The 138695-nt window shown below is 42.1% G+C and overlaps 3 protein-coding genes, 1 long non-coding RNA gene and 1 pseudogene across 17 annotated transcripts in view; 2 read left to right on the top strand and 3 right to left on the bottom strand.

Annotated features, from left to right (window-relative positions):
• Positions 1-15742, bottom strand: part of LOC101171520 (kinesin light chain 1) — a 21632-nt gene extending 5890 nt beyond the window's left edge. For 3 of the 9 annotated variants that reach the window (XM_011484729.3, XM_020709781.2, XM_011484735.3), the window contains exons 1-14: positions 15643-15742; positions 10712-10982; positions 10325-10555; positions 10136-10217; positions 9587-9815; positions 6468-6555; positions 4727-4828; positions 4104-4277; positions 3638-3737; positions 3031-3083; positions 2846-2913; positions 2662-2770; positions 2512-2520; positions 1634-1786 (exon numbers count right to left, since the gene is read on the bottom strand). In XM_011484729.3, coding sequence (XP_011483031.1) covers positions 1634-1786; positions 2512-2520; positions 2662-2770; positions 2846-2913; positions 3031-3083; positions 3638-3737; positions 4104-4277; positions 4727-4828; positions 6468-6555; positions 9587-9815; positions 10136-10217; positions 10325-10555; positions 10712-10960 — 1647 coding nt within the window. In that variant the 5' untranslated portion in view covers positions 10961-10982; positions 15643-15742. Of the gene's footprint in view, positions 1-1633; positions 1787-2511; positions 2521-2661; positions 2771-2845; positions 2914-3030; positions 3084-3637; positions 3738-4103; positions 4278-4726; positions 4829-6467; positions 6556-9586; positions 9816-10135; positions 10218-10324; positions 10556-10711; positions 10983-14001; positions 14209-15642 lie in introns of those variants that run through there. The other 6 variants (XM_011484731.3, XM_011484736.3, XM_011484730.3 and 3 more) reach the window with 6 other exon arrangements.
• Positions 15743-17641: 1899 nt separating this feature from the next.
• mrpl2 (mitochondrial ribosomal protein L2) lies at positions 17642-20798 on the top strand. Of its 4 annotated transcripts, none has more exons than XM_011484728.2 (8): positions 17642-17746; positions 18618-18701; positions 18775-18943; positions 19767-19908; positions 19993-20108; positions 20182-20292; positions 20365-20438; positions 20513-20798. In XM_011484728.2, exons 2-8 carry the CDS (start codon positions 18630-18632, stop codon positions 20720-20722), a joined length of 894 nt encoding a protein of 297 aa, XP_011483030.1. In that variant the 5' UTR covers positions 17642-17746; positions 18618-18629; the 3' UTR covers positions 20723-20798. The 4 variants fall into 4 exon arrangements, with proteins under 4 accessions (XP_011483030.1, XP_011483029.1, XP_004077536.1 ...); XM_011484727.2 differs by having other exon boundaries at positions 18772-18943; XM_004077488.4 differs by having other exon boundaries at positions 17672-17746; positions 18562-18701.
• Positions 20767-72076, bottom strand: LOC101172103 (phosphofurin acidic cluster sorting protein 2-like). Of its 3 annotated transcripts, XM_023962983.1 has the most exons (25): positions 71731-72075; positions 49939-50026; positions 45392-45481; positions 43186-43311; positions 40259-40421; positions 38951-39042; positions 38714-38794; positions 38385-38444; positions 37328-37473; positions 34343-34436; positions 33606-33689; positions 31611-31738; positions 31364-31496; positions 31142-31246; positions 30849-30955; positions 30518-30672; positions 30337-30447; positions 29210-29312; positions 27291-27323; positions 25793-25835; positions 25673-25715; positions 25388-25526; positions 25088-25311; positions 23598-23711; positions 22806-23036 (listed from the first exon to the last, which is right to left on the bottom strand). In XM_023962983.1, the coding sequence occupies exons 1-25, from the start codon at positions 71934-71936 to the stop codon at positions 22921-22923; spliced, it is 2784 nt and encodes a 927-aa protein (XP_023818751.1). In that variant the 5' UTR covers positions 71937-72075; the 3' UTR covers positions 22806-22920. The 3 variants fall into 3 exon arrangements, with proteins under 3 accessions (XP_023818750.1, XP_023818751.1, XP_023818752.1); XM_023962982.1 differs by lacking the exon at positions 38714-38794 and having other exon boundaries at positions 20767-23036; positions 23598-23713; positions 25089-25311; positions 71731-72076; XM_023962984.1 differs by lacking the exon at positions 27291-27323 and having other exon boundaries at positions 71731-72074.
• Positions 72077-89392: 17316 nt separating this feature from the next.
• On the bottom strand, positions 89393-97316 carry LOC111948844. Its single transcript, XR_002874835.1, has 3 exons — positions 97160-97316; positions 93525-93652; positions 89393-92146 (listed from the first exon to the last, which is right to left on the bottom strand). It is a non-coding gene; the product is annotated as an uncharacterized LOC111948844 (long non-coding RNA).
• A 24499-nt stretch (positions 97317-121815) lies between these two features.
• Positions 121816-129875, top strand: LOC111948796 (annotated as a pseudogene).
• The last annotated feature ends 8820 nt before the right edge of the window (positions 129876-138695 follow it).

The raw sequence follows: 138695 nt of genomic DNA, 5'->3' as shown, positions 1-138695 counted from the left end.
CGGGATTGCTCCACGCCAACAGTCCTGCCCACAACTAATAAACCCCTGCCGCCCTGCAGAAACTATGTCCTAGGAAGACACGCAGGATTTTTTGATTTTAGCTAAAAACGACATCATGGTAACTAAAGGGGAAACTTTGATAACAGATCAGTAAAGGATCAGAGTGGGTCCTTAACGGCAGTCATTAACTGGTATCCAGGTTTTCCAGACACTAGTTAGCGCTCCGTTATCTTAGCAAACCAAAACTAGTCTGTAATAATGATTTAACTACGCTGTACATCAACCCACCCAGGATTATCGTGAGAGGGAGAGAACAATCCACTAAATGAGAAGAGGGAATCTGATTGACAGGCTGATTGGTTGTCATGGCGAGACAAATGGATGGAGGGAAAGGTTAGTGGTGAACACAGGAGGAAAAAAAAAAAGAAAAGAGGAAGGGTGGAAAAGAGGCGAACTGACGTCCGACACGCCGTGTCTCGGGACACAAAGCAGCTGCAGGCGAGCATGCGGGCTTCTCATAAACGCACGACCATCAAGAACAAAAAACAGCCACAAAGAGGTTGACCAGCCGCTGCCAGGTCAGGGTCAAATGTGGACACCGCTCCGCCTCAGCGGCTCCTGCAGAGAAGACAGCAGATGTTTGCTTCGGGGAACAGACGGCGTCGGTGAGGCCACAGCTGACCGGCCTGCAGCGATTTCTCCACGGAGCCGGGCGGCTGAAGCGTCCGAGCTGCGACTGTCTCTGGACGGACGGACGGACGGACGGATGGACACAGAAACTGCCCTTCACAAACAGCAGTGTGGAATTCCTCTCTTCAAGCGTGACATGTGGAAGGACAACATGCAGACGGCTGCAGTCAACGGCGTAACGCGGAGCTGCGTTACCCACGGGGGCAAAAACAGAAGCGCTAGCCCGCCGTGGGGGGCAGAGGGCTTCCTCTGCCCCCCACGGCGGGCAGAGGAAGCCCTCTGCTGAGTGAAAACACGCGCTGAGTTAGTGCGCGTTAGGGCTGGCGCATGCGTGCGTGCATGCATGCAGAGGCTGCAGCAAACATGTGAGGGGGAGGCGCAGACTCAGAGGAGGCCTCCCTGGCAACACAGGAGGAGGAGGCGGAGCTTTCAGAGCTCTGACATCAGCATCCCAAACTCCAAAGTGTGCATCCTGGTTTCTACAGACATCTGGGTAGATTTACTAAAGCAGAGCTCAGTTTAATCTGCACGGAAACCAGCATCAAGGATGTTTCAGGAGTTTGCCGCAGCACGCCACACGCTGATGGGCAGAGCGCCGCGCTCGTATTCCGTGTGTTGCCAGAGCGTCAGGCTGAGTTTGGGCCTTTTTGTTATTGTTTACAGCAGAAGCAAGCAAAACACAACAACAACACAAACGGCTACGCTGTCAGGGGGTCAGCATGCCACGACAGTCAATCAGCTTCAGGGATCAAAAGGTCCTGGTTCTTATGCAGAGGAGTGATGGGCTGGTACCGATCCGTTGGGTCCTGCTGCCTCTGAGGCTCTGACATCATCAGTGAGGTCACTCACCACACTGTGTTCATTTGGAGGAGGTTCGGTACCAGCCCAAAACTCTCTGAGACATGTGCTGGTTTGGGTTGGGATTCAGTGGATTTGTACTCACCCCGTTCCACTCCACGCCCATACTCACTTCCTCGCCGGTCTCCGAGCCGCTCTCATACTTTACGCTGGCCAGGCTGTCCCTGCTCCTCCGCCGGTCGCCGTCTGTGTCTTTCAGGATCTCCACAACACGACTTTGGTGGATGGGGTCGATGCCCTGAGGAACGCCACACCAACAGGCTGAGCCCACGGTCACACAGACAGTTATAGGCGGGCGTGGCATGGAGGAACAACAGCGGCTTGGTGTTTTGGGTTCCTTTAAAGGTTCTCAAAGACCCACTACGATGAAAATTGTGCTTTAATGATGTTCTTGTGGTATTTTTCTCACGATGGAGGACATAAATTAAGAAAATTAAGCTTAAAACTTAAAAAGTGTCTTTCGTTGTGAATCAGAAGCAGACGAATAAATGCCGTTAGAAAAAGATCGTATTAGGGACGTAGTAAATATGGTGGGCGGGGCCACAGTCTCCTTGCTCCGCCCCTTTCTGATCATCCACCTGCAGACCAACAGATCTATGAACGTCTTTGTTTTCCTGGTCTGAGCTGGAATCTGGATCAGAACTGAACGGATACACGGATCTGATGTTGCTGCTGTTTTTGATGCAACGCCAATGTCAGCTTGGGGGGGCGGTAGAGAGCGTAAACAGTAACCACGAGAGGAAGTCCCGCCCACAATGAGAGGAGAATTTCTGATGATCTCCTGCCGCTCTGCAGAAACTGCGTCCTAGAAAACGACGGCATCATTCTAATGAAAAGAGCACTGCTTTGAAACCAGATGAGAAGACGACCGGAGTGGGACGTTAATGAACATTTTTAATGACGGTGAGGTGGGGGTGATGTTAGAGGAGACGCTCTAGGGGAGCCAACAGACAAATCACTTACTGTGTTGCTCTGGATCCATAGCAATGCAGGGAGAGGGAAAGAAACACGGTCAGATCAGCCGGCCCACCACGGGGGTGGGGGGCATTTCTTAGGAACTGTGGGTTTTTTTTTTTCATGTAAAGGGACCTTGGTAGACCTGGAAGTACTGACCTGCTTGCGAGACCTCACGGCACACTCCTCCAGGGTCTCTGCAGCCTCCAGCTTGCCCTGTCGGCGGTACAGAGCGCCCAGGTTCCTCAGGGTGGTGTTCACTGTCGGGCTGGAAAGAAACAGAGGGCATCAGCAGAAATAAAACAAAAAGCACCAAACAGCAAGTCGTGTGTAGATGCCTCACCTGTTGACTTTGCAGGCTTTGTACCAGCCGCCGTACTCTCCGTATGGAGTGTTGTCTCTGTGTTTTCCCTGGAAGAAGACGAGGAAGAAGATAAGTTTTCCTCTCCTAACATCTCGAGCGTTTAGGAAGACAGGCACGTCGGCCGGCAGCGTTTTAGCTTTGTTTTGGTGCGGTTTGCTCCTCACCTTACTCATCTCCTCCCTCTCCTCTGCATGCATCCAGATGGGCTTGTTCTCAGCTGCAGACAGATGGAAAACCTGGAATCAACCACTAAATATGGCGGCCTGTTTGGAGAAGCTTGGTAAAGCATTTCTGACATTTTTGGATCAAATATTTCTGAAATTTATTGTTTTTCAATGAAAGACAAAACCCAAAAAGGACATAAACAGTTTTGACACAAATCATAAATCCTGCTGGTCAGGAAAACGGTCAAGATGTGTTTTTTGTCACAGGAGCAGAACAGTTGGTCTGACGTTGCAGGAAAAAAGTCACAACGATGGAGTGAAACCTGTTGCTCAGTTCAGAGGAGAGTCTGTTTGAACGACACTCAGAGGAAGACGAGGAGCTCTTCCTCTGACAGCTGAAAAGCGCTCGCTGTCGCTTTCATTCCTCTTTCAAAGTGTTTTCTGTTGTCCTTGAAGGGAAAGTCAACAAAAGACTTCACTTTTAGAACAGAAGAATCTTCTTCACAGAGCGGTTCTGACATCTGTCAGCCCAACGGTGACTGCGATAAGCATTTACTGGGTTAAAGCGGCTTTTAGTCCTCTGGGAGCATCAGCAGGGAGCTCTTACCATCAACGGATCCAAACTCCTTCTCGTGAGCCCGAGTGAGAATCTCTTTGTATAAAATCTCAGCCTCTTTGTATTTCCCCTGTTTGAGGAAGCAGGACGCCTGCAGGACAAACACAGGAGGACGTCAACGTCAAGATCACGGAGACTGAGGCTGCACCGCATCGTCGTCTCCATGGTTACACAGACCTAACGGCTGAAACCTTGACGAGCAGCGATAAAACAAAAAGCCTAAAGACAGAAGATCAGAACTCTGATGAAGAAAGAGTGAAAATGTTTGAAGAAGCTGCTTTTTATCTGGAAAACATTTCAAGTCACGGATGTTACTAATCTTCAAACTGAATATTTGAGGTGCATCTTCAAAACCTTCAAGTTCAATAAAAACAGACAGAAAGTTGAAGACTTTGTTCTCCTGGTGGACTTTGGTGAAAAAGTGCAAATGTTGGGTTTAACTGGGACCGGATCTCACCAGGTTGTTCTTGGTTTTGGCCACGTTGGGGTCGTCGGGGCCCAGTCTGCACTCGTAGATCTCCAGAGCGCGGCAGTAGTAATACTCCACCTCCTCGTATTTGCCCTGGTTCTGGCACAGCAGGGCCAGATTGTTCAGCTGTTTGGCCACGTCTGGGTGCTCCTTTCCGAGGACCTGGTGGAGATGCAGGAACAAATGTTGGCATCGTGTCCCGGCCCCCTGCAGCGGCCTGCTCCCATATCTCCATCCTACATAGAACAGAGCTTCTTCCTGCTGCAGGCACAGGCTAATCCAATAAGCTGATCAATATCTGTGACACAGAGCAACCTTTCAGGGTGACGGGGACTCAGTCTTCTTTGCTCTGCATACGGTTCATTTTCAGCTGTGATCTCATTAAAGCTTCTGATTCTCCTCCAACACGGGAGCAGCCTCCAGCGCAAAATTCACCCACACTTTAAGAAGACCATTTACTCGCCCCTCTATTTATAGCCGGCCGTGTTACCGCAGCGTGAACCGGCTGTTCTGAAACATCGTTACTGTCGCACAAAGAGCCGAACGTTGGCCGCTTCAGCCGGGAGACGAGGCCTTAATAGCAGTGGGTGCCGTCCAGGGACGTGGCCTACCTTCTCCCTGATCTCCAGAGCCCTCTTGCACAGAGGCTCCGCCTCCTTGTACTTCCCTCTCTTTCCGTACAACACGGCCAAGTTGTTCAGAGTCGCAGCAACCTGGGAAAAGGCAGAAAGAACCAGCGGGGAATTAAAATCACGCCTTTATTAGGTGTTGTTTTAAAAAAACAAACCCTCTTCTGCTTTTTTCAGTCAAGCTTGTGAAGGAATCAGACGCCGTCAGTGACGGAAACATGTCGGGATTTCATGAAAACTACGAGGAACAGGGAGGAGCTCGGAGAGAAAAAGCACCTTTACAACTCTTCTAGGGAAGAGTGAATGAACTTTATTCTGAGTCTGTGTTCCTGATGGAAGCAAAAGTCAGTCCAGAGAAAAAAATCAACACTATTGAATTGTTTTAGACCAGGGGGGCCCTAGTCTAAAACATGTGAGCTACTTTTGAGACGACAATGTCGTAAAGATCTACCTCTATCTATAATATTTTGAGAGTAAAATACTGTTTAATAAAGATAGTATTCTGAACTATTAGTACATAACATTGTTTATGTTTTGATAATTCAAAAACTACACGGTAGGAGTACAAAACTCTGTGAGGAGATACTTCAGTATTAACAGATGAGGCGTTTTATTACAAAAGCAGCGACTATCGCATTTCATGTTCTGGTGCTGCAGCCCGTGGAAAACAGGAAAACACTGCGGGGCGACGCGAGCCTCAAACCCTCCAGTGGGCCGGAGTGGTCTTCGGCGTGCCGCGGGGCGAGTAGCGACTTTCTGATGACAGACAGAATGTACGCTCAGTGTGTTTAAACACGCGTGTGCGGTGACGTCTGTATCAGAGGATGTTTGATTGGCCGCTCTGCATGTCAATCAAGTCCCGTACTTCTCGGTGAGGATTTCGATTTGCTGACGGATTTTTTAGAAATATATTTTTTTGTATATTTCTCTTTGCTGGCCTGCGATCTGCCCTCATGTCCATCGCGATCGACGTCACGGGCAGCCCTGTTTAGACATTCCATATATTTCAGCAGGTTTCAAATTGTTGTGACTTCTCTTTGCTGATGTCAGAATCAACACAGAGGAGACTTTTTTGTCTCATTTAGAGCTAGGACCTAAAAATAAGGAAAGTATTATTTAAATAAGTCCAAATCCTTCTGCCTCAAACTCTTAACAGAAAAGTTGATTAAAAAATTGGTTCATTTTTAAGGATTTTATTAACATTATAAATTCAATGAATGTTGACAAGTTGGACATTGAATCTTTTAGAAATCTTTTAGAAAGAAAAATGTTATTAAAACTTAGATTTTAATCGGGATTTATTAAGTTTATCATTTAGCTCAGATTTTTACTACTGATTAAACTACAAAACGGGGAATAAAAACGGGAAAAAAAACAATAATTTGCTTCAAACTAAAAAATTCAGCTGCATAACATTCAATTAGAATCTAACAGCTTTTTTTAAAACTTATTTTCCCATTTTGAATGCTTGGGTGGAGCTGCTTGTTTCTAAATTTGGATATTTTCTATAAAATCGTTCTCGCTAAACGAAACCGACTCCCTGTGTGGAGAATCATTTGACCATTTGCTAGAGATTTTCCTCTGATGATTAGTGGTCTGTTTGTGTTCTGTACAAACAAAAAAAGGGTTATGAATCTTTCGTTTATGACTGTGATGTAGTCAAATGTAGAGAACAAAGAGCTGAGTGGATGTGGCTGTTGCCATGGCAGCAGGGGAGTCTTACAGCGGGATGGTCTTTGCCCAGGGTTTTCTCACGGATGGACAGAGCGTCGTTCAGCAGGTGAGCTGCCTCCTTGTATTTGTTCTGATCCCTGCGTGAAGAAGAGCAGACAGACTTTATGGGAGCGTCAAAAAGAATGAAGATCCAAAAATGTTCAGGATTTACCACAAACACAATATAATTAAATTTTAAAAAGTGAACAAACATCCTTTGCAGGGCTCCAGACTAACTTTTTTCACTAGGAGCACAGTGGCCCCCCAACTGAAAATTTTAGGGGCACAACCAGAAAATTTAGGGGTGCATACCGTAAATCAACATGCTAACCAAATCTACTAATTTCCACTGTATTATGAATAAATACTTTACTAATAGATGCAGAAATTACAATGTGCTGTTTCAAATGCAGTGTCACATTTTATTCTGCACTTTTGAAGATGCAACAAGAAGGTAAACTGACAGAAGAAGGTAAACTGTAAAAGAACGGGCGATGTTCACTGGATATCAGAACAATCGATACAGATACCTGAGATCAGAGAGAGGCTCAAAAACTGATGGAAATTTATGTTGGTGACACCAAATAAGTGCAGCCAAGAAGCACAATAAGCGTGTTTGAGATCACCCAGGTGGACGCAACGCTGTTCAGATCACCTGGTGTGTGACATATATTTTTGTTTTTGCTCCAACATCACCTGTCAATCATCACAAAAATATCAGGAGAAAGGGGCGGGAGCAGCAAGGCCCCAACCTACCGAACGCAGCTGGAAATTTAGTACTGAACTGATTGAAAGCTGCCATATGACTACAAAACAATGCATTATGGGACATGTGTCCTGATGGTTTTTGTAGTTAAGTGAGAAATTGAAATAATTTAAAATACCAATTGATTAAAAATAGGCTACATCCATTACAAAACATTCAAATAAATATAAAATATATAATAACACAGATCATACTAAGGGGGAGAGGAATATTAAAACTAAATTGAACTGAGTTGAACTTCAACTTCCTGTTCTCCTTCAGTCTCGCTGCAGATTCGCCATCACCCCCTCCCCCCCGGCCTGGTCTCCCCAGTGATCCAGGCGAGCCGCTGGTTCATCTCAAACACTTCTTTCCTTGCATTTTCACCACGTGTTTTAAGTGCGTCTCGGACTAAACCGTGTTGTTGCTCACACGTGTTTAAAGTTCAAGCCCCGTTAGCTGTCACGCATGTAGGTGTGGGACATTTATTCTCCTCAGCTGACCCGACTCCTGCGGGAGCGGTGTGCTGCCGTAACAGCCGTGCATGAACAGTTTGGTTGGGGGGATGCGACGCCGCGCGCTTAACCGTAACCCCCGTAACCTCCGGGTCTGTGTGACCCAGAGAAAAGTTCAGCACGGACTGCATGCATTTAGAAAATTACGAGCGAATAGATACGTTCTAAAGGAAAGTAAGGAACTCCTTCATGTGGTCCGGGGAGGGAGGGGGCTGTCAGGTTTCCTGCTTTCAAGCCCTGTCATTGTCACGCCCCCAATAGTCATTTACTCCACTGTGATTGGTTGGTTTGTCAGCTCCACACACGACAATGGAAAGATGTCATTCACAAACTGGCAGGACGCATTAAAATTAAACTTTCATTTCAAGGTGGGGGCCACAAATAGCCCGCGGGCCGCGAGTTTGAGACCCCTGCTGTACACTCTGGCACTGGTACACCAGCCGCAGGTCGGAAGAATGAATCAGGCATAGAAATAAACAAACAGGCAAAAGTGAACACAAGTAAAAGTCAACTAAAAGCTTTCCTAAATAAAAAGGTCTTAACTTGAGCTTTAAAACACTCGACTGAGTCAATCTGGCGCAGAGACGGGGGGAGGTCGTTCCAAAGTCGGGGAGCAACTGCCTGAAAGGCGAGGTCTCCTCTTGTTTTAAAATGAGTTTTTGGAACACATAAAAGATTTTTTTCAGTGGACCTCAAAGAACGTGCAGGAGTGTAGGGAGTTAAAAGGTCAGAAATATAGATCGGGGTTTGTCCGTGCAGGGCTCTAAAAACTAAAATCAGAATCTTAAAATCTATTCTAAATTTAACAGGAAGCCAATGTAGAGATAAAAGCAGAGGGGGGGTATGAGTGCGCTTAATGATTCCAGTTAAAAGCCTTGCAGCAGAGTTCTGGACCAGTTGGAGACGTTTAAGAGACTTTTTGTTAAAACAAGTAAAAAGAGAATTACAATAGTCTAAACGAGAGGAAATAAAAGCCCGGATGATCAGCTCAAGGTCAGATCTAGTCAACATTGGCTTCAGTTTAGCCAGGTGGTAAAAACAGTTTTTGACCAAGAGCTTTGAGTGAGAGTCTAGAGACGCAGCTTTGTCAAACCAGACACCAAGATTCCTGAGACTGGGCTGGACAGAAGAGCTCAGTGAACCAAGGTGTCTTTTGATGGAGGGAATTTTGTCATCAGGAGCAAAAATTATTGTCTCACTTACGCGAGTGTGTGCTCTCGTCTCATGAGTATGTGTGCGGGTTTGTGCCTGTGTTTGCGTGCGTGTGCGCTCGCGTCACATTGATTATTTCATTGATCATTGACGTGCCCCTTCCACGTTTGATGTATAAAAAATACGGAGGGTGGGGGAGGCAAATTTACTGGTAGCACATGTGCGACTGGATGTAAAATTCAGTCGCACACTCTCAAATTTTGGTCGCAAAATGCGACCAAATGGTCGCAGTCTGGAGCCCTGAACATCCTTTGATATTTATTCAGTTTTTCTAAATGCTCTCCCATTTCACAAAGAAAGGTATGATAGTTTATGGTATAAGTACATAAATGTGATTATTTGACTGTTGATTTCCAGGTCTGAGAGACAGATTTGGTCATAATGTATCCGTCAGGATTGTTGATGTGTGCAGTTTCGTATATATTTGTATCTTTAAATATAATCAGAACATAATTGTTTATGAGGCTGATCTTCATGAATATTATGTGATCTTCACGATTAAATTGTTGATTTGTGTGTTTTAGCTCTTCTGTTTTATTAAGGGAATGTCAAAAAAAAAACAACCTTAAAAAAGTTCATTTTTATGTGCAAATACATCAAACCAAGACAAGAGCATCTCCATGAATGAAGATGCTTGTAACCGTTTTCTCCTCTGACCTGTAAACCAAGGCCAGGATGTTGAGCATGGTGGCCACGTCAGGGTGGTCATGGCCGGAGGTCTTCTCCAGGTCCTCCAGAGCTTGCTTGCAGAGGGGAACGGCCACTTCGTAGCGGCCCTGAGAGGCGTACTGGATGACCAGGTTATGCAGGGTCCTCAGACGAGCGGGGATCTCATAGCCGCCCTGCTGGGCTGCAGCCACGGCCGCACTGTTGTGCTGGTGCTGCACTGTGGAGGACCAGAGTCGGCCTGTTAGTCCCAGCAGACCACCATGAGACCACAGCCAGACCGTCAGGGTCAGGTTGTGGTCTTGAATATGTAAGTTAAAGTACGACGAAGTGTGTTCTTTTTTCATGACATTGGGTGTGTTTTTTGTTCCTGTTATTCTTGTTTGTGCAATAAAACTGTACAATAATAATGAAGATATTAAACACTAGAACTGACGTCTGCGTCTTATGGAGCGGCGATAAATACGATAATGTGGGTAACTTCATAGTGGACGGAAAGGCAGCGTGGCGTTAGCGTCGTCAGCGGGCCGCTGTACTTACTTCCTTGATTGTTCTCCTCATCCTCGTTGGGGAAAAGGTCGTCCAGTGAGTCCTTTGGTGTTTCTCTGTCCTTCTCTTCCTGCTGAGGCAGCAAACAAACAAACAAATCAGACTCTGAATGAGCAACAGGGAGGGTTTATGTCTGCATGGAAGGGAATAAACGTCTGAAACGGCATGGGCGGTACTCACAGTGGGGGAGACGTCCTCGTCGTACTTCTTCAGCTGATTCATGAACTCCAGATGCTTCTTCTCCTCCTCCAGCTGGGCCACGTTCTGCTCGCTCTTCTGCAGCTTCTGCTGGGTGTTGGCCAGCTCGTCGCGCAGCCACTGGTTTTCCTGGCACAGCCGTCTCACCTGAGCGCGAAGCTTCTGCTTCTCAGACTCCACCGCGTTCAGGTGATTGGACAGCGCCATCATCACCTGCGACAGACAACAGCCATTAGAAGCAGGGCCGGCAGGCTGCGGGGGCCACTCAGGGCCGGATTCAGGGTGAATCACCATCACAGACCGCTCCATGTTTAGAACCAGGAAGCCATGAGGACGTCTGCAGTAAACAGACATGTCTTTGTCTTTTACCTGCGCTTCTCCCAGGCCCAGCTCGATCATCTCCACAGACTTGCGGAGCAGGTTGGCCTTCTCGTGGACCAGGTTGGCCTCTTCGTCCTTCTTTAGGCACTTGATGGTTTCCAGCAGGCTGTGAAGGATGGAGTTGTGCTCATTTTTCAGGGCCTCCAGCCCCTGGATGACCAGCTTTGTGTTGGAGATGATCTCCTCCTGGGAGAGCTTCTCCAGCTTTTCTTCCTGTGGGTACACCATGGTGGACATCTTCCCTTCGGCTCAAGGAAACCTGGAAAAAACAGTTTTAAAAAGGCTGTAACAATGCAAACAGGGTCCATCATAAAACAGTATTTTCAGCTTAAACCCACTTCTTTAAGACTTGATTAACATTTAGTCAAGTCAGAAAATACAAAATAGACAGCCCTAAGGTATTTATCGTCTCTTACAGTAATTCCTTTTATCATTTTTAGGGCAAAAAATGTTTTCCTGTTAGCTTTTAATGCAAACATTCTTACTAAAAGACAAAAATAGTTCATCAAACCTGAATGAATTCAGGATTTTGGCAGCGACACCCGCCCAGGTTAACACCATTAAACTCAAGGGTTAGACAAAATTCTCAATAAAAATGTTTGCAAAAAGGTTTAAATTCTATGTTCAATCATCCATCTTGGAAGATTATCTAGTCATTTTTTTATGAAACTAAAAAAGATTTAATGCAAAGAATCTTCAAAAAGATTTTATATTTTCTCAGGACCTAAAAAATAACAGTGACTCCTAACAGAGCAGAAAAAGAGCAAAACAAATGAAAAAAATGTTTTTTTAAGAGTATGAACGACAAACTTGGTGTTTAACCTGGATGCATTCAAATCTTCTGAAAGCTGTGAATCACAAAAAAAAAAAAGATTTAAAAAAGTATTTCCAACAAAACTATTTATCATAACAGTAGTTTAATATAATTTAAATAAACTTCCAATGAGAAAAGAAGCATCATTCAGTCTCTACACAGCAGGAGGGGTTCGTGGTTCAAATCCCGCCTTCATGTGTGGAGTTTGTTCTTTATTGTGTTCCTTCCACAGTATTTAAAGCTTGTTGAGTGACTTAATTGCCCCTTTGGAAGTCAGCCTGTGCTTTACTGCCTCTGAAAGTGACCCATCTGCTAATGACCCAGCAACCGGTTCCTCAGGAAGACGTGAGAATAGATAATCAATGGGGAAGGGGGCGTTATAGACATTTTAAATGAACATCGACACCCCTGAATGAATTTATGACGTCTTTATCGGACCCTCTGAACGGACGCTGTTGTTCACCAAAAATGACAGTTTTCCATCTTCATGTTTGCAGCCTAAAATGTTGCAAAAGGTTGAAAAGTTTAAGGGGCCGAATACTTTAGCAAGGCACTGCAGCTCTGACTGTGGTCAGCTGGATGTCAGGCGGGAAGGCAGTGAGGGTTTTATTATGGGTCGGCACCGGACCGTGTTTACAACAAGTTTGACTCAGTTGAACTTTAACGGAGGTCAAACTCCAGCTAAGAGGTGCCAGAATCATCATGACTTCATCCTTAGTACTCTGCAGCTTTTTTCTTACTGCCGTACTTAACATTTCTCTCTAATCATTTACCCATGAAACGACGCTAGATTTCCATCTTTTAAGTTCAACCCCAGCTTTATTTTCCCCACAGATCTGTTTCATCACATGACAAAAGAAGCTCACGTCTGAGTCGTGCATTTTTTCAGCAAAAATAATAAATATTGAGATGAAACTGTTTTCACGTCAAATGTGTCTAGAATAAAAGCAAAGTATACAGACCCAGCAAAGACGAGGTCAAAATAAAAAGTGAAAAATGTATGAAATAAATATAAAATAATAAATATAAAAACAGATTCACTGTTTTTGTTTTTCCAAAATCCCAAACAGGAAAATCCAACTGAACAGCATCGAGTCAGGCTAGAATAGAAGCCCTCATTGTACGGCTAAATGACTTCTGTTTGAAATGCACACAAAGTCTGAGCCAACAACACAACATGAGCAGAATACAAAACAGCCACATCAGCAACTGGAAACACATTCATGGAAAAACCAAAGCGACCCACGTCTGGCCCAGGAGACACCGGTCAGACCTCCCGGGTCACCTAGATCTGTTCCTGGAGTCCAGACCAAATATGGAGAAGCTGCAGTCAGCTTCTATGCTCCGCAGATCTGGAACAGACTTCCAGAAAGCCTTAGATCCGCTCCGTTTATTTAAATCCTGTTTGTTTCATTGTCAAACGTTTAGATCTGCACTCTATTCATTTTATATGAGCTGCTTTCATTAGTCTTTACCCAGTGTCAGAGCTTTGGATGTTTAGTGTGAAGCACTTTGAATTGTCACGGTACATAGAATGTGTCTGCGTCACCATTTTATCTCTACACTCTGTTCAGATGTAAACAAATTCACCTGAAATAGGAGACCAACAGAGTTCTGCATCCACAGTGAAAAAACGGCTGAAATGTCAAAGAAAACGACAGAAAAACAGATAAAAACTGCATGAGCCACACGTCTACGAGCTCCAGACCGAGCTTTTAGCTTCATCAACGTCCAATCAAATGTTTTCCTTAAAAGACGACGACTGTTCACGGATCAGACAGCTCATTACCCGGATAAGACGCTTTCTGGTTCAGGCTGTCAAACACCCGCCAGGATGAAAAGGCCGAGAAGCTGAAGATGCACAAAAAAAAATTCTTTCACATCAGCAATTTTCAGAAATCCTCAAGGAGTCCTTTTCTCAAGATGGAGTTAGTTAATATGTGTTAAAAAGAAAGATAAAGTCCAACACATCTGATGACTGACGAGGCTAACCTCTAACAACACGCCTTTCTATAAACCTTTGTTTCATTGAAAATGGACAGAACACAGTTCAGCAAACGGAAAAAGAGAAAAACAGATGATCACAAATATTACATCTAATAAAGACATGGCCAGCGCGTTTGCTAAACCATAGATTACAGAAATTCACATGATCAACACTTAACCGGAGGATTGAGGCAGTTTCAATCACGTGGTTGGTTGATTCACGAAGCACACATGAGGATTTTTACAAAGCCTGAAACTGGTCATTCTGCATGGTTCACACACAAAAAAACCTGGAATCTGAGTCTTTAGGGGACATTTCAGCAAAACATGATGATAAAAATCCTTAAAACGGTTAATATATGAAAGTTTAACACATCTTCTTACATCCTGTAAAAAACTACTTTAGTATTTAAAAGCAGAAAAGCAGCTCAGTCCTCATTTATGACAGCGATGAACTCAGAGGAACCAGAGAACAAACCTCGGATCCAGAGTCAGGAGCTCATAGTTTGTCCCAGAAAGGAACTGATGAAGACTCCACCTTCACCAGGAAAGCCCAGCGTGAGCATTAATGACGCTGCTGACCGGATCCCCACGCTATTCGGCGGGAACAAAGGCTAAAAGAACCGAGGCAGATGGCGTGCACGCCAAAGCCGCAGAGGATGAAGAGCGCTGGCTGCAGGATGACTGTGACCTTCCCGCTGCTTCGTCAGAATACCCAGCATCATCTCCAGGGGCACATTAAGAGAAAGCCACGCCCACAACGCCAGGAAAGAGGGGGCGGGGCGGAGGAGCAGGTCGGGTGGGGGAGGGAACAAGTCTTTATTCGTCTTCCCCAGACAAACATCACGTGGGCTTTGGGAGGACGCTCTCCTTCAGTGAGCAGGTAATTCTCTAAATAGAACGTTTGATGTCAAATGATCTAAGAATAAAACGCCATCATCACACATGGAGGCATTTCCACAAGCAGCAGCATGAATGAAAAATGGGATTTTATTTAACAAGTGCCCCCCCCCCTGCCCCAATACTAGGTAGGATGGGCTCCAGCAACGACATAGTTTCTGCAGAGCGGCAGGAGTTCATCAGAAATTCACCTCCGAGTCGTGGGCGGGACTGTTGGTCCAGAGCAAGCCTACCCCCACTTCCCATTATCTCTTTGTTTACAGTCTCTTCCGCTAGCTTACAGCCCCTCACATCCACCAAGCTAACACAAGCGGTGCCACAAAAACGGCGAGCAACATCAGTTATCCAGCCGTAAAGTTTAGATCCAGATTCCAGGAGATCTATTTGTCTGCAGCAGATGGATGATCAGAATGGAGCAGAGCAGGAAGACTTTGAGAATAGATAAAAAGGTGATCAAAGCGAGACTTTAAAGAGAACAGGTTGGTGTGGATTCCTTTTTTTTATTTTATTATTGAAGTTTGTTTTGACTGAAATCCTGATGCATTTCAAACAGCGCCTCACTGCAGACGGGGTGACTGGCAGACACAAAAGGAGAGCAGCATGAAGGAGGAGGAGGAGGGTGCGCCAGGCGCTGAGAGGAAGAGCTGCTGCACAGTCATCCATCACTCCCGCAGCGTCAGGGTGTGACGCGCTCCCCACACAAAAACACTGCCACCCGGGCAGGAAAGGAAACGACGCACCTGACGCGGTCTGGAGGACGGAGACGTGTACAAAAACAAGCGTCTTCTTCTTCTTCATCATCATCATCATCATCATCTTTGATGCTGAATTCTGCAGTGAACAGTCTGACGTGATCATGAACGCAGCTCGTCACTCACTGCAGCCGCATGATGTTTGACATCAGCCTCCCATTTATAAACCTCATTCCCTTATCAAACATTTTAAACAGGGGTTTAGTTTTTTAAAACCCTGTTTTCCGTTTCCTAATCTCGTTTTTTGACCAACGGAACTTTTCAGAATCGCTCCGATTTGTTTACAGCTCCGCTAGCTTCAGCTAGCTAGCCGTTAGCATCACCACTCCCTGAAATCCCAACCTGCGGCTGGTTCCGGCGGCTTCCAACTCCCGGTTCTGTACGACTCGAATGAAAAACCAACGCGACACTGACTCACAAAACACATTTATAACAACTGTGAACGCGTCAACTCGCACTTCACTTACCGAGATGCGGGTTAGCTCAGTCCCTTTAAAGCCAAAATGTCTCCAACGCAGCAGTCTTTTCCCAGAAGCCCTTGCGGTCTACGTTCTGTGCAATGACGTCATTTGGTTTATCATCTTTTTCGCAGAGGTTTAGAATAATTCACAAAATTTATCAATCAATTCATGCTAAGAAATGTTAAAACAATTGACCCTAATTGTACTTTTTTTTAACGAACATCCAGAAACAATGAACAATCTTTTTTGGAACTGTAATGCAATTAGAATTCTTTGGAAAAAGTGTTTACAATTTATCAAAAAACATATTCACCCCAACTTCACTCTGAAATTTGAATATATAATTTTTGGCTTTTTATAATAAAAACTTCAAGTTAAAAAAATCATGATTAACCTTATTATTACATTTAGCAAATTTTATATTCATAAATGCAAATTTTCGTTAACTTCTATTTTCCTCCGTATTAATCAAACAAATTTAAATGTATCTCAGTACATCTCTAACAGCCTTAACCAGAAAGATGTATGTTTATATGAAACTTGTAAAAACTTGATTGTTTTTATGTAAAATGCATATAATATGTGCTCACCTGGCATTTTTGAAGTTTATTTTGTAAAATTGTGTTTTGTTCTGTACTTCCGTTTTTCAAAATAAAGTCAAAGAAAAGTTAAATAAGCAATGAAATCGTTTAGAATTAAAAGATTAGATTTGTGTTTCCTGGTAAGAGGAATGAAATGCATTTTCTAATCTTTCTTTTACCCACTCATGTAAACTTTTCTACAAGTTATTTCAGTTATTAAGCTTCATCTGAATGTAGTGTAACGACCCAGCTGGCACGAGAGCCGAGCTGTCAATCAGTTGTCTGCACTGAAGACCGTGTACCATCAGCGACACGACTGCGATCGGTCTCAGAGAGGAGGAGGCTGAGAGAGAAGCTGAATGAGAAACCTCCTCACCGGCATCAACCGTTCATTTTGAACACACACAACATTGAACATCGCACGTGCGTCATCACCTTCCCACACACACAGCAAAAAGAAACAAACATAACAGGAAGAATTAACTGAAGGTGGAACAACAAGACAGCCATGTGAAAAGAAACGTGGGCAAAAAGAAACACCCACGCTCAGCCCCATTTTGACCAGGGGACCACATCCCACAATCCCCTGCTGCCAGCAGACCCAACGTGCACGTGACCGACAGTACAATAGGGAGACACTTGCAATGTTGCACAAAAGCAATTTTTTTTAAAGCAGAAAATGTTGTTGATTTTTTAAGCAGCGAACTGCTTAACTTAAGTTAAATTCGGTTAGTAATATAACATTTTATAAGCTGCTTGTGGCTGCAATAAAAAGGCAATGGAATGAATGAAATGTTTTAATGCATAAACCTCTGCTTTAAATTTTTTAAATGGACTAAATAATGTGGCATAATAATAAAAAATACATAAAACACATTAAATGTATGTGTGTTTTGTTGTTTGTGTTTTTTTGAAACTCTTATTAAAAGAGTTTTTAACTCTTATTAAAATGTAAATTTGCCAAAACACTTCATTTATTGTCAAACCATAAAACCCACAATACTGCCATCTACTGGGCAAAAGTAAACGTTGCGCCAATTGACACAAAAAGGTTTTCTGTTGAATAAAATGTGCTTATGATCCCAGACTCACAGGATAAAACGGTAAAAATTTGTTTTTTTAAATGCACAAAACTAAATTAAAAATGTTGCTTAGTCACTTGCAAAAAGAAAACACACTCTAAAATAAGTAAATGCCATCAAAGGTCAAAAAGGAAAAGAGAACTGAAAGCTGCTCGTCTTCCTGCAGGTATTTTTATGACCAACCTTGGAATCCACATTTATTTTTAAAACATAGGAAACATTTCCAAAGTGTTTTTCAACACAGTAAAATAAACGCTTTTGGTGTTTTATTTATTTGCCTATTTATAGATAAACGGTAGGAACCATTTATTGAAGTATTTGTTTCTCTCTAAATCTGTTAGCGTGAAAAAATAGCTGACGCTACGCCATTACGTCATCAGCTTGCGACGTCGCGCTGGACAGTGAAGGACGCCGAATTTTGGAATGTAAAACACAAGAAGTGTGAAGGTTAGATCACAAATATTATTACCTAATGACTTAAATTACGACTAGAGATACAAACGCAGATTTTTGTTTTTGTCATAACTGAGAAATGAGCAGTTAGAACCCGGAATGGCGGGAAAAGTGTGGCTTCTTATGTTGTTTCCACGTTGTCGTTTAAGAAAAATGTTCCGTAGAAACGTGTCTGTGGTTCCAAACAGCGCGATAAGAGTCGTGTTAAAACCCAACTGTTCAGAAGACTGCGCTGAACTATTGAATTTAACGAGAGAGAAAAACAATGAATCTTTATCCAGATCGATTAACCGTGATATACATTAGAGTTTGTATAGTATCATCATTTTAATCCATACACTTGAGACAGTTGGCGAACAAACTGAAAAGTGTTTAAGGTTTGTGACATGCGCAGTTCCTGTTTGACTTCCTGAATGAAAACAGTTGATCCAAAAGTCTGTTTGCTGTCAGGAATCTCTTCCTTCTGAAGAGCTTCTGGCACTTCAGCCTCTGCCTGAAACAGCATTTCTGTCAATTCATTCTTCCTAAATAGGTAAATAGGTTCCTTTAGGTCCAGCTGTCAGTTAATGACTAGGACTGATAGCGTTTATAGAGGTTCTAAAGTGTTTGCATTCACCCCATTCAGTTTCTATTTATAATCAATAGTCTTGGATCTCTAACATACTCAGAAGTTCAAGTTTTCTCCAGTCTGCCGTCACACCTACATTTTTTAATGTAAACGAATCTTTGCTTGCAGTGAAGGCATATCCATTCACTGTTTAGATGTCTTTCTGGTTTCAGACCGTTCTATTGTATGTTATTTTTTAAAGGTTCTTCTTTGTTGCGTGTGGAACAAAGACGATCACGTCTGGTCTTCTGTCTGCAGGACGTTGCTGTCATGGCGGTGTCGTGTTTAACCCGAGCGTTGCGCTCCTTGAGCCTTTCTCGGCCCGTTCTGGTCTCCTCGCAGGTAAAGCCACGCGCTCGCCGACCTGTCTTTCCTTCGCGGCGTCCACCCATCCTGCGTGTCTGTGCGTTAGCAGGCGGCCCCTCAGCCGAAGCTGGGCGCCTTGGTGTCCAGCGGCGCCGGCCAGTGGCGAGGCTTCCTGACCACAGCCTCCCTGGAGCAGAACAGAACCTACTGGAAGCAGAGGGAGAAGTACAGCATCCGGCCAATGGGGATGAAGAAAACTGGAGGCCGAGATCACACAGGTACGGAGGCTGACAGGTGGGACGTGTTTGAACTGGACATCAGTCGGATGTGAAGACGCCACATCTGTGCAGCACTTTGTTGTTGCTATGGAAACAGTCAAACTCTGCTCCAGGTCCCAAAGTCTGATGCTGATTTAGAGACGCATATTTTGGTCAAATTGTTCAGATGTTTTATTGGTAATTCTACATTAGAGCTCCTAAAAATGTCCCTGTAGCCGATCAAAAATACAAAAGAAAAACCTTTTAGTAAATAAAATTGAATAAAAAAAGCCTCCATTAAAACATTCATTTGCAGATTCCATAAATGAGTAAAAATCAAACTTCTGCTTATAAACTCACTGTGTGTCTTTTCTTACTTTAAAATCCCAAATATTTTACCATAAAAAAATAGGAAGAAATTAATGTGAAATTTGCTTATTAGTGCAGAACAATAAAAAATAAATTGTTTTAAGATAAACAAGATTATATTTTATTCTTTTGTAGTGCAAAGATGGAGCCGATAAACACAGTTGAGGTTATTTTCCTAAAAATGAGGTTTTTTGTTAAAACCATCAGATTGTTTATCGGTCAGACCATTTAAAAAGTATTATTTATGAATGATTTACTTTCACTGCAGTATTTTCTGTAGTTTAAATACTTCTTTATCAGCTTATGTATCAGACGGAGGTTTTTGGCCGCTCTCTGCTCTGGATTCAGTTTTCGTTTCTCAAGTTTTTTCTTTAAATTCTGCAAAAACACAAAGTCAAATCACTCATGGGGGGCTGCAGTTGTGTTTGCCCTTTGTGACCATTTTCTGCCCCCCCACCCCCCACGTGCTCCACAGGAAGAGTTCGAACGCACGGCATCGGCGGCGGCCACAAACAGAAGTACCGGATGATAGACTTCCAGCGACTGCGCTACGAAGCCCCCGATGGGGGCCGGCCTTTCGAGGAGAAGGTGGTGGAGGTCCGGTACGACCCCTGCAGGTGAGATCTGCCCCGGCTTCCTCCCAGAATGCCGTCGGGCCAACGAGAACGAAGGTCAAGCCCGGTTTCTCTGCGTAACAAAAGGTCGGCTGACATCGCCCTGGTGGCAGGAGGCAACAGGAAGCGCTGGATCATCGCCACGGAAACCATGCAGGCGGGAAACATCATTAAAACTTCGGGGGTCATCGGGAGGATGGCAGGTAGGAAGCCCCCCCCCGAGATTTTCCCTGGAAACCGCTGAAGGTGACGCGTAAAAACCTGTGACCTCTGCAGTGTCGGCCAATGAGGGGGATGCGTACCCGCTGGGGGCTCTTCCTGTGGGGACGCTGGTCAACAACCTGGAGGTCCAACCAGGGAGGGGGGCAGAATACATACGTGCTGCAGGTGATCCAATCATCTGCCGCTGAGGAGACTGTGGGAGGAGCTTCTTCTTCAGCTGTGGATGTGTTTCTTTAGGAACCAGCGGCGTTTTGCTGCGGAAGGTGAACGGCACGGCGATCGTCCAGCTTCCGTCAAAGCAGCAGGTTCAGGTGAGGGCGGGGTCAAAGAGAGTTCACGTGCACGCCCTTTGCTCAGCTGACGTCCCCGCTGTGGGCCCCCGCAGGTGTTGGAGACCTGCATGGTGACGGTGGGACGCGTGTCCAACGTCGACCACAACAAACGGGTCATCGGTAAAGCCGGGCGCAACCGCTGGCTGGGCATCCGACCCTCCAGCGGCCTGTGGCAGAGGAAGGGGGGCTGGGCGGGACGGAAGATTAAACCGCTGCCCCCCATGAAGAGTTACGTCAACCGGCCCTCGATCTCTGCTGCTTAACCCCTGAACCTGCAATAAAACGGAACGCAAAGACCAGTTCTGTGTACAGAAGATTAAAAATTTTATTTAACACAAACGCCTGTCAGCGCAATAAAAGAAAAAAAATATAAAAATCCAAAAACATATTTACATCTATAGCAAAACATGCAGAATAACCCATATATTCTTTTCTTTTTAGTGGTGACATGAAAATACTGTCATGGATTTTCAAAATAAGGTTTGTGCAAAGACACTAGGTGCTTCATCAAGTAACGGGAACAATGAGACCGCAGGAAGTAGCTAGTTTGAGCCGCAATGACCACATCCACACTTCCAGGAGGAAACGTGGATCCTGGCCTGCAAAACGATCCGGAAGGAGGAGCGGGAACAGAAAGAACGAGGTCGTTCTGGAGGAAAAAGCTGCATGAGGAGTTCCCTCAAACATGTATGTTGTGGGACGACAGACACGCCGATGAAGAGCGGACCAGAACCCAAACGCATCGGTAACAAGTGGCAAAACCTTCGTCCGCCGTGACGGATTTCAAACGCCGGTCTGAAATAAAAAGTGGTTTCCCGGAAACGAGTGCGTCTCCGTCTGAGGGACGTAGAAAATCAAAGTGCTTGACAAAGTAAAAGACAAAAATCGCGCTTTATCGCTAACTTTCTAGTCAGTTCTGTCGATATATTTGGCATTTACACAGAGGAATAAAGGTGCACTATTTGTGCTTTCAATTGAGTCAAAGGGGAAACTTTTCAATCCATATTAGTCATATATAGTTTACATTTAGTTTACATTTATACACAGTCATAAAAAAGCCAGCCTATCAAAGCTCTTCACTTTATAGATTTATATAAAAAAGAAAAACTCATAAACAAGGCCCTTTTTTCCAAAGGCTTTCCTATTGCCAAAGTGTAACACTTTTTAGGGAGTACCATCAAACCCGGACACGGGCGGCGATGTCACGCTGGACTCCGCCTTCCGGCTGAAAAGCACTCAACGCGCTCCTGTTCTCCAGTTACCCATCAACCCTGTGGTTGATGCTCAGAGCTCCAAGCTTTGGCATCAACATGGAGCGTTGCAGGAGCAACTCCACAAGTCGGTAATCCTGACGTCTACGGGGACAGACGCCAAATATTCAGAATGACCAGACGCTTGGCTGAGCAAAACGGTAAGTGAATGCACTGTAGAGAAAAGTTTGGCACAACTGCGCTCAGTCCTGCTGCTGCAATCTTCAGGTCAAACTAAAATCCAAGAGGGCAGCCCAGTGAAGGTGTAGTCCAGCAGACGTGCAGCCTGGTAAATACGCAGACGTGCAGTCTGGGAAAATGCGCAGTCCAGCAGACGTGCAGTCTGGGAAAATGCGCAGTCCAGCAGATGTGCAGCCCGGAAAATGCGCAGTCCAGCAAACAAGCTGCTATACGCGCAGACTGCATGCTGAACATGGAGCCAGGCAGATGCACTGCTCAGCAGATGCGCAGCCCAGTAAACACACTGCTAAACGCGCAGCCAGGATGATGCGCGGCCTGGCAGACACGTCACTAGCGACTCAGCTAAAGAGGATCTTAACTGCTGGGGGTTCTGCTAACACTTGAACCTGCATCTGCGTGGTTTCTAATGCGACGGTGCATCATCTGACGTCACAAACGCACATCAGGCGCGTCAACAACGAACTGAGAGCAAAGTCAGGAGCTACATTCATTATAGCTACCGTCTAAACCTCTGATTGGCTTCAAAGCAACGTTCAACCCTTCAGTTTAGAAAAGTAAAGGGACGAGTAAAAAAACAGGAGAAAAGGATTCCACCTAAATTCACAGCAATACTTTCAACAACACCGAAACACAATCTCATACACGCCACTGCACAGCACCACCACACTCTTCCGTTGTCTAGAGAGTAACAATAATGTAGGATTTCACAGAAATAATAACATTTGAACAGAAAGTGCAAACACAGCTGCTATATTGAAATGTGGCGATCGCTCCGGAGACCTCTGGGGCGGCGGCACCAATCTAACAAAACAGGACTTGTTCTTCTCGTAGTGTGTAAAAAACAACAACAACACCACCCGACAACATCAAAACGGACGACATGAACGCTGAGCTCTGCAACCAGCGGTTCCAGTCGTTCAGATTTCCACAGGAAAAGCGTCGCTCCGGGGGCGGGGCGGGGCGGGGCGGCGCCCCCCGTTCCTCTGAGCTCGGGCTGGGGTGAACAGCGGTCACACGGGCTTGCTGTAACCAAAGATTCCCACCGGGAAGTGCTTGACGTGCGTGGGCCATTGAGCCGCCAGCTGAAAGAACTTCACGTCGTTCCACTCCACGCCGTCGATGGTGACTGAGGACAGAGAACGACAGGCTCAGGGCGCCGCCAACCACGGACAAAACAAACCATCTTCACATGCAGGAAATGTGAAGATTCATCCACGAACAGATCTCTCTCTGATTCCACCAGTTCTGTAATGGAAAACCGACCAATCACAGCAGACGACACACATGTGACATCAGTCCATCATTCCAGTCCAATGTGTGGACAGACTTTGAATAAAGTCATGTGACCATCCAGTGTCTAGAATGTTCTAAGAATGTTCCCTTTGGATTCTTTGGATGTGGAAAAACAACAGTGGTGAACTTTAGGAAACTAACATGTGAATGGATTTGACATTCATTCTAGTTTACTTGTTGGTTTGGACACAGATTTCATTAACTTGATGATCTGGAAGAAATCCAAGAATCTGGAAAACTGTTCAGTAGCAGGAATTTCTGTCTGGAAGTTTGGATCAAGAGGATCTGGATCGACCTGAAGACACTGAACTACTAGTGAACGGCTCCTGCCGGAGCAGGGAAGCAGCAGACCAGCAGGGGGCAGTGCAGCCTCCCCTGTGGGGGCCCCCCTCACCTCTCAGCATGGTGTGCTGGTGCTTGGCCGTGCAGATCAACCTGCTGATGCCGTCGATCACTTGGCTCTTGGAGTCCAGATCTTTCTCCTTGGGCTTCTTGCTGAGGAAAATCACTGAGAAAAGAGACAAAGAGGATTTCAAAACGGTCCTCTGAGACACGGAACCGGCTCACCTACGAAAGGTTAAGGATCAGTTAGCTCAGAAATCTGCCGGAAAGATGGAATGAAGAAAATAAAGTGGTCCTGTTTTATTTATTTCATCCCCACAGAACAAAAACAAAACGAACCAACGACGATGAAAGGGAAACAAAACAGAGAAATCTAATCATTTCTGCTTAATGGCTGTTTTTTCTCAAAACAATAAAAAATTTAAATATAATAAATACCAACAACAATGGATTATTTAGTTTAAACACAACATACAGACAAAATGAAAATTCCTTGTTAAAATTATTGAAAACTATTTATTGATTTAGTCTCTTTGATTTGTGGTTCCTTGAAAACGGAATGGCCTTTTAGATTGTTATTATTCTGTCTTCTTTCACATTTATTTTGTATATTATGAGGTAAACATTTATGACCCACTTTATACATCAATTTTAAAACACTACATTTGACTAAATCTTTGCATTTTATTATCCTTGGAGTAGACGGGCTCAAATAGTTACCTTCTGTAATTATTCCTATTGATTTTTAAATATGTGTTTTTCTTCCTAGTTTCAGTTTATTTGATGAAGGAATTGAATAAACACTGTTATGTAATAAACATAATGCATTGGTATCTAATGGCCACTTCACTTTATACAGCATAGCCATTAGTTTGGCTATTTTTGAGCTAATAATTCAGTTCAATTCAATTTTATTTATATTTATTATAGTTGTATAGTCAAATATCTCAACAGGCTTCACACCAGTAATTACACAAAAACATGAAATCAGTCATAAAATACAACAGCTGATTGCTTAACTAAACTAAACTAAACTGGACCCCCCCCCTGCCATTAGACCCTCCAATTATGAGATTTGTGAGGACTGCAACTCAGAATTCTCATTTAAAGCTGAAATCTGCATCAAGTAAAGAATAAAAACAATAAATCGACCTTCTGACCAGAGGTCGACCACTCTGCCTCTGCTTACTGAGTACACTGTCGCCTCACTAACGCCGTTCACCTTTTGCGATCTCGCTGTTTTTACCCTGTTTTTATTGGAGTCTTTACAGCACATTGTCCTGCCTCCTGATTGGCTGTAGACCCTGTCAATCAATCTCCTCCGTGCCTGTTTGCCAGAGTTATGTAAATCTTTGATTCCGATCAGATCTTTGTTTTTCCTTCTGTGATTCTGGAACGTTGGGAGTTTAAACAGGAAAGAAAAGTCTAGAAAGTGTGAAGTGAGGAGTTTTACCGCCTTAGAATTATTCATGGAGGTTGTTTATGGCTGATTGTTTTCAGTCATTCCCATTAGGGTTTCTCCTAAAATGGCCACAAACTGACCTTTTTTGTTCTTCTCCTTGGTGACGACAGTCATGGCCATGCAGGGGGGAGGAGTCAGCTCACCCCCGCTGGGAAGGCGGCTGACCTGCAGCGAGCGAAAGTTGCTCTTCAGGGTGTTCTTCAGCCCCACGTCCCTCTTCTCGCCCTCCTTCTTTCTGTCTGGGCCCTGCCAGGTCCAGTAGTCCACCTGCAGGCCCATCAGCTCGTTCCCTGAGCACGGAGAGCTGCGGAGGAGAGCGTGCAGACGTTGAACCAGAGCCCAGCTGCAGGGGGAAAGGTGAGGTTCTGGCTGAACGGTACCCAGCTCCAGACAGGGCCGTGGAAACAGACGGAGACTGCGGGGGGGTGCTCCCTATCTCTTTCCCGTACGGGCCGGCCGATGGCGGCGTCGGGGAGGACAGGATGCTCGTGTTTCCACCCATGGCATCATCAGAGTCCACTGAGAGAACCAAAAAACGAGATTAATCTCCAGCTTCAGTCTGAGGAAAATTCAACCAAACACGGAAAAAAAAGACCATTTCCTGATATTTATCAGGCTTTCAGTTCGGAAGTTAAATAATAAGAACGCCTGAATCTTTTTCTTACTTGAAGTCGAGAGATTTTGTTCCACAATCCCAACTTTCACAACCTGTGGAGATAAACAGTTCACAGTTTCCGCCAAGAGCAACAGCATCAAAGCCCAGAGCACAAAGACCAAACTCTCACCGCAACAAACGGCACAAACTTCTGACAGGAGTCTTCGTCGGGGCTGCGAACACAGAGAGGAAGGCGTCAGAAGGGGGTTCGAACAGTCCGAGCTCCAGCTGTGTCACATGAACACGGAATGGTCCTGAGGGGGTGAAGTCGTGGGACGGCCAACACCGAGTCCCATCGCAGCGGGGGGGGGCGCATGACCAGATCGGGTGGGATGGGGGTTTCTCAGGGTCACGTTACGATGAAATGAATGAGAGGACTGCTCCTTACAACCAGACCTACAGGGATTCCCTCCAGTCTCTTTGACCTCCTGACACGATCCCCCGTCTGGCCTCAAAAACAAATCTCTTCACATCAACGTTCAGCTTCACTAAAGGGCCGCCAGCTGCTGACCTTCAGCAAACAGCCCATCAGCAGGTCAACAGAGAAACGCCACAACAACATCTTCAAAACACCATTTTTGTCAGGAGAGGAAAAAGGGTCAACAGTTGAATACTTTGGAAAGAGAAAAGCAATTAAAAAAGGAAACTTTTCAAATTCGGTTTTGGAATGAACAGAAACGGACGGTGGCGTTTGTGTGGCCCGTTTTCTGATTCTGGACCGGTTCTGCATAAACGTCTTCGCTCCTCTTCATCTCATTTTTACAGCTGGTGATTCTGATTAAAAAAACGAGAATTTTTAAGACAATTCTGGCCTTTTTATTGAGTTTTTCATCCAAATCCCACTAAATATAGACGCTCATTCCTTCATCTGCAACAGAAATTATGGCTGAACTGCATTTACAGCATAACTGGGATCTGATGAAATGCAGTTTTTTTTAATTGGATTGGGAAATTATGTCCGGTCACATAAAAATATGTGTAGAAACCAGCAGAACACGGCTGTTCTTAAAAACACACCTTTACATGTACTGAGTCCGTGTGGTTAGAAAAAGTACATCAGAACTGAGGCTTTGAGTGAGAAATACATGTTATAGCAGTTATTAGAACTGATATTTGTGCATTTATTTAGTTCTGATGAGGTCATTTAGTTCAAAGAGAAGCCAATATTTAAGACATCTTTATCATTCTGGTCAATTTTAGAATAGAAATGATCAAGAACCTAAAAGAAAAGTCCAAATAAATCACAATGTTACAAACAAAAAGTGTTTAACTTTCAGTAATTGTGTAGCAGAAAGTAAAGCGTCGTACAGCTGTGCATGTAAATATCAGGAAACAAACGCGCCTGTTACGGGTTTAACGCCACCAGCTGAACCGGGACGCACGTCCAAACGCAGCCCCTGTGCCGCTTTGCATGGCAAATGTTAGTCTCACAGGTTGTTAGGCAAATCGTCACGGCAACAACACAAAGGACGGAGTCAGAACCAGAGGCACGGCAAACCAGAGACACACAGCAGGACAGTGAAGGTACAGCGTTGGAGACTGTGGAAAATGGAAAGGGGCGGGGTTAAGACACGGCGAGGAGCTCAGGTCACACTGAGGGGGGGGAGGGGCGAAACAAGAGTCGATACCTGATGTAAAAATCAAAATACAAACTTCTTTTCCTTGAAAGCAAATCAAAGGGGAAAGGGGAGGAGAAGGAATGCAAGTGTTAAAACTAGGTTGTACTGAAAACCGTCTGACCAATAGGAAGCCTCTAAATGAAAGAGGAGGGGTTTCATTCAAATCTAAAAACAAACAAACAAATGGAAATTTACTGGATCGTCCACATAATGCCACAAAAATGGATCAACTTTTATCAACCAGAGACGTTTAAGAGGTCAAATCAGTTTCAGCTAAAAGCAAATAAAAAATATAATAAAACAGTTAAATTCAAAGAAAAACATTGTAAATTAGAAAATCGGAGAAAAAAAATGAAAGAAATACTTAAAACTTTAAAAAAACAAAAACTGTTGGCGTGTTTTCTTCACATTGAAACCTTTTATCTCTTTGAAAAACGGACTTTTACTGACGTTTAATCCGTAGCGCTTTGTACATAAATGTAACATCATTCTGCTGCAGACCAGATGGGGGTTTATTTAGTAACCTTTAGTAAAGTGTAGCGCTGTCGGAGCGTGGTTCCTGTAGGTCAGGAGTTAGCGTCGTCACAGTAATGATGGTTTCAGTCTGTCTGGTGCAGAAAATACGAAAACCCAAATATGAATAAAGGAAAAACAAAGCAGCTGCTGTTTGGTAGTTTAATTTTTCTCCCTCTTTGCTTTCAGTCCTCAACTTACATTTTCAATTCAGACTTTACTTTTTAGGATTTGAGCCTAATGTCACTGGGGGGCAGAGGCTAGTTTGATGCCCTGGACGCCCCCCCCCTTTCCAGCCCTGGCATCAATAACTCAAAGCCTGCATCCATACAACCACAAGAACAAAATATATTAGTTATTTGACTTTAATGGTCATATTAAAGTAAAAGAGTATAATTTACTTTTATAGTTGAATTCACAATTGCGCCCCCCTTACAAGACTGCGCTCTGGGCGACTGCCCACATTGCCCATTGGAAAACACCGCCACTGCTTGGGGGTGGGGCTTTGGCTACCAGGACATGATTGACAGACATCGTTTCTGCTTCAGAACAGCGTCTGCTGTTGGCGCCGCCTGCATCCTCCCCCCTCTGATGTGGGGAGCAGTAGTGGTACGTCAAAGGTGGGAGCGGAGATGACGTCACTATAACCTCTGTCACCTGATGTCAATCATGTCCCAGTAGCCAATGGGCTCAGAGCTCCACCCCCACATAAGATTAGGCTCTATTCTGAAAATGAAAAGTCTGAATAGAAACTCTAAGTTAAAACTGAAAGTGAAGAAAAAATAAGAAAACTGAAACTGAAAATACAAACCAGCAGCTGTTACAAATCTTTTATTTTATTTTACCAGGAAATTCCATTGAGACTGCATCTTTAGTTTTAGGTTTATATATTTTTTTCCTTTCAGGTTTTCAGTATTTCTTTAAATTTTAAATATATTTGTTTAATCAAATTGACTTTAAAAAATGTTTCCAGTCTACACTGTTTACTTTCAAGTTAAAAACCGCTTTCAAATTTTTCAATATTGTTTTTATTAATTATTATTATTAAGAATTATTAATAATAATATTAATTTATTAATTTGTTTTTTCATTCATTTCAAGCGGATCCTGATTTGACCCCATAGAAGTACTAAACATATTTACAGTTACTCCTGTTCTTGTCTGAGTAATTAGAGTATTTTGGTAAAAGCACGGATGTGCCTGCAGCTGCATGCTTGCATGCGTGTGCATTTCCACATAGCCGTCATGCAGCTCAGCTGGTTTTTACTGATGAAGATCAGCTGATCTGTGGTTGACGTCATGATTTTGAACCAAACACAAAACCTTCAGAACTCCCTGCAACACAGGACACAAACACACACGTGCACAACGGGTGAGCTCGGCGTGAACGCGGCGGACGGTCCAGACCCGTTTACCTCTTCTGTTTGTAGGTGAGCATGGCCTCCGAGATGGGGAACTGGTGGGAGACGTTGGCCCCGCCCAGATACTGAACCACTCTTCCCGCCACGTCGATGGAGTCTGCAGGAGAGACAGGCGGTTGGGACTCTTTGACCATCGAGCTGCTGATTCACCAGCGTGCAGATCCTCACATACATCCACATATTTATTATTGTGATTATTATTATTAGTAGTATTATTATTATTAGTATTTAATATTTATTTATGTATTTATTATGAATCTCATTTTCAATAATAATTGGAATAATAATTGTAATTATAATTTTTAATAATACAATATTCTTAATAATTTAATGTGAATGTCATTTTTTATGTCATTTTTTGATGTTATATAGATTATTTCTGAATGTCGTTTTTTGCTGCCACAGATATATGAAATTTCCCCATTGTGGGATTAATAAAGTCATCATCTATCATCTATCTATCTATAAATGATCTGCATCCCAGTGAATGATGGAGCTGTACGCTCTGGCAAAGCAGTTTAGGAAACAAACGCTTAGAGAGGGTTTGGTTTATGAAGACAATCCTTTAGTGACAGCATGAATCATCAGTTCTGGACGTTTGTTTTCTTTCCCGTGGTGTGAAAAGATTCTGTTTCGTGGTCGAAACTTCCCGTTATCCCTGACCAGGTAGGAGAAAGCGTTTTTGGTTAGGAACCAGGAAGGAGAATTAAACATTTTCTGCTTCACACATGGTTAAGAATGCTGTGTGACCCCTTTAAACAAAAAATAAATAAAAGAAATCTGATGAAAATACAAAAAACAATAAACTGAAAAGGTTTGAGGTGTAAAAGAGGATTTGATGCAAAAAGGATGCTGAGGAGACAAACATTGACAGAGATGGAAGCTGCTTTTGCTCTGCAGTTTCATGGAAGCGTATGACATAAGATAAAGAGTCTGGAGGCCAAAATCCTTAAAGCTGAGGGGAGAGTCCATTAGAAAATGTGCAGGTCAAAGGCGGTTCACAGGAAAGAGGGATTCAGCGCCAACATCTAAAGATGCTCATGCATCAAACATGTCTGACCTCATTTCTCAGCGACTGCACAACAGTTGCATGCAGACTTGCTTTTAGTGACGCGTGCTACCTGAGGCGGGCCGTTCCGTCCTGCAGAACAGCTCCCTCCAGGCCGTGTCCATAAAGATGCTGTTGAAGCGGCTGTCAAAGGAGGCCATGTACTTTGCCAGGGGGTGTGAACCTGCGTAAGAGAGAGAAGACGTCAGATGAACCGGATCTAAAAACCACGGCACATTTACGGCCACACGCACCAATAGGGATGACCAGGAAGCGGATGTAGCTGAGCCAGTCGGGTGTTTTGTTTGCCAGCTGCTCCACAAAGAACCTCAGGATGGTGCTGAGGTAGCTCTGGTCGCCCGCCACGGCCACCTTCATCGTGGGAGGGGTCTGTGCGTTGCAGTTACAGCTGGAGGAGTCAAAAAGGATCAGAAGAAGCATTTTCATACAAAAGTGGTTCATGTTTCTTAGGAAGATGCTCTTGCTTATGAACTTTGCATCGCCTATGCTATAGAAGATGTCTGGGTACAGATGTCCTGTTGCAGGAGACGCGTCACGCAAACGCAGTGCGTGTTTGAGACTCACAATCTCTGGATGCGGGTCACGATGGTGTTGAAGGCCGCCTGAACGTCTGCAGCAGAGCAGGTGGAGACGATGGGCTGGCCTTGTTCATGGAGCAGCTCAGCTACGTACTAAACAAAACAACACACAACAGGAACGCCATGAGCTCACGGAGACGCAGGAGGCAGCGCCGCTTGGCTCGGAAAAAGCAGAAATGAAGACTTTTGCATGTCAGAACAGTGATGTCAAACTTCAGAGCCATCAGGTTGAGTGACCTCGTGACCTCTGTTTAATTTGTGAGGTGTGGACCAACACACCTGGCCTTGCCACTCTGTGGTGTTTATGAGGATGATGCTCTCCGGCAGCCTTTCGTCTGAGATCAGGATCTGGTTCAGCTGGTCGTACACCGACTTCCTGGGAACCTTTAGGATTAGAACCACAGTCTGACATGATCCCGCATGCTTCCACCTGGATCCAAACATCCATGGAAGGTCCTAAAGGAGCAGGAGAATGAATTGCAGGAGCATCAGGATGTCTACCTGAGCTATTAGCCGCGATTCTGGTGAGCACTCGCTCTCCATGCTGCTGGTCCGATCGCTCTGTGCCTTTGAGTTTTGTCGGTCTTTCATGGAGGTGCTGCGTGGACGTCTCTGCAGCCTGTTCTCCACTTTACTGAGGAAATGAAACAAAGCAAATGTCAAGGGATGGGTTCAAAAATAAGAACAAAGACTAGACTTGCAGAACCAGTACAACGCGTGTCTGCAGGTGCTGGGATCGGCGGTTTACCTGGGAGACATGTGGTTTTGGGACTCTGTCTTGCAGAGCTTGCCAACGGGGCTGGTTATCCGCTCAGGATTGACTTCCCAGCTGTTGACCTCTCCTGGTCCTGCTCCATTGTCCTCATTTTCTGGCTCCTGAAACAAACGAGAACATTTAGAAACGGGGTGGAAGGGGGAAACACACACATTCATGAAGACACACCGGGACGAAGCGTTCAAGAAACCCAACGTAGAAACCAGGAAGGAAACAAAACACACAGAAAGAACCCTAAATATTTCAGGACGCTTTTGTTTTGCTGATGCAGTTAAGGTGAGACCTTTAAAACTATAAAAGATAAATTGTCCTGTATAATAAAGTTTAAACTCTTTAGAACCACCTTGCAAGGAGGTTTGAACAGCTATTTCTCTAGATTTGTGAAGCTTAAAGGTGCATCCAAATTTAATCTGGGTATTTTTGGCATTTGTTAGCAACAGCTTTAAAATGCTTAAAATCTTGATTGCTTTCAGCAGACGCAATTTCTTTCAAGGAATTGCAAATCTAGTTACATCTACTGTAGGTTGATCTATGTGGGAAAAGACATTCATTCACAAACATTGAAAATCTTTCAGCTAAATAGTCTTTTAAAGATCTGAAAGTTTTATTAAAGTATCCAGAGTGTGAACCCTTACAGGCAAAGATTTGTTTCTGTGCCAAACTTGCAGAAAGTTGGACATATTTAGAGCTCCTCAACCTTCAGATGTGTCACGGTTTTGATCATGATCAGATATAGTTTTTCTTTAAAGCTTCCAGATTTAGGTTCTTCCTGATCAAAGTCAGGGATATGAAACATCAAGAACCGACTTTCATTTCATGTTTTATTTCTGTGCAGTGGGCTTTATGAGGCAGTGGCTCTAAACCTTTAGCGGGCCACGGTCCGGTTTACTGTTAGACAGTATTTTCACAGACTGGTCTGAACGAGGCTGAAGTTGGCCTTTGCTTTTTTTTAAAGATCTCGTTTCTGGATAATCAATTTTTGTAGAATGTAGTTTAAAAAGACAGTCTGAAAATGTCTGTAGATGGTTTTTAGAGGATTAAAGTTCCACAAAACAAAGTTGTTGATTTGTAGAAGTTGGTTCTTTATTTGTTAAAATGTATAATAAAGGCAACATTACTGGGTCTTTTTCATAGAACATGTACAAAAACATAAATTTGCTGTAAGTTTAAATTTATGCCACAAAATAAAGGATACAGCTGTCATATAAAAGGTATTTTCTATATATCATAGTAATAATAATATAGTGAATCCACAGTGAGTTTATTAGAGTCATTTTATCCAGAGCAGGTTTGGTGTGAAAGAGCATCTGTCGCAATAAATCCATACTTCAAGTCAGATGCATGGCAAATTAATTCATTTTATTTATTCTTCGGTTTCCTCTCAGTCTTTTTTCTGCTAAAAAGAAACATTTATTTTTTTTGTCAACTTTGTTGAGTTTGGGCTTTTGATTGAGCGCCGGTGCCGCCGCTTCAGAAGGAATTGGATTTATTTAGGACCGAGGCGAAAGTGAGTCATAGATGGACGTGCTGGAATGAATGCTTCAAATTAAAATGTCTTTCAATATGGGAAAATAAAAATAATGTAGGTTACAGGGTGTATTTTGTTTGTCTGCTGCCCGGTACCGGTCCAGACCTCAGAGCTCGAGGATCCCTGAGGTGAGGAGCTAGTGAAGAACCGGCTTCTGTGTAGAAGGCTGAGGATAAAGACCCCTCCCCACAGGACACAGAAGATGAAACGCTATGATCCGGTAGCAGGTGGCTTCTTGAAACTGGGTCAGAGCGGAGATGCAGAGCCCATCACCCAAATAACCACAACCGCCCCACAGAGCTGTATTGATCCATAATGGATGACTGTGCTTTTCCGTCCGGATGCTGTCCGCTCTCCACTCCCCCGTTTTTCCACAGAGCCATGGAAGCAAAAAGGTGGAGGAAGAGGAAAATGTGATGATGAGGAGCTGACAAACGTACCCCGACAGTTGCGTCTGCGCTGGCGTCCTCCTGATACGGGCTTCCTTGCACCTTACATCTGTCCACAGTGAGAAAGTCTCCACTCTGCAGGGTCAAAACACAAAAACAACCTTTGACCTTCCTTCCCTACCGGTGGAAATAAAAAGACACAGCCGAGCTTGAAATGAAAGTTTATGCCTCTGGTCAGTAGAACAGGCAGATTTATCCGGACTCCTGTTTGTCAGATGCAGCATCTGCTTCCAGTTGTTCTTATTTCAGATCAAAGGATTTTCATTTGAAGCAAAACGGAGGGCTGTTTTACTACACGCTAAAATGAATTCCCAGACATTTAAAAGCTGCTGCGATGCTCCGGATATCGAACTCTACATGTCTGTTTTCCTCATCTCTTCCTGTCGTTCCAACAGGCCATAAATCCCACCAGTCCGGGACTTCTCCATCCATTCATCTCCTGGAACGTGGCAACAATGCAGCGTCTGCTCGTGAGCAGAGAGGTCATCTGGTGTCAGCCCCTAAAAATACCGAGAGGCTGCAAAGGTTGATGGGATAAAGAGCTAAGTCCTCAGAAGCTTTCAGGCTGGTGGCTGCATCTTGTTCAAGCTCACCCCTGCCTGGTATATCTTTGGGAATCCCCGAGCCACCATCAACAACCAGCTAATCCGTTTAAAAATGCTGCTTGTAAGAAAAGTCTGTGAACCCACTGAGGCCCAAGCTCACATGGTAACGGGGAGCGTACTTACGGGACATGACAGCTCTCTCTGCTGGCTTTTCTGGCTATGTATGCTCCCGATCTCTGTCTGAGAGCTGGAGTGAGACATTCCTTCAAAAAACGGCCTGAAACCACAAAGGTTCAAACACCGTTAGAGCCATTTCTTTTCAAGTTAGCATCAAATCCCTGCAGCAAATCAGATCAAATCAGTACTACAGTCAAGACATGTGAGTAAAAAGTCAGAAACTTGAGTCCTCCTGCAGAACACGGAGGAAAACATTTTTAAGATTTCATCTGAAATAAATCAAGCTGTTGAGAGCTGTGCTAACGCGAAACAGCAGGATATTTGGCACAGTGCTGTTGTCCTCTGGAGCTCCTTGTGAAAAAAGCAACGACGTGGAAAAGAAGGATTAAAAAAAACTTGTGACAGAAAGTGAAAAATTCAAGAAAAAGGAAGCTAAATTATGTAGTACATGAAAAAGCCGTTTTCTACACTAGGAAGAGAAAATAACGGTTACAGTGGGACAAAAAAGTATTTAGTCAGCCTTCAATTGTGCAAGTTGTCCAACTTAAAAAGATGAGAGATGCCTGTAATTTTCATCAAAGGTAAACTTCAACTATGAGAGACAAAATGAGGGAAACAACCCAGAAAATCACATTTTCTGATTTTTGAGGAATGCATTTGTAAATTATAGTGGAAAATAAATATTTGGTCAATAATGAAAGTTCAACTCAATACTTTATGTAACGTTTGTTAGCAATGGCAGCAGTCAAACATTTTCTGTAAGTCTTCGAAAGGTTTTCACAAACTGTTTTGGTCCATTCCTCCATGCAGATCTCCTCTAGAGCAGTGATGTTTTGGTCCATTCCTCCATGCAGATCTCCTCTAGAGCAGTGATGTTTTAGGGCTGATGCTGGACAACACAGATGTTCAACTCCCTCCAGAGATTTTCTATGGGGTTGACATCTGGAGACTGGCTAGACCACTCCAGAAGTTTGAAATGTTTCTTATGAAGCCCCTCCTTCATTACCCGGGCAACGTGTGTTTGGGATGGTTGTCATGCTGAAAGACCCAGCCATGGTTCATCTTCAATGTTGATGGAGGGAGGTTTTCACTCCAAATCTGCCCATACACGGCCCCATTCATTCTTTCCTTTACACGGATCAGTCGTCCTGGTCCCTTTGCTGATAAACGGCCCCAAACTATGATACTTCCACCCCCATGCTTTACTGTAGTTCTGGTGTTCTTTGGATGCAGCTCAGCATTCTTTCTCCTCCAAACACGATGAGTAGAGTTCTTACCAAAAAGTTATATTGTGGTTTCATCTGACCATAGGACATTCTCCCAATCCTCTTCTGGATCCTCCAAATGCTCTCTAGCAGACTGTAGACGGTTCTGCACATGTACCGGCTTTAGCAGGGGGACACGTCTGGCCCTGCAGGGTTTGAGTCCCTGGTGGTGTAGTGTGTTCCTGATGGTAGCCTTTGTTACTTTGGTCCCAGCTCTCTGCAGGTCATTCTCTAGGTCCCCCGTGGGGTTCTGGGATCTTTGCTCCCCGTTCTTGTGACCATTCTGACCCCACAGGGTGAGATCTTGGGGGGAGCCCCAGATGGAGGGAGATTCTCAGTGGTCTTGTATGTCTTCCATTTCCTAATAATTGCTCCCACAGGTGATTTCTTCACAGCAAGCTGTTGCAGATTCAGTCTTCCAGCCTGCTGCAGGTCAACAGTTTGGTTTCTGGTGTCCTTAGACAGCTCTTTGGTCTCCATAGTGGAGTTTGGAGTGTGACTGTCTGAGGTTGTGGACAGGTGTCTGTATATAGATAACCAGTTCAAACAGGAGCCATTAATACAGGTAACCAGTGGAGGACAGAGGATCCTCTTACAAAAAAAGTTACAGGTCTGTGAGAGACAGAAATCTTGGTTGTTTCTAGGTGAACAAATACCTTTTTTCACTGTAATTTACAAATAAATTCTTTAAAAAAATTTCAGAAAATGTGACTCTTTTTTTATTAATTTACTTCATTTTATGATGAAAATGACAGGCCTCTCTCTCATCTTTTTAAGTGGGACAACTTGCACAATTGGTGGCTGACTAAATATTTTTTTGCGTTCACTGTATAAACTTAAAATACTAAAATATTGTGCTTGTGGACCACAGTGTTTGGAGATCAGATTATCAGACTAAAGACTTTTAATCGTGTTTTTTATTTATCAGTTTCTGAGTCTGTCCTATTTACATGGCCTCAAATCGGGATCAGCTGAAGGTAAATTAACAGCAGCAGCTGTTAGGAACAAACATTATCTTCATTTGGTTACAGTTTTAGGTTTAATTAAGGTTTTTCAATGTATCTTTTAAGTTTAACCTTTTTTCTTTCTTTCTTTCAAATTTTTAATCAAATTTAGGGTATTTTTCATTCAGTTGAGGCTGATCCTGATTTGACCTCACACACATGAAACTGATGAACCGGTTCCGGGTTACACAGCTTGCACGTTTTTAACTTTTGAAACTTGATGAAATTTTGCTATGAAAATTCCTGAAACAGTGTTGTGTCTACTTTACTGATATAGTATTATGTTTTATTCATATGAATGGCTTTTATAAGTAACATAATCTGCATATATTTCAGATGACTGATCTGCATTTGCCATGTTGATTTCTAAAATAGTTATTTTTGACGTAATACTTAAGTAATTCATCTTTGTCATGTGCCTTATCGATATCTTATGATTTTCAATTCTGTCTGATAAAAACGGGGAACCAGATATTGATAAATCATGTAATAAAATGGTTACAGTATAACGGGGTGGGATTATATAAGTTTGCTTCCTTCCACTCCATTTCAAGCAATATTTATTAATGTCTAATTATCCTAAGTATGATTAGTTACTGTATGAATGTATAACTGATGTTTATATTGCTTTTGTGTATTTTTTCTACTTAATTGCTTGAAATAAACCATTTCAAATAAAAATCAATTCAAATGAAGTAGCGCTTTTCAGGAAGCAAGCCTACTTGAGTTTGGGTTTGGGAGTGCTCAGGACGCTTTCGTTGTCCTCCACCTCAGGCCCGCTGTCACTCTGGTTATCCAGACTGTCGTAAAGCAGATCCAGGTCCTCCTCCACCTCCTGGGTCTGGTCTACCGGGTCAGAATCCAGGACCTAGTGCACAGGTGAAACACATCTTCACCGTAATCAGAGACTTTTCATCAAAGGATAAAACGGTGGAAAAAGCAATGCTCCAATGAAGAACTGATGAATACACACTTAAAGGAATCAGATGGAACAGACCAGGAGACCGCTGCACAGCAGGGAAATGCATCATGGGAGCTGCAAACAGGCAGACTTGGGGACTAATCAGGTGATTAATGCCACTCCATAAAGGCAGGAGTTGGCAGGGAGCAGATAAACATAGTCTGCCCCTTCTCCTCCTCCCGCTCATGTATTTTTAGAGCTGCACACCACAAGGAGGAGATTAGCAACACGGAGAGTGATAAAAGATCACCGGGCCACCTGGAGCTTCCAGAACCATCCATAAAAACACAGCGCCGTTTATCTGGAGGAATTGGGTTCAACGGAGCTTTTAGACACAACAGTGTTTGAAGAAGATTAAATAAAACAGAAAAAAAATTTGGATTAATAACACAAACATTTATCTTTCGGTTCTTTTGATTTAATTAATTAGAATTTAAGAGAAAAAAGATGCAGTCCCTGGGTATTTGAGTGATTTTGCAGCTCAATGGTTGGAGGTCATCCAGTTACAGGCCACTGTGCAGAACTGATAGAAGAGCATTTAGGACGAAGACACAACATTAGTTGTCTGCTTAAAGAGGGCAGAATGAAGCCGATAATGGATATTATAAGTGAGCTGCTGCTAGTAGAAACCAGAGCATCAGACCTTTCTGAGTGCAGAAGTGATCCAGCCGTCTGCAGTTTGATTCTGACAGAGGTTTCTTGACAGTCAGTGACACATCAGCGTTTTTTGAGCTAAATGCCTATTTTCTGTTGACTTTAACGGGACTTTAACACATCTGAATATCACACTTGACCCTCCGGAGAAAAAAACAACTCACCTCATCTGTGACCTTGAACCTCTTCAGCAGCGCCACAAATTTTTGCTTAAAATTTGGTTGCTGGAACAGAGGGGAAAAAAACAGTCACACATAAACAAAGAAGTGTCAGAAAACAGAATAAATGCCAACAGGAACCAGGAACGACAGACGCACTCGGACCTCCCACAGGATCACACTTTCTATATGAAGACTGCTCTAATCGGCGCGCTGAGGCCGTCATTTACATGCTCATTCACACCGCGCTAATGGCCTGAACAAATGGAACGGCGTGTTCTCTTTCTTAAAGTCGGTCAATGATTGGCGAGGAGGGCAGAGGGGGGGTGACGAACCCTGGTCATGGAGGTGGTTCTGATCATTTTCCTTCGAGCTTTCTTTGGCTTCCTGACTTCATCATCTTCATCGTAAAGATCCTGAGAGGACAAATGAAATGACTAAAGTCAGACTGAAGGAGGGAAAGTGTGAAGGGGCTAACAAAGCTTAGTTTCTTCACATGTGATGATGTGAGGAGCAGGAGGACCTGCGACTCTGATCGAGGGTCTGTTTCATGGGTGACTCCTGACACTCACCTGGCCGTGAACGGCGTCGTCGCTGGCCTCCTGCTCCGACGAGTAGCTGTCGTCATCGTCCTCTGAATAATTGTCCATGTCTGGGGAGCGGTCTGAAGACAAACACACAAACGTCAGCCCCAAAAAAAGAGCAGAAATACGTCAACTTTGATTTTCTTCAATAAATTCTGTTCTAAAATGAAGACCAGAGAGTGAAAACTTTATTCAGATGAACATTTGAACACAAGACTCGTGTGAAACTAGAGCTGTGACGGTGTGGGATTTTTGATCACCGCGGTGATCAAAAGACAAAACTCCACAAAATTCCCCCGGCGGCCGCATCGCAGATGAATACAATGGAAATGGGGGGGGGCGCGTTCATGTTTGGTGTTACGAAGTGAAGGAGAACAGTAATAAAAGAAGGTCCCCCCCCCCCAGAAGAACGGTGATTGATACCTTATTATTTTATTTTGTTACTGTATTATTATTATTAACCCGCTCTGGAGTAGAGATGTGACGGTGTGGGATTTTTGATCACCGCGGTGATGAAGCAGCAAGAGTCGCGGTGTCGGGACTCTTGCCCCCCCAACACAAAATCCTCCGGCGGGCGACCGAAGCTTGTAATAGAAATGGATACAATGGAAATGAATAATTAGAACGCAGTAAATGTAACAAACAAATAAGAGTAACAACAACTAACTAACTAATTAGCCAACTATACAGGTAAACATTAACAACCAAAGTGCAAAATAGAGCAAAAAGTGAACAAGTGCCGCTCAAATGAGTGGTGCTGCTGCTGCTTTTATTTGTCCGTCTTCATGTTGCGTGACAGGAACACCAACATGTTAACCTTGTCAGGTTTCAGCGAGGACCTTCACGGGGTGACGATGTTTCCAGCCGCACTGAATGCCCGCTCTGATGGCGTGCTCGCAGCGCACACAGACCAATATTTTCTTGGCACTTTTGACAAAAGAGGGTTTAGTATTTGCTGCATGAGCTCATTTGTTGTGTTTGAGCGGCCTCCTTCACATCCAGAGTCTGAGGCCTCAGGACCCAAATGGGGTCCAGTGATCCGTCCTGTCCAGAATTAGAGCGGTGTAAGGAAATAGCCCCCTACATCTGTTCAACTCCCAAATCAACACAGCGGCCATCGCTGAGAAGAACGGCATACCCCCGGGCCATAGGATGACCTTGGATTGATACGTGTTCGTTCTGCTCGTAGTTGGGAAACGGAGCGGCGACTTGCAGGATTCGGCTGGACGGCGTGGCTCCAGGCCTGTCTAACACCCCCGCGAGGGGGGGGGGCAGGGTAAAGACTGCAGTGCCCACCTGAGGTTTTGGTCTTTCGACCAGCTTGTCCGCTGCCGTCCTCGTGGTCGATGGGCTGGCTGGACAGAGAGAACACGCTGATCTCTGCCACGCGGACTGGTGCCTCCTTCACGTTGCTATGGAGACCCAGAATCTGTCCTCCGTCTGTTGGGTGTTGCATCACCTGATGATGGTTTAAGAAACTGAGCATGAGATCCACAACCAAATGATTGTTCTTAGTCATAATCTTTAACAGATTCTGATTTTTTTTAGGAACCGAAACCATCCAAAGACCTTCCGTTTAGACCTGATATTTCTGCAAAAAACCCTTCTGTGGCTTTGAATGCACAGACACTAACTCTACGCAGCACAATGCTCCAACTCCATTTACATTACATTTCCCCAAATATGGAGAAAAAACTCTGAAATGTTCATCTGGTGAATTTTTATTGTTCTGGGAGAAAACTCAGAGTGAAGTGCTGGCAGGGGTGTGTTTGAGAGCTTCACACTAAAGTCCAGTAAGTGATTTCCTCCCACACAAGGCTTCAATGGCTTCAGACCAGAGATGACAATGTCATTAATTCAACAGGATCTAGCTTCCATCACAAAGGCCTGTGGCTTTTCTCACAGCGGCTGAGAGGTATTTAAAACACAATAATGCATTAGTCTTGTTCTCAGATGCCAGTCAATGATTGCCCAGAGACTATTTCTGGAAAATGAACAAAACGGCACATCTGCTACTGTAATTAGGAAAGGAGACGGGACACCTGAGTTCTACGGGTGACGTTCTTTTTCTATATCTGTTCCAACAAACAACCTCAGTTTTTACCCTTTTCACGTTTTAATTCTAGAATAATTAACATTCCTAAAGTGACAGTGCATGAGATGCAAGGAAATATTAATCTATTCGTCAAATTTCTCATTATAAAATGAACTTTTTTGTTATAGAAAATTAATTGCTGGAAATGATTTAAACTGAAGATTGTTTAAAAAGTTTAATTTTCCATGAAAAACAATTAGGAGAAAACTTCTTATACAACTTCATCCATTCAAATGTATTTAGATTCAAACTATGACCTGGGGGCCATATGTGGCCCTTAAAACCATTTATTCAGGCCTGCCAAACTGTAATAATTTATACTTTTAATCCTTTTTATTGTGCCTTTTCTGGTATCTACCCATAAATGTCGCAATATAAATACATTGACCTTTGTTCTGGTGCAGAGTTATTCTGCATTTTTGGGTGTTGGAAAATTTGTTGTTTTTCTGTCAAATTTTAGAACCCTAACATAAAAGCGCTCCATTCAATATGGTCAATGATGTGAAGGGGTCCATCCGATTGGTCAAATGCACAAGGTTCTCTATTTGATCTGTTGAATACCGTATTTTCACGACCATAGGGCGCACTGGAGTATAGGGCGCAGTTTCAGTTAAAGGTGCTTTATCTGTATTTAACAGACAAAAGCCGCAGCGGGTTTTAAGGCGCAGGCGCGTTAAAACATACTGGTAAAACGAGCATGCTGGTGTTTGTTTTACAAAAGGCAGCGGGAGCTTTTTATTTTTATCTTTCAGTCATCAGTCAGTGTTCATAAATCCATCAGTCCTCATCTGAAATGAACAGCTGGGCCACATTTCTATCAGACACGCCAGCTTCCCTTTCGTCGTCGTCAGAGTCCGTCTCGTTGCCGTGCGGCTCCTCATCAATGATGCCGGCTTTTGCAGTGCAAGACAGACACGTTAGCCCAAGCTTCTGCAGTCCATTCACAAAGTGTGGCGTAACTCGCCTCCCAGTCTTAGTAAAAGTGTTTTCGCAAAGACGGACAGCTTTTCATTGTAATCCACTGCTGCACCACCGTAGTCGTTGCCCGGATAGAAAGATGGCACCGTTACATAAAACGAGAGCACCATGACGGACCTCCGACAAAATGTTCCATTTTCATTTCCTCTGCAAGCGTTCCTGCCTTCTGTGGAACGGTGGTTGTAGAGACGCTTCTCCCAGGTGCTTTCTGATCATTAATCGCTCCAGTCCGTCTTCCAACTCGGGCCGCCTCGCCTTGTTTCCACAGAAACTCAGCTGCATCTTCTTGACTCGTTGGAGTTCATTTCCCAGCGTCCTCCACTAGTGAACCGTTGATTCATTCATCCTAAATTCTCTGGCAGCTGCTCCATTCTCATGTTTCCCAGCATAGCTGATAGCTTGCAATTTAAACTGGGCTTCATAATCGTGTCGCTTTGCATTTTCAGGGTTTCCAAAATGATGCTGTTCTGCATAATGCACATACCTGCACTGTAGTACTATTTGGGGGGGGGGGGGGGTGTCTTCTTTCACGTCCTCACTTCCTTCCTTACCGTTCTCATGCTGTCCTCTCCTACATCCTCTTTAACCAAGTCAAGCAACAACACGTTAGGCGCACCGCAGCACAGGGCGCTCCTATGGTCGTGGAAATACGGTACTTTAAGCTGGTCTAGCTTTTGCGTTTACATTTAAGGAAGCCATTTACTTTACATTTTACGCCGCCTTTTGTGATGCGCAAACCGCGATGACGATGCATTTGATATATTGAACAGATCAAAACTGTCTCATCATTATCAAGCCAAAACTCCAGAGTGACTTATGGAAACACTAAAGGATTTGACCTTTTATGTGACGACACGAGAAACTTTACAAAACCAAAACCTTAAAAATGTTTCAACAAACACATTGACACTTTTTTAACTGCACTTCCTATAAATAATGTCTCAAGAAATAAACACTTATTAAACATTTCCGAATTGAGCACTATAAAAACATCAACACACCGTATTGTGAAGATAAAAGGAATCATTTAAATAATGTTTGTCATGGGAAGCGTTCAGAAAGAAGGCGGAGCCGTCTTAATCAGAGGAAAGCAATAATAACAGGAGCTGAACGCTGTTCTGGAGAAGATGAAAGGGTCAGCATACAGTACCTCGGCCATGTTGATAACTCCCACCGCCAACGTTTTGTAGCCCAGGATGGTTCGGTTTTTGTAGCGTTTCCTTCTCTGCAGCATGATCTGAAGTCTGTTGGCATCCCTCTTAAGAAAATGGGGGTACTAAAATACAAAGAAAAGGAAAAAAAAGAACAAAGTATCAAACCTTTGCTGTAAATTTGTTTTTCAGTAAGAAAAAAACAACATTCATGAAAAACATTGAAAATGTAAAGACAATAGAAAGAAGAATTTGTTGGTCTTGGAAGTCAGAAGAATTAGTAATGAGAAACTGTCAGATGGTTCCTAATAAAACATAAGAATTCAAACTTTAAACACCAGCAGTAGATCTTTAAATGGGGGCTGAAGAACTTGAAGTTCCAGTGAGATTTTTTCTATCAGCATTGAATTATTTCAGATGTATGAAATCTATCTCTGCATTAACTATAATCTCAGATCATAAGAGTCCAGAACAACCGGATCAGGAGTTTGGTTTGTGTTACCGGCAGAACCAAACGGCATGTTCAAGTTACTGCTGGCTGTCTCTTGAACCAGTTCCCAGCCCGTGTTGCATCCACCATGGATGCTCCTAGTCACCGGTTCTGTTAATCAGTTCATAGTTTTTATGGACAAAATTTCCAAGTATAGCCAAGGACTGAAGAGGAATCTGGTTTGTGGACCGCAGGACTTCATCTCTGTTTTATGCAGATGATGTTGTTCTGTTTGCCTCATCAAACCAGGACCTTTAGTGTCCACTGACGCAGTTTGTAGTCAAGTGTGATGCAGCTGGTGTGAGAATCATCATCTCCAAATCAGAGGCAAATCTTCTAGGTAGTTCATCCCGTCTGGGTTGGTGGAGAGCTCCTGCCCCAAGTGGAGGAGTTTAAATATCTTGGGGTCTTGTCCGAGGTGAGACTTGCAGGTGGGTGGGTGCAGCAGCTGCAGTATTACGGTCGCTGTCTTGATACATTTCTCGTGAACAAGAAGCGGAGGCCAAAGACAAAGCTCTGGATTTCCTGGTCATGGTAGGAAAGGAGAAAATCCCAGATTCAAGCAGCTGGAATGATTTTCCCCTGCAGGCTGGCTGGCCGCTCCCTTAGGGTTCAGAGTAAAGCTCCTCAACATCCAGGCCAGTCGAGGTGACTCAGAACTCAGGTGTTTGCCTCCTGAACGCCTCCCCGTAGAGATGTTCTGAGTATGTCCAACGAAGAGGAGGCCCAGGAATGACCCAGGACCCAGTGGAGGGACTTTGTGGGACAGTTTCAGGGAGTTTCTGAGCATCTCTTTTGCTCCTGTGACCCGGCTCAGGATAAGCAGGAGAAGATGGATGGATGAATAGGTATATGAATAGTTTGACAGATAAGTGGAGCAATAATTGCTTTAGATCCCTTCATGCCCCCATCAGCTCCTCTGTTTCTGCTCTTCCTTTGGTGCCTGCAGCATAGGCACATCAAGCTGCTGGATTTTGAGCATCATCACAGTTTAAGACGTAGGTCTGCAGAAAATGCGAGCCTGGCTGCAACATAACAACAAGCCTTCCTCTCCTGCATGTTCAGGTATTGATCAGATTTATTTGTGCATTTTGAGAGGAGCAGTCAATAAGACACGCATGTTTGACGGACAGTGGGTTGATCGTAGAGTAAGTAGAGCAAAAAATAACAAACTCTGTAGAGTTTAAAATAGTTCAGACTTTTTTAGACAACAAATCCCAGGATGAGTGAAAAAGTTTTTCAGTAGAGCATTCCCCAAAAAGCAAGACTGTGCAGAGAAAACAGAAATAAGGTCCTTTCAGAGATTGTTTCTAACTCAATGTGACCTTTTAAAGCTTCACTTAGCTGCAGTTTCTGCTGGGTTTGTGTGCAGTTTATACAGATGATATTTTAAAGCAATCGGTCTTCAGTAATGACATTTTAAAAAGAGAACAGCCGTGATGAAGCTGTTCATTCAAATGGAAGGTTGTGAGTCGGCTGCAGAGGGAAACCTTCACATGAGGGGAACACAGGAAGTTTGGAGCTGTGCTGCTGTACATGAAGCTCTGATAAAAAAAAACTCTTTACTCTGAGCTTTTGGGTCAGTAAAACTAACATGCCTTGCTTTTGGAAACAAAAAGTGTGAGAGAAACGTAGACAGAAGCTGCAGAGGGAACATGGGCTGTTCAAGGACCCTCCATGTCTGACGGAGAATTCAGTTTGGTGTCAGAACTTGCCTGTAGTGAGAAGGTGAGCTCCAGGTCCGTCTCCATCAGTCCGCTGGGAGGGAGGACGTACTCGTTGGATCGGAGAAGACGCTTCGAACCCTGGGAAGCACAGAAAAACAACATAAAAACAATGCAAACCAGACCATAATACCACGATGCCTTAAATCCAGCAGGGCCAAACCAAGCTAAGCAGTTGGATACTTTTCTCTTAAATGACAGACAATGATTGACATATTTGCTGTTTATTCAGACAAAACCAAACATTGAATTTAAAGACAATGTTTTAGGAAAAAACTTTCATTTAGGCTTCAGCTAAACTTTAGGATAAAACCTGAAATCTTAATGGAAAACAAAATACTGTATTTAACTCTTTTAACGGTTATCAGCACAAAAGTGAAATAAACAAGAAATCAACATAATAATAAACTTTTCTCAAAAATGTATTTGATATGTTTTCAAATGTTTGAGATGGAGACAGACATTGAAGTTTAAATAATTCAAGAAAATCGAGAATTAGTGATATTCATCTTCTTTACAAAAATTCCAAAACTTCCCAAAAGATGTAATGAAAATGGAATATTAGGTCACGTCACACAAAGCCTTTAAGCTGAAGGAGCAGTCAGCAACCAAAGCATGAAGGTTTCTTAACTCTGCTATCTGTTTCTCTACCTGAGGAAGGATCACCTGTGCTCAACCTGAGAGAGAGCCAGAACAAACCTGCTGAAGGATTTCTGAACCAGATGAAGCCCGTCTCCTAAGAATAGAGAGCCTACAGGACGGTCAGTATCCCCAAACGACTTGGTCTTAAGGGAGCTCGTCCTCCATGTCAGGGATTGGTTTCCATCATCCTACCGGCCAAACTGCAGGATTGATCGAACCTTTTGATTGTTTAGTTAAGAATGACTCAGAAGGTTATTGTCTCATCGTTTCACATCAGACTATGAGCAATGGAGAGCAAGTCTGTTGTGCAACGTTTTTGGTCGCTTATCAACAATGGCAATGTTGATGAGCAATGCTATGATGAAGCCTCCTTTGGAATAAACTCCTACTTAGGATGTGACATAATGACACTGGATCCGAACGTCATCTGCGCTGCCAGAAGCGCCGTAAGGGATCCTGAAACACAGGTGGGTTCCTGGTGTCGAGGAATCAGCAGCTGGATCAACTTCCACAGCTAAACAGCCCAGATCAGGTAACACTCGAACCCCCAAGTATGTGAGAACAGAGCTGGATCATACATGTTTGGGGAAAAAATGGAGTTCAAAAACAGCAATAATCGCAGTAATAACTCTGATTATAAAGTTCTTATTAGGGCTGTAAAAGCTGCGTAAGTTTAGTAAATATACAGAGAGGGCGGGCAGTGGCATGGAGCTTTGCTGGATCTGCGAAATGCTCTGATCATCAGATTACAAAGCGGTCCTTAAATGCTGCTTACTGTTAAACATGTTGAACAAAATAAAAGAAAGACCCGGACGGTTAAAAAAATATAGAAACGTGAAAATATTGAGATGTCGTTTTTGTAAATATCCTCCGAAAATATTATATCATGAGATTAACAGAAGTTAGAGCGTATTCTTCTATCTAATGTGTATGCAGTGAATTTTAAGACCCACTCCAACGGAAATGGTGTTTTAACGACTAAAAACAACATCGTCATTATGAAAATACCAATGGGAACACTTTGAAAACAGATCAGAAGATGATCGGAGTGGGACTTTAACAAACATGCAGTCCTAAACCGTCTGAATTTTGCTGGGTTGATGGAAAATGAAACATCTGCCAAAGGCAAATGTTTCATTATCAATTTAATTAGTTCTAATTATTTAAGTTTATTGTGATTGATTCAGCCAAAATCAGTAAAAATGGAAAATTCAAATAGTTGGTCCCATTTTGCTGCTTTGCTTTTCTGCAAAAACTAGAAAAAAAATATTATTTGTTTGTTATTGAGGACAATAACCATTTACTTGAAACCATTATTATCCAAAAGGAAATATTAAAGGTTTAATAATAATAATAATAGTAATAATTGGTACTTTATTGATCCCACAATGGGGAAATTCTTTCGTTTAAGTGTGCCAAAACTAAAATCCCATCACTATTAGAAGCATTTTGCTCCACTGGATTGAACAGAAAGAGCTCTAAAAGCTTGAACTGCCACATTGTTAATAAATAATTAAACAGCAAAACTAAAGGACAACTGATAGAAACTGAGAAAATTGTCTTTACTTGTTGGTTACATTTTTAGCATAAAAAAGAGAAAGATCCATCCTGGTCAACACCAGAAGCGAAACAAAGAGACCTTGTCTGTTTTCTTTTAAGCTCTGACTGGAACAATGAATCAAGAGACAAAACCAAGCACCCCGCTACGACATGACAGGCATTAACTATGCAAAGCCTTGGCACTGAATGTTCTCGGCTCCCTTTTGGCCCTCTTTTCTGTTTTCCCGGGGCCTGAGGGGGGTTCACAGACCCTTCAGCAGTTCATGCAAACCTGTGGGAAAGCAGGAGGAATCTGCAACTTCAGGACACACTTTGAAAGGTTTGAAAGTCATTTCTTTATTTGCAGAAATGACAGAGACTTGAAGCTGCAGAAAAGATTGTGGACCTTCTGCCTCCGTCCAGCACACTGACAGGAAGACTTCCAGACTAATATTGAACAGTGAACCACACCATCTGATGTGGTGCAGCATCTTCCTCAGAGGAAACTAAACTACTTCTTCAGCGCTTTTACGGTTTTTGCTCCGGCTGATCACATGGTCAGCCATTACATCATCATGTGTTTGTGAATGTAAACCATCTAACCTGATGCGTTTAAAGGGAAGAAAACCTACAGCCAGTTTTCTAAAATAATAAAAATCTGGAGTGAAATCTGGGTCGTCATTACACTCGTTTGTGACACTAAAGAGCAAAGAAAATGAATGGATGTATGGGTGAGAGTCTAAGGATCCGTGCCGTTTGCCTCCAGACCTGCTGGAAGTTGCATTAAATGCTCCAGTTCCCGAGCGGCAGTCAGCAGACCTTTCCTCGGGGAAGCTCAGCAGAAACTGTAGACTTGATGCTCGCGGGGGAACGTGGCTCATGGAGGCAGCCACACTTGGTTGGCTGCGTTCTCCTTAAGGATGAGAGGGAACTAAAGCTGCTCCTCTAGTTCTACAGAGTTCTGTCAGCATGAACAGTGGGACAGAAACACCCTCCAATGAAATGTGTGTTTTTAACACCCAGGACTATAGGCCTGCATGATAAATCGCAAATGTATTTTTTAGCGCGATATCTAGCTGTGCTATATGCATATCGCAAAAAATGGCGAAAATTGCAATAAATGGTTACCTTAAATGTGCCAAAACAAACTTAAGGCAGCTTGAAGTATATAACCAATCAAACAAATCCATTTATGCATTTGACCAATCGGATGGACGGACGACTTCACGTTGTTGAATCAGATGGAGCTCGTTAGATGTTCGCCTCCTATGTAGACGAGGGTCATTTGGAGAATAATTTAAGTGATGTCGACTCTTATTTAAACTGTTGCAGTGAAATGGAATTAATGTTTTAGGATGTTTTCCTATTTGTTAATGTATCGCAAGTTATATCGTCATCGCAATATGAATCAGTAATATTGCAAGTTTTCCTCAAATCCGTTTTAGGTTGTAAGATTCTAAAGTCATCGTTCGGTTTTATATTTTAACTTTATTCATAATCATAATAATGGATTGCACTTATGTGTGCTTTTCCAGATACTCAAAGCGCTAACAATGTGTCTACTATTCATTTATTCGATCCGCCGATCATTGGCCGACCTGCTCAACCGCCTGAACCACCGCTGCCTCGTGTGACCTTTGCTGCTGACCTCTTGGCCAGGCCGCCCTTGAAAAAGAGATCCTGACCTCAAGGGGTTTCACCTGGTTAAATAAAGAGCTAGAGGCCATATTCTCCACTTGCAGACAAGTAGATCCATGAATGTCTTTGTTTTAAGGATAAAAAAAGTGTCAATATCATCCATGCATTCAGATTGTGTCCCATAAAGAACACATTTCAAATGAATCATTATTTTCCACATAAAAAGATTCAAATTTATGATAAAGTCACCTTTTAGGATCAAGTTTGAGTCAATGACTTTCATGTCATCAGTCATTACCATCCATGATCTATTAAACCTCTGCTTTGGCGTTCAATTTGCTTTCAATATTTTGAGCAACACGTGGGCAACATAAACTGTTGTCCTTAAACACAATGAGACTCATGTTTCCCATGTTTATAATGCTGAATAGATAGACTGAAAGGCCTGCATGCAGAAACGATGGAAGCAGGAGTCCCGCTCTGTGTGGAGGTGCTAAAGCTCCTGCTTTCTGCAGACCTGCGTGGATGTGGAGCTCCTGAGCTCTCTGTGACAGGAAGGAGAGGAGGATTAGGAGCCTGCCTTGGCATCAACCAGGCTGCGAATGCATTTAGAAACCGACAGACACCGAAGAACAGACCCCGCGCTGTGAAACACTGCTATCAAATGTTCTGCAACTGAGCCCATTGTTCCGATCACACAGGGAGATTAGCACACCCACCTGTATCTTGACAGCTATGGAGAGGGAGTTCAGCTCTTTATCCAGCTCTTTCAGGACGACCAGCTTTTTCAGAGTCAGGCTGCAGAGCCTGTGGGAAACATAGAAGGAGGAGAAAAGACATTTAGGGAAACGTGCCACTTGTTAGCACGTCTCACACAGTCATGAAAGGATTTTTGAACACGGCCCACACAGCAGCTCTTATTTCTGTCATTCTTCTGCCCAGGAAGTCAAACAACTAACTTTTCTTTTCCAAGTTGGTGAATGAAGTTCTCAGCATCTACATCCAGATGCTGTGAGAAGCTTTCCTGTCCTTTAGACCCAAACAGCAACAACATAACTATTTTTTTTTTTACAGCATGCAGTTTTAGGGTAAATATGACAACCGTGGAGGTAATTCAGGGACAGAAAGAGGAGGTGAAGGTTCATTTTCCTCTCATGTCTTGCTCTTTCTTAGGATACTAACTCACATGTAATTAAAAGGGCTGGAGGTTCTCCGGGGTCCAGGGAACCTTTTCATTATTAGAAGCATCTTCTCCGGTCCTGCTCGCCACAGTGCTTTTTTCTGAAAGTCACGGCCATCTGTTCTCGCCTGCTGTCCGGCTGTCTCTGCTTCGACTCGCTGCCAGTTTGTTTAGCAACCCAAATAATAACTGAAGTGACAGACTTATCAGCAAGAACTAAGTTAAAGACAGTCTCTGTAGCTTTAGAAAGGACTGCAGTTTAGTCAGATGTGTTTGTGTGACGGTGGTTCTCTGTGCCGCGGTTCCGCTCTGGAAATGCAGCTCTAAATTAAACGGAGAAGAGACAAAAGCTCCTCATACGATCACAAACCCTTCGTTTTCTGTTGTTATTCCAAACTTCCCAGATACAGTCTGGCACAGAACAACATGCAACGCCTGCCAAACTGGGTCAAAACCAAACCGCTATCAGAAAGCTGTGTGGGTGGAGCATCAACAAGTCTGTTTGCAGTTGGATATTTCTGCAAACAGGCGGTGAAGACCAAAGATAAGCGATACGTTTACAGTCTGTCCTTCAGCTGATAAGTGCCCCCCAGGGGGAATCCTTTCAATTTTGGTGTGGTTACGTTGGTTAAGGCTTCACACTCCACGCCCCGCCTCATAAAAGGGTTTTGATCGATTTGGATCCTGTTTATCGACTCTCGTGTCCATTTAGCGATCCGCAGACCAGGTCAACCTAAAGAGAAACGCCGGACATTAATGAGGAACGACTTTCCTCATTTAGGTTTTTTTGCTTTGCTTGAGCAAAACAGTCTTCTAATCTGCTAATGCTACAGACTTTCTGTATTTCTCTTCCCAAAAATACAACAGGGTGTTTCTTAAGGCAACACCTTTGTCATACAAATAAAAAAGAATTAAAGAAAAAAGGAAAAACACTTCTTATGCCGAATAAAGTCAGATATGAAATGCAACAAGAAGGTTTGAGACGTCTGAAGTAAAAGAACCAAAATACAGAAAAAGTTCTTTCAAAAGCAGCTTGGTTTGATTGAATACTTGCTCTTTAGGGAATTCATCATCTCACTCAGCAGTAAATGAAAACTTTGGATGTATGATTTTAAAATCCTTTGAAAAAATTAATACGGTATATAATCGTTGGGAAAATATGCAGTACAATTCAAATCTTACAGGTTTGCTCATTTTATTCCAACAAATGCATTTCCTACACTTCCTGGTTTTTCTTAAGCATTTCCTGAAAGCAGACTTAAGACTGACTGTGCTTTCAAACAGTTTTAAATCATCACTTGAGATGCTTTTACACTTCATTTACTGCATTTTCACACCAGTTAATGTTGAACCTTCTTATTTGATACAAATGCTCAGGTGTCGTACTGAGGAGCATCCCTAGGAATCAAACCAACAACCGCCATCAGCAGATGACTACTCTGCCTTCAGAGCTGCTGCTGTTCCACTTTCCTGACAGTAAATCCACAGCAAACCCTGAGGCAGAAGAGGAGTAATCACGACGAGTCCTCCGGTCTGCGTCTTCCAGTCAACAGCAAATCACTGCACACTGACGTCTTCAATGGGTGACGAAGTCAAACAGAGAAGTTATGGACTGAGGGCACTCAGTAAGTGTAAGAATGGAGAAGAAAGAAGGTTAAGTCTATTTGTCTGTTGTCACAGCACCAAGAGTACTGCTCACCGTTATCTTGAGATCACTCATTTTTGGTTGAACTTTGCAGCCTAAAAATAGCACAAAAGCCATTTAATAGCAGCACTGTTTATGAAGCTTTTATTCTTTGGTTTGTGACCTAAATTTGGACAATTTCCAAGTTTAAAAGACTTGGAAAAATTTGAGGTAAAAATGATTTTATCAGCGTATTACCTTTTAAATCTGAAATTTGTGCAACGTATCAACAACCACTGGACGATCAAAGCATTCAGTCCTATCTGTCCATCCGTCCACATCCTGAGGGCGTTAGGATGGAGTATTTCTCTCAAAGTCTATAAATATATAAATATCTGTTTGCTTAAGCAGCTGTTTGCTGCGGGCCAAGTCCTATTTAACCTTTCAAAATAACCTGACAGAAAAACACTTAAAGAATTAGACTAACCCACACTCAATTGTATTGAAATACCGTAGTCATATTTATAAAAGGAAACATATTTGCACTAAAACCTATGTAGGCGTTACTAATTTTATAATCTCCCAGGGTAATAAGAAAAAGAAATAATGTAGAAAATCTTGATTTAGAAAATCCAGAAGGAGTCTTCAGCTTCTACCGTTTAAAAGATACAGAGTCAAGAAAACCTGTAATTTATCCTAAACATCCCCTTTGGTTTAAACTCCAGTCCGTATGATTTTATTCTCCAGACAGGAAATTGGAGCTGACAGCTACAACAACATACTTTATCTCCACTGAACAAACAAGAGAACTTATCAAATAACTCATTCAAAGTGCTCAAATATTTGCTTTGAGATTATAGTTCTGTGATTGTAGCATTTATCATCATTTCTGATTTTGGTTTCAGTCCATCAGACGTTTATTCACAAGACAACAAGTGAAGAGGCATTTCCACACCTGCTGTGAAAAAAGGAAACTGTTTTTACGTTCAGTGATGCTGAGAGAACAGAGGTTTGGCTGACACCATTTTCCCTCACACTTTTGATCACTCACAGGAGGCCAAATGCATTGTGGGAGATGATTCCCAGCTGGAACCATTTGACTGTATCTGGAGTGGGTGAGTGTGACATCACCCATAGAAAACGGGTTACAGCTCCAACCAAATGATATCAATTCAGTTGCCATTTTTTCACGATATGCCATGTCGGAGCCAGACGATGTCAGTAGGCAGTGATTGGTCCGAGTCGGTCTGAGTCAACGTTTCTATGGCAACCACTCTCGCCAATCAGGAGTGGCTTGTAAATTCCTGTTCACACCGGGACGAATTTCACCCACGATTTTCGCCGACGTTTAACGGCTCGTGACTAAACAAAGGGCACCAATGAGAGTGTGCACACCGACGCGAAAAAACGCCACGCGTCAAAGCGTCACTTTTAAAAAAACGCCTCGGGTTTTTTTTTTTTTTGACGCGTTGCGTCGAAATCTATTCGACCAATGAGAACAGCGCTTTTGCACACGTGTCTCGAGCTTCTGAAGTTACAGTAAAACACAACTTGGGGGCGCTCAAACACAAAACTGCCTTTCTGAGCACATATACCAGCGAAGAAGATAGACGCCAAGTAGCGTCTACACTGCCGCGAAGAAATAATGACGGACATTCTAAAATATCCCCGAACCAAGCACCAGTTGGAGCTACTGGTGCTTGAAATATTCATGTTTTCTTTGTATGATTCTGACAAGCGCGTAAATAGTTGCTCTCTTCTTCGGAGTGAAAAGCCACTTTAATAAGCGTAAAGTTGTGCAGCGCCACCTTGTGTACAGGAGTATTTCTGTTTTACATTAAGCGCCATCTAATTTCAGGGAATGAAATTGCATGTTCACTCGGCTCATCGTCAGCGAAAATCGCCTGGGTGTGAACACAAAAAACGTGTTGAAAAACGCTGGCGAATAACGCCTGGCGAATATTCGTCCCGGTGTGTACGGGCCTTAAGAGGATCGTCAAGAACATGTTAAAAAAGGACGTAGAGCAAGAATGGTTCTTCTGACCAATAGAGTCTGAGTAACAGCTGTTTATTCCTCAATAGAAGTCTATGGGATTTTGGCTTCTTGGAGCCAACAAGTACTTCCTGTTTGGAACGCCAGGGGGGAGGGGTCACTCAGTCCAGTTCTCTTATACAAACAAAGCGGGAGTAAAAACAAAAAAAAGAAAAAACACAAACAGAAAATCCTTTGATGTCCTTCCTCCCTAAACCCCACCCTCTGACTGACGGCTTTCACACACCTGCTGCCTCACCTGAGCTGAAGGTTGTGTCACACAGCCACTACGTACAACATACAAATTTTCAATGTTTTAAATGTCGGACTTATGTGAATAATGCGTGATATACGTGAATCATTGCGTTTGTTATTCATCGATGTGCGCAGATGTCCGTCGAGCGTTTGGGCCAACGGGTCTTTACGTGAATTCGGTTTTGAGCTGTTCAAAATATTTGGTCGGTTGAGAATTACGCAGTCTACGCATATTTTAAATAGTTTATAGGCAATTATTACATAAATCTTACGCAATTGTGCGTGATTTTTGCAAGATGTGCAAATTTGTGGCTCAACGTATTTAACAGACTTTTCACACATTTATCACTGATGTATCACTTTCATATTAGGTATCCGGCGCACATTTCACGTTAAAATGATATCATTGACGCACGGCTCACTAATGAATTCCATATAAACAGTGAAATAATCACGCACGGTTCTGGTTCTACGTAGATTCACGACGTCTTTGCGTGGTTTATTCCTACTACTTCTGCGGTTTTAACACGGTTAATTCTTAATACATCTATGAAAATTTCATGTAAAGATCACAACTTTTCTCACTTTTTCAACGTAGATTGGAATATGTACGTAGTGGTTTTGTGACACGGCCTTGATGGTTTTCTCAGACAGAAAGCTTTGCTCTCAACCTCCTTTAAGTCTTGCATATCTGGTTAAATGTAAATATGAAGATTATCGATCTGAAAGATCCCGGTGTAACGGTGCCGGTAGAGTAAAAGAAATGAAGGAAGACATTCCTTCATGAGGACCTTAAAGCCTTTTTCTTAATCCATTCCCTAAAGAAACTCCCCAAATCCATCAATCAGACGGCAGAACATCAGTGAGGAGTGTCTGTACTGAATCAAACATCCATCCATCTACATCCTCTCCTCAGACCTGTGCCTCCACTCACAGCTACATGTGGTTGCCATCATTGGGCTATTTCTGGACGGTTGTGCGATAGCCAAATCACTTATAACTCTGGTGGCTGGAACACTTTGGCATAAGAGGCTACAAAGAGGCTGCAGCTGTAATCCCCCTTCAGAGGTTAGATTAAAAACCTGAGAAAGAACATGAACAGTCAGGTTTAGATATGGTAATAAAAAACAGCTGTTGTTAAACTTCTAGCTTTATTACACCAAACTGATGGTTTTTTGCTTTGAAAACACAGAATCCAGAGCAGCCTCTTTGCTTTGAAACCAGCTGATTCATTGTGCAGAATTCGCTAAATGACATTCGTCCTTCTGCGGAGGAATGTGGCTTATAACTATACGAGTTTTCCTTTTTTCTGTGTTCAGCAGTTGACGCAGTTTCATCCCGGCTTGGTTCTTCTGGATCAGAATGCAGCAGTTGTCGGGGGCACAGTGAAAGGGGAGGTGGTGGATGGGGGGTGACCGATGTAACCGAGGAGAAAAAAAGACATTGTGTACGTTTGGAATGTGCTGAGGGGCTTCCTTGGAAAAAGAAAGACTTCTAGTAATGCGTTCAGAGCTTTCAACAAACCAATCCTTGTAGCCTGTATTACAAAGCTTTCTGCTTTAAAGGAAGTTTGCAGATGAACTAGAGGAAGAGGCTGACCCAAAAAACTTCTATACAGTCAAAGCCTTTTCTGTTCTGACGAAAGCACTTCCTTCTTTAATAACACAGTGATTTGTTCATGTCTTTATGCATAATTTACTCTAAATAATGGGAACGCTGGTCTAAAAGCTGCGTCTTGTGAATATTTCATTTCCTCGTAGCATTTTATATAATGGTGGGGGGGGCATAGAACACTGGAAATGTGCTCATGCAGCAACAGCCTTTTAATTGTTGCTATTTTCAGAGTAAGCATAACAAAGACTGTATGATGCAGACATGACAGCAAATTCACAAACCAGTGAAATGATCAAAGTCTTACATGAATAAAAGCAACCCAGAGGACTTGGGGAGTATTCAGTTTTGGTCTGTGTTCAGGATGGGCTTCATGCCGCTGATTGTGTAATAAACATGAATCATATAAAGTCATAGAATTCAATAGCTAATTGCTAGTCTAAACTAAACAGACTTAACTAAAAGTTGTTTTAATGAGCCTGCATTCATCTGAACACATTTTTTTTACTTGTTCTGTCCAACAGCTGAGCAAACACATTAGAGCTGAAGGCCTTTCGTGTTGGACAGGTTTTACTATCAAAAAGGAGGTTATAGAACTTCCAAAAAGCAGAGTGTACGTTTGTATAAACCCCTTTTTGCTTTTTATTATATTTTATTTATTTGTTACATTTAGTGTGTGTGGGGGTGGGGGTGGGGTAAGTATAAAAGAGAGAGAGGTGGAGAAAGTGGGGGATACGAGCGTTGATTTGAATAATTTATTATTTTAAGCTGTAACAATTATACCTGATCTGCTGAGACGACAAATATTACATCAAAAGTGAAACTCTGAGGAAATTAGGAGGAGGGATGAAGCAGACAGGGAGCAGTGTGCACGTGTGCACGTGCACATGGGGATGGAGATACACGCATGCTGCCGAGGTGAACCATGTGTTCAAAAGGGGAACCAGATCCTACCCAGCCCGACCAGGTATAGGTGAACCCGGCATCAGGCGCACTCGGCCGTACCAGGCGGCACCCACGGGGGCCACCGGGCGCCGGACACCGAGACGCAGGCCCAGGACGAAGCCAGGGGCCTGAGGACCCATGAGCCACCCACCGCCCAGCCGGAGCCTCGTCTCCGTGAGCCAGCCCCGGCACCCGACCCAAGCAGCCCAGAGATCACCGCGCAACCACAGCTCCACCCCACTACTCTACCCTCTACGGCCCCCTCACCCGCCATGTTCCTCAACCCCTCCTCCCATATCCCCTCTAATGCCTTTCAACCTCTGCAATGGGGAGGGGGAGCCCCTGTGGGTCACGGCGAGCCAGCCCCCAGGTCTGTCCCCACCCATGCACTCTCACACACACACAATCTTCTGGTTGTGAACACATTTCAATAAGTTGCTGTGTCTCATCATTTGCATCACGTTTTGGCACAAACCAAGACCATCATTGAAAGGATCTGGTTCCTGGTCCCAGACCAGGGTCCGCTTGGCTGTATTCAGACTGAAAATCTGTTCCTGATTATGGGGGGAAACAAACTCTGGTTCACTCTAAGCAGACCAAATGTGTCCAGTCTGAATACACCCTAAAACTATATGGACTATATGGAGCCAAATGAGCCATAAAAGCTTATCCTGTACTCAGGCTTGCATGCAAAAGCTATTTTAAATCTCAGACTTCTGGTTATGTGTCTCATATGAGCATATATTTGTTAGACTTTAATTCCCGGAATGAGATCTCCTTATAGTCACTGAGAAAGAACAGGAAGAGACTAAAGAGGCAGCAAGACGAGGCTTTTCTGGCGTACAACACTGTATTTATAATAATGTCTGCATTTCCAACTGTCACAACATCTACAGCAGCAGCACCAAATGTTTAACACGCAATATAGTCAAAAGACTCGGAAGAAAATGCAAACATTTCCCTGGAGAACCTTGAAAATATTCTGAAAGCTGCAGCTAAGAGCTTTGTAGGGAAATCTTAAGTAAATATTATCACTCAATAGTGTCAGAGCATCACTGCCATTCATTATTTAGTCACAGTTGCATCTGTTTCCCACATAGAAATAAAATCAATGTATGGGTTCTGCTGATGTTCTGGTTTTCTGGAAGGTACATGACTGTAAACAAAAATATTATTTAACTTTTACAGTTCTGGTGTAAATATGTCTGCTCTAATAAGTTGTAGTTTCAGTCTAATTTGTTGGTATTTCATCTCTCACAACTCCACCAACATATTCTTCCCAGTTTAGTCTTTGTAAAAAACAAAAGTATCCAAGTCTTTGTGTAACTCAATGAGATCCACTTTTTGTTTTTATTTTTTGTCTAATTTCTCTCACTAGTTAGTTTTTGACCATTACATGCAGTTTTTACAAGAACATGCAGCATTAAATATTTTCCCTCTTTGGGTTTTAGCTTCGTTGTTGGGATTAAAGCCAAATTGTATGTAATTTTTCATAAATGCTGCCACATTAGGACTTCGAGCCAGATTACATCTTTATTTGGTTAAACTGATGCAAAAGGGTTCACAGCAGAAGACAATCAAGTTTAGCCTGTGAGGCTGCTGGATAGATTCTCCTAAAGTAAAATAGACAAAACCTCTTTTACGTTAAAAATGCTACAGACAGAAACAGAAGCCGTTTCCTCCTGAAACCAGGTGAATGAAGCTAACCCGGTTAGTTCTTCTTCTTGGTCTACAGTCAGAAATGATTGGTGTTTCCTTCACACCTCAGTGCTCTGGCCGGGCTTTCTAAAACTCATTACACAGCTTTAATCCTTTGTTGTGGTTCCTGCAGTGCTTCACAATTCTTTTGTTTCTGTCCTGACCCTAAACTGATGAAGTCAGCAGGACAGACGCAGAAATGCTTCATAATGGCTCCAAACAGGGTTTCCATGCAGAAGACGTCACAGGACTTTATCATCTCACTGCAGACCAAACTTTGAAGAAATGTTTTCACTAACTGCACTCATTTCAACATGGAACCAAAAGAGACCAGATTTTTCTTTTTTTTTTCTTTTTTTTTGGGGGGTACATAAAATATAAAAAATACCTTTTTTTTATAGCAAAAAGAGTAATTGTACAAGAATTTTGTGATTTAAAATAAAAACGAACGTGCAAAACATCATGGATAAAAGCACAAAAAGACGGTATTTGTTAATTAATACTGAAGACCATTTCTCTTACAGAAAAACTCGTATTTCATTCGGATTTTGAGATTTGTGCTTGAACACCTACAAAGCTCCCGAAACATCAGAGAAGCTCAAATCTTTGTGTGGCGTTAACGTGCATAGCTTAGTGCATGAGAACAAAGAATCCAAACCCCATCTTAAAGGCCTTTCTTTAACTTCATTTGAGGTCAAATTGTAAAACAGGAAACCAGCTAAATGACATATCTGACAGCATCTGCACCACCATTGCTAACCTGATAAAGCATCAGTGGAGTTTCATCATGCATATTTAATGTAGCCTCAGCTGAGCATCAGACAGGATTAAGCCTGCCCTTTAACTCACAACCACCATAACCCTCTTCATTTGTTCGCTCTCATTAGTGATGAGAAATTTAAGAATAGGCCTCTCCTGCCAGCAGGCGCAGAAGAAACCCTTCTAATGAAGTAATTACGGTGCATCAGGCAGAAAAAGGTCTGGCTTTTACAAATGAAAATTGGCTAGTGTCACTGCTGAACCATTCGTACTTGAAACTAGTTTCTGCTCAGATTTACACAAAGACTAACAATCAATTCAAAATGAGACTGCAAGAATCAATAACTCTATAACAGACAGCAAAAAAGATATGATTTCAATGTCCTAAAAAGTAAACAAAGCTCCTGCTAATGCAGAGAATTGTATTTGGATTAAATTGAACTGAATGTGTGATGACAGCAGCTCTGCTGTTCACTTTTGATGCAGTGGTCACTGAGGATCTGGAGTTAAGCCTCATTAGGTCAACATAAGTGCTGTCGGTCATGAGATGCACAACAGTTTGCAACATAATTATCTCCTGCACATGATTGAACAAACTAGACATTACTCGTGTGTCACTCTGTCAGAAATAATTGCATGTAACTCATTACAAATTATGAAGTCAATGAAGGTAAAAAGCCCTAGTTGTTCATTTTGAACAATCTAATTCTCTGTCCTAAAGTGGATCCAGATCCTCTGTCCTAAAGTGGATCCAGATCCTCTTGATCCAAACTTCCAGCAGTGAGACTCAGACAGAAATTCCTGCTACTGAACAGTTTTCCAGATTCTTGGATTTCTTCCAGATCATCAAGTTAAATGAAATCTGTGTCCAAACCAACAAGTAAACTAGAATGAATGTCAAATCCATTCACATGTTAGTTTCCTAAAGTTCACCACTGTTGTTTTTCCACATCCAAAGAATCCAAAGGGAACATTCTTAGAACATTCTAGACACTGGATGGTCACATGACTTTATTCAAAGTCTGTCCACACATTGGACTGGAATGATGGACGGATCCGTTTCTGCTAATGCACAATAAAATAAACCTACCATTTCCTAAAGGCATTTTTCCAACATTGATTATCAATTTATTTCATTTTAAAATATTTTTAATAATATACGTTAGTTCAAATAACAACCTCAGTCAGATTAATCTGGTTAGATTATAGGAATAGAAATTAATTAATTGATTAAGTCAATTAATCGTTACACCCCTAATAGCCTACGTGCACGATAGAACTTCCGGTTAACTTCCGTGTTTCGAGTGTAAGGCTGACAACTTCCTGTTGGTCGTGTTATTGTTGTGGGGAGTTTTGTTGAGTTGCTAGTTTTGAGTAAATAGGAGCGGATTTCGGGTAAAAGAAAGGCGTTTGGTGTTTCAACGCGTGACAAAGACATCACAACATTGTTGTGTACCCGTGTGCGAATTTGTCAAAGTACAACAGTACTAAAAGCTTTCATAGCTTTCCAGTAGATGTGTCGGTGAGAGCCGAATGGATGGTGAACACGGCGGGAGGACTTCACCCCAAGCAAGACGAGTCGTGTTTCGTATTTGCAGCAATCGGAAAGAAAATGCGTCATAAACACGCCGTTCGGAATACTTTGCCCCGGTCAGACTCGAGTCGTTCGGATCAAAATTTCTTTCCGATCGAGATAGGTGGGTTATACCGATCGTTGATCTGATCGTGGAGCATGAAAACGGTTCATTCCGATCGTGTGTCACTACTGCTCTGGGTTACGTCATGCATAGACGGTGTTTCGCTGAGAGAAAGCATTGGAGCTCATACAGGACCGATCAGCTGCTCTGCGGACGCCCCGCGCAAAAGCGCCGCTCCGCTCTCGCCCCACTGGCTCTCCCCTCTCTTTCACCCCTTATGAGGGAGATGCAGAGGGGTGCGTGTCCACTGACGTCTGGACCCGGCATCAACCGAGCTCTGCGTTCGGGCTCCGGTGCCAGTGGGCCGAGTGAACCTCTCTGAGCACAGCGGCCGGTTTCATTAATGTGTTTGAGGGGAAGGTGCTTTGTTACGTGTGCGTTTTGTTGTTTTGTTATGTGTGAGAATTCGGACTGCGAGCCGAACCGCCGCTCTGGGTTAGCGGCGGCCGGACTCGTGAGGGCAGAGCAGAGCACACAGTGTGTGTGAGCTTAGAGCAGAAATGCCGCTCAGTCCTTAGAAACTGTTCAAAAAAAATCACATGGAATTATGTTTCTAGTTGTGCCCCGACAAAATAAAGGCTGATGTTATTCCCAGACATTTACGTGCAGCCAGGATGCAGATTGCAGCGTTTCCCGCATGGTCCTGGATTTTGTGTCCATCAAAAGGCTAATGTTGTTGGCCCGTTTTGTTAGCCTCTCCCAACACTGGGTTCTTCTTCCAGCTCCGTACTTCTTCCACAAAAAAAGCGCTGACCACAAGGATTAAATATAAAATGATGAGCGGACCGGCACTACATAATATTCCTAACATTAATAAAAGCACGTTTGGAAGATCGCCTCGTATATTACCGAGCTGCTGCATAATATATGTGACACGCTGACAGCAAAGGTTTGTTTACAACGGGACACATTTCCCTTCCGGTATTTTCGACACTATATTTTTTCGACACGATATTTTGCCCATGTAACCACGCACTGGTCGACAATCCTGTAGATGTCGTTCACGTCGATTTTCGGGAGACCTTGTATACAACGGGTGATATATGCCATCTTTCGCAATCAAAATCTGCCGTGTCGCTGCTACAGAAGTCGCAAACCGGAAATGGTCGGCCTCACACTCAAGGCGGCGGAAGTAGAACTCCTTAGTTACGTGCACGGAGCCTATTGGTAAGGATAATGGAAGTTACGCACTCATGACGTACGCCTGATGGTCATACGGTGGCGTCCTCACGTCACCTTCTAGTCATTAGTAGGATGTGAGTAGTGGTTTATTACTGTTGCATGCATGTGATGTGCATGTAACACGCCCATAAAATGTCCTAACAAACTACACTCCGTCTAATTTCTTCATTTCTAACAGTCAGGCTGCAGCAAGGAGCGCGCACGTGTCACGTGAACAGCACTAACGGGCACCTTGTACAGTCTGCTGGATTTGGTGGGGGTTGAAAACAATGAAAAATCCCTACAACATGCCTGCGATTCACCTACTTCATCCTTCCTCACCATTACATGTTGGTTGAGTGTCCCCTGCAGTGTGCCCGTGAAAAAACGTGCATGGACATTTTCTCTCTGCAGGTACACTGAGCGGTCTACCACCTTGATGTCTCCTGTGGGTCACCCGCGTGTCCCGTACAGGTTTGACCATTTTTCACCCAAATACCCACCTGTTAGTAAAGCTTACGCCGCATTTTTTCCATTTGTGCCTCCTAGACAATAAAATCCACTAAATGACACAGTAACACTCCTTTGTTTCTGTCAGACATTGGAAAAGCCAGATGAACTGGTATTTGCTGCCTGAGTTTATGTTAACTTGACTGCAGCTGTTCAGACGTCCGGTTTTACAAAGTCAGGCGGTTTAACTGAATCATCGAAACCTTTCATGTTCGTCATCATAAACTAAAGAGACCACTAAAGCTGGATTTTAATGTTTGATAATGTCTTATTCAAGATGTTCGTTGAATTTTACTCTAATCCAAACCCAGATCCAACACTTACTGATGTTCAACGGATGAATGGTCAGAGATTTGACCTTTTCCAGTTTTTCCTTATGAGCACATAGTTTTAAAACAAAGAGCAAGACTTACTTAGAATTAGAAGTAAGTAAAGGTGCTTGTATGGTTCTTGACGCCTCTTAAAATGAAGGAAGTAGGCCAACAGAACGACATTCAGTTTGAAAATGTCGTTTTTAAAGAAGCCGTGGAGCAAAGCTCAACACAAGCTTGACTTTGGAGAGATGCAAAGACAAAAGCAGGACTCCAGACAGTTCAGTCCGCTTAATCTGTGATTACACAAAGAGGGGGGGGCAGAGGCAGACACATGGAGGGAAAAAAACACATGGAAGCTTGGGATTTGACTCTCGTACTGCCCACTCTGTAGCCAACACATATGTCAAGGTCTGGTGCTTTGAAGACCTTTTTCTGGAAGGAGAGTAATAAGAACTGATCCCAAATAATCAGCTCAGCAGGGTCTCTGATTGGAATAAATAACCATAAAATATACAAATCTGAGATGTGTACTGAGTTTTTGGGATTAGAATATGAGATTTTACATCATCAGTTTGGTCATTTGTGCTGCAAATGTTGATCCCACCTTCCTTCTGAAGTGAAAGGAGTTTGGGGTTTATAGTAAAATCAAAAAAATAGTTGCTACATTTGTACCATGCACTCAGAAGCTGTACATGAACAAACAGTAAACACAAGGAAGCAAAATAAGAGCTTTTTATGAATGGCCAATCGATCCCTATATACATATATGTATATATACATATATATATGTATATATATGTATATATGTATATATATACATATATACATATATACATGTATATATATACATATATACATATATAGGGATCGATTGGCCATTCTGCATGTCAATCATGGACTACTCGGTGAGGATTTTCATTCGCTGACGGATTTTTTAGAAATATATTAACATTTTTTTGGTTATTTATCTTTGCTGGCCTGCGATCTACCATCATGTCCATGAAGATCGACCGATCCATCGTGATCGATGTAATGAGCACCCCTGAAGTATAGCTTCCGTCTAGATGTTCTGTTTGACACCTCTTCATTGTGGTCCGTCTCTCCAATGTGTTTACCAGCATATTCACTGCTATTCCATCAACATCCCAAATGACCCAATTACCTGCAAAGCACTTTAATTGGACTCATGAATCAGGACCAATTCAATTCAATTTATTTTATATAGCCCAATATTACAGCGCAGTTGTCTGAACCAGTTAAACGTGACCTAAGACGACGTCACAAATAACAGGAAAGGTGAGAGTTCTGAGAAATCTGTTGAAGAAAGCAGTTTATCTCCACATATAGACAGAACTGATGACAGAGCTGATGAAAAGATGCTTCAGATGCAGCCTGTGCTCCTAAAGTGATGCATCAGAAGAATTAAATATCAATACAGCCACGAGGTTATTGTGAGGGATGCTTCATGTCGACTCCATCACCTCCTACGCTGCTAACATTGCTGCCAGTGCAGTAATTAATCTGGGGCTAAGTGACCGGTCCAAAAGATGATACGCTCCTCCAGGAGAAAGATCATGACACACAATGTACGGTAGTTGAAGATGATATTACAACAAAAAACATGACAACTAAATACGGTGCATCTTCCAATAAACGCCGGGTCTTAACTGGTGCTCGTTACTTTACTATGGCAGGGCTCCTTTAAGGAAAGGAGAATTAATAACTTGGAACGGACAATGTAATGGCACTAACTATAAATATTTATTTTATAAAAATAAATGGGTGCAGTGGTTAGCACTCTCACCTCACAACCAGAGTTTACATGTTCTCCTTGTGTGTGTGTGGGTTTTCTGCGGGCACTCAGACTTCCTCCCGCAGTCCAAAGACATGTTTCATAGGTTAACTGATGTTTCTGAATTAGGAGTGAGCGTGAAGCCCTGCAACGGACTGGTGACCCATTCAGGGTGTGTCGCGCCTTTACCCCACAGTGCTTGAGTGGGCTCCAGCAACCGGGCCGTGACCCAGAAAGGGATTAAGCAGGTTCTAAAGATAGAATATGTCTATTTTAACAATGGATGGATCGATGATAGCAAACACAAACATTAAACAACCTTAAAAATATTTAGCAGTACCTTTGTTAATATCCTCAATACTCATATTTATTTTTATTGAAGACACAGAAATACCTGGAGCACCAGTCTAACTTAGTTCTATTTTTTTGCCTTTAAAGACCCATTCCAATGAAAGTTGTGTTTCAGGTGTTTTTAGCATTGTTCTTGTCGCATTTTTCTATTGAAAGAGGACATATATAAAGAAAACAAAGATTAAAATAGCATTCCTGAGTATCCCTTTATTCAAATCACTGTGAATTGCCATAAGCCCCCCTCCTCTGCTCCATTCTGATAATCCACCTGCAGACAAATGGATCTCTAAACGTCTTTGTTTTCCTCATCTAAGTTGGAATCTGGATCAGAACTGGACGGCTGGACAGCTACGATATTGCTCACCATTATTGTTGCAGCGGTAATGTTAGATTGCGGTTTGAGGGGCTGTAAGCTAGCAGGACAGTATGTAAACAAAGGGATGATGGGAAACTGGGGCAGGCTTACGCCATGCCATTGGTCCCCCCCACAACTCAGAGGTGAATTTCTAATAAACGCCTGCCGCTCTGCAGACACTTTGTCCTAGAAAACGACACAGAGTTTTGGATTTTGTTTGAAAAAGGAAATAATTATCATTAAAAAAACCCACTGGGAACACTTTGAAAATGGATCAAAAGATGATGGGAGTGAAACTTAAAGCCTGGTGTCTGCGGTAAAAGACGGTGTGGTTTCTGGTAGATCATATCAAAAAACATTCAAGCAGCCTTCCAAACCACCCGTGTGTGGTAACCTCACAACATTTGAATCAGGCTTTTGTTTTTTTGGTTGCATAAACATGCAATGTGTAGAGAAATCCACTATATCTGCATCAGAAGGCGATCTCCCTCTGGCACAGAAAGTTGGACCCCTTTTGCTTTCTGGGACCCACGGAAAGGCCCACACAAGAATTGAGATTTTCTCCCATTCAGCGGTCCAGGCAAAGGGAAAAGAATATTTCTTCTCCAAGTAGGGAATTCACCATGACTGTTCAGGACATGTTTGCCGTACAGCAGCAGATTGAGTCAGCAAACCGACAATCAGCAGCTTCAACCTGGCCTCCTCTCCCCAGAGTCTGTTGTTAGTGAACAATAGAGCTGGAAAGACATGGAAGCAGAAGAGCTTCAGTTGCAATCACGGCTCTCCGGCTGCCAGGAATGCGAAATGCTTCCCAAGGAAATTCCTCCTCCCCCAGGAAAGAAGGAAAGCAAGAGAATTCTGACACATCTCAGGCAGTGGGAGTGAGGATGAAAAAGGGAGTGAAGGCGTTGATTGGTTGACTGTTACCGAAGAGTGTGAACAGAACACTGGGTCATGCTGCCAAGATGGGACTTAGATTATTGGAACCCACTGACACATGAAGGAAATACAAAACATGAAAAGCATGCTGATGCACATGTAACTATATGTTTAGCTCAGGCGGTAGGTACAGCAGCCAAAGGGTTGGCGGATCAATCCCCGCTCTCCCCAGCCAGCGTTCTTTGTGTAGTTTATTCGTACTTCTTCCGTGGTTTTAACGTGGTTCGTTCGTGACACATCTGTGAAAATTTCATGTGAAGACCACAACTTTTCTCACTTTTTTTATGTATGTTCACGTATGATCAGTTTTCAGAAGCCATTTGTTTAAAAGTATGTAAATATGACCCTGCTGCTGTGAAATATTGCTGTGTCACTGTCCTAAACTGGAACTGGATTGTGGGGTGGAGGGGGCCTGTTTATAATTCCAAAAGGAAGCAGTGGATTAAGCAGCCAGTGTCAGAGTGTGCTGCATCAGATTACGAGTTCCTCTTTTCCTGTTATGAAATCAGATGATCTCAACTCTCTGTTTAAGAGAAGCAACATCCCTGATTTAAGAGGAACTTCCTTATTTTTTTTAGGTAAAATGGGAAATTAAGGGGGAAATTATGCAAACAAACAGGTCTTTCTTTATTTCCCCTACTGGATTTAGGGTCTAACGCAGGGGTCGGGAACCTATGGCTCGCGAGCCATATATGGCTCTTTTGATGGTCACATGTGGCTCGCAGACAAATCTTTAGTTATACTTTTATTTCATTAGACCAGTCCTTCTCGGGCGCGATGCGATGCAAGAGGCGCGCAGTAGTGGTGGTGCTTGGAGAGAGAAATCTGCGCCAGCACTAGTATAAGTTTACTATTATCTATTATTTCACAGAGTTTGTACCAGCCGGAAACCTGTGAATTGCCGTGCCTAAAACTGCGCCCTCCCGTCTCTGAGAAAGAGCGTGCAGTTGCGGGGACGGGACGTCTGAGGAAGAAAGCAGAGGATGGGGGGGTTGTGGGGACAGGCCGCAGGTGAATCGCGCAGGGATTGTAAAAACGTAAAACCCGCTTCCCGTCACTCACTGCAGCGTATGAATGTGTGTTTGGCTCCGCGTCTGCATGTGATAAGAATGTCTCACATCTACAGAACATTCAGACCTACGATCACGTTTAAAGTCCCAACGCCTGCATGAAGCAGAAACTCACCACGTATCAACCGGACTAGACCATCAGCAAAACCACCACGAGAAATACTCATCATTTATTAGCAACAGCATAACAACGTTATTAAAAAGAATCCACAGACTTATTGTACTTTAAAAATGTTGAAATTACATCAAAGCACACATTCATTTGTATATTTAGTTTTAAACATATTGTCGCGGACTGAGTTTGACTTGGCTGTTGGGCCGCGTTAAAAGTTCTGGAGTTCAATGAACGCATCAAGCAGAGATCTGATTGGCTCTCAGTTCTGTCGCTCAGCCTGTTGTTAGGTAGTTTGGACCAATGGGGTTCAGCTATGGGCCGAATAAGGAAAATGGGAGGGCTGGAGCGGGAGGGGGGAATATAAAGTTGGGAGAAGTGCTCTCGTCTCAGCGGGAGAGATTCAGGAGTTGCTGAATTAATTGTACGGCGTTTGTTGCGGTCTGCAGTAACCAGAATAAAGAACCTTAAAAAAGGGTAGGGTTTCCGTGCCTCAGTGACACTACATTGTTGTATGGCTCTTTCGAAATTACATTTCAAAATATGTGGCGTTTATGGCTCTCTCGGCCAAAAAGGTTCCCGACCCCTGGTCTAACGGGTAACACACAGAAAATAACAAATGAAAGTAAAAAGATCAGGATCTCAGACGATGCGGAGACAAGACCCTAACAGAGAAACCTTCAGTACGCAGTAAATCCTGCATCCATGATCCATCACAATGTGATAAAACATTTGATGTTTACGTGTCTACTGACCTAGAAGACAGAACTGCATTGCTGCATTCCTATCTTGACTCTTTTGTCTCTTTCATTTGTTGACACAAATGATGCACATCAGTTTGATTCGCCGAATAGAAAGAAAGAAAGATCTGATGAGAGTCTGCAAAGCCCGCTGAGATAAGGCTCTGACCTTAACAAGACAGCTTGTGACTCAGATGAATCTAATGAGCAGAGAGGATGCTCTACAGACCAGAGAGACCCTGATGGAATGGCCTTCTTACAGCACATTCTATTCATCAAGTCAGATCTGTAGACGCAGCATCTGTGAGGAGCCGCATTAACCTGGATACAAGACAGAAAACCATCCAAACCTCACCAATAATTCATGCTTTGCACAGAATCTAATAAAACCAAAACTCAGACAACCTCCCCCGTACTAAAAATCAGAACATGTGATGAACATATCTCATAATAAACTAAGACCATCATAGACTGAAAACACTTAAATGAAACGTCCCTGTCTTTCTAAATAAAGAACAATTCTTCCTAAAATAACAGGAGAAACAGCTGCTCCCAGAGGTCTCTTGGTCTAAAGCTGCACACCAAAGAAGGAGATCATTCTCAAGCACAGACAAACCAACGATAAACTTCACACACAAGATGTCAACGACTGCAACCGTTACAAGAGCTCGGACTTTTTGATCAGAATCAGCAATCCTTTTATTGTCAGTGTTGCACAAGACGCTTGTGACACAATAAAAATTCTGGTGCTCTCTCCAGCTGTTCGTACAATTATACAAGTCACGGATATGTATAATTGTGTCCATATATACATACATACATATGACTTCTTAAGTACTTCTGTAATCACACACTGTTGTGTTTTTCACATACCTGATCAGAGTCGTCAACAGATGGTGTGATGTGACGTATATGAAATAAAATACAACCGTGTGATGACAGAAGAACCTAAGTCACATACAGGTGTGTATATATATATATATATAAGCTAGCAGTAGAGAGTGAACAAAGGGATGATGGGATATCTGCGGCGGGTTAATTCTGCACCAACAGCCCCGCCCACAACTCAGAGGTGAATTTCAAATGCAGTATTAATAATTAATAATAATAACAGAGTTTGTATTAATAACTATATATTTATTATTAATAATAATCCATTAATAATAATAATAAATATATTGAAATAGTCAGTTCATGAGGAATGGTCCAGAAAAGGGGAAAGAGAAATGAAGCATTTCTAGAATAATTCAAGAAAAACTAAACTAAAGCTGGTTGGTTAGTTAGAAGCTGGTTGATTTTTTCTGTGATCTTAACTTAGATCATCATTAATTATCTCTTCTGCTAGACAGATAATAAGGATTTATTCTAAAACAGCAATCTGTTTCATGTAAACATAGTATGTTTTTACACGAGGAACTGAAACTGTTCTGCAACAAATATGGATCCACTAGTAAACAGCAGATTCATTCTCTGTGTTCTGCTGTAAGACGGATAGGAAACCCTGTGGTGTCTGCTGGTGAAGCTAGAAAGCAATCTTAGTCCAGACACCAATCAGTCTAACCTTAAACAAAACCATACATGCAAACGTGTACCATTTTCTGAATAAACTGAACAAAAGGAAAATCTCACTTGACTGGGAGGTTTATCTCAACCTTAGGGCTTAAATCCAAAAGGTGGATCAGTAACAAAACTTGTCAGGAGACGGGTTGGATAAAGCTGACAAATGCTTTTCAAGGTGGATTCAATATGTTTTAAGCCTTCTTTTTTTCTTTCAATGTTATCAAGCTAACTGCAAAGGAATAACAGACAAAAACGGCATTGGGAGAGGCTTGGTTTTTGAATCAGTAATAAAAGCCTTATGTCTTCATTTGAACGCATGCCACTAAACTGGACACACAATTTGTTGAGAAGAAGCCAACAGCTGCACTCAGAGTGACCCAGCCCCTGAAAGAATGCAGAGGCAAAATCCCCAAAACAGTCTGGAGAGGAGCTCTGCACAGCTCTGCACACCAGTTCATTCTGCAGCCTCAAACACGGATGAGCCGGGGCTTATGGAGGAAGTAAAGGACTCCACATCAAAGACTAACAGCCAAAACAAACATGCAATCGTTTGGTTAATAATAATAATCACCAACAAGTTTTGAAACGATGATTTACAGTTATCTAGTGTAATCTGCAGTGTGGGAAAGTAGATATGATTAGTGCAAAATGCATGACTGCACTGGCGTGATCTTTGTCCATAAAACCTTTAGGACACAGTCACTTAAAAAAAGCATTTTTCCCCTGTTGCTTCCAAATGTGCCATTTTTCCACAACAGGACAGTTTTCACATATGGATTTCAAAGCTCAGCATGTCTGCAAGTTAATCGAGCACGTCATCTTCCAGTTATGCAGATGCAAAAGCAACAGCGTGCAAACAAGCGCACATGCACGCTCACAGCAAAGGAAACCCTCCCCTCACAAGCCAACTTCTGTTCCAATGAGTGAAGCAGATCTGGGTCAAAGCTGATTAATGCGCCTGCAGCCCCCCCAGAGGTTTTTTGGTCAGGTGGCAAAACTGCACACTTACTTGTGAAACAAAAAAACCTGCAAAGTAAAGCAGTGACGACAAAACGTGTCAACAAAACAAAACTGATGAACAGCCTGAGGGTGAGAACCTTTGCAACCACAAAACGACCAAAATGTAATTTCTATTTTCCCCTTTTGGTTGTGTTTCTGCTGATGCTTTGACACAAACATGAAAACAAACAAACAACCACAGAGTTGTGTTGATGTACAGGGCCAGCCAGCTGCTCGCTGCAGCCAGGACGAAAAGGATGCCAATTATGCCGCCGGCATCCATGTCCCTGTATTTATAGACCCGTTATGTAGCTATTAGGTGGCGGGCGCTCCGTAAATCTCAGCGGGCGCGTGGCCGCAGGAGCACGCGGCTCGCGCAGCCTGCGCGCGGACGACCGCCGCAGTTCCGACGGAACTTTTGTTTGCTAGTTCATCTAACGGTCTCTAAACAAATTGATTACACCCCATGTTTACACTAACACTCCAGGCACTTCAACTGCTTCTGTGAAATTAAGGCGTCGTCATGTTGCCAAACTTCAAAAGCACTAAATATATACATTTATTGCGATTAAATAAAAAAAGATTAAAGTATATTTCAAAACGAGACGTTAAGCGCCCGTCCTATTTGCTAGGTAGCATTAGCATTAGCCACCTTGCTAGCTAGCTTGCCAGTTAGCCAATCCGACAGTGTTTAGGATGTGTTGCGGTGGGCGTTTTTTTTTTGCCGTTATTTTTATTTATATCTGTTTCCTTCTCTCCAAACCCTGCAGGTGATGTGTGCTCTGTTGGGACAATGAGGAGTTTTACCTCGGAACGCAGCTGGGGGATGAGCGATCAATCTCCCAGGTTGCAAAGAGGTTCATGGGTACAGGCATGCTGCCCGAGCCGGAGCCCATGACCACAGCCCCGGCTAGCGCTCCTGTCGGGAGGGTGGTCGGTGAGGGTCCACCGCCGCTGCCCGGGTTCAGGAAAGCGGCCCGCACGCCTCCTCTCTCCACAGCCGCCGCCATCATTACCGCTACTGCCTGGGAGCAGTTCTAGTAAAGGGTCGGACAAACGCGGGAGCCGCTAAGCCCTGTACCGCCTGCTCCTGTTCGTTCGGTCTCCCAGCTTCCCTTCATCGACTGTGGATGGTGATGGGCGGGGCGGGGCCTGTCACTGAGAAAGGGAGCAGCGGGGCGGGGCCTGTCACACGGAATGGGAGCAACGGGGCGGGGCATACCACTGAGAAAGGAACTAGCCGGGCGGGGCCTATGGCTCAGAAAGGGAGCAGCGGGGCGGGGCGTCCAGTGAGCAGCAGGCCCCTAAAGATGCATCTCACCACACCTTAAAGGCTTAAAGCCATTTAACATAAACATGTATTCAATTTTTTTTAGCTTTATTTAAAATTAATATTTCTGATGTGAAAAGTAGCGAGGGCAGGGCATCCCTGCATCACCACACTTTGCATTACATAGGGGGTGCAACAATTCATTTTCCCCACAATTCGGTTCAAACCTTGATTTTTGGGTCTCGGTTTTGTTTCGTTTTGACATGTGTTTTTTTTCATTACAAAGGAAAAGCAAAAAAATAAATAAATAAATAAATTCAAGAAAACATTTTAAATGAGCTAATAAGCAAGTAAGAATCAGGACGACCTTTCAGTTTGCTTGGTGGCTTGGTGTAATGTAATAAAACAATAAACAAAAAATCCTTCTTACGTGTTCTTATGAGTTTGACACCTTCAGTGTAAACATACTGGTATGCAATAGCAAAGATTCACTTTCCCCACGATTCAATTCAATGGAGTAAAAATACGGTTTAGTTTTAAGACCAAATTCCAGAAATGACCCAACCATCACACCAGGGCAGGCGTCTGCAACCTTCAACACTGAAGCCGGCTTCTCATGAACCAAAACTTTTTAAGAGCCGCAAGATCGTCCTGCAGAAAAATACAACACGTCTTTGTATTATTGTTATATATTCAATCAATCAATTTGTTTATATATATATATATATATGTGTGTGTGTGTGTGTGTGTGTGTGTGTGTATATATAGATATGACTGAACTTTTGCTTTTTGGGGGATGAATAAAAACTTGGCAGTATAAATACAAGACACCATTTTAATCTCATTTTAGGCAGATATGAGCTAAATAAGTCTACTTTGGGGCATGGTTCATCATCCTTTTTCCCTTTTTATTCATTTTAATCCAAATCTGAATATGATTTTTTTGTTTTAGACCCAATGTAAAAAGTATATGAAGGCCGTACAAATACTTGTTTTTCTGTTTTCTCCTTGGACAGAAACCAAACATTTGTTTTGCTTCAAATGGACGCTAACAATACAGTGAGCTGAAAGAAGATCAACTTTTTACTAATATTTTACTCAGTAATTAAAATGTGTGCATTCTGGAGGAACGGTAGATCCCACTGGGCCTCTTGATCGTGATTTCAACAGCAATATATGAAACAAAAACTTTGCTCATGTTAGGAGACATAAATGAATAAATTTATCAGACTAAGTTTCAATCTCTGTTCACTAGTACCCTTATTCTGTAAAATATCATTTTACTTTTTGTCAGCCACAATGAGGGAGGGGTGAGGCCCTGGAGCATCATGTTGCAGACCCCCACTCTATAAAGGGCTAACTTGAGGGCCCAACACAAGGCTATGCTCACTTCATGTGGTCTCCACGCTGTCGTTCGAGTAGATTTCAGGTGACTGGAGCCTCACATCTCAACCCCTCAGGGTTCACACTGTCAGCCAGAAAACATGCAAAAATTGGACCAAAGATTCACATTTTTATTTAGATGTTTATTCATTGGACATGTAAAGTTAAATCTTGTTCCAGCTTCAGCGTTTTAGAAACTTTTGCTGAAGATTATTTGTGTTTGGACCTTTTTGAATTGTTTTGCTAGCGTGTTCCCTTGCATGCCAACTGCTACTCTGATTGCAAACTGGCCTTTTATAGATAAATAAACTAAATTAAATAGAATATCTTGTGGTTGTTTTGTATTTTATTTTTAAACTCTGATGTTAATTTTCAACATCTGACCGAAATTCTGATTTAAAGCCAACAGCACAACTTTAACGTGAAGAAACATATGTACAGTATGAGTCACACAGCCAAGTGATACGTAAGCATTTTCTCCACCAAAATGGAAAAATCTGACAATTTATGAAAACTTGCAGCTCATCTACACACACATTATCTTTTTTATACGTGTTCATAAAATCTTAAAGGCTGGCATTTTTGCAATTTTCCACTTATATGCATGCTCAGCGTAAAAAACAAGGTGTGCAAAGTCAAGGTTTGAACAGAAAACAGTCAGAACAATATTTACTTTTATGATTTATTGCTGTATTTTATGAAGTTTTATTAATATAAGGTGAAAAAGTAACAGTGGAATGATCCAATCTCCATGATAGTTGAGGTTTGACTTTTGTTTTGTCAAAAAGTATCACAAGAACACATCTAAAAACAAATAGTATATCAACTTGTTTTATAAACATACTTTCCTTCTAGAATAATCCCTTTTAAACCTCTGAAGAAACTCAAAAGCTCTCTGGGTGGAGTCAATTGATGAGAGTCTTCAGACTTATGCCCACATTTCCTGTCTTCCTCCAGGACACAGAAATCTGTAACATTATTGACTTTGTCAAGTTGTTCTTTTTTACTTCCATTAGAACAGGAATCTCCTTTATTCCTCCTCCAGGGCCTGCAGGCTCCTGTGCAGCTACCACTCCGTTCTGTAACAAAAGAGTTTATCTGGGAAGGTGGAAGGCAGTTGGGTAATCTTTTTGTTGTTTTTTAATTGTGCTTTGCAGGTTTCGCCCAGCCGATTGCCTAACCGTGGAGTTTAAGCCAGTCTGCCCACTCTCCAACTGCCACGAGCTGCAGGTCTCATCAATCTTTCCCATTCCAAGTCGAGTCAGCGCCGGCGAGCTGAACTGTAACAAAGGTTAGGTATTATCCTACCCAGAATCTAGCGTGTTTAACTCTTGATGAATTACAGATTCATGTTTGATTTACAGTTGTGGCCTATGATTTAAATATGTACGCCTGGTCTCATAAAGCAAAAAACAGTCAACTGGAAAATTATCTAGGAGGAGCGGCCTTTCCAGAAGAAAATGCAGCGTTGAATGAAAACAAAACTTAAAGGGTCATAATTGGAAAATAAATAAAATAAAATAAATAAATAAAGAAATGATCAAAGTTGACCATAAATAAAGTTAAAACAGCACAATAACAAAAAATACATGTTTGTGAAAAATTCCAGAGCCGGGTATCGAACCAGCGAGCTTCTGCACCAAGGATTCCCCATTTATTTCAATGGAGGCAGAAATCCTGGAAATCCTGGAATATCTGGAAAAGTTCAAGGATTTGAAGGACCAAAAGTCAGAGCAGGAAAAAGCTGAAACATTTGGATAGTTGAATAGTTCAAATAAGTGACAAACTGTAAAAGGAGTTAGGCGCCAAAAAATACCGGAAGACACTAGAATAAAGAGAGAAACAGGAAAACAATGGTTGAAGGATTTATAGCATTCAACCAATGATTGGTTTGTTTCTGTCGGGAGGTTTGCTCGAAATCTTTGGAGTAGATTTTTGGGAGTTGAGTAGAGATTAGTATAACATAAAAAGTGTTCATTCAAATTCTTCTTTTTATTTCACTGTACGGTTTTTAACAGAAGGACTTTATTATCAAAACCGTGTCTCAGCTGCTCTTGTATTACACCTGGCACTGTAGTTGCTTCATTCACAGCTCACCAGATGAAGTGTTGTGAAACAGGAACTGTGAGTTAAGACAGCCGACCTGACTTGACTGGACACGCTCCAGAGGGTTGGGTTACGTGATACCGTAACAGTAAAGCCAGCAAAAAAAGTGTAACTGATGTGAAACACTTCATGACGTGCAGAATCAGACCAAGTGAAGAATGTGTGCAATAAAAAACCTAAAATGGGTTTTCCGGTTGTGCAGTGATGCAATGTGCAAATATTACTCTGTCTGGAGGAACGTCTTCTGCTGACAACGGGAAATGTAATTTTAACACTAAAAGTCCCACTCCGATCATCTTCTGATCTATTTTTAAAGCGTTCCCAGTGGTCTTTTAAGTATTTTTTAAATTGGATTATTTTTATCCCCCCATAAAACGTGTCGTTTTCTAGGACATAGTTTGTGCAGAGTGGCAGAAGTTCATAAGAAATTCACCTCTGAGCTGTTGGCAAAAACATCAGAAACAGGATTTTATGGAACTGGGTCTTTTATAAAGCATTTAAAGAAAGTTACACTTCAGATCAGATCTCCACTCTGCAGCGTCATGTTTTTGAAGCGTTTTTTTTATTTTGTATGCTTTGGAGCTCGTCTCTCAGACAAAACTTCTCCATTTTGCAATCTTCCACCTAATGATTATGCAGGAAAAGTCTTTTTGTTTCATGAGAAACTTCTATTGTAGGCCATATTTGTTTTTCCAATGAAAATGCTTGCAGCCACTTTATTTCAGCTTTATTGTTTATTTTCGGCTTAAAAAGAACTTCTTAAACATGCAAATCAGTCATTTTGGGACATTTTGAAATGTCCTTTATGAGAAAATAGAAATAGTTTCAAAGTTTACGTTTCACCACAGTCCATATCTTTCCTCATGGGTGTTAAATATTTAGAAAATGCACATGCAGTATGTTAATGCATTGACACACAACTTCCTCTTCTCGTCTTATTAAACTGAATTATTGTCAAAATTCAAAATTACACAGCCCTTTTTCCATTTGGAACAGTCAAATCTAAAATATAAGGCAGTGTAGGATTTTACAATTAGAAAACTAGAATAAAGTCTAAGCAGCACATGAAAACGATATATATAAAAAAAGAGAGTAATAGGTCATAAAAAGAACTAAAACATAGACATATAAATCCAAACTAAAAATGGCAATAAAAAAAAAAGGCATAAACCGATAAACAGTTTGAGAGATTTATGGCTTTCTTTTTATGTATTTTTTGAAGGGATTTATTAAAAAAAAAAGCAGGAGATTATTTTTGAAATACAAAAAAAGTGGCGTGTCTTTCAGTAAACATCATTTATGATTTTTTTTTTAACCTAAAAGTAACAAAATTATTAAAAATAAATGGAAAATTCCTTTTCTTAAACAACCAAATTGAATATCAAAGTATGAAAATGTAGGGATTGAGTTTTTTGTTGAAAGCTAATTATATAAATCATTCCAGGACATTTTAACCAAAATGCAATCATGAAACAGGTGCTTTTGAGTTTCAATATCTTTTTGTACATGGGCCATAAATGATCTTGTATATTAAATCTGACACGTAAAAATTCCTCACATGATGGATGTCATTCATTGTTTCAAAGTGGACCTGATTTTATTTTCTTTTGGAGGTAGGGGAAACGAAAGAAAACATGATCTAATGTGACAAGTGTCTGTTTTTGAAAAAGTTTGTGACAGAATTTTCCTCCCCTCCCAGAGAACTCGCCATGATGTCAGTGTATCTTTTGAGCGCAGCGCCATCTAGTGTCTGAAAGATGTTTTTTTACTGTTTTCAGCCCCACGTCGTGATCTGTCCAGTAGATGGCACTCCATCCGCACTGCTGGAGTCTAAATAATGTTTCCTCTGCTTCTCTGTTCCCCCCTTTTTGACTCCCCCAGTCTGTCGACACCCCTTTGAGTGGATCTCCTCCTCCAAGAGCGAGTGGGAGCAGATATTGTGACACATCAGATGCTCCTGCAGCACCACAGTCTCAGACTGACACTTAATAAGCAAGTCTATTATTGAACGCTGCTGAGGAGAAAAAACAAATACAGTTGACGGCACACAAACATGCAACAACAGCTTTGCATCAAAGTGCTCCAGAAAACACAGGACTGTGAGTGCAGAAGGAGATTTCAGGACATTCTTCCTTCAGAGGAGCCGGCTGACAGTCCGACAAAAGCAGGAGAGCCGTCCCTGCATGTTTGGCGAAAGCCTCTTGTGTTTCTCCTGACACCTGTTTTCTCCTAAACGCAGAGCAAAACAACAGAGACATGTTTTGCAAGCACATCCTTATTTTTAGCAGTCATCTGTTGTTTCAGCGTCGTCACTCTGTGCACGCATGTGCCGCCCCCGCACCATCAAAAAGGCTTAAAAACAAAACTTTAATGAAAAAAAAAACAAGACTTTTTTCCAACCGTGGCACAGAGTGTGCTCAAGCAAGTCTAAAAGTAAATCTTTGTGGAGTTTTTAAAAAACCTGAAGAACAGTCAGAGCAGCGCAGAACTTTTCAGGACCAGGACAAGAATTATGGAGGAGCCTGCAGATATTTTCAACTCCAGAATCAGAAAAAACAGGAAACAGGCTGGATTTTACCGCAGTTTGGCAACACACAATGAATCAATACTGACAATGTCATCATTTTTCTAGAAGCAAATCCATCAGATCTGTCAATCGCTTGCAGGTGGGGGCCTGCATTTGGGCCGCACGGACACATTCATCAAACGGCACAGAAAGGATGACTGCCAGCCATAAACTGACCCCTGCAGTGAACAGCAGCATGCAGGCCTGCATGCTACCTGCAGCACTTCCATTCTTCTGCTCCTCCAGAGACTGACGAGTCAACATCTGCTTCCTTAACTCGTTTCATGCTGAGTGACTTCACACCTGAAAGAGAAGCAGATCAAAGTACCTCCACCTTCTGCTCCGTTTTTAGCTTCAACAGAAGGAAGTCGTTGTTTCCTGCAGGTTTGATTGAGCTTTCAGTTCTCACTGATGCGTTTTACACCGCAGTCGTCTCCTGGTTAACCTCACAGTGCCTCAAAGCTGAAAGGAGGTCTCATTCATGAGGGAAGCTGGATCCACTGACAGCTCACAGAGATGGCTGTTTGGTAAGCAGTCTATTTGTAATCCAGTGGAAAGACCGCCATGCTCCAGGATCTAAAGGAGCTGATCGATCGGCCGCATGCATCGTCCTCTCCGTGCTCCTCTCACTGCTAATCACACCACCGACAACCGAAGAGGCTGGAGAGAAACTGCAGTTAATTCATTAATGCTAGCACATGGAGGATGTCACTTCCTGTAGACTAGTTAAGACTCAATCATATTTCTTGACTTCAGAACCACCTCAATGCCAGAAGAACATCTCTGAACACACAACATGTGCCATTGTTTCAACACGGTTCTGGAAACATTCCTCAGACTTTGGTCCATGTTGACGTGACAGCATCACTCAGTTGCTGCAGGTTTGTCTGCTGAACATCCATGATGCTGGTCTCCCGTTCCACCACATCCCAAAGGTTCTCTACTGGGTTCTGGTGACTGTGGAGGCCGTTTGAGTCCAGAGAACTCATTGTCATGTTCTAGAAACCAGTTTGAGATGATTCCAGCTTGATGACATGGAGCCTCATCCTGCTGGAAGTAGCATCAGAAGATGGTCCACTGTGGTCAGAAAGGGATGGACATGGTCAGCAACAATACTCAGGTAGACTGTGGTGTTGGAACCATGCTCAGTTGGTACAAAGAAAACATCCCCACATCATGACACCACCACCACCAGCCTGAACCGTTGATACAAGGCAGGATGGATCCATGCTTTCATGTTGTTGAGGCCAAACTCTGACCCAACCATCTGAATGTGGCAGCAGGAATGGAGACTCATCAGACCAGACAAGGTTTTTCCATCTTCTATGGTCCAGTTTTGGTGAGTCTGTGGGAATTGTAGCCTCAGTTTCCTGTTCTTAGCTGACAGCAGTGGTACCCGGTGTGGTCTTCTGCTGCTGTAGTCCATCTGCCTCCAGGTTGGACGTGTTGTTCTTTCAGAAATGCTCTTCTGCAGACCTCGGTTGGAACCAGTGGTTCTTTGAGCTCCTGTTGTCTTTCTATCAGCTGGAACCAGTCTGACCTCTGACATTAATGAGACATTTCCATCCACAGAACTGCTGCTCTCTGGATATTTTCTCTGTAAACCCTAGAGATGGTTGTGGGTGAAAATCCCAGTAGATCAGCAGTTTCTGAAATCCTCAGACCAGCCCGTCTGGAACCAACAACCATGCTACGTTTAAAGTCATCAATCACCTTTCTTCCTCATTCTGATGCTGCTTTGAGCTGCAGCAGATCATCTGGACCTTAGAAATTAATTTTTGTTTCACTATACAGAGATTAGAGTTGATTTATTTAAAACAAGGGACATCTATGGATTATTGCAAAAAGGTCTATGAAAATGTCAAGAAGATGTCATCATTTTTTTAACACGTTTGTTATTCATATATTTAACGTAATAATTGATGTCTGAAAAGTGTTTGATCTGTTTTATTGCAGTTTTCATTTAATCAAATCCAATAAACACATAAAACAATCCGATACACTGTCATGTAAAAACACTTATTAGTTCAGTTTAAATCTTCATTTCCGACCCACTAAAATGCATCCCCCACACATTTCAAATTCATAAAGATTTGCTGATATATGTCTGTTTGTATTCTGTACATGCAAATATCTATCAATAATCATATTTCTATAATTGGTTGATTGCTATAATGCATTGAACCCATTGTTTTCCTGTTTCTCTTTCTTTATTCTAGTATTTTCCACCGTTTTTGGGCGCTTAACTCCTCCTACAATGTTTCAGCTATTTTAACCATTCAACTATTCAAATGTTCAGCTCTTTCAGCTTTTTCCAGCTCTGACTTTTGGTCCTTCAAATCCTTGAAGTTTTCCAGATATTCCAGGATTTCCAGGATTTCTGCCTCCATTGAAATAAATGGGGAATCCTTGGTGCAGAAGCTCGCTGGTTCGATACCCGGCTCTGGCATTTTTCACAAACATATTTTTTGTTATTGTGCTATTTTCACTTTATTTATGGTCAACTTTGATCATTTCTTTATTTATTTTCCAATCATGACCCTTTACGTTTCATTTTCATTCAGCAATATAGCATTAAACCCTGGATTTTCTTGCAGCTCCTTCTAGTTTTTCTTAAATTCTTTAGTTTACTTGGTTCATAGCCCTGGTCAACATATGGATACATTTATCCATTATTCCACTTTAAGAACAAATGTACTTTGTACATATTTTTGTGTAGTTTGACCTGTGAGGCTGATTCACTGTGACAGACATGGTGGATCGGAAAAAAACGAGCTGCTGTGATCATAAATAAAATAAAAACTGCAGTCTGATCATAAATGACGCTTTTGTCTCGTAAAACAGAAATAACCTAAACAGGTTCATTGCAGCTTACACCAAGATATCACATTTGACGGCATTTATCATCATTTTGACCTTAGATTGAGTGAATTGAAGAGGTTTAGTTTTAGTTCGGAGGTGTCCTTTCCCTCGTTTGAGCTCCTCTTTCTTGGACGACGTGACAAACAAATGCAGCCCAGCGGGACGCAGACCTTTGACAAACATTAATGGACAAGTTGAAAGGCTTTATTCTCACAAACATCATGAAAAATTCTATTTATTTTTACAACAGGGCATTTTCAGGGCTTTTCTGTTTCCATGGACACCGTCCAACAACTGTTGTCTCACAGTTGTTCATGTGAGACACGTTTTTCTCCCGCAGGAGCATGGATACAGCTTCGCCTTTAAGAATGTAGTTTTTATTTAGTGCCACATATTAGCGCAATAAAAAGAGATGTATGACTTGGAGAAGTGGCTGCTTTCAACACTTTGTTTTAAAGAGAAAATCTCATTTGAGGGTTCAGATGAAAGAAAGACTCTTCAGCGCTTTGATCACATTCCAAGTGGAGCACAGAAAGAAAATAAAGGGTGTCTTTTATGCCTTTAAGGTGTTTCTGCACACGACACATCTATTTTAGTCAGGATTTTATTTGCCAAGCAAATCAACATTTTATTAATCAACTTTTCTAGACATTTTTAAACGAATAATTACAGATCAAAGACGATCTATAGAACAGTTAAAAAAATGGTATAAAAGTAAAGATGGACCAAGTTAGAAAAATAAAAAAAAGATGGCACACATTTAAAAAATATCTGCAAATCAAAGACGTGATGTCATCTCTGAATTTAATCTCCGTCTTTTCAGCTGTGGCGTTCCACTGATCTCTGAAGAACGTACAAGCACGTTCCCCTGACATTCATTGTGTTGGCTTAGTAAAAAAAAAATTGGAGCCAACAAAGATAAGAGAAGAAGCTTTGAAAGCCATTTGCATAAATGTCAGAGGAAGCAGGAAAACAAAGGCTCCTGCAGACCTGCAGCGTCTCCTGCGATTGTGCCGGGCCTCGGCGAGGCGAGGCGGCCTCACAAAGGTAACTCTGGACAACAGCCAGGATCAGGAAAAGGTTGAGCAGCTTTTAAAATACCTATTTATGTAGAAGCAGCAAATACACCTGCCAGCCCCCTTCTCTATAATGCATTCAGATGGGAGTCTTTGTTTAGGGAAATCATTCTGCATTTAGATTTCCCAAAGCAAAAAAAAAAAAAAGGCAAAGAGGAGAACGTTTGGCTCGGCAGCACGCTGTTCAGAGAGGAGAATCGAGTCCTAATGAGTTATTTTAAACAGATTTTTGGGGTTTGGGGATTGTAGCCGGATTTTTCTCTGTTTTCCTCACCATTAACCTTCACATCCAAAGCCCCGGGATGGGTTTCTCCGCACTCCCATTCCTTTGAACTCAGCCCTAATTAAATCGCCTAAACTTCCCAGTCAAATCAGAAAGGTATCTGTGAGTCGCAGGATTCCCTCAAGTCACCGCATGCAAAAAAAAAGCCTCCATGGAAGAGTTGAGAAGGGCATTTTTTTTTAACAGTGATGGGGCCTTTTTCTGCAAATACTGATCATGTTGAGGATCCAAGATCAACACACAAAAATGACATTTCCCTTCAGACATTTTCAGATTGAGTCAGAGGTTCAGTCAGATGGTTGATAGTTGGGATTTTCATCTTAACGTCTCTACATAAAGCTTGACGGCAGCAGACTGAGGTGACAGATGGCTTTAGCTAAAGTTTTCCTTCAACTCTGTGTGGGGATGAGATCAGCCTCAGACAGGAGTTCAGTCAGCGTGGCATTAGCTCAGAGGATGCATGTCTGTTAGCAACACTACAGGCACAAACTGTGCAATAAACAAACGTTTTCCGTTAAAGTCCCACTCCGATCCTCCTTTAATCTATTGTCAAAGTCTTTCTAGTGGTCTTTTAATTTCAATAAGGAGAGAAAATTAAAGGATTTATTTGTGATAAATGATCATGAAGGCCATGGTTCTCGACCGGAGAAAGGTAGTTTGCCATCTCTCGGTGGGTGGAGTGTGCCTGCGCCAGGTGGAGGAGCTTAAATATCTCGGGGTCTTGCTTCTTTTGGCTCGGCTCTCTCTTCACCACAACAGACCGGTACAGTGACAGCATAACGACAGACGCCGCCTCCAATCTGCATGTTGAGCTCAAGCTCCGATCTTCCCTCACTCATGAACAAGACCCCAAGATATTTAAACTCCCCCATCTGGGGCAGGAGCACTCCATCCACCAAGAGAGAACAAACTACCATTCTCCGGTCAAGAACCATGGCTTCAGAACTTGCAGTCCGACCCTCATCCCAGCCGCTTCACATTCGGCCACAAACCGCCCCAATGTACACCGGAGGTCCTGGCTCAATTCAACCATCAGGACAACATCATCTGCAAAGAGCAGAGAGGAAATCCTGTGGTCCCCAAACCAGCAGAAATTTACATAAAAAACTTTTTAACCTTTATTTTATTTAATAACATCAAAACAATACACAACATCAGAATACAAAAAAAAATAATAAATGAAAAGGAGCAGAAAGAAGAAAACTTACATTACCTGCCCCCATAGCCTAATCAACAATAAGTAAATCAAGGTACATCAAATTAAAGAAAACTAACATGATCTTTATTCAAGTATTAAGCCCAGCCTGCATTTTGAACCAAAAAAATATATGCACATTTACTCCTTCAATTTTAATTAATCAACTACACAATATGATTGCGATTGTCTGAAAAAAGAAGACGGGGAATTTAGTTATTGATTTAGAGTGAGGGCTTGATTGAGGAGTGGAGCAGGAATACAGCTTACCTGGAAGTGAGGTGATCTTTCTCACAGAAACTGTGCCAGATGCCGTTTTTAGCCAAATTAGAAAAACCTGTGTCCTTTTCTAGGACATAGTTTCCCATCTCTCCCCCCCCCCCAGATCCCAGCGGTTCCAGACGAGGAAAACAAAGATGTTCATGGATCAGAATGGAGCGGAGCAGAGAGCTACAAGCTTTTTCCAACATTTTTTGGCTCTCGATTCAGATTGAAATGCTCAGAAATAAACTTTAAAGCTAATTTTCTTTATCCATGTCCGCATTCGTTTGAAAAAGCCACAAGAACGTGTTAAAAACACAATTTTCATCAGAGTGGCTCTAAAGCTGCTTTGATGTGTGTCGTCTTCTGGAGGCCTTCAGCTCCAAACCTGCGTAACTAAAAGATGCAGAAGCACTTCAGTGAAGAAGCTTCTGTGATAACGTCAACATGTTGCTGTTTTTTAATACTGCCCACGCAGCAATGAAAGTATGATCCATTTATCCAGGCTGCCGGCGAGGACCTGAAAGTGTCTCTGTTTTGAGCTGGTTAGTGCTCGTTAGCAGATAAAGTGGGCCCCGAGTTTTTGTCCTTGCTTGAAGTTGTCCTTTAGCAGGCACTGGGGTGTGACAGGAGGCAAGCGGCACGCTCTGAATGTCAACAAGCCACGCTTTGACCCCAACTTTGTCCATAACTTGTCACAGATTTCTCTCCCCCCTGTGCTTGTGGCGTGCTCCAGGCAACGTGGGAAACTGCCAAATCTGAATTCAAGCAGAGCAGAACGGGGAGAGCATCGCTCTGCAAACATCACCTGAAGGCCGACGGCAGAAAAACAGCGCCGTCTTGATCCTGTTGGTGAGCCTGTTGAAATGTCAGGCTTTTTTTTCCTGACCCTTGTCAGAACCAGCTCTGTCACAGAGCGAGGCCGGTACCATCAGCCTGACATTAAGGGAGGATGGGGACGCCTCGGGCGAAAAGCCATTTGGAGGTTCAAATAAGCTGCTGTATATTGAACACGCTGGGAAATGGAGCAAACAAGCACTTGCAGTTTACACCATGCTCCTGACATTATTAAAGTCTCAAATGTTACCTTTTCTTATCTTGGGTTTGTCCTCATCTTCCGCAGCCAACAGGTTTTTTTTTTTTTGGCCAACAAGGAGGATGTCAATAAATTAGAGTTATATTTAAATGAGCCCAAACTTTCCCATTTTGGGGAAAATCATCTCCTCAAGAAGATTTGCAGGAACTAAATAAGCACGTCTCACAGCTTTGTCTAAGCTATGAATGACCTGAAAATAAAATCACAAACGTGTTTTATTTACCCCTTTTAAATGTATAAAATGTCTCGGATTTTTTTGTAATTTGACTCTTGGCCAAGAAAACATTTAATGACTTCTTTATTGTGCTACGGTCACAAACACAACTGCCGCCACGCGATGGGGAGGCATCGACAAAAACTGTCAGATTTTAATGCCGCTGATGTTTTTTTTTTAAATTGTCGACGTGGTCTTGAATAATAATAATTATAAACTTTATTGGTATAGCACCTTTAAGATAAAAATCACAGAAGTGCTTCACAGTAAAACACAGAATTTTAAAAGATGTTTTTAGCTGCTTTTTAAAGGAAAACACTAAGTCCACAGATCTGAGGCTGAGAGAAAAAGAATGCAGTCGGCGGCAGTCAGGTTAGGTTGACGCCTTCATGGAATGAGGCACAGCTGGGCGGCAGTAGCTCCGATTGGACGGTGTGTAAATGTCTATGGATGACCGCCGTCCATTTCAAGTGCCAACGGCTGCCGCCACCCGGTAGCCAGGGGTTATAGAAAAGCGGACCATTCTGCAGGACTGGTCATTCGCAACTCAGATTTTGAACTCGCATTCGAATCTTGTCAATTCACAAATTTTAAAATTCCTAGACAACACGACTCCCAAGAAATTTTCTGTCTTCTGCCGTCTCCTCATTTTTGATCTACGGAGACCGGGATCGCCACATTGATGTCCGGTCTTCGCCGAGCCCTCGTCTAGTTCCCGCCCTGCTACCGTGGGATTTCTAACAATCGGACGGTGGCAGTGGGACGGCAGGACGGGGCAGGGGGGGGTGGCCTGTCATTTGGGGACCTTGGACACCCTCCTATCAGTCAGTCATCTCGCTGATGCCACCGGACGGCCACCGCACCACCTCCAGATGTGCCCGGGCGGCCGATGTCAAAACTTCGTCCAGTTGCCATTTAACGTAAACTTTTTCTTAAAACTCTGGCGGCTGCCGTGTAAAAATGTGATGGCCACCTCCAGAATACAAACGCCGCCGCTTGACCATCTGCCGATTTCGCTGAAAAACTTGCATTTAGATGACTGCGCTGTGGTTTCCCCGGGGTTCCCCCCTCCTGGGCGGGGGCGGCGGGCCCCTGCCTTGCTCCTCCCTGGACCAACCGTGGGCCGGGTGGGTGGCTGCCTCGAGTGCGGAGCGGGTCTCCCTTGGGGGGTCCTGGCTCGTACCTGGGGTTGGGGCGGGGGGATGCCCGGAACTCCTGGGTGGTGGTGGGGTGCTCGTCTGGGGCTGTGGGTGTCCTTCTCCGGTGGGGTCCTGCGTTGGGCTCTCCCGGCGCGGCGGGGGGGCTGCTTTCCTGGCTGGGCTGGGGCGGCGCTCTCTTTCCCTCCGCGCCTCCCTGCTCTCTGGCTCTGGGGGCCTCGCGGCGGTCCTGCTGGCCCTGGCCTGGGTGGCGGTCTTGGTCGCCCAGGGGGCGGTTGTTCCCTGCCTGTTCCTGTGTGGCGTTGGGGGGATTCCGGCTGCTGCGGCGGGGGTCTGGGTGTGGGGGTGGCTGGGCGCTCCTCCTCCTTTTCACATTCCACCATCCATTTTAGAAGAACATAAACACTCACTTGAGCACAGGTGTTAGCTCACCTTTGCACTAATAGTTTGCATGATTGAATGAATGAAAGATTTCACACTAGTTGGTTTAAAGGCATAGCTATGCGCTTTTGAACACTATCTGTTTTGTGTGCATGTTGACATGTGGACATTTTTGCAGCTAGCAGGTGTGTTGATAACATTTGATTGTGGGTGGACAGGCTCCGCCCTTTTTGTACTACATTTGAACCGTACCGTAATGATAAACAACCAGTAAACCTGTCTGCTCTATGCTGCTTCATGGTCTTACCCCCCCCTCTCACTATCACCCCCCCCTCTCTAACATCCCTCTCTCTTCTTCCCTTCTTTCCTTTTCCGTCCGGTCCAACACCAAAGATTTCTAAACATGATTGAAATTAATAAAGTTTGGCCTCAATTACAAAAGGGGTTTATTCAGACATACCTTTGGTTTGTCTGAAGATTAATAACCCCTCTTGTTAAAGTAAAATATGTCCAACACAAGAGGCCCTCAGCTCTCATCTGCCTGCCCAGCTGTTGGACAGGACAAGTAAAAAAAAAAAAGAAAAAAAAAAGATGACTGCGCGGTGCCATTTTGGAATATGCGACTGTAGACTTAACTTCCTTTTGTGCTGAAGAAAATGTGATGATGTGGCATTAAGAAGAATTTACCTAACAGTAGAACACATGCAAATTCACAAACTTTTAACATGTGGAAACTCAGTTGAAGTTCTCTGATTATTTGAATTTTCTTTAATCTGGAGCAAAAGCATCTTTATTTGAGCAATTTGAGATTTTTGGGACATAAAAGGAAAGCAAAGAGCAAATGAAAGCATCAGTTTCTGTCAAAACGTCAGCAGGTACAGCTGAGACATGTTCTCAAAAATCCACTTATTTTTATGGAATTTTCTGCTAATCCTGCACAGTTGCATGAAATAAGTCAAGAAGTATAACGGCTGTGTCCTCCTCCATTACAACAGCCACACAATCCATCACACGGTGAAATGAATCAGCAAGATTGTCGCCTCGCCAGCTGTTGGCTGGATTTTGCTCCCATCAAGGACCACAGTTATCGTCTTGATTTATCCTGTGCTGTTACCCTTCAGACCTGACAAATAAGGTTCTTCTCAGTTAAATAGATGTTTTTTTTTTAATCAGATGGCCTTTGAGTTGTTGAAATGCTTGTTTGGACAAAAAGATGCTTTTTAAAAAAAAAATCTGATTTTGTAGATTGTAAAATAAAAAAGGTTTTTAAATCAAATCAAATCAACAACAACTGAAAAACAAGTAAAACAGTCAAATAATAACACTTCTAAAAGCAAAAGCACATGAAAAAACCAGCAGACTCATTGATTTGAATTTAGAAATGGTTTATTTTAGGCAATCAGAACAAAGAGAGCGAGAAAATAAATTGAGAGAATCCCACCCCTGCGATGCTTTACTTAACTTTTGTATTTTTGGCATAAATTATTATGATCCACTTCTTAACTTCTGATTAGTTATTTATACTGTACCAACACAAAAGTGTAAATACTGTGTTAAAGACTGAGTTTAAAGGGTTTTAAAAACAGACAGGGAGGATTTCTGCTGAATGTTCAGTGGTTCCACAGACTGAAAACTCTTGTTCCTCCTTTTGGACCTTAGTGCCTTCAGGAGAACCTGAAGCTCTGGGTTGGGGTGGATGGAGAAGGAAGCACTTCAACATTTGATATAATTAATGTTAAAATTCCAAAATTTGAAAAGAGCAAATTAAATATTGGTTCATTTTGAACCAGAATAAATAAATAGTAAGTTGTAAGGTTGGTGATAACAGTTTGTACCTCCACCATTTTTTTTTAAAATGGAAAAACGCGTCCAAAGCTTTCACACGGAGCCCCGTCAGCCATTTGCTCTCAAATCGGGTGGTTTAAAGAGTGTGATCATTTATACAAACCCAACATTTCAGTCAGACAACTCATGCAGTAAAAAATATTCATTTTCACATTCTTTTAGTTTTGGCTCTGTACAATTCCATGAGATAAGATTTCCATAAAACGTTGGGTAATAACTACCCCTAACGGAGCTCACAGGTGGAAGCCAGGGAGGAGGATGGGGCGACGAACGCAGCGCTTGCGGTAAAAGAAGAGAGTGAACAACTGCACACCTGGACTTAAATAGGACGCTGAACAGGTGAGTTGATTAACTGAGCCGCCCTAGGGGAGTAACCGCATAAAACACTGCTAGAGTAGTCTGCCTGAAAGGCGCCCAAGGTCGCTCATTTGTGCAGTTTTAGAAGTTTGGGCGTCTGGAAGATGAAGAGTTTGCTTACGGCCATGGGGGTGGGGTGGTGGTGGCAGGAGGATTAGAAAGGCAAAGAAGAGTGAAACGGTCTGTTATCGCCCAGAAAGCAGATGTCATCTCTGTGTGGTTGATGGGTTTTCACATCTTCAGGCACAGATCAGTTTCTTCCAGTCCCTCCCTCCTTTCTTTAGGATGTGATGTTTTTACGGTCCAGGCCATCCGCTGTCACCTTAATGACTCAGCTCATGATCTTATGCAAAATCACAAACAGACCCCCCCACTCACATACTAGTCCCCCCACCCCCCCCCCCCATCCTTCCAGCTCAGACTTTCTGCTTCTTAACTTTCATGCTGTGTTCCAACAGCTAAGGGGAATTTCTTGGTTGTGGATTAGAAATGTCTTCCCCCTAAAATACGGTGAACTCAGAAAATAGTCGTATTAAAATATTTGGTCAGAAATGAATCAAACCCGTCAAATCGATCACAGGCAGGAGCTTTAACTGAGGTCATCCTCACAAAACGAATCAATCAATCACTACGCTTTTTCATCAAAACCTGTTATGGAAAATACCGTCAAAAAAGTAGCGCCTGCGGGGCCAAACCACGCTGCCCAATGTACCTTTATGTCCACATTTTATGCAAACATCTGCTATGTTCCTATTATATTTGATATAATATAAGATATATAAGAGATTCTGCTCTAACAACTGAAGTTGAACTTTTACCTAAGATTGTGCATGAACAACACACAACCCACAGAGTTATTTGGATATTATTGATTTTCTTAAATCTAAAATACTTTTACTTTATATTTACTGACTTTTTATGTAAAGAACCCAGAGAGGGTTATTTGTTTTTAAACTGATTTCATAAAGAGTCTTATTATATATTTGCTGATTATTATAATTTCTTTATTTATTTGGTGAAGAACCCAGAGAGGATTATTTGATATCAGATCGGCTTATTAACATTTGGTCATGTGTGGCTTTGTGGGAAACGATGAACGTTTACATTTAGGCCCCCCTGCGACTGTCACACGTTTTCTGTTTCAAACTGACCCTGGCCCCCCATCAGAGAATGGAATTGTCATGTGGCCCTCGCTGGAAAAAGTTTGGGGACCCCCGGTATGGACTTTAGCTGATGCCCTGTCCCAATTGCTTTTGTTAATATTGTTTGATAATTCCTGGCTGTCATAAAAAAAAAAAAAACAAATAAAAGGGATGAAGGGAGCAGAGAGGCCAATAATCCTAATAATGCTCTGGAAAGTTCCCTATTGCAGCAAATGCTGGACATGGAGGCTTTGATATCTGTGGGAGTTAAGGCTTGCCTGCTGTTTGTGATGTCTAAAGAACAAAGGCTTTTCATCATCAAAAAGCTCAGCCGGCTAATATTCTCACAGTTCTGATTCTGTCATCCTCACTTTTATCAAGCTTAGAAGTTCAATTTGGGATACAAGCATGACAAATTTTCCAATGGCTCAGCCGATGCAGACTGACTGCTCCATGAAAGACTTCTCTTCCTGGAAGTAAACCACTGCAAAAACCAGGATTTGGAGAGGTTTTTGCTTTTTTTGTTTTTTTCCAGAAAACTGTGCGAGACGATCAAGATGAGGAAGAAGCTTTCAGTAAGTAAAAAACTTTTAGTAAAGTCCATATACCTATCCTCAGATGAACTCAAACTGAAGCTCCCAGACCAATGAAACATTCACACTAGTTGACTTAAGATCTTGTGGCATTATTCTGATGATGGAGGACGTACTGTATGTAGGGGAAATTAGGATTAAATTTCGAATGAGTTTTTTTTTTATTCAAATTGTTGTGAATCAGGAGCAGATGAATAAAATGTGTGAATGATGTGAAAAACATTCTCAGAAATCATCACCAACTGTGAAAGACAGAGATCAGTCAATTAAACAATTTTTCACTGAAATTTATATTTAGTTGATATTTAACTCTGTAAATCCTGTCGCAGATTTTTGGGGGAATTAAGAATGAAGGATGAAATCCCTAAAAGATTGTTTGGGTGTTTCGGTAAGTTTTTGCTCACAACAATAGTTCAATAATCTTAATATAATATAATAATATTAGTTCAAGATGCTAAACTACTTTCAACTTCCACTACTGCCCCTAGTGGAATGATAATGAACTGCAGGACAGAAAACTCTTAAAATCAGTGTCTTTTAAGGAAAGTTTGGATTAATGAGATGGGGGTCTCAGAAATACAATACAGATGCGTGACTTTGGGTTTTTACCTGTCCCTTAAGGTCTATTAATTTTGTTATTTGTATAATAATCTTTTAACTGTATGTATTTTCACTTTAACTGCAGCGTTGTCCTCAGCAGGACCCCTCCACACAGTGATCAACCCTTCTGATGGACCAAACGGGGGTCTTTGTGGTGGGACCTCCCTGGTGGGGCAGCTTGCTTTCATCAGGGGGTGTCCCATGAATGAGTTGATCCCAAAAATATATGTCCTCACTTGAGCATCAGGCCAGGTTTCCACTTTGAGTTTAGTCATTTAATGTTTCATTATGATGGGTGTGTGTGTGTGTGTGTGTGTGTGTGGGGGGTCAGAAGGGTTGAGGGTGTTTTTTAAATTTTCATTTTTAATTGTATTAAGTCTGTAAAGCCCTTTATGTGGCTGTTGTGTAAATGTGCTTTAAAAATAAAGTTTGTTTTTTGGTGTCAATTATACCGAAAGCAAAGGGGCGGGGCTCTAGGAATTGCAGTTTTTAGTAGGTTTAATTTAACTAGATTACCTTTTATTTTGGTTTTAGTACATCAAAGAGAATCTCTGTCAGTTGAAGAGCCCTGAGTGAATAAAGTCTGATGCCCGTTTCACCTGCCTGAGCTCCTTCCCATTAGAGAAAAGCACTTCCGTCTTTACCGCCACCCACCCCCCCGGTGGCATTGCCTACTGAACCGTGGCGAGGAGGACGAAGAGGGATTTTTGCAGCCTCTGGGGTGGACTGCAGGTCATCCTTTGGTGGTGACTGCCGTCTGGCCTGAGCTGCCGTTCCATTACGAGTGGAACCTGAGTGTTCTGGTCCCAGCAGTGTTGGCAGTGAGGGAATTACAGCTGAAGCAGAAACAATGAGACTTCAGTCTCCTGGGGGGGAAACTGACAGAACAACAAGCTAACATCCATCCTGGAGGATCCGGAGAAACCTCAAAGCTTCCCCATTTGCTGCAGGCATGCAGCAGCTGAGAAGTTTCTACTTTGCAGCGTTTCTACTTCATCTGCCTGATCAACCAAGTTAATTCACCCAAAGATATAAAAACTGTAGAAAAAGAGACTCTGATAAAAATATGAAAATGGCGTCTTTAACATGTTCTTGTGGAATTTTTCTACGATTCTTGTATAAAATGATCATTTCTGAGTATTTCCTAATTCAAATACTTCTGAATGAGGGGCAGATGAAATATTGTCTTTGGAAAACGACCGTATTTGTGCTACAGGCTTCCTGCTCTGCTCCATTCTGATCATCCACCTGCAGACAGATCGATCCACAGACGTCTCTGATTTCTTCGTCTGAGCTGGAATCTGGATCAAGACTGGATAGCTCTCATATCACCATTTCTGTGTCACAGCTATAATGTTAGGTTTGGGATGAGATGATGATGGGAAATGAGTGCAGGCTTACTCCCAGACAACAGTACTGCACACAACTCGGAGGTGAATTTCTAATGAATTTCTGCCCCTGTGCAAAAACAAAGTCCTAGAAGACGGTTAAAAACGGCCTAATCTTAATTAAAAAACCACTGGGAACGCTTTAAAAACAGACCAAAAGATGATCAGAGTGGGATACTAGCGGCTAAATAACATTTGACCACAACCTTCGTTACTGCGTACATTTGGCTTTTCATCTAATTGCATTTTTGCTTGTGAGGATTCACAGGTCTATAAATGATGCAACAGGGTGATGCAAAAAAAAAGGTTTAACCCAGTTTGCAGTAAAGGGCAACTGATAATCTGCTGTTAGCAAAAGACGCAACTTGTTACTGAAATTATGACCAAAATCCAAAGATTGTAATCCTTAAAAATGAAAGGAAAAAAAAACCCTTAAAAAAACAAAAGTATCACTGCTCATCAAATCTGGGGACAAAAATGCAAAAACTTAAGGTAAATCATATTTTTTACTGCAGAGTTTCATAATGTGTTTTTGTGACTTTGTGGAGGTTTTTTTAAAAAAAACTTTAGCTCTGCATCAGTATGCTAATCCCAGTTTCTGTCATTTTTAATCAGAGCTGGTCTTACAAGCATCGCCTTCTAAAGATGAGGCTGTTTTTTTCTTTTTTCTTTTGTGTTAACTTGTTTCCAGAGCCAGCGGCCAACAATTCCGAGCTTGAAAGAACAGAGTCTTACGCCCACATTTTACTTTGAATCACAAAAAATACAGAATATAATTACAGTGGATAAATAATTCAGTTTTGGGATTGATGAGAAGAACAAAAACCTCTTATTGGGGTTTTCCCCCGAAGGTCCAGCTGTCTGCTGTCCTCATTTTGAGGGGCCGATTCCTCCGTCTGTTTGCTGCCCTTCGGAGGAGCTGCAGCATAAAGATGAACAGGTACATCCACCCCCCTGGTTGGGAGTGAAACAGCCCAAACAGAGGGGGAACTGTGTCAAACAGTTGTCACAAAACCAGCAAGCGTTCAGAAGAAAAGCCAGCATTGGCGTAAAACGGCTTCTTTTTTCTGCCTCTTGTCACTCCGAAAGTGGAATCTGTCAAACTTTGAAGAACAGCAACAGTTCTCCCTCGTGTGCTCAGCATTTTTAAGCACCGCGTCTGTAAAACGTTGCTTCTCTTCCACTAAATCTGTTGTTGTGAAGTTTATTCTGCAGGGTTTAACAATGACCTTAGCCAACTTTCGTTCCCTGGCTCTCTGCGACTTCTTCCTGAGAGTTGCCATACTTTGCAGCTTACTTTTCTTCAGAGCTCTCTATCCTGGGATTATATCAAAGGAATAGATTTTTCTTCTCTGTAGTCTGATTTGGTTCAAAAGAAGAAAGAATCCCCGGCTCTTTTCGGCTCCAGAAAGTCACCTCTAGACATGTGCGCATCGGGATGATGCAGTTATTTCTAAAGAAGTGAAAATTGTCCCCTGATCTGGTGAAAAGTCTGTCTTTGTCCCGTCTATCCAATCAGAGTGCAGACGCCTCTGTTGTTTGAAAGTTTTGCTTTCTGATTGCTCAGATAGCTCAAGGATTAAAGGAACTCAGAGGGGATCACAGACGAAGCCGAGTCAGAGCGAAGTGTTTAATGTACTCAGACTGCTCTCAGTTTTGGCTCAGAAAGATGCCAGACGTCTTGGTGGCGCCTTGCGTTTGCACTTAAATGCTTTCAAGGTCTGATGGGACCTCTGACAACCGTCTGCTTTACAATTTAAACTGCCCTTCCTTGTGCTCGCTCCCTCAAACATGCAACTGCATGACGTCTCGTTACGGCGGCCACAGTGCAGCAGCAGATCCAAGATCCTTTTCTATCTGAGAAGTCAACTTCTAATGCCTCAGTAACTGTTCTTTTCATGGAGCTGGGGGGACAGAACCGGTCACATACCCACAACAGAACCGTTTATTCTTTTGTTAGTTTGCATGTTTGTCGTATTTAAAGGTTATATCAATGGAAAAAGTCATTTAAGTAACTAAAAAGCATGAATTTGTAATGTTTTTACTTATTAAAGGAAACATGTTTCCAAATCTCCCAGCATTCAGTGCAAAAAAGTAATTGATGCCTGTGATTAAACTGCTTTTCTGAAGTTGAGGCGAGTCTCAGTCCAGCCTGACAACAGCCAGACTTCTTGAATCAAGAAATCAATGAGAAATACGCCGGCTGGTAAGTAAAAGACATGGCACGCACAGCGTCACGCCGCCATGGAAAGGAAGTTCAGACCAGACGAGTGTTTTAATCGTAAAGCAGAGTCCATCCATCAGTGCGAGACCCGAGGCGCTGCTGCTGCTGCTACAAAGCAGGACAACGATCACAAACTGCAGCAAATCCTGCTCTGGTTTGCTCTTCCTTCCTCCTGCCGCCTCCTTTAGGGGCTGCCACAGCAAAAACATGATGAAAATAACAAAATCATTACATAAGACAAAGGTTTTGGAGTTAACAAATCAAAGTCCAGACATGAATCAGATTTTCTATGAGTGAACCTTTAAAGTCAGCGCAGGGAGACTCTCCTATTTGACTCTGCAGAAAATGATTACATAATGATTACAAAATCCAAATTTTACTCCAGGAAAATTTAAAAAAAAAGTATCTGGTGACAAAACCTAGTTTTTAATTTGCTGCTCAGGATTTGTAATGAACCCAAATGAAATCTTCCCTTGATTTGGGAAGTCCTGACCGTTCAGATTCATGCTATTTCTGCCTCTCTGTAATGAAAAACTAATGTTGCATCAAAAGCAGCAACAAGCCTAAGCTTCTGTCTTGCATCAGAAATGTGTCAGAGTTCAGTTTCAGTTTTTGAATTAACACTTCTCCTGCCTGAAGCCACAAAACAGAGCAAAAAAAGGTTCCTTTTTATCATTTTGATGTACAAATACTAGGGTTGTGCCGATGGACGATATCATCGTCCATCGTGATGGGTGACTGACATCCCGATGGAAAGACCACCATCGTGATGCCACGCCCCCGCCACGTTGCGCGTCGACACCATAAGCCGCGGTTACATGTACAAAATATCTTGATGGGATCAATGGTCGGATTAGTATCCAACCGTGTACATGGGCCCAGAAAAATGTTTTCAGAATATAAAAACGTTCACTAAGGTCACAATTTCGGTCGGAATAAATCATTCGCACATGCGCAGTTTGAAAACCGGAAGGGGATACAACTTCCGCCGAGCGGCTTTTTTTCCAAACTTTATTGAATGTAACAATTCAATACAAAACGATAACAGCGCCGAGCGGCTGTATACATTGACATGTCAGCTCGGTAAAATACGAGATGATCTTCTAAACGTGCTTTTAATAATGTTACGGTTATTATGAAACACCTGTTCGCTCATCATTTGAATTTTAATCCGTGTGGTCAGTGCTTTTTCTGAACGTAGCCAGGATTAGCAGTATGCTAACACGGGCACTCCGCCGGTCCACTCCGCCAGTTAAGTGCGGGAGCGGACTACTTCTTTTCTATCTTGCTTGTTACTTTTTCTGTTAAAGTCACTTCCCTCAGTTTATACTGGATCATCGCGGATTAACCATTAGTTGGGAAATAAAATGAAAAAAGCAAAATAACGAATAGCAGTTATATAAGAACGAAAAATGCAAAAATACTCCCCCCCCCCCCCCCCCCCCCGACGATGTCATCGTCCATCCTGATGGTTGACAGCAAACATCGTCAACGGCCAATTTAGGGGACATCGCCCAACCCTAACAAATACCAAAGGTTGACCCATATTTGACTCAGAGCGTCCAGTTCAACCTCTGTGCGACACTTTACATGTCATTTATCAATCTCCTAATCCTTCATTTCAACGCAGTGTCTTAAAACTCCAAAAACTGCCATTGCAACGTTGCTCTGCAATAATTCAGAGCCATGGATATATTTTGCACTGAAGAATATCCAAAAGCAGAACCACAGCCAGGGCAGAGGAAAAACAAAAAACCTCAATGACTCCCTAAGAAACTGAAGTCACAGCAGGACAGAAAGTCCAAGAGAAACTAAAAACCAACTCAACACAAAACAAACTGGGACCGAGATCCAAAAAAACCCACAAACAGGATTACACTGATAAAAAGTGAGCCTTCATCAGCTCCAAAATCACCAGAAGGTAAAACATCTTTTCTAATCTTCCTGTTAACAAAAAGAGCGAGGCAGATGGACAACAAAACACTTAAAACTGGATTTTCAACCCAACATGAAAAAAAAATAAAAAAAAAAATCCAATGAAGTTAAAAAGTTAAAGCATGGCAGGAAAAAACCAATATGACTGAAGTGTGGCGGTTCCACCATAATGTTAGCACTTGTCTTTCTTAAATAAACCACAAAAGTATTATTTTCTACTTGACTGTATTTCAGAATGGAGGATATTCTCAGATGGGGGCACACATTTACACGTTTTAATCTAATTTGAAACGTTTATTTACCTTTGTTTTGTGAGGAGCTTGAAAGTGGCCCGGCCCCATGCAGGTGAGTCCGGTGATTCACTCCGGCAGCTGGGTAGAAGCCGGGGCAAACCATTCCTGGGGGGTATTCCAGGAAGCATGTTAAACTACCCTGACTTTAACCCTGAACTCTGGCTGAAATCCGCCTGAACTCGCTTACTCTGGGTATGTCGGTTCCAAAAGACCGGATATGAGTTGGCGTAATTACGCTCGATTTAGTAACCCTGGGTTAATGCTCGTGCACGGAAGGTACATAAAGACATTCTCAATAGATCGCCGATTTCCGGATTCACCATGGAAACGCGTGGAGAACCAAAGAGAGCGCAATACTTTAGTGAGGCGGAGTCTGAGATTTCAATGACGGCGTATGAAGATTATATGTCCATCAAAAAAAGTAACACGGCTGCATCTTCAGAAGAAAGAGATTCTGCTTGTAGTAGAAGAACAGACAAAGTAAACGCACAAGTTTCTGATCTTATTTCCATTTTCCTTGTGACGCATATAACTTATCCAATTTTGCCACCTTAAATGAATTACTTCTATTGGTAAGAAATTGAGTTAAATTTATTCAACCTAATTTCTTACGTCTATAAAACTCAATAATTGTTAATACAACTCAAATTTATGTATTTATCTAACTAAATGTCATATTACTCCAATTCAATTAATATGTTAAACATCTTAATTAATTATATTTCTTGATCTCTCATATGTCTAAGTTTGAGCCAGCAGATATGCTCATTTTTATAACAATAAAAAGGACGGGAGAAAAATGCACAATGTGCACAAATTCATTGAAAAATTGTCCCTCATTGTCATAACAGTAATAGATGGTTGGGGTACTATATAAACTAATCATCCTCTCCTTCACTCTTACTCATGGTGCAGAGACATAAGCACAGTAGGACAAAATAACTCAGCTAAACATGGCAAAACACAGTAAAACAGCTAAACAACTAAAAACATTTGGTCAAAAACCCACACTTAAACCAAAATCCGTCCAGACAGGCAAAGGGAATGGTATCCCACAATCCCTTGCGGTGCCGATCTAACAGCAGCACCAAAGTTACACCTACTTAATTGAATTAATTTGAATGAAAGTGAAATAACTGTCTGAAAACTATGTGTTATTTTTAAACTGACTTAACAAACAAATAATTTATCTTAACTGAAGCAAATAACTAAGTTAGATCAAAGTAAAAAAGTTTAATTTTCAAACATCCATATGTGGTCTAATCACCCTCTCACAGTGGAAAAAGTATTATCTGAGCTTTTTCATCCACTAAATCATCTTCAAATGGACACGCCATGCTGCTTCACCTCTCTATAAACAAACAAACCTTCAACTAAACCTGCTCCCGACCAGATTATGTTCAGAGCATGAGTTGCTATGGCAACTTGACCTACCCTGAAACATACCTCTGTTTTTGGAACTGAAAGCTGAGGTTATCAACTTCCTTAGCCTCAAACTTATCGTGGGAGCTAGCAGAACCTGCTTCCTGGAATTACCCCCCTGGAGTGGGGGGCGGGGGGGGCGGGGGGCACTTACGGGGATTTAAAAACATGTTTCTCCTTGGCATTTAAAGTCAATTTAACATTTTGTTGTTGTTGTTGTTTATTCATTTTGGATAGCAGCAATTGACTGCAGACAAAAAATCAAGTTAGAAAAAGATAAAAAAAACAAGGAAATTAAAAGACAAAACCCAACAAATTATTTTAAAAATACAGTGATTGAATAAATCACAGCTGACAGAACGTGAAATCAGAGAGAAAATGCAGATTTAAACAGATGAATTTAGATTTTGGATTGAAGGTTGGAGAGTCTGTTAATTTCAGAGTTTGGGAGCCGAGTGGCTGAAGATTCGAGTCCCCATGTCGAGCCGGGCTGGGGGGAACACAGACGAATGGAGGGACCATTCAAACGGAGAAGGTTAGAAAGAGAAGGAGGAGCCAGTTTAAGGAGGGCCTTGAATTTGATTGTGGGGGTTTTGGAAAGCCAGTGCTGGAGATCGGGGTCATATGACCAACGGATGGAGTTCTGATGCAGGCAGCAAAGTTTTGAACCAGTTGGAGTTTATTGAGGGCTTTTTGAGGGAAGCAAAGAGGAAAGGATGACAATAATCTAGACAGAAAATGACCAGACTGTGAACAGGGAGCAGAGTGGGTGGTGAGGGAGGGAAGAAGGTGATTTCTGTTACGTAAATAAAAAAGGGCAGACCGAACGAGCACTGATATTCATGTGATTGAAAAGATGTTGAACTGTTCACCCAGACTCTCAACCTGCAGGAAGGTGGAGACTACAGATGAGTCAGTGGAAAGAGACAAACTTGTAACTTTGCAGAGGACGGATTTGGAACCGAGAAGAAGTAGTTCAGTTTTACCACTATTGAGTTTCAGGAAGTTTAAGGTGAACCAGTTTTTAATTTTAGATAGACAGGCAGAGTGGGAGAAAGGTGGAAGAGAAGAGTCAGGTTTACCAGAGCTGATCCGCAAAACAATGAAACTAGATTTGGAAAGTATTTCCAAGGGGTTGGAGGCAAGTGATGAAAAGATAAGGAGCGAGGACAGAACCTTGTGGCACACCAGAAGAGACGGATGAGACTGAAATGATTTACATTGGATGACTTGGGTGAAGCCTGAGAAGCAGGATCTGTGATGGTAGTTCCAGCCGTGAGTCATCCACACACAGAACCATCAATGATTTGTTGTTTTCCAAAAGATAAAAGTAAAGAATTAGAGAGGATTCATGAGTCGTATTTGTTCAAATCTTCCTGACTATAGTTGTGCCAGCATCTCTTTCTGTGAAGTTTTTCTTTAATTCTACGGGGAATTAAGCCCTGAGGATTATTATGTTACTCATGAAATGATTCAATTACAGAGTTGTCAGACGGATACAAAGCAGCAGAGAAGTCTGACCTGTAAAGATGTTCGGCTTCATGGAAAGATTTCAAAAACCAGCGTTGAGGATAACCTGTGACGAGACTGAAAGGGGATGGCTGCTTTTTTCTTGCTCTGTCTCTCATTCCATACCAACAATTAAACTGTAAAAAAGTAGAAAGCTGAGCTGATTTAAAAAAAAAAAAACTATCACTTTCTTTGGTGAGAACAGCAAAGAAGAAGAAGAAGAGAAAAGCTCCTCCTTCTCTGAACTCGCCTCCGACTTTGTTCCTGTCCAAAACTCGATTAGCTTCCCGTCATTTTCAAATACATATATGTCAAACAAAAGGAAATTGGAAACACAGTTAAAGTTCGCCATAAAAGAAGTATCCAGCTGATGGAGAATTTCAAACTTTTTCACATTAACCACTCACACGCTCAAGCTAAATCAATAGACGGACCTTTCCTGGAGGGAGTCCAGCCCTCGCAAAATTACGAGCAGATTGCAGGGTGAGAGAAAATGCTCAGGTCGCATCCTGTAAACAGAATATTGGCTGGCTGAAGCCATAAACTCACAGACGAGGTAGGAGAGTAAACACTGTGGGCCGGCCGCTTTAAAGGACTTCTGAGGCGTTTTAAAGAAGCCCACGAGGATTCATGAGAATCAGACAGAAGCTAAATTAAGCTCCCAAATCACAGTCCTTTCAAGAGGAGAACTTGGCATCAGCTGTTAGCCTCATTTTTGGACTGAAGGGGGCTGCATGCTGGAGAAGTAGAAGCCCCCCCTTGCTGAAAAAGGTGGAAGCGGAGAGCCTCCCTGCATGCTAATGCATGCACAGTGCAAGATGAATCATTAAAGGCAGCACTACATAATTAATGAGCTTCCTTTAAAGGAGGATTGTTGAGGGTTCAAGGGGGGTAAGAGGCAGAACAGCCATGCAACAGTCTGACGGTGCAGCCCCCGCCCCCATGGGACTTCTGTGGCCAAGTTGGGCCCTGGGCCTTGAGCGGGAGGAAGGAGATCAGAGGAAGGAGTCGCTCACATGAAGGGAGGCTGTGGCTCCAGGGAGGGGAAGAAGAAACAGAGCTGTGATGCCCAAGTGTTTGGCTGGGATCTCCGCCTGCTGGCTGGCTGGTTTTTCATCAGAATTTCTCACCTTGATTAACATTTCAGGAAATTAGCAGGGGATGTGAGCGGGGCTTTTGTGCAAAATAACCCCTCTGAGAGCAGATAAAATGTCTGAGATGTGAACGCTTTACTTAAAAAAAAACAGGCTCCTGGTGAAACTGCAGCGGAAAAGGGACTGGAAGAGCTCATTGGGTTCCTTGTTTAACCCTTGTTCTATCCTAGGGTCTTTAACATTGGGAGTTGGGTCATCTAGACCCACTAGACAGTGCTCTGAACCTTTTTTCTTCAATGATTTGTGAACCTCACTGGTGTCCATGGATTACATGAAATCCTCTCCACCTTTGTCATGGTAGGGAGAACACGTCAATGGAAGGATCGGGTCATCTGGACCCCATAGGATGGCACAGGGGTTGGAGTCAGAAAGTACATTTCTTCTGTGTTTCATTGTCATGAGAGGAGCGGCGCTCACGTTTAGCATTTACAGCAGTTTCCACTGCAGGTTGTTTACTCTACAGGTTTTCTGTAGGACCGAGGTCCAGAGACTGGATGGACCGCTCCAAGACCTTGATCTGCTTCTTCTCCAGTCGTTCCTTGGTTGTTTGTTTTGGGTCATTCTCCTGTTGGAAGGCCCATCCAGCCTCCATTTAAAGCCTCCTGGTGGAGGAAAGGAGGTTCTCACTCAGGATTTGACCATCCTCCCATCCACAGAAAAACCCCTCCAAATCATAATGCTTGCACCTCCGTCCGTGCTTGACAGCGGGGATGGTGTTCTTCTTCAGCATTTCTCTGAGTTGATGCCAAAGAGCTCCACGTTGGTCTGATCTGACCACATCTGTTTTCATGATCTGGGTTGGACCCCCAGACCTACAGGTTGAGGGTCATGTTCTTGTATTTTGGTCCAACTGAGGAACTCAATAGCTGATTTTTGAGGAGGTGACTCTAAATAATTCTTCTGTTGAATCCAATGTTTACTGGAAGATCAGGTCACGCTGACCTCTAGCAGGAAATCCCATGAGAATGCCCCAATTCTGCCTCAGAAGCACTTTTCTAATGAACCATGATTACCTTTCATGCACTTTCTTCATCCCATTTCAGGTGTGGTGTTACATTAGTTCCATTAAAGCCTCATATTTCTTATTATGTACGATAAGTTTAATTTACTCTGACCTCCGCTGTGCAGAACAACCTTCAGTTTCACACATGCGGCCATTAATTCTCCACTTTCTCTGTGCCAGGAACCCAGTGTGTGACTTCTGGTAAGACGTGTGAAATTGAGGCCCAACAAAAGCCTTTTCTTCCTCTGAAAACTTTGGTTTCTTGTGAACCGATGTATATTTCAGTGTTTTCTGGTGGAGTCAGTGGGTAAAGGGATCCTTTTGTTAGGATTTATTAACCTCCAGGATCACCTGATACCCTTTCTCAACATTTTGAAAGGTTTTCTTGCAGCTCCTTGAATTTGTGAACCCGTTTGTGAAGATCTGTAGATTTTAAAACTGACATAAATGCAGAATGTCCAGAAAATGTGGTTGTTTTTAAAATAAAAAAAAACACTTTTCATGTAAACATTCACAAAGATGTAAACACTGCAGCTCATTCAAACACGTCCTTGATTGAGAATATTCTCTTTTTTCAGAGCAGGCTGTGTAGTACAGTGTAGACGTTTTGAAAGACACACTAGATTAGTCAGTTTGTGAAATAATTAACAACATACTTAGAGAACTGCTTCAAATAAAAGTCACAAACTTATAGTTTTGCAGGAATTGAAAAGACTGTGACTGTAAAAAGCTTTTAGTTTAGCCAAATTTGGACAAAATCTCTGCAAAAAAGCTGTTGTTTTGACAACATTGACCTCATATTGATCATTTATTCTATTAATCTTCAAAAACACAAAAAAATGTTTGCAAATGATATCCCAAATGAGTATCTCTGCCACAGAGAGAACAATAAAATGTGCTGTGAGGCAAAAATTCCCGTCATCCAGACGTTGCTGATGAAGACGTGGAACAGTCTGAGCTCTGAGCTTCAAAGGACTTTTTTAGAGAGAACAACAGCAACAGTTTAAGACACAAGGTATACCAAAGTGACAGTCTGAGCATCACACAACAAAAGTTAGTCACAACAAACATGAACTTGGAGCCAAACTTTCAGATTTTGTTCGAATGCACAACGTCTGGGAAGATACAGTTTTGATGGAATTCCAAACATCAGACAGAGAAATGGAGACCTGGTCTGAATCCAGATTCTTCCCGACTCCGAGGGCTTTTCCCTATTCCTACATTTATCCCTCCAAGTAGAGAGATATGGAAAAAATAGTGACTATGTCTGAATTCTCTCCCTATCCCCTAACTAATAAAAAAACTATATGGTGTCGGACCATCTAGTGCCCTGGAAAAACAATTCAGACACCATGCTCACTATTTTATTATTTTTTTTAAACAATACAAGCATTTTACAAAAACTGTTAATGTTCTGATGATGAAAACATTGATGGTTCATATAAAAAATACATTTCAATTTACATTTGTTGTTGAAACACAATGCATTGTGGTCCATATTCCTCAATCTAGTGAGCATCAAAGCACACTGGTTTTTCGCAGAGGCTTCTGGGAAATTTCTTTGGCACTCGATTTTGGAATTACATTTGTCGAGGGTTTTGCAGACAGGTTTTCACGTGAATTCAATTTTGAGCTGCTCCAAATTTTTGACTGGTTAAGAATTACGGCGTTTTTGCATATTATTCATATTACGTATGCAATATTACGTAAATCTTACACAATTGTGCGTAACACTTGTAAGATGCAAGTTTGTGGCTTTCTGTGACATTTCATAGACTTTTCACACATGCACCACTGATGTATAACTTATATCACGTATACGGCGCACATATCATGTTAAAATTACGTCATTTTGGTCCAGATTTGGATTTTATGTTGATTGAGGTGTTTTTTGTGTGGTTTATTCATACCTCTGTCGTGGTTTTAACGTGGTTCATTTGTTCACTCTTGGCCAGGACGCTTTTAATAAAGGTTAAATGAATAAAAAAAATAAAACAAAAATGAAAATTTAGGATACATCAGTGAAAACTTCACGTAAACGACTAGTTTTCATTGGTGCAATATGAGCAAAACGTACGAAAGACACGGCCTTTGAACCCATCCAGGAATTCTTTGCAGAAGGAGGAGGAAGTGATCTAAAGCACATTTCAAATATGAAAAATAAAGGATTCCATGACTAAAATGTGCAAATATTACATTATTATGCGGGATTAGTATTTTATTGGACTGCAAGTTTAACCAAAGTAACTGTTTCATCGTGTGTTTCTTGTTTTTTTGTTGGCCTCTTCTTAACAGAATAAACCCAACAACAGACGTTCTTTGTGGTTGTTCACTTTAGCCGGTTCACAGACAGTTCAGAGGCTTCTGGGCTTTTCTTCCTCATTGTTTGTCCAAATGATGAGCAGTATTTTAGACAACCCTCTGTACAGTGTTCCGCTCATAACGTAATTTTAAAAAAAAATGCCCACAATTTGGAGTAAATAAGTATTATAAAGTGGGTATTGTCATCAATGTCAAACTCGTCTGGTCAGCTCTGGTGATTTGATTGTTCATTTTTTAAGGTCCAATTGTACGAGAAGAACAGTACTATTTAGATCTTCTGCTGCGTGGAATCAACTTTCTGGGAGGACAAGGCTTATTAGTAACAAATATCATTTCAAAAAGATTTGAAAACTAAGAGACATGGATTACTTACAGTAACTAATGATTTGTGTGATTTTCTGTTGTATGTGTTGTTGATATGCTGGTACAAAAAATTGTTTTTAACCTTTTTTAACATGTGAAGCTTTTAAGGTAAAAATGATGAATTAGTTTTGAGAAATCATTTTCCATTATTGTGGAATTGGTCAAATGCTTATGGACCCCAGGAAGATTAGCGACTGCTCTGTGGAAGCTAACGGGGTTCCAATTAAACAAATTAAAAGTACCTTCAGGTCTCAGGGATGGCTAACAGTACATCAATACAGTAGGGTGTGGTAACTAGCCCTTCTTTTTGCCGTCCCTCATCCAGGTTTTGAGAAGAGGTGCTGCAGCTCACCTCTGCAAGGCGAGCCAGGAGCTGGACCGCGAGGGCCGGCCACTGAAGTTTGCAAAGGAGCTGCAATACATGAACGCGTTCCATGATAGGTGGTCTGAAAAACTCTGTTATACTGTTTTAAAATAAAAAGTACAGAAACTGTGTTTTTAATCACTGAGAGGTGCAACAGGTTTATAGTCAAATGTTCAGCCAGCACTATTGCACAGCGTCTGTATTTCTCCAGAAGTTTTCCTGTCTTTGAATTGATGGGAAACATTTTCGCTTGATGGCTGTTGGAGCCCTGGAGTGTTGATCATTAGGGGCTGTGGAGAATCAGTCTGACATGCCTTTAAGCTGTTCTGGAGCAAAATCAAATGATATTGTTCTGCACATCGACCATGCTTCAGCGAGGGAGCCTGTGCCTTTCATTAGCAGTGAGCTGTGCCTGTTGGGCTGGCTGTTTACTGGACAGCTTATAGGACTGTCACAATGGCAAACGTTGAGATTGGTAATTGGATTCTTAGACTAAGAAACTGCTCGTGCACAGTCACATTCTTCTTAAATATGTCAAGACTCGCAAACTGGGAATCAATTCAACTAATGTGAAACACAATTTTTGACAGACAACAAAACATCTGCAAACAACGATTTAATTCTATAATACGTTTCAAAACGACAACGGACGCCGTCAAGAGACTGTGAACGTCAAACACTGAACACGTGTGGGGTGGCCAACACTAGAGACTCAGATTTATTTATTGGACTATCTGCTCCCTATACATGAATGAATACATTAAACCAAGAGCGCCGTCTCCAAAATGGACTGTACCAAGTGTTCAAACAGAAGCAGCAAAGGTGATGTTTTAATCCTCTGCCCACACAACCTGGACTCATTAACAAAAGGACTGGAAATGAAAAGAATCTGGTCCAAACAGACCATTTTAAACTCTTAAAGGCTTGGAAATGAGATCTGTAACTTGTAAATGCGTTCATTAGACTTTTATTTGTATTGTTGTCTTTTAATGCTTTGCATTAATCTGTCCTGCTGTTTGGGCCAGGACAGGATTAATAATCTCAGCGGTACTTTTCCTGGTGAATAAAATGTTTATCATTCTAAAGTATTTAGTGAAGTGGAAGCGCTCTGAAGAAGTTAAAATCATGCTGGTTGAGGGAAAAGAGGGAACAGGAATGACAAACATTTTCTGAAGGATTTAAGACCAGCCTTAAGGAATTTACTGCTCACAAACGAGACAGAGTGAGTCTAAAGAAAACGCTTTCTTAACACGGTCTTCAGTTAACATGACAGACGAATGGAAGGAAATGTGGCGATTGTTCGGAAACCTGCAAACAACTGAACTAAAGAACAGAATAAAAGTGTCTGAAAAGCTGCTTTAACCCAACATACATCATTCCTGCGTCAGGACGTGTTTCTGAGTCCTGATCTGGGTGGACTTACTGGACAGCTGTTTCATCCCTGAAATCCCAACGGCCCGTCTCTTCACTGTGCGGACAGAAAGACATTGTATATAAACTGTGTGAAGGTTTTAAACAAGGCTAAGTTACAGAACCGCCTTCCCAGTGCGTGGACTGACAGACTGAGTGGAGGTAAGGACGGACCACATTGGAGAGTTCTTTACAAGGCTCCCATACGAAAGAGAACCGGAGACCTCCAATGGCAGATCTTACATGGTGATGTTGCTTCGAACTCTTATCTCTGTTCTTAACCCCACTGTTTCTGATTGCTGCCCATTTTGTGTTCAGAGAGAAACGATTTTTCATGTTTTTAGTGAGTGTGAGAGGCTTTCAGGTCCGTTTACTCTCCTGTGTTTGCGCTTTTTAATGTGATGTTTTCCGTTCGTTGTTTTATTTATGGGTCCGGGTTCAAGCAGAAAGACAAAGAAAAGTGGCAACTGCTTAACTTTGTTGTTGGTGAAGCGAAACTTGCGATTCACATAAGCAGGAAGCGCAATGTTCTATGTCGTGTGTCAAATGGTAAACTTTGTTATGCTCCTTTTTTATGTGAGTAATTGTAGTTTATCTTGTTGTCTGTGATCCTTGATTAAACTGACGTTTTAAAACTAAAAAAGAAAACCTCTTCTTCTTTTTCTTCTTTGTCTTTTTCTACTTTTTACCAGCGGATGTCCTCCACTTACAGTTGGAAGAGGCTTGCTGTGAAATGTGGAAGCGGTGTAAATCGGACGAGTCTTGTTCCAGACTTTTTCTGTCACAGCTCTATTCCGATAAATGTAAAACTTGGCGTCATGGAATTCTGGCCGGACACAAACCGCAATGATTAAATTCTCCTTCGTGATCAATGATCCAACAGTTAGCACCTACATGAATTAAAGGGACGCCGTCCATGCACCACTGCCAAATCTGAGTCCCTGATTGGTCAAAGTTTGACCTCTTTAACTTTCAATGTGTGTTCAATGGCCACGCGTTTCGTATGTAGAGCCCAAAAAAGATGACAGGAACTTGCATAGCGACGCATGAAGGTGAGAGTTTTAGAGAGGAAGCCTTAAATGTGCATTATTCGATGCGTCTTCATAGACCTTTCATTGGAAGTGGCCACTTGAACGCTTGTTGCAGGGTGTGGACATAGCTTGAGGCTTTAATCTGAGATGCTGATCTCACACTGGTAATAGAGTGTTAGTGGTAAGTAACAAAGTACTGAGACCCCAATTAATGAAAGTGAATGTTGGGTTGATGGAGAACTAAATGTGTTGAATTCCCTGTCAGCTACAGAATTGTGGTTTTTAATCCCTTTTCATAAAACTGGCCTCAGTTCCAACAGCATTCTCTCTAAAACCTCCAACCATGATCAAATGTAATGTGATTTAAAATTCTAAACTGTGTCAAGAAGCTGAGCTAAGTGGAGATATGCCAGCACCTCTGCAGAAATGAAAGCTCACAGGTTTTTATAAGGTCAGAATACCAGTAAAGTTTTTTCTATTATGTTTCAATCAATTCCTTCCATCCAGAGGTGGATGGACCACGTCTGCATGGACTTTATGACAACACAGGAACGGTAAAAATTGCTTGACATCTTTCACATCCGCACAGATTAGATCACTGCAGCAATGTCTAAATATGAATCCGACATGCTTGTCAGATGAGCTCAACAGGCCTGTGAGATCAACCAGCCGCAGAAAGCAAAGGAAGAGTAAATGTGTCAGAAGAACAAATGCTGCTTTTTCAACCGTTGCTCTTGTGAGAAACGTCTTAAATGAAAGCTGACACTCAGTGAATGTGAAAAAGTGCCCCTTTCAGTGTGAAAGCATGATGCAACAGTTTTCTCTGCTGAATGAATGTATCGCCATTGGTTCACGTCCTGCAGATCATGAGTGCTTTCCAGCGCTGCTTGTTGTGTCTTTACTGAAAGCACTTTTCCAAGCCCGAGGCTAAATGTATCCTTTGGAGATGACTTATCCAAATGAGTGACAGGTGGAGACGCAGGACCTTGGGTAAGAGAGGAAGGGAACTAAAGATGATGCTTCAAGGCCAACCTCCCCATCATGCACTCCTGAAGATGCTAAAAAAGCAACAATAAAACCACATTCCTTCTCATTTCTGACATGAAATGACATGTCTGAGGCGTGTTGTTGGCAAACATACGTTCACTTTAGAAACCTCTCTCCAAGGGTATCCTTTGAGACAAGGCCAGACAGTATATCAATATCACAGGATTAACTAATTAAAATTCAGCCATGTTAGCAGTCCTGGCTGATCTTCAGTGGGACGTTAGTGCGGCCCACAGAGGAAGCAGCAGCCTGCATTAAATACGGCGCCGCTAAGCTGAAGAACCTGTTAAACCAACGGATGTGCCATTTACAGGGAGGACGGAAAACAAAGACCACAGAGGAGAGGCATTACCGCTTGTCCTTATCATGTTAGCTAATGAAGATGTTTCTTTGGGCGGGCTGGAGCGGACCAAGGCGCGCTCTGCATGAAGCAGCATCCAGCAGGTGCCTTCACAAAGACAGCTGGTGGGGCAAATGGTCTGGAGTGTGGAAAAAACTCAACGCAGTTACAGTAATTATCTCATATTGCTGCCATATGGAAACCTGCAGAGTGTCATTTGTCTCATTATGATCCCACCATGGGCAGTAATGTGTGGAGGTGTGTCTTCTTGGTGAGACTGAAATCTTCAAAAAGCATTTAAAAAGTCTGTCCAAAGAGTTGCTTTGGCTTCCTTCCTTAATCCCTCGTTTGGGAAAAAATACACAAAAGATCTGGGTTTTTAAAGACTCACTCTGATGAAAGTTGTGTTGTTTTTGGTATTTTTAACATGTACTTGTGGCATTTTTCTGATGCAGGACATATATGAAAGAATTTAAGACAAAAATTGCATTTCTGAGTATTTCTTTTTTCAAAATCCTAGTAAATCAGGAGCAGAAGAAAAGATGCAGTAAATTGTGTTTGTGAAATTCGAGTCCTGTACAGGTTTGACCAATTTATCCCACAAACAAGCCGTATCCACCAGAAGAGGAGTTGGGACTACGGCTTTAGTAATGCACAGTCTTGTTGATGTTCTTTTATTGTGATCTAACGTCTACTAGTGCCTCATCATGTTCTTGTTTTTTATGTTGGGATGGATGTAAATGAGCTTTTTTGCCATAATCTGTTTTATTTACACCTGTTACTGTCTAGTTACGGTGGGTGTGGATTAATGTGCATGCAAGTAGATAAATAAATGTCTTGGAATGTTTGGATGCTGTTTAGGTTCATACGGCGACATTCTCCATAATTTTACGTTTGATGTGGAATTCTAGTTTTTAGCAAACAGAACGGCGATAAAGCGTTTCCTTTGCATCGGCTGCTTTCAGTGACCTCTTCCCTTCTCCTTAAGATTTGCGTCTCATGTTTACCAATGAGTTTTCCTAACCACTTCAAAAGTCTACATAATGAGCACAGCACATCAGAGCTCCCAGTCATTTTTCACACTTCTAGCAACAACACCTCCTGCGCCAACAGCTGTAGACGGAGCCTCTATTATTGATTTTACAAGGTGCAGCTCGAGCTGGCTGGGTTTTTGATGTTTCTGCGGTCTCTGCACGCCGCAGAGCCACGTCCTACACCCGCAGGGCTGAGGAATCACCTGCTCTGTTGAAATCAACACATCATCACTTATCTGCACTTGTCATGCAAGAACCACTACCTTTGCACCCTCTCTGCCTTTAGATCTTCTATATCAGATTTCTTTTTTCGTTTGCATGTTCACATTCATTTAATCACACACACACACACACACACACACACACACACACACACACACACACACACACACACACACACACACACACACACACACACACACACACACACACACACACACACTAGGAACATTGCAACTTGTGTATCCAGACCTTTGTATAATCCACTGCTACAAGTGTAAACACAAATAAATAATTCAAACATTTATTTATTTATTTTCTGATACTTTACTTACAATGGGGAAATTCTTCTCCGCATTCGACCCATCCCCTGGGGGAGCGGTGAGCTGCAGCCTGACCACGCACGGGAGGCAGCAGCGTTAAGGGTCTTGCCTAAGGACAATTGCTCGCCATTGATATGGTAAATGCCCCCAGTACCATTGCTCATTCCCCTCCGGAGAATCGAACCCTGGATTCCTGCATGGTAGCTTCTCACCTTACCAACCGAGCTATTAAGCCAGTTTAATAAGTTCCCTGACCGGGAATCGAACCCGGACTGTGGCGGTGAGAGCGCCGAATCCTAACCACCACCAGGGAGCACTTTTAGCATTTTGTCCTGAATGAAATCAGTTTTTGGACAAAGTACTGGAATTATAAAGAAAGCCAAGGGTGTAAAACAAAGTTGCAGCAGAAATGTATTTAAATATTTTAATGTATGTGAACAACAAGAATATAAAAGCTGAAAAAAATAATACTACTAATAAGTTAAATTAGCTAACATTCATGAACTTTAGAATATTTCTTCTCTGCCTCAAGAACATACATTTTTGTTCCCTCTGCAGGGAAAAGTGGGCCTTAAATGAGCTGCAGGTTGCATGTTTTTGCATGGAGATGCTGCAGAGTTACTGATGAGGAGCAATAAAGCAGAAGGAAGGTTGTTAGTGAATGCACAGGAGCTTCATCACATCAAGAGGAATCTGCTATCATTGAGAGCAGTACTGCCCCCCCTGTTGTTGCTTAAATGTTTAGAAATACCATAGATTAAAAAGGCTGAAACTGTGTCTGCCTGTCCAAACCTCTGAACAGAAGCTCTGAGCGACTGAGTTTACAGGAGAAACATCTACCTGTCTGCCATGAGCAGCCTGATGGGACAGAAATGTTATCTGGCGGTGGCGGGCCCACGAGTCCATCAGGGAGTGAGCAAATTTTATGAACGGAAGCACAGAAGTAGATTTATTGACTTTTATTAGCCGAGTATCCCTGTGGCCCATTTCCCACTCGTGGGACCTCCTTCTGGCAGACAGCTGCTCTTTACCAAAAAAGGACTTTTTAATTAGAAATTGCTGGTGCGTCACTGCATTATTGCCACGCGGTCCTCCAGAGGCGGCGCCGCTCAGATGGCGTCTCCAACACGCAGGTTTTAAAACAAAAAAACAACAAAAGGATTTGAGTTAAAGAGCAGAATATACAACACTCCTCATGGAAATCATTCTGGTGACACAATCGGCGACGTGTGTCACTTCGGTGGATGAACACGCCACTTCCTCCTCTGCCTGTTATGTACCTGCATTGGCAGATGCAAACGTGTGGGGTCAAGATGTCCTTCACGTTAAAACTATAGTCTGGAGACGAATGCGTGGCTTGAAAAATATATAAACACCACTCAAAACTTCATCACAGTTATCGTGGACAGTCGTGGGCAAAACTAGACTACAAGAGTATAACCTAGACCGCTGGATTGTAGATGTGACTGCTAATGAAGTATAAACCAGGCCATAGGCTTCATGTCTGATATGTTACAAAAAAGCCACCCAGACCTTCCTGATTAGGTCTTGTGGGACGTCCAGCTGTCCAATTACATGCTTGATCAGGGATTGCAAGAAGGCGGTCTGGGCATTCTCTCTAATTAAAGGGTGATAATTAACAATACATAAGTAACAATGCATGTTTCAGTTTAAATAATTAGCATTGAAGTAATCAGCAGTGAACAGAATCAAATCAGCCTGAAGCCTTAAAGTCTTTAAAGTGACACTCAAACTTCCATGAATGCACAGTTCAGCCTTTGAGGCACAAACTCGTCTTTTCAGTGAAGGCAAAAAGAACAACATGATCTGAATGTGTTTAAGGAGACTGACATGACTGCGTGATAAAACTGAAGCAGAAAGCTTTTGATGAACACTAAATAAAACAGAATCTTCCAGCATCTCCAGCTTTTTCCTCTGGTTTCAGTCTGTTCAGCTCTACAATAGCCATAACTATTTCATGAGAGGCTAATTTCAGTGGGAGCGGCTGTGAAAGACGAATTACTCCCAAATGTCAGATCTGAATCCCACTCTTTAGACAGATTTGCTTTTCTGTTTTCTTTGAAGAGAGAAAACAGAAACACAACGGGAAACTGCATCTGATGACAAACATTACAGCCTTCATCTAACTTCAACAATAACCTACTTTCTTATTACTACATGTACATGTAGCTCTTCGACAAAGTATCAGAAAAAAAGATGCGTGGCTGGTTTGGAGACTAAAATGTTGAATTTCAATCAATTGTTTCCAAGCACAGAAGGAAATGAACAAGGACAAGATAAACAATATTTATATTAACATTTCGAATTTTATGAAACATAAAGTCCCACTCCACCTGTGCAGTGTTTTTTCCTTTTAATTATGATTTTGAAGGTCTTAGCCAAAATCAAAAAACCTTTATTTTTCTGCAGAGTGACGGAGGATCATCAGAAATTGGCCTCTGGGTTGTGAGCAGGACTGTTAGCCTCAACTAATTTCCCATCAACCCTTTGTTTACACTCTCTCCTGCTAGCTTGTAGCACCTCACAAGCCAGGCTAACACACACACAAAAATACAGCGAGCAGTATTGTAGCTGCCCAGCCAGTGTGGATCCAGATTCCAGCTCAGACGAGGAAAATAAAGACGTTCATAGATCCGTTTGTCTGACAGTAGATGCAGCAGCGTTTGAGACGACTTTGTTCAGTCCACTGTGGTTGCTGCATCACAAACCCGATTTCTTTTCAGACTGTGGGTTGATGTCTACAATTCAACATGAAGGAAGTACTCAGAAATGCAGTTTTAATCCTAAATTATTTTATAATTATAAATTTTCATTGGAATCCTACCCCAATACTACTGCTCCTCCTACCCAAAGCGAATCCCTTGAAGAAACGGTGGATTTAACTCAGACTTTTTCTGTATCGACTGGCAGGTCAGTCTGCTTTGAATAAATGCAGGTCAGAGGTCAGCCCACCTTGATGGAAACAAACAAGGAGTTTCTTGGAGAAGAGGTGAGTCGATGAATCCGTCACTGTAGCCGTGAATTCACGGCTCAAACACTAAAGGACCTGCAGGGAGGCCGCTCCACTTTCCTGATGCAGCGATACAAGAGGGACTGAACTCCTGCTGTGGATGCAGGGGGAGGGAATTCACCATTTTCTCTTATTTCACAGCTTGTTAGCAAAACATGCTGGGAGCTCTGGCTCTATTTATTACAAAACATCAAAACAAAATCTGTTCATCTGCCCCTCATCGCTGCAGTTCTTACTCTGAGATCGTTTGCATTTTTTTTTTAAACCACTCAACTTAATTATCTATTTGCATTCATCCAAATGTTTTTTAAAAACCTTCTGCAGGACCGCTGACACGAAGGGCCCGGCGAGCTGAAAGCGTTTTGATGAGAAGGATTTCCTCACCGGCCTGAGCTGAAATCAGAGTTGGAATTTTTAATGCTGCCCCAGTTTTCTATGTGAAAACAGCCCGCTCGCTGCTGATAATTGGCTGATTCCGAGCACGCCTGCATGCAGGCGCGGGAGTCGCACAGCACTTGTGAGGTTGTTGAACAACATTGCAGTCATATTGGGATGTGTGGTTGTGCCGCACAACAACGTGGGAAAAACAAAAATCTAAAAAAAAGACACATTAAATGCATTTTGATTGGAAAATCATCTAACAAAACTCATGAAAGGAAGAACACGAAACACAAACCTTTCTTTCTCTGTCACTGATTTAACTCTTCACAATTTACCTCATTCAGATGCAAGTTTGGAATCCAAACAATTCAGTAAAACAAAAAGCCTATAAAAGGTTTTATATGCTCAGCTTCTTTGCTCTCAATGTTTTATTTTATTACCTTTTTATCATTTATATCGTCAATAACTTTCATTGTCTGATTATGGAGAAATTTTTTTAACAACAGTATGATGATGATAGCATGATCATAGAAATGGTAACATGAAGATTCATGCAGAAAAGTGAGATCAAATATTTTGTGTGAACTAAGTTTACAGACACAAACTGAACTTCCTTGCAGAAACTAAACACTTTGAAAGTGTTGCATCCCTAAAACAGCAAGGACCTGTGTGTTTATTTATGCAACAAAAAACAGAAATAAATCACTGATTAAACATTTCTCGTCCCAAACCGTCTCAAACTTTTACAACCTTAAAAACAGTTCAAGTTACTTGTTTTCTTTTTGCTAAATTGACAAACCTTTTTTGTGTTTGACCTTGAAACTGTACTAGTTTTTTGATTGACAGCTGATCATCCAATCTTCAGCTCTAGAACTGCTTAACCCTTGTGCTATCTTAGATGACCCCCCCCTTACATTGACGTGTTCTCCCTACCATGACAAAGGTGGATAAAGGTGGAAAGATTTCATGTAATCCATGGACACCAGTGAAGATCACAAACCATTGAAGAAAAAAGGTTCAAAAAAGGTTTACTTTATATGAATATATACAGTAGGTAACATGCACACAGTGCGCTGAATACAGCAATTAGGTACAAATGTACACTGCAGTAATAAAATAAAGGCCGTTATTGTTCACCGTTGAGGACTCTTCTGCGCATGCGGGTCAATTCTGGGTCATTTCACGGTCACACAGGAGATCACAAAAGTTCACATTTAATTGGAAATGTGAACGGCCTTGCAAAAAATCGGATTTTTTCAAAAAATCGGAATTGAGCATTGAGCCCTGCAGTGTGAACGTGGCCAAAACCTGTTAGAAACACCAAAAACACCATTTAGAAAAATCTGAATAAACTACCTTTTTCTGTTCCGCTGTTTTTTGGGATCAAAAATTCGGTCACCATTTAGATTTTAAAAAAGAGAAATGAACCTGAAGACCCCTTTTTAAAAAGTGTTTTTCTGCAAACGTTTCTCCTCCTGGCAGCGCCGTCTCCCCATAAAGCAGGTCAAAGGTTTGATAAGGATCCAAAAAAAAAGGGCCTAATGTTAAGAAAAAGAAATATATCAGCACCTGGAGTGACTTCCTGTCACTGGTATCGATCGCCATCCCGGTCAGACGAATGGTGGACATTTAGTTCTGCGAGCCGGTAACACTTTTCCTCATTGTTCTTTAAACACGCCCATCTTCCAGCTGACAGCAGGAAGAGGGAAACCTGTGGGATTGAGGAATGTGATGCAGAAGAGAGCGGATCGTGGAAGCAAAAGGGTGAAAAGTGGGCTCAGAGAAAGCTCGTCCCCCCATCCCAAAGTCGCCTGGCACTCCACCGTGGCTGCACGACGGCTGGATGGAAACGTACGTTTTTTTATTGATTTTTTATTTTTACATAAACTTTATTAACAAATATTACACATACAAAATACCAAATGTTGAAACTCCACACCAGGGGGGCCCAATTCCAGGCCTTGAGGGTCGGTGTCCTGCTGGGTTTCCAGAAACCCTGCCTTGTTTTCTGCTGATTGACTTGATCAGGTGTGTTTAGCCACACGTTTGCCAGGAAAATGAAAAAAAATGTCAAAAAGTCGTAGTATTAGCAAGATGGAAAGCAAAGTGAGATCAACCCGGACTACTTCCTGCTTTAAACTCATGTGTGGGGCATCACCAAACGGATTCAGGTGTTTATCTTTTACCCATATTTTCAGTGATTCCATGAGTTAATCTTTGATGCCTTCTTCTGTCTCATTTCCATTGGCCCCATGCCGACCCGGCACACAGTAATAATTGCAGCCTTCAATGTTCTGTGTCATTTTGTAAGAAGCGCTGTGTGTGCGTAACAGAGACAGAGATCGAGAGATCTCACACACCCCTGTCATTACCACCAGCAGGGCTTCTTTGACAAGGGCAGCAGCCTGTAATTTATTCTGATAGCCCCCCCTGCAAGCAGCTCTGAAGGTCACCCCCGATTAAAAAAAAAAGAAAAAAGCTGGAAGAAAAGCATTTTTGCCAGAGATAATCAATTGCTTATTCCAACAAAAAGCCATTTCTGAGAAGTACCTGGAAAAATTTACTGTAACAGTGTCGGGGCTTGGCTGGGGGGGGGGGTTGTTCTATGGGCTCCGTCATGGAAAAGAGATAAACAAGAACAACAGCAGTAAATAACCAGCATTTTAGCATTACAAACTGGTTTTTAGATGTAATTTCAAATCAGTTTCGATGTGTTTTTAGTCGGAGCGTCTGCGGCCGATGATGCGCTCGACTTTACGCTTTCCAGGACGTAATCAGGCCCGGGGTCCAGGAGTCACGCTGGATATTCCTGATACGGGAAGAAAAAAAGCCTGCTTGTAAGGAGGCGAGCTCAGAGCTGCTCTGTGGACTGCTGGAGAATTGAAAGAGTCTTTTGGAAAACACAACCAAACGATTCGGCTCAGGAACGACGGCTTCAAAACCACAAAGCAGCTGAACAGAAAAACCACATGAGCGATGAGTGGCGCATAAAAAGGCTAAAGTGGGCCGTATGAGGAGAACTTTAAAAGGAAAGTGGCAGGAAGTTAGTGATAAATAGAATAGGAAAAAGCTATTCTGGTCAATTTAGATTCATTCATCTTCACATCTTAACTCATTTAAGACGTACTCCTGTTTTCCTGCGGATCAAGAATATTTACTTGTATTAATATTTACTTAATATGTATTTGTTCTCCCTCACTTTGTGCTCACATCAGACTGATTAACTGTTGCTTCATTTAGTTGCATATTCATTTATTCAGGAAAACTTGCAGAAGTCTTTAGAGGCTGGTGTCCAGTCGCTCGGCCTCGTTGGCAATGAGGGTTTGTCCGACACATGCATTTGCATCACTGCGCTGATGATGCAAGTGGAGATGTGTGGAGATTTCCAGAGGCTTCTAGTAAAAGGACGACCTCCCATCATCACAGTTCTTCATCACAGGACGGACCTGAGAGGAATTCTGATGTTTTGGAAGATTTGAGACAAACATTACACACAATCACATCTATTAGTGGAAGCAAAACCTTGAATAAAGTTGTTTGAACTTTAATGTAACTGCTTCTGGAGCATTATTTTACCACTGTTGGGATTTTTGTTTGTTCTTTTGCTTCAGTTAAAACCCATATTTCCCAAAAAAAAGAGAACAGGATAGCAAAGATAGAGTCAAATGAGTGTTTTTAACCACCTCAGATACTTTACTAAAAGGCCTGAAGGAACTTAATGCTGGCGTGATTATCTCCAGAAAAGTGACAGTGAAGCATGTGGATGAAGTGCAGCCGGTCTGGGACGGAGCGCAGCAGCAGCAGCAGAGTCCAGCTCCTCGTTTATTGAGGCTCATTAGTAGGATAATGAAAGTGGAATGAAAGGAAAAGTGGCTGCTGAAGGTGAACACAGTCCTGCCAATGTGCTCTCCTGGGTTTTTACGAAGTTGGGGAGAAAATACATACAAATCTCCAGAAGAGAATTCAATCATTTTATCATTCTGAAAAATGTATTTATTTTGGGGGGGGGGGGGGGGGGGGGGGGGGCGACATTAATTTGAGATGGACAAAAGAAAATGGGAGCCTCTGATTGGCCTAATCAAGTTCAGAAAATTCGGAACGACTTTGTTATCAAAGGTGTCTCCACCCGTTTGGCTAAAATCTGTGCAGCTTTGCGTGACGGTGTTCATTGTTGGATGACGGTGACCTTAGCAGCACGTTCAGTTCCTCAGGTCTTTAATCCATCATTAAAGTGACTCTAGGGTCAGAAGAACTTTCAGTAAAAAATTGAATTTTAGAAATACAAACTTTTTCAAACACTTTGTTAAAGTACTGAATAATCTCGTCAAATATGAACACTAAGCTTTCACATTTAGGTTTTTTTATTTAAACATCTAAATTCATCAAATTCCTCTTTTTGTTGCTTCTTCTTAAAGTATTTTCTGCTTGAACTACATCTAAAATGGTAAAGTTTAATTAAAAAACGTTTTTTGCCCCACTTTACATTTCTGAGAGTAATTTTGAGCTGCTTTTCAAATACTTTTTGCTGATAGTCTCTGATTTCCTGTTGCGTCTGCATCAGCCTTTTGTCAGGAGACTCGTTTACATTCTGTACTTGTACCTGTGCCGGTGTTTGCTTAAGGAGTACGAGTCAAAGTTTTCTGTCCGCAGGCTGATCCAAATGAAAAGAAAGTAATCCATAACCGTCAAACATGGAGACAGCTTGGCAGTTTGCTTTTTCTCACTTTGACAGATGTAAATAAGGAAAAGGCAAACAGGCAAACTTTACAACACTGGTGTTCATGAAGGGAGACTAAAGACAGAGAAGAAAATTAAAACGGATTTCCTAAAATAAACAATAGAAAGAAGAGGTTTAATTCAATTTAATTCAGTTTTATTCATCTAGCCCAATATTACTTGTCTCAACTATGGGTATACGGAAAAATCAATTCGCCGATATTTCATGATATTTTGTTTGGAGATATTTGTATCGATTCAAAATGCTGTCAGGACGATATTTGATTAAATATTTCTGAGCGTCCTTCAGCGTCTGACTCTTGTTTTTATCACTTCAACCTCCAGCCGCTAGTTGGCAGCAGAGAACACGGAGCCTCTTTGAGCAGCTCTACACGCACAAAACAACTACAAGATCTCAGCGAGAAGCAGCTTGTTCTGTTGTTATGAGACATGAACTACTTAGTTTTTACTTTGGATGGTTCCGTACCCAAACTCTGTGCCTTGTTGCTGCCAGTATCATATAAAAATGTGGATTGTGGTTCTTTGTAGCACAGATAAGAACAAGTGAAGTTCTGCAGCTGCACAGCAGCTAATGCACGTAGCCAAAATGCTGTCGGCAAAGCGGGCTAAAGTTCTGCAGAACTTCACAGCAATAGATTCTAGTTCAGAGACCTGATGGATCAGAGGGATGTGGACAACGCTCTGAAAAAAGGCGATGAACGCTGATATCCGTGGTTACTTCCACGTGTGAAAAAACGGAGTTGCAGCTGCAGAGCAGACTGTCGTGGAAATAAAGCATCTCAGCCACATTAAAGCATCTCCTCCATCCTGTCGTGCTGCCTCATCATCATCACTTTATTGTTTCTGGAAAGAATTGGTGTTTTTTTCCCCCCTTTATTTTTGAAGCACCGTGCAGACTTCTGAACTGTTTAAATGTTCTGGAGAAGCTACATTAAGCAATATTGGAAACAAACAGAACTTTATTTCCTAAATCCTACTTTTAGAACCTCGTTAGTTAAGACACATTCATTCAATCTTCTTTTTCTTGTACTGAAATATATTTGTTGTAAAAATCAAACAGTGTTGACTGTTCACTTTTTATATTATAAGTTACCAAAATAAAAGCACTATGAATTTGCTTGGGTAAAAGCCGCTTGTATATGAGATACAGCTGCAGTGCTTAATATTGCAGCTGTATCTGCGGCGCCATTCTCTTTCCAACTTACAGGTTACTTGTTTAAGAGAACGTGTTTCAGTGTTAAATCCACGGTGCTATTCGGTTTTGACTAACAAGCTTATGTTGCAGGGGGGCAACAACATGGAGTGTACTCCTAAGGGCTTGAGAGGCATCATTAACAAATTGGTCATTTATACTGGGACTGATGCTATGGGAGCTGGACTCAGAGTATTTTCTCAGAATATCACTAAGTACTGGCTGAACTGTGAGTTTAAACTCAGACACAGAACGGTCAGATAAGGTTCTTCTAGGCTGTTTCTTATTCACTGGGGCAGAAGGATGTTCTAATGTAAACTGGAAGGTAATCAGAAAATGATCAGAAATGATGGGGTTAAGAGGAAGGACACTCAGCTGGCTGATCTCTATACCACGGGTTAAAACAAGGTCCAGTGTGTGCTTATGACAGTGAGTGGGTTCATTCACACTTTGGGTGAAACCAACATCATCTAATAAAGCTGCAAAAGCATTTCCTAGACAGTCACTGGGGTCATCAACATGAATATTAAAATCCCCTAATATTATAGTTTGATCAGAATCTAAGATAGTAGTCAATTGGAAGTCGGAAAATTGAGAAATTCTGACAACGGGCCAGGAGGGCGATTTTGTGACATCATACAATGATAAGCATGATGTCACACAATTATGCGTGACATCATTATGTCACATCATGATGCAGTTGTGCATGCAACCATGTCATGAGATCTTTAAAAAAGACATCGTATGACATCGTATGACATCATAAGAAATCACAAGACATCATAAGACATTATAAGACATCATATGACATCATAAGATATGACACAAAAGTTTACATATAGACCCCCTGTAAATTCAACTCTGTTGAAGTGTACGCAAGCGGGGAAGATCAGAGGAAATGAATCCAGAGAAAAAACGCCCCACAAGTAAACCCGGGGAAAGACAGAAAACACAACAACAACAGAGCCCAACAATGGCATCCGTTGAAACCTCCGAGGTTCACGAGTTGGAAACCCCCAAATCTCCTGATCCCTCACAAGACGAGGCGGACGGGGTTTTTCAAGAAAGGGTCCAAATAAAAGGCAAAACTGTGCTTATTGGAGTCAATGCCCTTGTTCCAGTTGTGGAGAGACACCTAAACAAGATCTCTTCTGTGCAGTGGGCTTTGCTGAAGGAGGGACACATTGATGGGGAAACCTTAATCATTCTGGCTGAATTGGTTACAGAAATCATACACACATCAGCAACTGATGTTCTGAAGGTTCTGATTCCAATGGTCCAGAAGAAAGTTTCTCCCCGTCAAAAGCTCCCATCCATAAAAACCGTGCTGGGAAATGGCCTCTCCAAAAGCATTGCTCTTGTCCTTGGATTAAAAACGAAAATTTGTAGAAAGACCAAGGAACTGACAGAAATGATTGAGCATGAAATTCAACAAAAGGTGAACAAGGCATTGAAGAAAGCACTGGAAATGTCCCAAACAGCGTCTCTTTATGTCTCTGGATGTGTGTCAAACCTTAAACGTCTTCGTCTCATGGTGAAAAACACTGGCAATCTTCTGCACAGCTTTTTACAGAGGGTAAGGATCACAAAGGACTGGACACACAGGAGTTCAACTGACTCAGATTTCACTGAGGAATCAGTTTACTCATTTCCAGACAGCTCTCAGGAGAAAAAAAATGATTTTCGTGAGGCTGTGGAGGGTGTGATCAAGATCCTCAGAAAGTGGACCAACTGTTCAGAAGATGCGTGTGTGGATCAGGCAATTGAGATCACCACTACCATAATGAATGACATGGAGGAAGAGTCCAGGACTTCCACCAGGGCTCAGCCCTGTGTCAGTGTAGTGATGGGCCTTGTCAAAGACTTTCTTGCCTCACACTCACCAGCAGATGATCCAAAGGAACGCTTTGCGGCATTTGCAAGGAAACTCTTCGACCAAATGTTGAGATACCTGAACGAAGAATTCAAATTCAAATGCCAGAAGTTCCTTTTGATGGAGGCATCCAAATCCCCTGGGACATTACCTGGACAATCCGAGCACACAGTGGAAGCCCAACAAAGAGAAGCTTGTGCACTGCTGGACTGGGAATTGATCCTAAATGACCTGCTCAGCTTTCTTGACGTGATCCAAGAAACAGAACCACATCTTCTGAACATGGAAACCGTCTCAAGCAAAGAGGGAATCTCACAGGTGTCACAAAATTTGGACAAGGCTCTGTTTGAGTACATGATGAAAAAATACGAACATCATCTTGACCAAACTGAGGAGTCCAAGTCAGAGGCAGTGAAGGTTCTCCAGTCCAACACCAGAGACGCCGTAAAAGAATTTATGCATGAGGTGTTGCTGTGGACAACAGAAGAGCTAACAAGTGACTTGTCTTCAAGTGATAAAGTCAAAAAAGTTCTGACAGACATTGAGGACCTCTTTAATGAGCTGCCACGGACAGCAGAGGACTCTAACAAGGAAGAGTCTTCAGAAGAATCATCTGATGGAGAAGATGATGATGACAGTGATGAATCATCCTTCTCATCTGATGATGACGATGATGATGAAGGTGATGAACCATCCCTCTTGTCTGATGAAGATAAGACAACAGTGAATACATCAAGTGGAGAACCTGTCTCTTCTAAATCAGCCAAAGCGTCATCACCCACAGATGAAACTTGGAACAACACGGTTTTGACAGGCTTCCTGGTCATGATTTTATCAAACCACCTTAAAGAGAAAAAGAAGAACTCTAAGGAGGCGGCTGAAATCAAGACCTTAATTGAAAGTCTGTCAGTCCAGGTGCTACCCAAAAAAGCATCTGAAATCTACAAAAGCCTTGTAGTACCTGAGACTCTGAACAACATAAAGACAGTTCTAATCACAGACCTCCAGGAAAAGTTTGGCAACTCAGAAAAGTTCCTTAAAGCTGCTTTGACATCACCTGACTCGGTTGTTGAAGTAGTTATGGTCTGTGTAAAGGAGCACCTGGGAATAAGGAAAGAACCCTGCAAGAAGAGTCGCTTCAGAAGAGGACTGTCTCGCTTTGCAACCTGCATGCGCAATCTATTTTGTCCATGCAGAGGTGTGGTCGAGAGCGATTCTTAGTCTTGTTAGTTAAACAAAAAAAATTGTAGGATTTAGTTACATTTGTTAGAACAAATGTAAATTTAGTTAAAATATTAGGATTTAGTTAAATTTGTAGGATTTAGGTTTATTTGTAGGATTTTGTTATAATTATAGGATGTGGTTAAAATTGTAATTAGAACAAGTGATTTAAAGGTCAAGGTCAATGCTGCCATAGCTAAAAAACTCAGCTCTTAAAACAATGCTGAATTCAGCCATGAGGGGTAATTACTCAGAATTAAGAAAACACACGTTCACAAATCTGGAAGCCCCAATTCAGTAACCAGGAATCTGAAAGAAAGAAAATGTTCATTCACTTATTGTAAATAAAGAACTTTGAAGTTTAATTTTAAAATGTAAAGAAATAAGTTTTCAGTCTTTAAAAAAATAAAATAAATAAATAAATTAAAAAAATTCCCCCTCCATGAACCACCACCTTACCGTGGTGGAGGGGTTTGAGGGCTCAGGTTCTCCTAGGAGCTAAGCTGTCATGGGCTAATACCCCTGGTGGGGTCTCCTATGGTAGACAGATCCTAGGAGAAGAGTCGGACTAAGAGCGGTTCTGAACTTCATTCATAGTTGGGTTCATCAAAGATCAGTTGTGTCACCCGGATTGGCGTCTCTGGGTCCCACCCTAGATGACCAGGAGGCCCTAGCTATGAAGGTCATGTACCCTTGAAGGGATCCATGAATATGGGCCCCCACCAGGGGCCCCAGGTATGAGAGGCATGCACCCCCAAATGACCCTCTGATTATCAGCCCCCACCAGGGGGCCTTGGAATGATGGGCCATGTTTTTGATGCGTTTGACTAACCACAGATGTAGTCACATGACCCAGGTAAGGGGGGCATCTGATATGGAAATCACAAGAACAAATCACTCAATGCAAAAACACATTACAGTTCACTATAACAAAATGAAAAGCAAAACAAGTAATTAAAAAGACATTGTAAAATAATGGGACAAAATTAAAATGAAATGTTTCAGAGAACAAAAGTAACAAAAAATCCAATGAAATGTCAAAAAACAAAACGCAATAAGAAACCAGAAAAGGTAGATACAATGGGACATCGCTGACTGGATGATAAGGACATTGGATTTTTGACATTTCAGTTTTTTCAAATGTGTCTTCAGTGTCCACATAGGCTACTATACTAAGCGTACACTGCTCTGCTTCATGCCAAATGACTCTCCGTTCAAATGACTTTCAGTTCAAATGACAGAAAAATGTGTAAATAGACTTATTTCCTGAAATTCATAACCAGGAAGCTTCTGGACCGCCCAGCGAGTTTTCTGAATTACAAATATGATCTAATTCAAACAGCATTTTCTTTCTGCCCCTGATTTACAACAATTTGAATAAAGAAATGCTCAGAAATGCAATTTTGATCTTAATTTTCTGATGTACTCCATCATGAGAAAATGCTTACAAAAAGTATGTTAAAAACACCCAAACCACCATTTTTTAGGTCGGGTCTAAAGGGCTCACATTCAGCAGTTATTTGGAGCCATATTTGTTTTATCCTCATTTTCAGTCCATCATAAACATAATAAATAGGCGGATATAAAGCTTTTGCTCTGACTTGAAGGGCCTCAGAGGAATTTTCCTGTACTACGATGCCGTAGGCCTTTTTCTGCCACTCTTGTTTGTCTTTCTGCGATCACTCCACAATTGTCTCTGAGGTTTTCAAGGTGCTGACAGACTTTTTATGGGGCTGAAGGGGTCCATGTAGGAGGCAATGAAAACAATAAAACCATTGTGTACGTTTTGATTGTTTCTCTGTTGTTTGTTTAGATGAATAAAAGGAGAGCAGCCTTTAAGATGGTTGATTTCAGTAAAGCCTCTTCAGACACTGCGGGAGCCAAACTGATGACACAGGGAAAGTCCAAAGTTTCTGCGCTGTGCAGACTTTTCAAAGACATTTTGTTTTGCATTTTCTCCAAAGGACTTTGACAGAGGGGAGCCAAGCATCAGCCAGCTTTTACGAAGAGATGGAGCCATTCAGATAAAGCCCGTCAAATCAGAGCTGCTGCATTCTACATTCGCCCAAAGTCTCCGTTTGTGAGCTTCACTCGTGTGAAATGTAGGAGCTGCTGTTTTTACCACAAGTAAGATTCTGTCCACATAGGATTATACGTTAATGTAAGTGGAATAAAACATTGATCCTCTTCATTAAAAAGTTGAAATCACGCAAATCCACAGCTACAGAAAATGATTTAATATTGTATCCACCCAGCTGGAACATCACTTGTAGCGGGGGGAGCAAGAGCCAAGCAACTATCTGGCTGAGTTGGAGAGCTGTCTGCGCCCCATACAACGCATGACCCGAACAGTCCCAGAGAGGGTGTGACAGACAAGCAGATCATGCAGTCTCCTTTCTGGCATTAAAGCCCATTTTTAGAGTACAACACACAAGCAGCGCACAACATGAGGGTCACTTCCCTTAACGGCGTTCCCCCTTATGGTACAGAATTTCAGATTCCTTATGAGTCTTAGTGGCCATAGGCGGGGCTGACCCTCAGGTCGCCACACTGCCCCCACCTAAGAGGGTTAAGGTTACCCCAACCCTCACAAAACTTGGAATTACCATACCCAAATAAACACAATCGACAAAACACATGAACACACCCACTGAACCAAGCAACAGTTAATGAACCGAGCTGGCTGCCTTCATGTCCGGGTCGGCCTTGCTGTTGAGTCACCAACACCTTGTCCACCATCGTCCTGCTCATCACCCACAGCGGTTGCAGAACTGTCCCTGTCTGTCTGTGCAGTAGGAGATAAAGCATGTTAGGGGCCAGCCTGTCCCTGTGGAGCACTACCCTCCGACCCCGACCCGGATCGCACATTTACATATTCTCCAATCAGAGCTGTGGTTGGCCGGCGATCCGGCTGCTACCGTCCTGTGGCCGTCCAATTTCGTAGTGACATCATCCCCGTCTGACAGACTGATGCTTGAAGGTCACCGTCTATATTCATGACCACAGAAACAATATATATATATTTTTTAATTAAGGGACGGCAGCTTATTTTGAAGATTCTGCCGGTGTGTCCCTATTGCATGGTGGCAGTTGTATTTATGACCATAGAATAAAGGGGCAAAACCCATCTCTTTCCATTACTTTAATTGCACTTGCAGTGGTTTACTACAAAAACAATTGAAAGCATCTTCTTTTTAACTACATAAATCCTTGGAAAGCTGCTGTATTAGGTTACAATAAGACGTACAGGTGAAGCCACAGTTTAAAAGGGAAGAGTAAGTTTCAAACATCTGTTAGCTGTCTTTTCTCTGCTCATCTTCTCTAAAGCCTCAAGGCTCCCTCCGGCAGACTGTGGATCGTCTGTGTGGGATGCAGGTCAGGCTGGGGTTCGGGGGGTACCTGTGCTGCCAGCACATGAGAGAATATCCAATTAGCACGGACAAAGACAATGTCTAAAACACTTCAAAAGAAAAGCAGGTTTAAGGGTTAAAGCTGGATGTCATAGCAGCTTTAAAGTGTATGAAAAGACTTTGGTAACAAAGCAAGCTTAGGACCGACTGATGCTACGGCTGATTTTAGCACAGATAGTGATGCTGTGCAGCTGTGATCTCCTTTTGTCTTTGAGCGAGTATGAAGTCATAAATTCTTCAATGAAGCTCGTTCTGAAATAAGTTTGAGATCTTAGTATTGGAGCAAGCTGGGAAACATTTAGAAGGAACAGAAGGAGAGTTGCTAATTAAATAGAGTGAAGGAGATTCACTTTTTAAATGTATGAAACCATTGAAATATGTGAGAAAAGAACAAAACACAGTCACCTTCAGCCTCAACAGATGTGTACAGTTTCTATAAAATGAAAAAAAAATTCATGGTCAGAGCTCAAACAGGTAGATCTGAAAAAAGACAGGTTACCAGAGTCAGAGAGAAACAGGTTCATCTATCTTAGGGAAATACTGAGACAATCTAACAGAGACAGAGTGAGTTCAGGCTGTAAATTAGAGCTTCTCACTGGTGTGGCTGAAGACACTGAAGACTTCAACCAGAACCAGCTGACGAGCTAAAAATACGGGGTCAAATCAGGATCGGCTTGACCCTTGTGCTATCTTAGATGACCTCCCCTTACATTGACGTATTCTCCCTACCATGACAAAGGTGGATAAAGGTGGAAAGATTTCATGTAATCCATGGACACCAGTGAAGATCACAAATCATTGAAGAAAAAAGGTTCAGAGCACTGTCTAGTGGGTCTAGATGACCCAACTCCCAATGTTAAAGTGCCTAGGATAGGACAAGGGTTAGACACACATTGTTAATGTAAAAGTACAGAATATAGACTAAAAAGTACAACTTATATACTTGAAAGTACAAATTGTTAAGTCAATGGTACACAATGGTACAATGGTACACAACGTTACCGTGTACACTACCGTGTGCACAACACGACTGTTGTGATTTTGGGCTATACAAATAAAATTGAATTGAATTGAATTGAACGTGAACTCAAAAATACATGTTGTAAACTTGAAAGTTCACATTGCGAACTTGAAAATGAACACTGTAAATTTAAAAGTACACGTTGTGAACTTAAAAGTACACGTTGTAAACTTAAAAGTACATATTGAAAACTTGAAAGGACACATTGTAAACCTTAAACTACAAGTTGAAAACTTGAAAGTACACATTGTAAACTTGACGGTAGACATTGTAAACTTGAAAGTTCACATTGTAAACTTGACAATACATGTTGTAAACTTGAAAGTTCACATTGTAAACTTGAAAGTACACATTGTAAACGTAAAAGTACACGTTGTAAACTTGAAAGTAGACGTTGTAAACTCGAAAGTACACATTGTAAACTTGACAGTATATGTTGTAAACTTGAAAATTCACATTGTAAACTTGAAAGTTCACATTGTGAACTTGAAAGTGCACACGGTAAACTTAAAAGTACACAATATAGTTTAAAAAGTACTTATTGTAATTTTGAAAGTACACCTTATAAACTCAAAAGTACACAATATAAACTTAAAAGTATGCATTCTCAACTCAAAGTACACATTGTCAGCTTAAGAGTACACATCGTAAGCTCAAAATTTACAAGTTGCAAACTTAAAAGAAACGTTGAAAAATATTAAGAGAAAAAACGATAAACCTAAAACTGTTACTACATGAAAAAAGTGATGCTGTTCCATTTTTGTTTTCTCTATTTTTTGCCTTGAGTCCTTTATCATTTATCTTTTTAGACTTTGTTTTGGGGGAGTGGGACTTTGAGCCCATTGGCTACTGGGACATGATTGACATTGGGTGATAAAGTTCATGACGTCATTTCTTCCCAAAGTTGGAGCTGTCTGTGTCCTCCTTCCACATCAGAGGAGAGATGGCATAGGCATGACTTCAAATTCTTTAATACTTTATTTTAAAAAAGTAAATTTCTTGCATTTTAAACAAATAAAGCAAGAATAAAACTAGCAGAGCAGATTGGAAGTTCTTTGTAAATGTAACTACGGTGGCCGAGAGGTGGAAAACACCTTTACATTTAAGATAACAACAAAGCTGGATTCTGACGAGACGATTGTGTCTTATGATGTAACTTCCCTCCTCACCTGCATTCCCACCACAGAGGCAGTGATTTCAGTGAGGAAGAGATTACTGCAGGACTCTAAGTTACAAGACAGAACAAATCTGACAACTGACCACATCTGCGAACTGCTGAAAGTGTGCCTCAACTCCACATATTTCCAATTCAGGGGAAACTTCTACAGGCAGAGGCACGGCTGTGCTATGGGCTCTCCAATCTCGCCCATTGTGGCCAATTTTTACATGGAAGAAGTCGTGAAGAAGTCGTGAGAAGAGCCCTGGACTCTTTCCCAGGTACTACTCCAAGCCACTGGTTCAGATATGTGGACGACACTTGGGTCAAGATCAAAATCCAGGAAGTGGAGGCTTTCACGGATCATATCAACGCAGTAGACAAGAACATGAAGTTCAACACGGAAGACACAAAGGAGAACACCCTAGCCTTTCTAGACTGTGCAGTGATCATTGGAGATGACATACAGCTCCAGGTTGAAGTGTACAGGAAGCCTACTCATACAGCACAAACTAGGCGTGATCAGGACATTACAACACAGAGCCCAGGAGGTGCCCACAAGCTCTGACGGAAAGAAGAAAGAAGAGCAACATAGCCGTCAAGCCCTCCGAACCTGTGGATATCCCAACTGGGCTTTCACCAGATCCCAACATACAAGAAAACAAGCCAGGAGGGAACAAGAGACGAAAGGGAACAGTATTTCAATTCCTAATATCATAGGCCTGTCTGAAAAACTAAAAAGGATTTTCAGACAACATAACATCCCAGTTAATCTCAAACCAGTTTATACTCTCAGACAGTAACTGGTTCATCCAAAGGATAAAATTCCTAGCTACAAACAGAGTAATGTTGTGTACTCTATCCACTGCAAAGAGAACTGCAAGGAACAGTATTTAGGAGAAACCAAACAACCTCTACACAAACGGCTTTACCAACATCGCAGAGCCAACCCTAGTGGACCTGAGTCTGCAGTGCACCTCCACCCGAAGTCCAAAAACCACTCGTTCGAGGACAGTGACGTCCGAATTCTAGCCAGAGAGAAAGAATGGTTTGAGCGAGGAGTGAAATGAATGTTGAGTGAATCGTAGTCTCAGGTTTGTTCTTCCATCCATCTACGGCAGTGTTCTGAAACCCAAACAAACCAAACCAGTTCCACCCTGGGTCGTCAACAGCTGAAAGAGATGACCAGTTTGGGGAGGGAGTCCCTGTCTCCCCAACCCCAGCTGAGGACAAAGAACTCATAACGACTCAAAACCATGTAGTCTAAGTAAACAATATCATCCAGTTTCAGGTCTGACCATCCCTATGAGCACATATAAACCAGCTCTTTTACCAGCTAATTCAGAATTGACAAAGCCTCTTGGATAAGAGGTGAAACGTCTTCTAACTTTAAAAACTAAGTCCAGATGACATCCCCTAAACCTACTACTATGATGGAATCAACCTGGATGAATGAGAGTCTTCATAGACATAAAAAACAGTAATAAATAACTTTATAAAATCATACACGATTGGTTTTATATTATGTCCTTTTATGTTAGAAGCCGTGTCTCCGCTTTCATTATTGTGTTTCTGGATTTGGTCAATTGTAACAGGGTTGTTTTTTGTGATTCGGTATTTGGTGGTTTGCACCTGGATTTGCTTTTGTGTTTCAGGACTCTGTAATTAGTTTCATGATTTGCTGTTGTGTTTCAGCATTTGTTCATTTGTACTGGGATTTGTTGTTGTAGTATCTTAAATGTAAGCGTGTCTTGCACCTCTTGGCCGCTGTATGTATCTCCCCAATCCTGATGGTGAGTCATGCAGCCCATGAGTTGGTCATTGTGCTTGCACTACATCTGCAGTTTCCTGCAGGTCTCACCTGTGTCTGGGCACGCTGACACACAGCTGTTGGCTGCACTTGCTGACAGACCGTGACAGTGGTCATTATCAGCTCCACTTCCATCTGAACGGCCGCTCCAGGTTATTATCTCCTGGAAGATCTGGCTTTTGGGTGGAATGAAAAAGTAATTTCCAACAAGAGAAAAAGCTGCAGAAAGGTTTAAATGTTCAATAGATGAGCAGCCAGAAGATGAATAGTTGCAATCTAAGCTATATAAGGCATGTTCTAGCTCTAATTCCCCAGACGATTGTCTGATTATTTCCTTTTTCTTAAACTAAACAGCTCCAAGATGGCCCATTTGAAATCTCGTAAAAGCACTTTGGAAATTTCAAGGAGATAAATTGAATCTGTTGAGGTCTAACCTAAATGTTTATGTCTATTTCAGCCAATAGTTTCTGTCTTTAAAAGCAAAACGACTCCAAGCTCAGACAACAAAACTCTGGTCAAATAAGAAATCACTGCAAAAACGTCTTTCTGTGGCAGAAACATCCCAAGAGGGCCTGGAATCTCAGCAGAGACGGATGTTATTTTCAATGAATGCATCATTTTCTTCTTTACCTCGTTTTCTTTCAGGCTTTGTTTTTTAATCACAAGTCTTCCTGACACCATCACATCATCCTTCAGTGATGCAGCAAACAGCCACGTCTTTGAGCTGCAACCTCCAAGGAAAAAAGCGGACGGTTCTTCTGCTGCACAGTTTTTTGGACGTGTTATAAGAGAGACGTTCTCCCCGCTGTCTGTCCATCACGCTCTCTGAAAAGGTGTAGTCCTGGATCAAAGGGACGCTGCTCTCTTCCCTGCTTTTGTCTTCCTGTTAAAGTCTTGATAGGAATTCAAACATGCTACTGGCTTTCTGTCTGTTTCATAAATATAAAACATCTTCAGCCTTTTAAAGAAAACATGTATTTTTTATAGCTGTTCTTCTATGTGTTTTGGTCCCGTAAACTCAGGAAGAGCAATAGTTTATTTTAATCGTTCACTACGATTTAAGACAGTTGTGTACCAGTATAATTTAAGACAGTTGTGTACAAGTACTATTTAGGACAGTTGTGTACAAGTACAAATAAGGATAGTTGTGTACCAGTACTATTTAACCCTTGTGCTATCTTAGATGACCTCCCCCCCCCCTTCCATTAACGTGTTCTCCCTACCATGACAAAGGTGGATAAAGGTGGAAAGATTTCATGTAATCCATGGACACCAGTGAAGATCACAAATCATTGAAGAACAAAGGTTCAGAGCACTGTCTAGTGGGTCTTGATGACCCAACTCCCAATGTTAAAGTGCCTAGGGTAGCACAAGGGTTAAGACAGTTGTGTAACAGTACTATGTAAAACAGTTGTGTACCGGTACACATTTCAAATTAAAGTGGTTCATAAAGACACTTGATATCAAGGAGATTTCGCTTTTTCAAAATTCAACTTAAATTTAAAATGGCCCATTGAAATGAATGGGATTGTGTGCTTGAATCAGATGAAGGCTGGATGGACTGACTTACCTGTAACCAGTCATATAGATGGCCAGCAGGTTTTTCTGTTTCCCTCTCTATGGAAACTGTAAACGGTGTACACTTATGCCTTTGTCCCAACATTGCTTACAGGTTGATGTGGGATGTCTGCAGGGAATAAAATGGTCAAACTTGTAGGTCGTAGACCGCTCTGAGCCGTACATGTGGTAGAGAATTTTTTGAGAAAATATTTAAGGGAGCAGCTTCATGGTGCAAACCTTTCTTTCACTCAGGTGGATTTTTGTTTATTCAGAGAGAAGGAAGCAGTTTGAGATGAGAACGTTTTTAATGATACAACCTCTGCTGCTATAACAGTTGGATTAAATTTTGTTCATATGAATATAGGGCAGTGAAAATAAAGACAGAGCAGAGAGGGTAGTGGGTGAGAATACAATTCAGAATCAGGAAAATATTGTGTATGATGCTATGAATCCAGGATTTGTTTAATTTGACTGCAGCTGAATGTTTTATCTGTAAGTTCTGTGGAAGTTAAGTTTTATTAGAAGTGTGTTCTTATGCCAAAAAATGTAAAACCTCTTGATCTTTAGTGTGAGTTTTCTGTTATAAACAGGCTCCTGATAACTGGATAGTTTCTGATTCATCTTTGCTTGTTACTATGTCTCTGATCAAAGGAGGAAGAAAGAAGGGAAATGAAAGTGAAGGCTGAGGTGGACCATCAAACCATACTCTTGACTTTAGCTGTTAATTAAGAAGACAGCAGCTTTTCAAACATAGGTACCACCGTTTAGCAGACACAGACATAAAGTGTGTTACCACTTTGCTCGAATGGTGTGAAAGCTCACCTGTACTCAGATCCAACAGGAAAACCAGCTCCTCTTCAGAACCAGGGAACCAGAGGTCCACTTCAGTACATTACCTTAAGAGTACTTAAAGTGTGTGAAAGCAGCAAACCCCTGGACTCCATTTTTGTGTTGTGATTTGATGTGATTTATTGGTTTATTTCAGGCATTGACTGTAATCAGTGCAACAAAAAAAATCCCACAGAAATCAAACTCATTACAGGAAAACGGAATGCACTGATGTAAAAACAAAACAAAGGTTAATTCATGTAAACGTAAGAAGAAAATATCCGTATAATTACTCATAAACATAAATAGATACACACTCAGGTCACATTAGATTAAATAAATCTGATTATTAACTTAAATCAAGTAGAGTTTGATTTATTGCTTAAAAAGGAATGGAAAAGAGCAAATTGATGTAATCCCACCCCTACTGTGTTATTTCATTTGATTTTTTTTGCATAGATTTTTCTGATTAGGTCCGCTGCAGATTTTTTTGACATGTCACAAGTTTAACCTCAGAAAATGTTCTTCTAGAATTTCAGTAAACAGTGAGTAACTGAGTGAGAGACCAACCAAAAACGGCCCAAACATCTCCAACAGCTGTTTTCTTCCTGACCTCAATCCTTCCAGAAAAACTAGTTTAGGAAGGAAATCAACACTTGCTTCAAGAAAAGTTGTTTTTCTGTCTTGCAAGAAAAATAATTTCATTCAAAAAAAGATTTTTCAATAGCGGAAAACCTTAGTTTCTCTTAAAATACAAGTTCTTGGTAAAACCATTTTCTTACCCCCTCTGGCTGATTTGTTGTGCTTATTTAACCCTTGTGCTATCCTAGGCACTTTAACATTGGGAGTGGGGTCATCTAGACCCACTAGACAGAGCTCTGAACTTTTTTCTTCAATGATTTGTGATCTTCACTGGTGTCCATGGATTACATGAAAATCTCTCCACCTTTATCCACCTTTGTCATGGTAGGAATAACTTGTCAATGGAAGGGTGGGGTCATCTGGACCCCATAGGATAGCACAAGGGTTAAAGGAAATCTGCCAATGGGGTAAGCCATTTTGACTTATTGCTAGGGCCACAAGTGGTTCCACTAAACCAGGGGCCCCCAACGTTCAACACTTGGAGAGCCAATCAGATCGACTTTTCACTTACGACAATGCAGTAGGAGCCACAAAATCTCACTTCACCTTTTAGTAGAATAATTAATTACAAATATGATAACCATAAACCGAGGGAGGAGCTGTGGTACTGTATGAGGTCGTCTGGAGTGGCAGAGAAGTATGTCAGAGTAGTTCAGGACATGTATGAGAGAAGTATGACGGTGGTGAGATGTGCTGTAGGTCAGACAGAGGAGTTCAAGGTGGAGGTGGGACTACACCAAGGATCAGCTTTGAGTCCTTTTTTGTTTGCTATGCTGATGGACAGGCTGACAGATGAGGTAAGACAGGAATCTCCCTGGACAATGATGTTTGCGGATGACATTGTAATTTGCAGTGAGAGTAGAGAGCAGGTGGAGGAACAGCTAGAGAGGTGGAGGTTTGCTCTGGAAAGAAGAGGCATGAAGGTCAGTCGTAGTAAGACAGAATACATGTGTCTGAACGAGAGGGATCAAGGTAGAAGCGTTAGGTTACAGGGGGCTGAGGTGAAGAAGGTGCAGGAGTTTAAGTACTTGGGGTCAACAGTTCAGTGTGATGGGGAGTGTGGAAAAGAGGTGAAGAGGCGAGTGCAGGCAGGTTGGAGCGGTTGGAGGAAAGTGTCAGGAGTGTTGTGTGACAGAAGAGTGCCAGCAAGACTCAAAGGAAAGGTGTACAAGACAGTGGTGAGACCAGCTCTGCTCTATGGGTTAGAGACGGTAGCAGTGAGACAGAGACAAGAGGCTGAGATGGAGGTAGCGGAGATGAAGATGTTGAGGTTCTCCTTAGGAGTGACCAGGTTAGACAGGATAAGGAACGAGTACATCAGAGGGACGGCTCATGTTGCCTGTGTTAGCAACAAAGTCAGAGAAGCCAGACTGAGATGGTTTGGACATGTTCAGAGGAGGGATAGTGGATATATTGGTAGAAGGATGTTGGAGATGGAGCTGCCTGGCAGGAGGGCAAGAGGACGGCCAAAGAGGAGATACATGGATGTCTTAACAGAGGACATGAAGTTGGCTAACGTTAGGGTAGAAGATGTTCATGATAGAGTGAGGTGGAAAAGGATGATTCGCTGTGGCGACCCCTGATGGGAAAAGCCGAAAGAGAAAGAAGAAGATAACCATAAATGAAAGTTTGTTCTTTTTAGTGAATAGAGCAAGAATTACATAGAAAATTGCTTTTTTTTTTTACATAGTTTATATCTTTTGAGAAGCTCATATGACCTTTCAAAATTAAAGATATCTCAATGCATCAAATGTAGGTAGTGTAATGTCAGCAGTTGATTAAGCACTTAATTTCACAGTTTGTTCTGCATCTCTGCCAGAAATCCAACTAACTAAATAAAATTAAATCAGAGATAATGAAGTGACCCTTACCTTATTTTTTGTTCCATAACTTAAATTCTTAGATTTTTTTTCAAAATAAAGACAGTCCACCCTATAATTCCAGCACACCCTAAGTATAAATTCTGGTTGTGCCTACTGACACTGAATTGATTTTCCGAGGTACAACGCACTCAAAATCTGTTGTTTTAATGTTTTAATATGACTTTGATAAAACTACAAAGCTTGATGGATTGTTGGAGCATTCTGGTTACTGTAGTCTGGAGTTCGGTGGAGTGATGTGTGTTTCAACCAGTGACGTACGGTGAGGTTCACGGCTGGTAAAGGAGTGATGTCATCAGTCAGATTCACAAATAAATAAACCCTACACAGGAGCTTTTTCACCATTTGATTGGCGGGTAGTTCATAAATTCATTTCAACATTTTTCTTCTTAACAAACTGTAGCGTAGAGAAAAAAAAATCACAATAATTGTTTTTATTGACTTACTTTTACTTATAAATGAAGTTCATGCACTGATCCTTCTGAAGACACGCATGGAGAACCTGTTTGTTGCTTTTCTTGCAGTTTTAAAAGTCTCTCTGTCTCCATGGAGATCACCGCCAGAGATGTGTCTCCAGAAATTCCTCAGTTTAGACACAAAATCCCCCATTTAGAAAATCCTGCTAAGCTATATTAAAAAAGAACTGAACGGCTGCACTTGACTTGCTATGTCGCTAAACCTATTATTCCTTAGCCGCGGTGTCCCATTCTCTGGAATCACCACCACCAGGCAGTCGTACTGCAGACCTCACCTGCTGTATTTTTAATGCGCATTTTTAGCCAATTGAAAAGACTAAATGGCATAAATGACATTTAAAAAGTGACATGCTTTTGGTCGCCCAAAAGTAGTCATGACTACTTTTCATGACTAAATGACAAACTGGCACCAATGCAATTGGTTGGTGATGATAGAAAGACCGGAATAGGAAAGCGCACGTGTCAGTCAGTGTGTGCAGTGCAGCCTGGGTGCAGGGGAGGCATGGGCCTCACCTGCTGCTTTCCCATATATTTCAACAGAAAATTTGTAAGTTCGCTACATTTTTTTAAACCAAAAAAAAAACCAAACAAACAGAAAAAAGTAATCATAGAACAGACGTGTAAAAAATGATTATTAATTTTTGTTAAAAAAATTATATTTATTTTATTAAATGTATGTATTTTTAGGCTACATTTTGCAGGGACGTGCGGTGAGGTTGATGGCTGGTGAGGCACCGACTCCTCTGGAATCAGATTTACAATGAAATACCTAAATATTTCCCCATTCATCCAATAGCAGCTTATAAAATACACTCAAGAAAATTGTTGTCCTACAGAAAATATTTTTTATTTTATAGATGGATCATAAAACACTCTTCTTGTGTATAAATTATTCATATGTAGTGTAAACAAATTAAAGTATACAGATATGTTCAGCACACATTTGACCCTGTGTATGTTACGGTTTCTGTTCTTTGCCCTTGTGCCTTGTTTCCTTGTTGTTCTGTGATGTTTTGAGTTTAACTTCCTGTTTTATTTTGTAGTGTTTCCTGGTTTGTTGTAGTTTTGAGTTTTACTTTGGTCCCCATCCTTCCTGAGTGTTTCCACCTGTGTCTCGTTTGTATGTATTTAAGTCTTGTCATTCCCTTCCTCCTGTGCTGGTCCATATTGTATATTTCCCCGGTTTCGAGTCTGTCTAGTGTTTCGAGTTTTGCCTGCCGTATGCAGTGGTTTTGGTTTTGTCTTTAGTTTTGTTATTAAACCCCGTTTCCCTGCATCCTCCTGCCTCCTCTCCTCTCTGCGCCTGGGTACTCCCTCATCCGCTCTCCGTGACAGTGTAACTATTTCTGGTATTTTTCCAACTTCAAATTCTGGTACTTTAATCAGTTTTTTCAAATGTTGTGTGAAAATGATCAGAAAAATAAAATAAAGGATTTTACTTACATTTCTTTCCTCTTACTCCCATGTTATTTTTAAAAAACAAACATTGAAAAACATGTTTGGCCATACTTTTTGAGTCCATGTGTCGATCCTTCTCAACAAAAAGCTCTATGATCTGTTGTAAAGTCTTCCTTGTTTTCCTTAAGTTTATATGAGTGTCTCCCTCTCAATGGAGAGAGACGTCCTTAAGGCCTGTTCACACCGGGACGAATTTCGTTTAACGCCTCGTGACTAAACAAAGGGCACCAATGTGAGTGTGCACACCGACGCGAAAAAACGCCACGCGCCAAAGCGTCAAAAAAAAAAAAAACGCCTCGGGTTCGTTTTTTTTTTTCGACGCGTCGCGTCGAAATCTATTCGACCAATGAGAATGCCGCTTTTGCACACGTGTCTGGAGCTTCTGAAGTTACAGTAAAACACAACTTGGGGGCGCTCAAACACAAAACTGCCTTGCTGAGCACACATACCAGCGAAGAAGATAGACGCCAAGTAGCGTCTACACTGCCGCGAAGAAATAATGACGGACATTCTTAAATATCCCCGAACCAAGCACCAGTTGGAGCTACTGATGCTTGAAATATTCATGTTTTCTTTGTATGATTCTGACAAGCGTGTAAATACATGCTCTCTTCTTCTGAGTGAAAAGCGACTTTAAGAATCGTAAAGTTGCGCAGCGCCACCTTGTGTACAGGAGTATTTCTGTTTACATTAAGCGCCATCTAATGTCAGGGAATGAAATTGCATGTTCGCTTGGCTCAACGTCAGCGAAAATCGCCTGGGTGTGAACACAAAAGACGTGGCGAAAAACGCTGGCGAATAACGCCTGGGTGACAAGTGTGTGGTGTTGAACCTTTCCCGCCATGACTTTTTATTCTCCCCTTCGACCGTGGTCAGAAGCGGGGGGGACCGAAGGCGGATCCTTCTTCGGGGTTCATTTCCCCGCTCGGACCCTCAGATTCTCCAGAGCGGGTTAATAAAGAGTCAATAGCGTTTATTCTGGGGGAAGCCAGAATTATCACCGTTCTCCTTCCTCCATAACACACAACATGAATGCGCGCCCACACTGCCCCCCACCCATTCTCTACCTCGCCACACGCGCTCTTCTCCTCTCTCTTACACACACACACACACACACACACACACACACGCGCGTGGCCGCAGCACATAAACATTCCCATTCCACAACAGTGGGTCCAGACGATCCAGGCTCCAATGCCTTCTTAAAATGAGAAGATTGTAATTATACTGGCTCCTTTGTGAAAATAAATGTAATAATGCAAACAGAGCTCTGCTGTTGACAACTCTATTGTTGACATCCATTGTTAACGTTAGCTACTTCCGCAAAC

This window comes from Oryzias latipes, chromosome 15 (assembly GCF_002234675.1).
Source record: "Oryzias latipes chromosome 15, ASM223467v1".
Taxonomy (NCBI): domain Eukaryota; kingdom Metazoa; phylum Chordata; class Actinopteri; order Beloniformes; family Adrianichthyidae; genus Oryzias; species Oryzias latipes.
Note: the sequence above shows the minus strand (reverse complement) of the source record. Positions and strands in the feature narration are given on the sequence as shown.

What these genes read in the sequence shown, in the direction of transcription:
- LOC101172103 (XM_023962982.1), bottom strand. Translation starts at nt 71,936, where the DNA reads ATGATGGCGGCGGCTGTGGAGAGAGGAGGCGTGCGGGCCGCTTTCCTG. An exon ending in GAGTTATCAACATGGCCGAG is followed by an intron (nt 40,422 to 43,185) that starts GTACTGTATGCT and finishes AACCATCATCAG; the next exon opens with GTGATGCAACACCCAACAGA. An exon ending in AATCGCGGCTAATAGCTCAG is followed by an intron (nt 31,247 to 31,363) that starts GTAGACATCCTG and finishes CTAATCCTAAAG; the next exon opens with GTTCCCAGGAAGTCGGTGTA.
- mrpl2 (XM_011484727.2), top strand. Translation starts at nt 18,630, where the DNA reads ATGGCGGTGTCGTGTTTAACCCGAGCGTTGCGCTCCTTGAGCCTTTCT. An exon ending in GTCCGGTACGACCCCTGCAG is followed by an intron (nt 19,909 to 19,992) that starts GTGAGATCTGCC and finishes GCGTAACAAAAG; the next exon opens with GTCGGCTGACATCGCCCTGG. An exon ending in GGTCATCGGGAGGATGGCAG is followed by an intron (nt 20,109 to 20,181) that starts GTAGGAAGCCCC and finishes TGACCTCTGCAG; the next exon opens with TGTCGGCCAATGAGGGGGAT.